This window comes from Thalia democratica, chromosome 2 (assembly GCF_965202585.1).
Source record: "Thalia democratica chromosome 2, ktThaDemo2.hap1.1, whole genome shotgun sequence".
NCBI classification, from domain to species: Eukaryota; Metazoa; Chordata; class Thaliacea; order Salpida; family Salpidae; genus Thalia; species Thalia democratica.
In genome coordinates this window covers 22,075,743-22,190,232 of record NC_139166.1, presented here as the reverse complement: position 1 = coordinate 22,190,232, position 114,490 = coordinate 22,075,743, and the positions used below count along the sequence as shown (strand labels likewise).

Below are 114,490 nucleotides of genomic sequence, written 5' to 3'. Positions count from 1 at the left end.
ATCAAGAATAGGGTAGAACTGTTAATTTTTAAGTAATTAATAATTTATAAGTTTAGAGAAAATAATTACTAAGATTCACTGCAGAGCGGGTTTTTAAATTGAAGATCTATTTCAAACAGAATCATTCTATTTGATAAAATAAAAAACAAGTCAGTTGAAAATTTATTATTTATTTTTTTTAATCTGTCTGAATATCAAATTGAAAAGAAACTTATTGTTAGTTCGACTGTTTTGAGACTATTAAAAGAACATTCATTTTCAAGCTTAAGCTGATATTTATTAAAAAAAAAAAAAACTTTTAATGAAAATTGGACATCACTATGGCATTTGGAAAAACTGACTGGTTTACCATTCATTACAGGTATTTTCATTTTTTTAATTTCAGACCACACACAAATATAAGTTATCAATATTTCTAATACTTTTTATACACTTGTGCAATATCACAAATTTCACAAATTTAACCTAACCAAGGCTAGATTGAGCTTTTTGTCAGGTTCATTCAGGCTTGTTTGAAGTTTTTTTTTAAATTATAAAAGATAAGGGTGATTTTATTTAATAAATCAGGCTTGTTAAATTTATATTGTTTTAATAGTTTTGTTTTCATTACTTTTATTGACCCTTAATTAGTTTTGTATTACTAACCCAAGTTTATTAAATTGTTAAAAATCTAAAAGCTTAGTTCAAAGTAAATTGATTGAGTTTTATTCTTTTACCACATTTTTTTTTCATCAATACAGGGTTGCCACTTTACCTGGAAACCTGGCAAAACCTTGAAAAACCTGGAATTTGACAATTTAGACTAAAAAACCTGGAAAACCTGGGATTTGAAAAATTTTGAAAAAATCTGGAATCTTCAACAAAAATGACTAAAAAAATCTGGAATTTTAACAATTTTTACATCTTCAATAGTAAAATTTTGTTTTAACTCAATAAGTCTAAAATATATTATTGTCATCATCAAACATTTTTGTTACTAAAAAATATATCCAAAGTAGCTTTACAGCATCTTTTCAATGTTTTTATGGTATTTAACACAGTTTCTTACCTTAAACTAACTAAAAACTGAAAACAGAATAAAAAATTTGTATTTTAAAAAACCTGGAAGAAATTTGGAAAACCTGGAAAAAAAATTTGAAAAAACAAGTGGCAACCCTGTTAATAAACTCAATCTAGTTTTATTTGACTCATATCAATTTTTAAACACTCAAACAAATTTTTTTGAATCAAAGACAAGTATTTTTGAGTTCACTAAATTTTAAAATCAATGGTTGCTACATATTCAGAAATATTTTCTTCTTTTAGATCAAAAGCAACTTAACTTACCATTTTCTGCCTTCCACAAAGAATAATTTATTTGTTTTATGTGGTTGGCTAGGCCATTAATTTGACTTATTTAATCGTTAAGAAGTTTTAGTGACCTTTTTGGTAGTGTAATTGCCATGTGTTGCCATAGTTCAATTTAGTTAAATATAAATGCACCAAAGAAGTATTTTTATTTTGAAATATATGCACTTCAAAAGTAGTTGGTTTGTGCCATAAGGAGTTCATTAATCATTTCTGTTTTTGGTGTTTTTGTTTGAAATTAAACTTAGGTAATTATCTAGGATAATGTTGCACCAATATCAAGCTGAAATTATATTGTATTTGATGTCTCTTTAAACCATAATTTTAGGCTAAAAATCAATGTTTTAAGCCTATTATGTTTAATCTAAAAACATACTTAGTACTATAAAGTATTATAAAGGTACTGTTTTAAACAATCTATTTAAAAACATAGTAAGAATTAAACTTATTTATATAAAGTAAAATATTTCATTGATTTTATTTCACAATATTGCATTCATATAATCGCTTTATATTGTAAAATAATAGTTATTAAACTTTTAAGTTTTGTAAGTTTAGGATAAATAAATTAAGTTTTGTTTATGTATTTATAAAATATAAGTTTTTAGCCTAAAATTGTAATTAAAGAAAACATCAAATATATTATAATTTCAGCTTGACATTGGTGCAACATCTGGGTAATTAATATAATTAAAATGATTTGAAAGATTAATTTCTTAAAATTTACAGTTAAAACTATAAACTTTGTAAAAAATTATAATTTTAATGTATAAATCTTCAATTACTAAATTGTTAATTTAATGACAAACAAAAAGAAGATTTGAAATCAAACTGACTAGTATTTTTAAGCATTTTAGTCATTACCTAGGATGATGTTGCACCAATATCAAGCTTAAATTAAATTATATCTAATTTGTTTTTAACCATATTTATAGGCTAAAAATCATTGTTTTAAGCCTAATATGTTCAATCTAAAAAGATACTTTGGTTTAAAGAAGCTACATAAATACACAGTAAGAAATAAATTAATTTTAATAAACTAAAATAGTTTCTCGATTTTATTTCACAATAGATTGTAATCAAAATAAACTGTTGATATAATCAATTATAAACTTTATGTTGTAAAATAAAAGCGATTAAATGTTTAAGTTTTAATAGTTTAGATAAATAGTTTTTATTCTATTTATGTATCTTAAGATATAAATTTTTAGCCTCAAACCTTGTTTTAAAATGACATTAAGTATAATAAAAATTCAGCTTGATATTAGTGCAACATCATCCTTGGTAATTACCGAAAAAATAATGTTAGTATAAAATGTTAAGGCAGTTAAAACAACAATACTTTAAAAATTCTGAGATTTTATAACAATACTAATCCTAACAAAAAACACTTATTTCCTGATAAAAAATAAAAAGCTTGCTATTATATTAGGGCCATGTGAGGGTCATTGTTTACGTAAAAAACATTAGCAGTGCCTTATATTTGTAAGTGCCTTAAGGTGTGAACTAGATGTATTTTTTATCGTAATAAAATTATAACTAGATTTTCAGCTAAGTTTATATTTTCAGAAGTTTTCAGTAGAAAGTAAAACACATATTTAATTTTAAACTTTATCATAAGATGTAAAATTAAAAAATCCTTGTTTTTTTTTCGGGCTATATTTTTAAGGTTTTATTTTTGTAGGCTTTTGTGGTCAACTGAATAAATTATAACACGTTTCTATAGTGAGCTGAATATTTGCAACGTTACATTCTTATATTTTTATGCTAGTGCACCAAACCTGCAGTTTACGTTGTATCGTTTTAATACTTTGTATATGCATTTTTATAAGTCTTCTAACAATAATTCAAAGTTTCATTTAAAATAAACTATTATTGACGTCATAATCGACACCTGAAGACGAAAAACCCGTATAAATCGTGTAGTTATGTATATGCTAGTGCACTTAACCTGCAGTTTACGTTGTATTGTTTTAATACTTTGTATATGTGTTCTTTATAAGTCGTCTAAACCAACGTTCAAATAAAATAAAAATTTTTGACGTCAAAATCGACAAATTAATTTCTAACTAAATCTCATTACTAACTAACTTTATCATAATACTATTTTTCAACTAAAAGCCGCTAAACTTTTTCGTTACACATTTCAAGGTTTAACCTAATGTTTCACTATTTAGGAACAAAAAAACTATTTTTTAGTAGTACAGCTTTTGCAAAAGAAACTGAATTTTTCAAAAATGTTTTCAGCTCCACGCCAAATTGTTGGCATCTTAAAAAAATAAAATAACTTTTTATGCAATCTTTCAGACAGATTGGTCGCTGCCAGAACTCAAGTTTGGAGAGTACAGTGTTGATGAAAGTGAAAGTTTCACGGACGGCAAGTATTTGAGCTCGAATAGTATGAAATAAAAATCAGTAAACAACAAAAAAACTTTAGTATAAAAACACGAAATTTAACATGTAAAGGCAAAATAAATAATTATTTTTAATACTAAGGATATTACTATGCAAACTTACTTTATTGTAACGTTAAGTAATTTAGTTTGCTAAATTTTAATTAATATTTCTAGTTTTATATAAAATTGCTTTTACTTTTGTCTTTGAAGGAAAAAGTATATTAGTTATTAACATCAATTAGTTATTAAGTATTTTTACGTTACTCTTGCCATTTTACGATGCCATTTTTTTTCTGTTCAAATGATTACTTTAAAAACAACATTTCCTATAATTATAAACACCTAACAACAGCAACGAAGCGAAAGAAGAAACATTGAAGCAAAAGGTTCACGGCAGGACTCTCCACCGGGGAAGAAGAAGGCGTACGAGAGTTATGGACAAGAGGAGATGATGATCAGCACCCAAAACGTCGTGCTGGAAATAGGAACATAAAATACCCGGATGCACGTCCCTCGTCATGCTCATTAAGTTTGTTGATGTTAAAATGATAGAATTATTTTTAAATAAGCATTTAGTTTTTGTAGGCAAAATGAAAATCATTCTTCGATAAAACTGCTTGAAAATCTTGGAATGTCTAAAAGATATGAGAATAATTTTGTTTATTTTTGAGTAAACTGTTAAGATGTGAGTTAATATATATAAAGAACTTTAAAATATTTCTGTAGCAGTCACACAACAAATTAAGTTCCGAAAAATGAAAGTTTTATGATATTTTCAAGGAGCAAAATATATGAAATAGAGAAAGAAAAGAATTTTGTTTTTAATAAGCTGCCCAACTACAATAGGTTATGTCGTTTCTTCTGGTTATAAGACTAATTGGGCGCAGACCAACAGAGGTTAGGGCAGGGTTTCATAAACACGTTTTAATAAACGCCTTTTTGGCATAAATTTAAAAACGAATTTTATTTTCTTGATATAGCCCAATGACTACTTAAAAATAGATTTGAATTTATACTGTTTACTTATTAACACTGACCTCTTACACCCGGGATTGAAAAACTAGATCATATTCGGGATTGGTCGTGGTCCAAAAATTACACTTAAAGCAAAAATCGGCGGGTTACACGTTGCCCAAAACAAATTATTTTAAAACAAAAAAAAAAAATGCTTATAAGATACAATTAGCTTTTTGATTTAGAAACTATTATTTACGACAGCTCCTTTTTTGCTTATTATATCACATTTTGTTTTAAATAGTATTTTGTTATTGGTTCCTACAATTACAGTAACCTCTTGTGAATCTACGCACTTGTTTAATTACTGACACTCGTTTAGTTACGCAGTTAAAAGTTCTTTAAAGAATATAAAAAATTAAATTGAATGTATGTTATATATAAATAATAATAAAAAATTTAAACATAAATTAAATGTTTACAGTGTTGCCACTTTACCTGGAATCCTGGAAAAACCTGGAATTTGACAATAAAGGCAAGAAATACCTGGAATTTTAACAATTTTCACATGTTCAGTAGTAAAACTTCAATTTGATTTAAAAATTCTACCATATAAATAAAAAGTTTTGTTTTAATCAAAAATTGTTTTTATTAAAATCATATTTAAAGTAGCTTTACAGTATTGTTTCGATATTTTTATACTATTTAACACACTTTCTTACCTTAAACTTAACTTTAAACTAAAATAAGACCTAAAATTGTGTGCTTTTAAAAACATGAGAAATTAAAAAAAAAACGACTGGCAAACCTGTGTTTATAGTCAAATGCATTATTAGAAAACAGCGGATAAGTATTAGGTACATTTACTACTCCACATTAATTACTTTCTCTCATTTAATTACGGATTTCTGTTGTGGACGTAATGTGCGTAGATTTTTGAGAAGCAATTGTATTCTAAAACAACTGCGTGCAAAAACGTTTTTTTTCTGTATTGTTAGGCCCACGATCAAACTTTTATAGAAAAACTTGCTCGCAGCTTATCATAGTTTGCTGACCCCTGGTCAATAAGAACATATATATATTTACGGTCAGACTAACTAATATAGTTTCCCATATGTAACGTAAAAAATATGCCAATCATGCTATTTCAATTCTCTATACATATATTGTTCTCTCGAGTATGTAGGAGACAAGGCAGTGATCTACATCTAACGTTTTTAGCAGTTTTACAAACTCTTTGAACTTTTACCACAAAACGGCCAACCACTTTTTCGTAAAGTCATTTTAGCTGTCAATCTAATGTCTCTAAATTATAGTTTTAATTTTAAGATAATAGTTTTACTTTTCCTTATAACTTTCAATGTAATATTTAGTCAATTTTATTGTAACAATATTTATTAAGTAGAAGTAAGTTATTAAGTGAAAATTATTTTAATAAATAATAAACACATTATTTGCACATATTTACTAACCTTTATAAATGGTAAGCATGCCGTTAAATATAAACATTAAACAAATATATAAAAAGATTGTTTAACAACTTTTTATCTTTTACACAGTAAAAAAAAAAAATCTTAGAATGTTAACTCTTATTTTGAGTTAGTGTAAAACCAAATTTAGTTATAATGATTTTGGGTATTTATGAAAATCATTAATACTAATATTATGGTTAAAAAGCTTATGTATAAAACTATAATAACTGGTTATAGCTGTAACGTAATTTCAGTAAAGATTGTTTTTGTTTATTTTAGCTTTGATAAACCTTTAAAAATCAAAACATTTGCCTTTTAACAAAAAAATTGTAATAGTATAATTTGCTAATAACCATTGTGTTTTTGAAATGCTTTTCAGAGTTTTGACAAACTTACTTTAAGTTTAAGCAACAACGTACACTTTTTAATTAGTTGTTTTTTACATAACTCTTAAGTTACTTTCTTGTTTAAAAAAGATCTTGTATACATTTTAAGTTTGATATCTATTCAATAGTTTTTTATCGACCTTATTTCTTTAAAGCTAATTTATGTTTACTTTAGTTTTTGTAAATGAGTGTTTTGGTCATAGTACTACAGTGTTTTATATGCCAGGTCTTATTGTTTTAGTTGTTCAATATATGCGATGTTCTTAGACACAAGTATCACCGTATACTAAAACTAGATATATTATTTTCAGAAAAGGACATAAAGAAAATATGTATATTACAGGAACTTTCCTCTTGAGTTCACACTTTTTTAGTTTGCACTTCCCGTTGATTTTGCACGTTTTATTGAATTTATTAATTAAACTAATTCTAATTACACTTTAATTCGTAAGTTGTTATAGCACCATAAAAACATAAAAATCAAAGTTTTAAGTAGTTTACAAGTATATAATAGTTTCATTGATTATAAGTATAAATATATAACTGTCACAACCCATTGTTTTTACATAAAATACTTACAATATTAACATATTAAAAATGCTTTAATCAGTTACATTAAAACCATAGGCATGGTAGAAACTGCACGGGAAAGTATATTTTGATGGCAGCAGTGATAATACGACGGGTAATATCAAGCTGGTATTTACAAGTTTGTAACAGAAAAGATCTTCTCCAATCACTTTGCTCGGTGAAGTCGATCTAAACAATGGTTTGTTTGTTATTTAAACTTTAATGCTAACATATATTGCTTAGCTTAGATTATTCTCTTGCCAGTTTTATCAGTACAATGTAATAAAAATTTAAACTTTGTGATATATGCTGTTTTTAACTATTAATTTAAAAGCCTTTTTACCACAAAAACCTTTCTATTATTGCTTTTAAAAAGGTATGTTCTGAGCTAAAAAATACTTTGCACGCCGCATATTTTGGCTTTGTTGGCAGCAGTTTGCTGATCCCTAGCGTAGAGTGATGTTCCATCGTTCTTTTAATTGTTTCGTCGTTAACATCATTTTTAATCTAATTTGATTTTTTTGTTATGATGTAATAAACGTATTAGTGGTCCAATCATTTTGAACTAAGAATGCCCTAGATATAACCTTGATAAAAACATTTCTAGGTATTTGAGTGTATAACATGGTCTGTGGACATGTTCGCAATTTCCCTAGTTTTATGCGTTTTTTTTAAACAAAAACAAATAATTTATGTGAATTATAGTTTTTAATGCGAAAAAGAAATACTCAAACCACTATCCACATTTATTGCGTTTTTAAATTTGAATGCTTTTTTTTGCCTATTTTAGTTTCTTCAGAAGTTCTAACAGTTTATAACCTCAGTTGGTATGACGTCATAATTTGGACAACTTTTATCTTTAAAAAAAAAAAATTGTTCAACTTTTTTGCATTCATACTTTTTAAGTTGTGGTCTAGATAGATAACTTTTAGCAACAGCTTTTCTCTTTTTCCAGGCGACAATATAAAACTTAAAATTCTATATCTCTGTTTTTACGTTATTTGAGAATATATTAATGCTTCGTCTGTAGGTACTTCTTTATTTTGATGCTTACTGGAGTTATTTTTTCAAACTTGAAGTTTTATAAATTTTTTTAGAAACTTTATCTTTTTTTTTTTTCTTCTTTGATGCAAACAGTTCAGAATTCATTTACTCTTTCCCTGAATCAGCTACTGACACCAACCGAACGGATGGTTTTTTTACGAAATTTGTCTTTTAACTTATTGTTTTTAAGAATTATTATTTAATTACCCTTAACATATCTGTTCATATTAGCGACTTACTAGATTTACTAATTAAGATCAAGCCGGATCCGGATCTTTTTTTTAAATTTAATTACCGGCCAGATCCGCTTCTTATTCTTAAATTAAAATCATAGTACGGCAGGATCCGGATCCTAAAAAATTATAGCTTTGAACAGTCAATGGTCATTAAACCATTATTTAAGTAAAATGTTTTTTAATCATTTGTAATCTTAGAATAGAAGTACGATGTTACTGTAAAGCTATTCTTTTTCGAACACTAACAAAAAAAAAACGTCGTACAAAAAAGACAAGTAAATTCTATCTATACAAAATCTAAAATTGATTTTTATAAAAGGATTTCAAGCTACTTATACGATTGAATTTTGCATTTTTGTACGATGTAAAATAAATTAAATGCTAAAATGCTTAAAAAACACAAACTTTACATGTGTTTTTTGTGATAAACTTAAATTAAACTTTAATACTCAAAAAGATCAAGAGTAATTTCTTAAGCAGCTGTTTAGATATATATAAGTAAGTAACTTGATAACTAACGTTTACTTGCTATATCCACGCTAAAAATTTACAAAAAATATATTGTAGCCATATAATAAGATATGATGAGTAATTAAAAGTTTTTTTGCCGGTCCTTAGAAGCAATCGCTTTTGATTTTGCTTGTACAAGTTACCAGCTTAAAAGAATAATTTTCATAATAAACAGTTTATGGGAGTGCCGAAATATAATTCCTGGAAAGATGTTGGTATCTCTTCTTTCACTTTTACCAAAATAAAACCTCAGCTTTTTAATTTGGTCAAAGTAAATTTAATTCAAAAAAACCTTTGTTTCTTTCTTTGTCTTTTGAACAACTAAATCTTGTTGCTAGCTTTCGTGAGTGGCTGTTCTTGCTTTTGTTTCAAACTTGGAGTAGGACGGTAAAAAATGATTAGGAACATAATTTGAAGATAGTTGAGTTTTAGGATTATTAAGCGGTTGTACTCGAAGAAAGTGACTACTTTGATCAGTCTCACGACAACTGTGCTTATTTACTTCTAATTTCAATAGCCTTTCTACTTCCTGTTTGAGATTAGGAGTGATGAATTGAAGTCGATACCGTGGATCAACAGCTGACTAACAACAAGCAGTTTTCATAAAGTTTTAGTATTAGCTGTTGTTTGTACAACCTTCTTTCTAAAGCTTCTTTTATATTTTTCTGCTAAGGTTGTAGGGCCACTTTGATCTGGTGAACTATTCCCTTTAAAATTAGAAAAAAATACAATTACTTCTCAATGCGGTAATACACTTGACAGCAATGCGCTTATTCTACTACACTGCTACTTTACAGTTCAAAAAAGTTCAGTAATGTGGCTAACAAATTGACATTGTCTAGCTGTAACAATATAAATGGAATCAAACATGTTGTAAACCACGTAGTACTAGGCACATTCTTTTAATTTTCTACTCTTTTCAAAGCCAAAACTTACAGGCCAAACTAAATCTTAGAGTTATATTACAAAATTTCACTGTTCTTAATTTCAATAGTATTCTTAAAACTATACGTTAGTTTTTTATGTACACAAATCTTCGAAGTATAGTTTGATTTCATATACGCATTCATCTTAATAAAAAGCTTATTAAAAATTAATTGTGAAACTGTCTAAAACCACCATCTTAATTGATTTGTAGAGTTTTAAAACGCGCTAAAGAGCAGAAAAGATTTCTATAAAAAGTTTCTTAAGCATAAACACAACAAGCTAAATGTAAAACTGAATAAAGCTGACCGCGGAAACCTAAGTCTTTAAAATAAACCGGATCCGTTCGAATTTCACCTAAGAACCGAATATTTTTTTAAACTTAGGATCAAGCAAAATACAGTCGAATCCGGCTGGTTTCGGATCTTGGATCTAGTATATTACTAGTTCGCATAAGGTTTTTGTAAATAATTTTTCTTCTTTTGTCCTTGTTTTTTTAGCTTGTCTGCGCCACAAATACTATTTTTCTGTATTAGGCAATAAATGGTACGCTTTCGAGATTATGTCGGTAAGTTTTAGTTCGGCTAGTTTTACTTAGTTATGTAACAAAGTTAGTTGTCTAATTTGACAATTAAAATAAACTATGAACAAAAACTTTCAACAGCTCTGAAATCCAAGAACTTGTATTCTTCATTATCGTAAATTGACTTTTAAATAGTATCTAAGATAATTTTGAAACTTTTTTCTTATAGTTTTTAATTGTCAAGTACAGCATGTTTATGTCTGTTAGAGTTTAGTTTCTTCTTTAGACAATATAATCATTGAGCTCATAAGTAGCAAGTATTGGTCTTAATTTAACAAAGTCTTTTGTAGACCATACTGAGAAAAAACAAGTTTTAAAACTTGATTAGTTAGACGCTATTTTAGGGGTGTGAAACGTAAGGCCTGTGATCTAGATCCGGTCTTCAAAGCAGAAATATTTGGCGTATGACGTATTTATGTAGTTTAAAAGCAAATTAAGCATGGCTAATTGAGGTTTCAATTTTAAATTTGATTTTAATTTTATTAAAACCGTTTATGCCTTGTTTATCTGATTAAAAACTTGAAGCCTGAAGATCCAACGTGTTGCTTAATATTTAAACAATCGCTATTTATACGACATTTGATAATATGCAATCGAACGTACATTTTTCTTTGCAATTTTTTTATTGTTCTGGTTCTTTTCCAACATTTTACGATTGTCGGACCTCATTTTCATATTCATGTTTGGCATGCGAAAGTAGTAATATATTTTATACAGATTTATGTTGACATAGTGTTTCTTACTTTAATAGGTGAACATTGTTTATTTTAATTCAGTAATTATAGTTATAGTTGTTAAAATTAGTTCTTTTTTAATATTTTAGCATACATTTCAGTATAACTCAGTATAATACAAGTCAAAAGGTACACATTTTAAATTAAAGTTTTTTACCACTATTACGTCATTAAATTATTTGGAATGAAGCAGGACCGGACCACAATGGTAGCCTTAACCAGAGGTCGCAGTGCACTTAGAAAAAAAACGTTGTCGCGGTTCACACTTAAACAAATTATTATAAAAACAAAATGTGATAAAATATACTTTGATAAAGCACTCGTAAATAGTTTTATTATTAACATTCAAATTATTTTGTTTTAAAGTATGTAGTGCTTAATGTTATCCGCTATTTGAACTGTCGCTCTACAAACGAAATTTGATTAAATGTTTAGTTATACATTAAAATTAAGTGAGCTATCAATTAATTAGCTTCAAGTGGCGTCAGGTGCAAATCTGATGATACTCCTTTAACTTAATTGCTTACACTTAATAAGAATAAAAAACTGCAGTCAAAAATTTCCAGGGTAAAATTATAAGTTAGCAGTAGCTTTGAAAGGTCCTTACAGTTCAAAGGAAAAACTTGTGGAGTATTTATTACATGTCGTTTTATTGTAGTAAAAAATGTTAATGTTTAAATTACTGTGTACATACATATACACAACTGAGTATATATTTATTTAATTTCGAATATTACCTTTTTAGTTGTACAACTCAGTACTGTTGACTAAAACCTTTTTTTTAAGCTTTTTATTTCATAGGTGTTTTGTACTTTTATAAACTAAAAATACTCATCTTGAATATTTTTAGTTATGTCATTAATTACTTAAAAACACAGTAGTATTAATATCAAAATTAGCCTTACAGTGTTAAGCTTATTAACTGTAGCACAAATTTAAAGTAAGTAATTTTTAAAACACAAAGTTTATGGTAATTTTTAGTTTCGATAATGTTGTTGAAAATTGTTTTTTGTTGTGAGTTAATTTTATTAATTTTAATATATACTTTAAACTTAGAGATTAAAACAAGTACAATAATCAAACTTACTATCGAATTTGTAAATCTTATATATTAGTGAAATTTAAAGTACTTGCTATTCTTTAAAATAAAATGTTAAAGTCAAAAACAAAAAGTATTGAAGTAAATTTATAAACTGCAGAATCCAAACCGGTCAGCCAAAGGTGTTACTTATTTTCACGCGGACCTGGCAATTAACTGACTTAACGCGCTATAACAATATCGGTGACGGTTACTTAAGCTAATATTTAGAATTGACTTAGCTAAGTCGATTTATCGAACGCAAATTAAACTTATACTATCATTTAAACTTAGCCTATTTGAGTAGTAATATTGTTAGAATAATTAAACTACTAGTATAAAGAAATCGATTCTCAGAACAAAAAGGTGTACTTACAAACTAATAAAAGTACGACAATACAAAATGCTAAAAAATTACACCAAATAAACTACTTTGGCTCAAAAGCCAAACAGAAAAACACCACTCTTTATAAACAAAATGGCCGTTATTGCCAAGCTACAACAACTTAAAACGTAAGCGACTAAAGAGCCAACAGCAACTAACCAGCCAAAAACAAGCGCTCACGTCAAATTTATATCAAGCTTTAAAGAAGAGAAGGAAATAAAAAAAGCCACTTTCGACTGCGAAAATGCCAATAGCATTACAATAACATTTAACTTGATCTTTGAAAAATAATAGTTTATCTTAACTTTGATTTAAAATTTGCGAAATATTTGTATTCTAAAAAACATTGATTAACAATTTAAAGGTTTGAGTTCTTATTCTACACAATGTTTTATGCGTAATGACGTGATCATAAACTAAAAACTTTATAAAGTAAGACTAACAAAGCTATATATACTATTATTAAGTGCTAACAATCAGTACTAATTAGATTCTACTTAAAACTGATTGAATTAAATAAGTCTATTACATTAACAAAAATTCCAATGTGCTTAATAACGAATTGAATAATTGTTATAGAGCTGTCATTCAAGTTATTTTGAGGGTTAAATTAAATTTTTAACTAAAAACCTTATTGGATATAGCATACAATGAAATAAAAATACAAATAGATATAAATACAAGCACAAATGCAACAAACTTAGAAAATGGTAAAATATGCAATAACGGACATGAAAATGTTATGATTTTAAATAAAATTTAGCGAAGTGTCTACATTTACCAATTAACTAAGTTCTGGAGTTGAGAGAGAGTTTTTGTCAGCGAATGCTATTTACAAACTTTCAATATTACGAAGAGTGCATATTCTGCTCGGTTTGCGTTGATTAGTTTTATGCATTATCTTCCATTTAACATTATTCTTAATCATATCTTCATTGAACTTAGCGGCCTGTATAAATGAGCTGAATTTTGTGGATTTTTTCAGATTTTAATTTCTGCAGCTACGCATATTTTCGTTGTAGCTTGTTTTAAAGTTTTTGCAGTGGATCCAATATAATGCTATTCTTTGTTATTATACGTGACCGTAGCTTTGTATATGACACGTCTGGAAAGGCATTTACTGGGCATGAGCTTCTAATTCTACAATTGCAAATTGTTTCATTTTTCTTCTGGTTTTTACTTTCTATTATTTTACTTTCTATTATTTCTATTATTTACTCTCTATTATTTTGAGATTTGATTTGGTGATTTCGGATTCTATATTGGGCATACATGAATGACTTATTTTGATTGTCTTACTGTTGAGAATTTTATTTATCCGTTTTTAGAGAAATACTTATCAACCAATTTAAGAAATTACTTTCCTGTTTTGGTCTTTAATGTTGCGCTAAAATGGGGGTTGTAGCATAACATTGCTTTTTTCTACCGGCTGTACCATCATTTTGATTTGTACATTCTAAAATTTTATTAAAGCCACAGTTTTTTAATGCCTTCTCATATGATACCTTGTAGTTATTAGACATAGTCTTGTTTTTTGTTAAATCAGATAATATATTTTGTATCATATTATGTAGTTCTCTTCTGACGCTTGGAGGATGGTTAAATTTTATATTTATGATTTTTTCCTTAGCGTTGGGTTTTCTGTGGGGATGATATATCATTCTGTAGATCAAGTATTACATCAAGAAAGTCTCTCTTACTGTTCTCTAATTCAATCTTATTTTTTAAATTTTGTTCAGACAAAACCGTTTGATTAGCTTTTCTTGTCTTTTCTATGATTCGCTATGATCGCTTTTTAATTATGAAAAGTCCATCATCGCGGTACAACTGGAAGTTATCTTTAAATAAATGTAGGTTTAGGTTATTCAAAAGAACAAAACGATTAACTGGCAAACTTCAGCAGCGTGGTTGCTTCCCATCGGAACGTCAAGTAGGTCTTCCTTCGCATTCTTTTTGATCCAAACTTCGTTGACATGTCTGAGAACTGTCTTGCATGAGTGTAGTATAGTATCTACGTCCGAGTTTGTTATTTTCATATATTTCTTTGCAAATTTTTTTAACTTAACAGATTTTTCAAAATACTTGGGTGGGATTCTTGTATATTGAATTTCATAAACGTGTAACTACTCTTGTTGATGTTATTAAACCATTTTATAACATTATTTTTTTTTTCCATTGCTGTAACTTAGGTTTTTTCATTAACTTTGTTTTAAATACTTAAAAATAATTTTATATTGTAAACAACCAATAAGTATGTTAAACGCTTCTGAAACAGCAAACAATCAATGTATATGTTATAATACACAACATGAAGGTATTTTGCTTTTAGTAACATAATAAAGTAAACAAAAATTACTGGTCACTCTTCTTAACACTTTTAAAACTATTGAAAAAATCAACTACGTTATGTAAACACAGGAATTTTTTTTCAATCAATATATTGCATTTGGTTTAAAGTTAAATATTTGTCGAAGTGTTTACCTTCCTCTTTTTAATTAAAATTTTATTGCTTGCCTAAGCTTACCGATTTGCTGCTATAAAAATCTATTTTAATAATTTTTTTTTTGTATTGTAGCAACAACTGTGCCAGAAGTTTTTGAACAATGGACATTAAATAAAATTAAGGATGTTTCTTAAAATTATGTCCATCATACTAACTTTAAACCACATAACAGCTTATGCTTAAAAAAACTCTATTTATTAAAAACAAGTAAAGTATTTCAACTAAAACATTAAAAGACTTTAAATTAAAACAAAAATGATAAAATACAAGCATATAAATTTGTGTGATTTTTATCACACATGTTTTAATGAATTCACCTTGTGTATATCATAGTTTTAATTATAACTGTATAAAACTATTTGTTTAACTTACAAAATTAATTACTATATATTCTAACTTTTACTAACAACTTAAAAGGACTTGGTCATTTGAAACCCTAGGTAAATTGAAAACTTCCACAATTCGTTTAACTTATAAAAATAGTTAATATACATTTTAACGTTTACTAACAACTTATAAGGACTTGGTAATTTGAAACCCTAGGTAAATTGAAAACTTCTACGATTCGTTTAACTTACAAAAATGATTATTATATATTATAATTTTTAATACCAACTTAAAAGGACTTGGTCATTTGAAACCCTAGGTAAATCGAAAAATTCTACAATTATTTTTGTGCAAAGAAAAAACGATGCTTTACTTTCAGTGGCATCTTTTGAAATTTAAGACGAACTTTTTATAAGAAATAATTAGTCATTAACAGGGAGTAAATTAGAAAATTTCGACTCTCTTGAGGTAGCCACAAAAGAAAAAAATGGTAAAAAAAGACCTTCCGTCTTTCGACAAAAAGCCTTGAAAAGAAAAATGGTAATAAAAAGACCTTTCGTCTTTCGACAAAAGGCCTTTAAAAAAAAATTGTTAAAAAAAATACCTTTCGTCTTTGGACGAAAAGCCTTTTAAAAAAATTTGTTAAAAAAAAAGACCTTTCGTCTTTCGACGAAAGGCCTTTAAAAAAAATAGAGAGAAAATGAGAAAAAAAATTGGCGCAAAAAAGCCCCCGACGAGACGCCGCGGCGTCTCGTCGGGGGCTTTTTTGCGCCAATTTTTTTTCTCATTTTCTCTCTATTTTCTACCAACTCTTCCTCCAACCTCACTTTTTTACTCAATCAACAAAATTTCGAAAAAGCACCCTTCCCCCTGTTTTAATTTTTTTTCTCGAAGCTCCTGCCTTCTTTGCAAAACATTTCGCTTCTACTGAACTCTGACTTTTATAGCGACTATGAGACTAAGCCGCTTTTTTACATGTTACATTTTGAGTGCTTCGCCTTCGCATTTTCTAGTATCTACTCTGCTTCAGTCGCCCCGGCCGAAGCTTCACCTCTAGAAATGCGTTCCATATTTGCACTCAAACGTACTTTTAACTCGGCTGAATCATGTCAGAGTTCGTTCGTATACTGCTACGCCTTCTCAGAGAGCGGCTTTTATTCTTAACGGCTTCCTTAGGACGGTACGTTTCTTGCTTTCGCTTTACGTTCCCTTCGTGCTTATTCAATGAGGTCTGCTATACGACCTTTGATCGCCTAGCTGCGGTCTATCGACTCTAGCTCGAGTCGACTGCTAAGTCGACTCAAGCTATATGCCTGCAAAACTACTCAACTCGCCTTGACGACGTCTACCCGCTTAGACGTCTAGGGATTTATTCGTTGTAGCTTTACATTGTAAAATCCCTAAGCTGACTAGGTCGTCAGCTCGCTTTCTGGCACACTACAAGTGCCTCTCTTAATAGTGTAACACTAAGTATACGCGTATGATGCTCAAATGTTCGTGTTCAGAATATTCAACAAGGCTACCTCAAGAGAGTCAACTTTTTTCTTTCATTTTTTCAAATATTTTTATCACATTTACTTATTGATCCCTATAATAAACTTCTACATTACAGTCATATATAACTATTCACCACCTAATCTACATCTATCGATAAGGTACGCAATTTTACAGGTACGCACTCGATTAAATACTTATGCATGAGATCAAAAACTTGATTTTATAATTGATTTACTTATATTTTTTGCTGTTCTTGTTAATGTAACATTACAACTGTAATGTATTTACTTGTTAGATGTTAATTAGTTTGTTTCATTTTAATTAGTATGTTAAAATCAACAAAATTTGTGAATAAACTCAACCAAGAAAGATATATTTATTTATTTGTGCTATTTTGAAATAATTTTATTAAAGTTAAATCAACTAGTTTTGTAGTTTATTTAAAAAAATCATAATATAAAATCTTGATACAAAGCTTATGTGTATTTTAGTTTGTTTTTATGTTATGTAAAAAAAAGGATTCATAAACAAATTGTTGTTTTAAAGAATGTTGAGAAAAAGTAGTTAAACTCAAGTTTAAGCGTTTAAACGCAATTTTATTATTTAACGGTTGAATCATGCTCCAAAGTAAAACATTAAGCTACACTTTAAAAAGTTTAATTCAAGAACTTTTTAAAAACGTCTTTTAAATAAACAAATTTAGTCAGTACAATCTACTGAGAAAATTACTAAAAGTATTTAGCAACAATGCCTTTTTAAGGTTTTTTAGAAGTAAAAGGCTTTACTTTCTAGAAAGCATCAATAATTTAAGAATAGATAGGTACAAAATTACTTAGTTTGGTTTTTCAATATGTGGTGAACAAAAAAACTCTACTTACGTAATAAAAGTTATAAAAAAAAAGTATATCCAAAAGTAGTTATTTATGAGTTTTTTTACAATTTAGCTCTTTTGTAAACTATAGACATTGACGAATGCTTGTTGGAGCGTGATCGAATTTTCGACAGCGTCGATAACGATACAAACTGCGAGCACTCATGCGTGAATTTTCCCGGTGGTTTCACGTGCGCCTGCGACAACGGCTTTCGACTTGACGAATCAAACGGAAGAAGCTGCTTGCGTTAGTTCAATGAAATAAGTATCAATAAATTAGTTTTAGTATTTAGAAATATTCAAAATATCACATTTACCTGATATTTACTTTCACATTCTAGTGGAAACATCGCTGCACTGTGACGGCGTACCCATAAAGGTCACTGAACCCGGAATAATTATGTCTCCAATGTACAAGAATAATTACGCCAGAAATGTTTTGTGCACTTGGATGTTGATTGTGAGCTTCGTTTTATTGTTATAAGTTTCTACATTGTTGATTAAAAGTGTTTACAGTTTTCGTTTAACATAATAAAAAATCATTAAGCTTAAAGGTTTTTACAATGTTAGTTGTTAAGATCTTATGCAAAATTAGTTTTTCTAAGCAAGCCAAGGTTTTCCGCTTTAAACTATGTTTATTAGAACTTGAAAAAAATAATTAAGCATACTTAACTTATAATGCTTTTTATATAATTTATTTTACAAATTAATTGATATAACAGGCAGAACCAGGCGAAAATATTTATTTGAACTTCCTGAGCGAATTCGATCTTGAGCTGGCGCAAAATCACAGCTGCAATTTCGACTATGTCAAGGTATGCTTTTAACATAACTTATATTTCTTTCTATGATAAGTAGTATACTTAATAAAAAGAATTAATTAACTAGTTTATAATGTCCATTGTACATGAAAAAGTTTAATACCAAACAATAGCACTGTTCGTAAATCTTACTCTATTTAATTGGTTTTATATCCGAAGTTATTTTTTACACTTAATAGTTGCTTGTTCTACTAATAGACATGCTACTTCATACTTTTTACAAAATATTTTAAGGCGCAATACGGTTATTCAGTCTAAATTAGACTTGATTAGTTTTTTTCGTTAGTAATAGAAACAGCCACGAAATTTTGTAAGTTAATTGGCCAAACATATTACTAGTTTTTACACAAGCCTCTGAAAGGTGGAAGACCACACTGGCGTAGTTGGAACATTTTGCGGAAGGGAGAAACCCACCAAAGAGCTGAAGTCGTTTTCTGATTGGATGAAAATCACGTTCGTGTCCGACTACTTTGTTGAAGGAGCGGGATTCACTGTGCGCTACGAATCAAGAGGTTTGAATAAAAAATATTGTTTACTTCTTTAAAGTTAGATTTACAGTGGATCCCAATAAACCATTTGTTTAACGGTGTTACTCGATGATTTTAATAAAAACAACATAAACTTTACAAAAAAATTTATAGATTTATTAGTTGAAGAACAAAAACTCTGTAAAGAAATAAATTGGTTATATACTGCAGCATAGTTATTGTAAATATACACTTACATAGAACTGTACTCAAAACACTTTTGTAATCTACATCATAGTACTATAATTTTTATTTTGGAAAGCAAACTTAATTCTTATTTAATCATTTAAATTAATCATAAATAACCAAGTTTTCAACGAACTCAGGAGTCAGATGCAGGATTCCGAAGATCCCCAAATACGCCTCCATCACCTCGAAGATTCCCGCCAGGTCCTCCGACGGACACCGGTACCTGATGTTCGAGCAGACGCTTTCCGTGAGGTGCCCCGAAGGGTTCTACATGCAGGGGGGATCCCCTAAACTGCGCTGCTTGAAGGACGGCAGCTTCAACAAGAAGATGCCGAAGTGCATACCTTTGTAGTCGGAACTTTTAGGGATCTTTTTTATTTGATTTTGGCTTGCAAGAACGCAGCAGTTCTTATTTGTTTTTACTTTAATTTAGAGCTTTAAAATACAAGTTTTACAGAAATTAAAATGTCAGATGAAAAAATACGAGTTTAACTAACTTTTATATGTTGTTTACTGATTATAGAATGATAAACACGATTTTACAACTAAAATCTTGGCGCTTGTTATATTAAAATTTTTTCATTAGGGTTTTTTTTGGACCTTTTTAAAACTGTTTAATTTTTTACTATTTTTCTTCTACTTAATTAAACTCTTTATTGAAAATATACTATCATTCTGTTTTTTAACTGAACCTAAACACTTTTTGCAAAAAATAGTATATATCAAACATTAAGAAATAAAAATACTCCAATAAAGTTATGTATGCTTAAAAAGTATACAAACTAACTACATTTTTTATGCTAACTAAAAAAGAAAGATTTATGTATTTCTGCTTTATTACTAGCTTAGTAAACCTTGTCTAAAATGATACAAACCGAACTTTTAGAACTTAAACTCTGTTTTGATGACTCTCACAAACAGTTCAAGTCTTTTAGATTATTTTACTTACTATTTCCTGCCTTTGTTTTTAGCATTTCAAGCGGCGTTTTTTTAATGACTCTGCTAAATTTTGTTTCTATATAGTTTAGATATTTAGACTTTAGTGAATTACAGACTATTATTGACATTTTTTCATTACACGCATACAACGTATAAATAAACAAATAATGATATTCCGCTATCAGCCATAATCAGTCTATGTGGCGTGCTGACAGGATCATATATATACTAAATAAAAATAAAACACAGTGAATATAGAAAAATATGGACTTGTCAGTTTGAGAAATAAGTTTATTTTATCTCATTTTTTTTCCTCTACTTTGATCTCTTAGAATCTATTTGTTCTTAACATCATTCAGTTACTTTTGCTGATAACGCCGGTTAAACTTTTCTTCTCGTCAATTGCAACATTGAAAATGTCCACAATATGTCAGCTGCAAAAATTTTTATAATTTTGTATTTGGCACTGAGATTTTTTTGCAAACGTCCAGCTCGTTGTGATCGCTAGTTTTTTTAGATACAGTTTCATACAACTTCAAATGTTAAACAAAGACACGTTAGTTGGCTAAACAATTTGCATTAGTAAAAAAAACCTTTATAGTTTTAGACATGTTTAGTTCCTCACAAAATTTGTACAGTGTTTATATATTGTACTTCAGTTCTTAAAAGTTAGAAGCAAACCCTAAAAACTTTCAAAAATTGTTTACATTTTATCTAACTGTACGGCAACATCAGTTTATAAAAATAAAATTATATAGCTTAACTATTTCTTATTACAATTAATTGAACAAATGTAAAACTCAAATATTGCTTTAATGAAACTTGAATAGTTGATAAAATGAAAAGTAGCTAAAAACAATAACTAATTTTAAGAATGATTTAACTTGAATTATAGGTTTTCACAATAATTAGAAAATTAAAATTTATTCATTATTATCATTCAAAACTACTTAGTATCTTTGAAATTAACTTATTCTAAATTCCATTTTTCACCATTTTAAAAGATTAAAACCGCTATTTAGAGTTTAAACCCGAAAAGAAAAGCTCAGATATTTAATTTTAGGACTTAATATGAAAAAAACTATTCTGTCATCAATATTATAGTTCAAAAATAAAAAACGCACAAATAAAAATTCTTGATTAATTTTTAATATAGTTTATAAGTATAAGTTTATCATAACTTCAGACTCAACTATGATTAAAAGCTGTCGTTATGAATACTTTATGTAGTCAATTATCAAACCACACATAAACAATAGTTATGAGCTATTTAACTAATAAAAGGTTAATGCTTTGCAAATTACGAAACCTTTAGTTAGAAATGTCTTTATAAGTTAGTTCGTAAGACAAAGTTTAAAAAACTATGTAAAATTTTTCAAGTGACAAATAAAAGCACTAGAAATAACTTATTATGTAAAAGGTTTTAAGAAGAAACTGTACGCTGTAAATAAAACTTCCTTTACTATACTTTGGTCATGTAAAACTATAGACAAAGTTATAAAGTGTATATACTTTTTCAGTGTTAAATTACAGCCTCGTAAAAAAACTTAACTTTATCTTAATAATATTTATCGATTTGAATATGTAAAAATAATTTTTGTTTTCTCATATACATTTAAATAAGTTGTAACAATCACAATTACAGAAATGTTTGAAAAAGATTATATAGATTTATCAGTTCGGGTAGGTGTAAAATATGCACGAAGGGACACCTTTGCATGGGTTGAATATTTTTTTTTGTACATTTTTAAATAGTTTTTTAATATTTTTTTTACTGCTGCTGTTGCCTCTAACCCTGTAATTTTTCTTGATTATTTTAAAAATAATTCATATTTGATTTTTTTTACTATCACTGTTACCCCTAACCATTACGCTCGGTAGGTAACTTTTTTGATTTATTTTTTTACTAATTTTTTCTTTTTTTTTTTCTTACTCTCGTGCAAAAATTACACTTGGTGCAAAAGTGACTCTTTGTGCAACAGTTTTCTTTTGTGCGAAAATGTCTTCGTGCATATTTGACCCGTTCCCTATCAGTTTATTTTTTAAAAAGATTTTATTTGGAGCAACAGAACATTTTTATTCAAATGTCAATTTGAATTTGTAAGTCTCTATTCAATAGTAAGCTCAATACTTACAACTTTTTTTGCATAATTAGAAACAAAAAACCTGACTTCACTTTAATGATGAACAACTTTATTAAAAAAACTTTTAGATACGATTTCAATAAATTTTTCAGCTAATAGAGTAAACTCTATATTATTGTTGTCAACTGTAATAAACTAAGTTTAATAATATTATTTACTAATTAAAAAACGTTTTTGTTGTTAAAATATCTTAACATTATCATAACAATTTAAGTTTAATTCAAGCTTATACACTGTTTAAAAATAAAATACATAGGTGATCGACTGTTATTGAAATGTCTATTGGTAAAAAAACACTGTAAGATGTGTACATAAAAAAAATATCTTGTAGTTTGGTCACTATTATACAAGTAAAAAGACATTAAGATTATACTAAGAAACCTGTGTAAGTTAGATAGTCAAAATTAATAATGGTTATAAAGTATTTCAAACTTCAGCACTTAAAAACATCATGTTAAGTTATATTCTAAATAAACCTTCATAAAACCTAATAATATAACTCAAAATGTTTCTGTATAAAATAGTTTTTAATATACTGAGCAATAACCCGATAATCGAAGGTTTTTTGTACACCAGGTCCTAGGACCAATTATTTTAAGCGTTTTTTACGTCGTTCAATACATGTTCTTAAGCAGTCCAAAAATATTTAAATATAGTTTGACTTAGAGGACATCAAAAATGACAAAAATTTTAATGTTATTTTTCAAAAATTAAAAAGTTTATTTATAATGATATTAAATAATCCTTTTTAAACTATTTAGAATAACTTATACTAAGGTTTATATATTAAGAAACAGATGTTTACACCTTAAAAAGACTTTGAAAGTTTTTTGAAAAATGTTTTTGTATTGCTTTTAATTTTGATCTTCATATTCATACTTAAAAAATTTTGCATGTTACTCTTTTGACTTTTTATCAGTTAAAGGTAAATTTTTGTATTAAACTAGTTATAGCTTAATAAAATAGTCAAGAAGTTTTATACAAGTTCACTTGTGTATTATAGCTTAAGGTATTCTATCAAAACATAAATTGTATAAAATAATAAAGTTTCATTAGATAGGTTGTTTGTAAAATACAAATTGATCTTTTTTTAATTTTAAATAAAAAAATCATACATTTTACTGAACTATTACTTCTAAAACTAACTTTACTAGTATATTGACTATAATTGATAACTACTTAGTAGACATTTTTTAAAACTACTACATATTTATTAAGAAGTAGTGAGGTTTGTAATAAATTATTTAAAACTTTGCTAGTTTACTCAAGTATACTGAAGTACAATAAAATTTGTGCAAAATTAATACTCATATTACCGTAAAAACTATTTTTAACATAAAATTTTTGTTTTACTTAATTTACAGAATTAAACTTATTAAAATTACATTAAGTTAAAAGTAATTTTACTTACCAGTACCAACAAAATACATAAGATTGTTAGCTTCATTTTTGCAGATTGAACTTGTTTTTAAGTATTACTGAAAAACTAGCTTTCAAAAACTTTATCTATAAAACTTAACAATAATTTTCTTATATAATAAGTGTAAGGATTACAAATAGTACTATGTTTATCTAAGAAAAGTAATCTAGTTAACTGTTTTCAAAAGCTAATCAAAAACAATTAAAGAGAAACACTGTAAAGTGTAGTTTTTATATAAACAAAAAACATCGGCGAAAGTCTGCAAAGCATGCAAAGCTCGTTTTGGTACGATCAACAAATTTTTAGTACGAATTTTAGTACGATATTTTTATATAAACTTAGATTAATATAAAGTTTTTTAACAGTTAAAGAATTATTCAACATTTTAAAACAGCTAGTATAAAGATTACAAAAAAAAAAGCTAACGGAAAACATTTCTAAAGATTAAGATGTATACTAAATTGAAAAAATGAAATTTGAAATTTACTGAAAATCTATGGTCGTGCTTTACATTAGTACTTTACTTACAATAACTTTTTTAGGAACTGTTTACACATACAAAAGTAAGTAATTTAGTGAATAATATTTACTTATATCAACGCAATTAAGCTAAAAAGAAACTTATTCTTGTTTTTTAAGTTATAATGAAGAAATAAAATTTTTTAGCAGATTTTAAAATCAATCGACTTCGCTTTTGTACGTACAAATTACCAGCTTCTGAAAATAACCTTTCAGAATAAGCAGAAGATAGTGGTGCCGAAATGTTTTAAATAAGTTTTTCAAGTTCCGCTTAACTAATTTTTTATTTTAGTCACAGTCTGTATATATTTTTTTCTGATAGAACTGTTAAACATAATTTACTTCAACTGAACTTAAATAAATAAATATTTTATTTGTTAAATTTAATTCTAAATGTACATCAAGTTAGTCTTAGTAAGCTAGGAAGTTTAAAAATGTAAGCAATTAATGGATTTTTGATAATTTCTCGTTATACTCTTGTATTTAAAAGCATTAAGAACAACGTATTGAATTAATTATCAAGAATAGGGTAGAACTGTTAATTTTTAAGTAATTAATAATTTATAAGTTTAGAGAAAATAATTACTAAGATTCACTGCAGAGCGGGTTTTTAAATTGAAGATCTATTTCAAACAGAATCATTCTATTTGATAAAATAAAAAACAAGTCAGTTGAAAATTTATTATTTATTTTTTTTAATCTGTCTGAATATCAAATTGAAAAGAAACTTATTGTTAGTTCGACTGTTTTGAGACTATTAAAAGAACATTCATTTTCAAGCTTAAGCTGATATTTATTAAAAAAAAAAAAAACTTTTAATGAAAATTGGACATCACTATGGCATTTGGAAAAACTGACTGGTTTACCATTCATTACAGGTATTTTCATTTTTTTAATTTCAGACCACACACAAATATAAGTTATCAATATTTCTAATACTTTTTATACACTTGTGCAATATCACAAATTTCACAAATTTAACCTAACCAAGGCTAGATTGAGCTTTTTGTCAGGTTCATTCAGGCTTGTTTGAAGTTTTTTTTTAAATTATAAAAGATAAGGGTGATTTTATTTAATAAATCAGGCTTGTTAAATTTATATTGTTTTAATAGTTTTGTTTTCATTACTTTTATTGACCCTTAATTAGTTTTGTATTACTAACCCAAGTTTATTAAATTGTTAAAAATCTAAAAGCTTAGTTCAAAGTAAATTGATTGAGTTTTATTCTTTTACCACATTTTTTTTTCATCAATACAGGGTTGCCACTTTACCTGGAAACCTGGCAAAACCTTGAAAAACCTGGAATTTGACAATTTAGACTAAAAAACCTGGAAAACCTGGGATTTGAAAAATTTTGAAAAAATCTGGAATCTTCAACAAAAATGACTAAAAAAATCTGGAATTTTAACAATTTTTACATCTTCAATAGTAAAATTTTGTTTTAACTCAATAAGTCTAAAATATATTATTGTCATCATCAAACATTTTTGTTACTAAAAAATATATCCAAAGTAGCTTTACAGCATCTTTTCAATGTTTTTATGGTATTTAACACAGTTTCTTACCTTAAACTAACTAAAAACTGAAAACAGAATAAAAAATTTGTATTTTAAAAAACCTGGAAGAAATTTGGAAAACCTGGAAAAAAAATTTGAAAAAACAAGTGGCAACCCTGTTAATAAACTCAATCTAGTTTTATTTGACTCATATCAATTTTTAAACACTCAAACAAATTTTTTTGAATCAAAGACAAGTATTTTTGAGTTCACTAAATTTTAAAATCAATGGTTGCTACATATTCAGAAATATTTTCTTCTTTTAGATCAAAAGCAACTTAACTTACCATTTTCTGCCTTCCACAAAGAATAATTTATTTGTTTTATGTGGTTGGCTAGGCCATTAATTTGACTTATTTAATCGTTAAGAAGTTTTAGTGACCTTTTTGGTAGTGTAATTGCCATGTGTTGCCATAGTTCAATTTAGTTAAATATAAATGCACCAAAGAAGTATTTTTATTTTGAAATATATGCACTTCAAAAGTAGTTGGTTTGTGCCATAAGGAGTTCATTAATCATTTCTGTTTTTGGTGTTTTTGTTTGAAATTAAACTTAGGTAATTATCTAGGATAATGTTGCACCAATATCAAGCTGAAATTATATTGTATTTGATGTCTCTTTAAACCATAATTTTAGGCTAAAAATCAATGTTTTAAGCCTATTATGTTTAATCTAAAAACATACTTAGTACTATAAAGTATTATAAAGGTACTGTTTTAAACAATCTATTTAAAAACATAGTAAGAATTAAACTTATTTATATAAAGTAAAATATTTCATTGATTTTATTTCACAATATTGCATTCATATAATCGCTTTATATTGTAAAATAATAGTTATTAAACTTTTAAGTTTTGTAAGTTTAGGATAAATAAATTAAGTTTTGTTTATGTATTTATAAAATATAAGTTTTTAGCCTAAAATTGTAATTAAAGAAAACATCAAATATATTATAATTTCAGCTTGACATTGGTGCAACATCTGGGTAATTAATATAATTAAAATGATTTGAAAGATTAATTTCTTAAAATTTACAGTTAAAACTATAAACTTTGTAAAAAATTATAATTTTAATGTATAAATCTTCAATTACTAAATTGTTAATTTAATGACAAACAAAAAGAAGATTTGAAATCAAACTGACTAGTATTTTTAAGCATTTTAGTCATTACCTAGGATGATGTTGCACCAATATCAAGCTTAAATTAAATTATATCTAATTTGTTTTTAACCATATTTATAGGCTAAAAATCATTGTTTTAAGCCTAATATGTTCAATCTAAAAAGATACTTTGGTTTAAAGAAGCTACATAAATACACAGTAAGAAATAAATTAATTTTAATAAACTAAAATAGTTTCTCGATTTTATTTCACAATAGATTGTAATCAAAATAAACTGTTGATATAATCAATTATAAACTTTATGTTGTAAAATAAAAGCGATTAAATGTTTAAGTTTTAATAGTTTAGATAAATAGTTTTTATTCTATTTATGTATCTTAAGATATAAATTTTTAGCCTCAAACCTTGTTTTAAAATGACATTAAGTATAATAAAAATTCAGCTTGATATTAGTGCAACATCATCCTTGGTAATTACCGAAAAAATAATGTTAGTATAAAATGTTAAGGCAGTTAAAACAACAATACTTTAAAAATTCTGAGATTTTATAACAATACTAATCCTAACAAAAAACACTTATTTCCTGATAAAAAATAAAAAGCTTGCTATTATATTAGGGCCATGTGAGGGTCATTGTTTACGTAAAAAACATTAGCAGTGCCTTATATTTGTAAGTGCCTTAAGGTGTGAACTAGATGTATTTTTTATCGTAATAAAATTATAACTAGATTTTCAGCTAAGTTTATATTTTCAGAAGTTTTCAGTAGAAAGTAAAACACATATTTAATTTTAAACTTTATCATAAGATGTAAAATTAAAAAATCCTTGTTTTTTTTTCGGGCTATATTTTTAAGGTTTTATTTTTGTAGGCTTTTGTGGTCAACTGAATAAATTATAACACGTTTCTATAGTGAGCTGAATATTTGCAACGTTACATTCTTATATTTTTATGCTAGTGCACCAAACCTGCAGTTTACGTTGTATCGTTTTAATACTTTGTATATGCATTTTTATAAGTCTTCTAACAATAATTCAAAGTTTCATTTAAAATAAACTATTATTGACGTCATAATCGACACCTGAAGACGAAAAACCCGTATAAATCGTGTAGTTATGTATATGCTAGTGCACTTAACCTGCAGTTTACGTTGTATTGTTTTAATACTTTGTATATGTGTTCTTTATAAGTCGTCTAAACCAACGTTCAAATAAAATAAAAATTTTTGACGTCAAAATCGACAAATTAATTTCTAACTAAATCTCATTACTAACTAACTTTATCATAATACTATTTTTCAACTAAAAGCCGCTAAACTTTTTCGTTACACATTTCTAGGTTTAACCTAATGTTTCACTATTTAGGAACAAAAAAACTATTTTTTAGTAGTACAGCTTTTGCAAAAGAAACTGAATTTTTCAAAAATGTTTTCAGCTCCACGCCAAATTGTTGGCATCTTAAAAAAATAAAATAACTTTTTATGCAATCTTTCAGACAGATTGGTCGCTGCCAGAACTCAAGTTTGGAGAGTACAGTGTTGATGAAAGTGAAAGTTTCACGGACGGCAAGTATTTGAGCTCGAATAGTATGAAATAAAAATCAGTAAACAACAAAAAAACTTTAGTATAAAAACACGAAATTTAACATGTAAAGGCAAAATAAATAATTATTTTTAATACTAAGGATATTACTATGCAAACTTACTTTATTGTAACGTTAAGTAATTTAGTTTGCTAAATTTTAATTAATATTTCTAGTTTTATATAAAATTGCTTTTACTTTTGTCTTTGAAGGAAAAAGTATATTAGTTATTAACATCAATTAGTTATTAAGTATTTTTACGTTACTCTTGCCATTTTACGATGCCATTTTTTTTCTGTTCAAATGATTACTTTAAAAACAACATTTCCTATAATTATAAACACCTAACAACAGCAACGAAGCGAAAGAAGAAACATTGAAGCAAAAGGTTCACGGCAGGACTCTCCACCGGGGAAGAAGAAGGCGTACGAGAGTTATGGACAAGAGGAGATGATGATCAGCACCCAAAACGTCGTGCTGGAAATAGGAACATAAAATACCCGGATGCACGTCCCTCGTCATGCTCATTAAGTTTGTTGATGTTAAAATGATAGAATTATTTTTAAATAAGCATTTAGTTTTTGTAGGCAAAATGAAAATCATTCTTCGATAAAACTGCTTGAAAATCTTGGAATGTCTAAAAGATATGAGAATAATTTTGTTTATTTTTGAGTAAACTGTTAAGATGTGAGTTAATATATATAAAGAACTTTAAAATATTTCTGTAGCAGTCACACAACAAATTAAGTTCCGAAAAATGAAAGTTTTATGATATTTTCAAGGAGCAAAATATATGAAATAGAGAAAGAAAAGAATTTTGTTTTTAATAAGCTGCCCAACTACAATAGGTTATGTCGTTTCTTCTGGTTATAAGACTAATTGGGCGCAGACCAACAGAGGTTAGGGCAGGGTTTCATAAACACGTTTTAATAAACGCCTTTTTGGCATAAATTTAAAAACGAATTTTATTTTCTTGATATAGCCCAATGACTACTTAAAAATAGATTTGAATTTATACTGTTTACTTATTAACACTGACCTCTTACACCCGGGATTGAAAAACTAGATCATATTCGGGATTGGTCGTGGTCCAAAAATTACACTTAAAGCAAAAATCGGCGGGTTACACGTTGCCCAAAACAAATTATTTTAAAACAAAAAAAAAAAATGCTTATAAGATACAATTAGCTTTTTGATTTAGAAACTATTATTTACGACAGCTCCTTTTTTGCTTATTATATCACATTTTGTTTTAAATAGTATTTTGTTATTGGTTCCTACAATTACAGTAACCTCTTGTGAATCTACGCACTTGTTTAATTACTGACACTCGTTTAGTTACGCAGTTAAAAGTTCTTTAAAGAATATAAAAAATTAAATTGAATGTATGTTATATATAAATAATAATAAAAAATTTAAACATAAATTAAATGTTTACAGTGTTGCCACTTTACCTGGAATCCTGGAAAAACCTGGAATTTGACAATAAAGGCAAGAAATACCTGGAATTTTAACAATTTTCACATGTTCAGTAGTAAAACTTCAATTTGATTTAAAAATTCTACCATATAAATAAAAAGTTTTGTTTTAATCAAAAATTGTTTTTATTAAAATCATATTTAAAGTAGCTTTACAGTATTGTTTCGATATTTTTATACTATTTAACACACTTTCTTACCTTAAACTTAACTTTAAACTAAAATAAGACCTAAAATTGTGTGCTTTTAAAAACATGAGAAATTAAAAAAAAAACGACTGGCAAACCTGTGTTTATAGTCAAATGCATTATTAGAAAACAGCGGATAAGTATTAGGTACATTTACTACTCCACATTAATTACTTTCTCTCATTTAATTACGGATTTCTGTTGTGGACGTAATGTGCGTAGATTTTTGAGAAGCAATTGTATTCTAAAACAACTGCGTGCAAAAACGTTTTTTTTCTGTATTGTTAGGCCCACGATCAAACTTTTATAGAAAAACTTGCTCGCAGCTTATCATAGTTTGCTGACCCCTGGTCAATAAGAACATATATATATTTACGGTCAGACTAACTAATATAGTTTCCCATATGTAACGTAAAAAATATGCCAATCATGCTATTTCAATTCTCTATACATATATTGTTCTCTCGAGTATGTAGGAGACAAGGCAGTGATCTACATCTAACGTTTTTAGCAGTTTTACAAACTCTTTGAACTTTTACCACAAAACGGCCAACCACTTTTTCGTAAAGTCATTTTAGCTGTCAATCTAATGTCTCTAAATTATAGTTTTAATTTTAAGATAATAGTTTTACTTTTCCTTATAACTTTCAATGTAATATTTAGTCAATTTTATTGTAACAATATTTATTAAGTAGAAGTAAGTTATTAAGTGAAAATTATTTTAATAAATAATAAACACATTATTTGCACATATTTACTAACCTTTATAAATGGTAAGCATGCCGTTAAATATAAACATTAAACAAATATATAAAAAGATTGTTTAACAACTTTTTATCTTTTACACAGTAAAAAAAAAAAATCTTAGAATGTTAACTCTTATTTTGAGTTAGTGTAAAACCAAATTTAGTTATAATGATTTTGGGTATTTATGAAAATCATTAATACTAATATTATGGTTAAAAAGCTTATGTATAAAACTATAATAACTGGTTATAGCTGTAACGTAATTTCAGTAAAGATTGTTTTTGTTTATTTTAGCTTTGATAAACCTTTAAAAATCAAAACATTTGCCTTTTAACAAAAAAATTGTAATAGTATAATTTGCTAATAACCATTGTGTTTTTGAAATGCTTTTCAGAGTTTTGACAAACTTACTTTAAGTTTAAGCAACAACGTACACTTTTTAATTAGTTGTTTTTTACATAACTCTTAAGTTACTTTCTTGTTTAAAAAAGATCTTGTATACATTTTAAGTTTGATATCTATTCAATAGTTTTTTATCGACCTTATTTCTTTAAAGCTAATTTATGTTTACTTTAGTTTTTGTAAATGAGTGTTTTGGTCATAGTACTACAGTGTTTTATATGCCAGGTCTTATTGTTTTAGTTGTTCAATATATGCGATGTTCTTAGACACAAGTATCACCGTATACTAAAACTAGATATATTATTTTCAGAAAAGGACATAAAGAAAATATGTATATTACAGGAACTTTCCTCTTGAGTTCACACTTTTTTAGTTTGCACTTCCCGTTGATTTTGCACGTTTTATTGAATTTATTAATTAAACTAATTCTAATTACACTTTAATTCGTAAGTTGTTATAGCACCATAAAAACATAAAAATCAAAGTTTTAAGTAGTTTACAAGTATATAATAGTTTCATTGATTATAAGTATAAATATATAACTGTCACAACCCATTGTTTTTACATAAAATACTTACAATATTAACATATTAAAAATGCTTTAATCAGTTACATTAAAACCATAGGCATGGTAGAAACTGCACGGGAAAGTATATTTTGATGGCAGCAGTGATAATACGACGGGTAATATCAAGCTGGTATTTACAAGTTTGTAACAGAAAAGATCTTCTCCAATCACTTTGCTCGGTGAAGTCGATCTAAACAATGGTTTGTTTGTTATTTAAACTTTAATGCTAACATATATTGCTTAGCTTAGATTATTCTCTTGCCAGTTTTATCAGTACAATGTAATAAAAATTTAAACTTTGTGATATATGCTGTTTTTAACTATTAATTTAAAAGCCTTTTTACCACAAAAACCTTTCTATTATTGCTTTTAAAAAGGTATGTTCTGAGCTAAAAAATACTTTGCACGCCGCATATTTTGGCTTTGTTGGCAGCAGTTTGCTGATCCCTAGCGTAGAGTGATGTTCCATCGTTCTTTTAATTGTTTCGTCGTTAACATCATTTTTAATCTAATTTGATTTTTTTGTTATGATGTAATAAACGTATTAGTGGTCCAATCATTTTGAACTAAGAATGCCCTAGATATAACCTTGATAAAAACATTTCTAGGTATTTGAGTGTATAACATGGTCTGTGGACATGTTCGCAATTTCCCTAGTTTTATGCGTTTTTTTTAAACAAAAACAAATAATTTATGTGAATTATAGTTTTTAATGCGAAAAAGAAATACTCAAACCACTATCCACATTTATTGCGTTTTTAAATTTGAATGCTTTTTTTTGCCTATTTTAGTTTCTTCAGAAGTTCTAACAGTTTATAACCTCAGTTGGTATGACGTCATAATTTGGACAACTTTTATCTTTAAAAAAAAAAAATTGTTCAACTTTTTTGCATTCATACTTTTTAAGTTGTGGTCTAGATAGATAACTTTTAGCAACAGCTTTTCTCTTTTTCCAGGCGACAATATAAAACTTAAAATTCTATATCTCTGTTTTTACGTTATTTGAGAATATATTAATGCTTCGTCTGTAGGTACTTCTTTATTTTGATGCTTACTGGAGTTATTTTTTCAAACTTGAAGTTTTATAAATTTTTTTAGAAACTTTATCTTTTTTTTTTTTCTTCTTTGATGCAAACAGTTCAGAATTCATTTACTCTTTCCCTGAATCAGCTACTGACACCAACCGAACGGATGGTTTTTTTACGAAATTTGTCTTTTAACTTATTGTTTTTAAGAATTATTATTTAATTACCCTTAACATATCTGTTCATATTAGCGACTTACTAGATTTACTAATTAAGATCAAGCCGGATCCGGATCTTTTTTTTAAATTTAATTACCGGCCAGATCCGCTTCTTATTCTTAAATTAAAATCATAGTACGGCAGGATCCGGATCCTAAAAAATTATAGCTTTGAACAGTCAATGGTCATTAAACCATTATTTAAGTAAAATGTTTTTTAATCATTTGTAATCTTAGAATAGAAGTACGATGTTACTGTAAAGCTATTCTTTTTCGAACACTAACAAAAAAAAAACGTCGTACAAAAAAGACAAGTAAATTCTATCTATACAAAATCTAAAATTGATTTTTATAAAAGGATTTCAAGCTACTTATACGATTGAATTTTGCATTTTTGTACGATGTAAAATAAATTAAATGCTAAAATGCTTAAAAAACACAAACTTTACATGTGTTTTTTGTGATAAACTTAAATTAAACTTTAATACTCAAAAAGATCAAGAGTAATTTCTTAAGCAGCTGTTTAGATATATATAAGTAAGTAACTTGATAACTAACGTTTACTTGCTATATCCACGCTAAAAATTTACAAAAAATATATTGTAGCCATATAATAAGATATGATGAGTAATTAAAAGTTTTTTTGCCGGTCCTTAGAAGCAATCGCTTTTGATTTTGCTTGTACAAGTTACCAGCTTAAAAGAATAATTTTCATAATAAACAGTTTATGGGAGTGCCGAAATATAATTCCTGGAAAGATGTTGGTATCTCTTCTTTCACTTTTACCAAAATAAAACCTCAGCTTTTTAATTTGGTCAAAGTAAATTTAATTCAAAAAAACCTTTGTTTCTTTCTTTGTCTTTTGAACAACTAAATCTTGTTGCTAGCTTTCGTGAGTGGCTGTTCTTGCTTTTGTTTCAAACTTGGAGTAGGACGGTAAAAAATGATTAGGAACATAATTTGAAGATAGTTGAGTTTTAGGATTATTAAGCGGTTGTACTCGAAGAAAGTGACTACTTTGATCAGTCTCACGACAACTGTGCTTATTTACTTCTAATTTCAATAGCCTTTCTACTTCCTGTTTGAGATTAGGAGTGATGAATTGAAGTCGATACCGTGGATCAACAGCTGACTAACAACAAGCAGTTTTCATAAAGTTTTAGTATTAGCTGTTGTTTGTACAACCTTCTTTCTAAAGCTTCTTTTATATTTTTCTGCTAAGGTTGTAGGGCCACTTTGATCTGGTGAACTATTCCCTTTAAAATTAGAAAAAAATACAATTACTTCTCAATGCGGTAATACACTTGACAGCAATGCGCTTATTCTACTACACTGCTACTTTACAGTTCAAAAAAGTTCAGTAATGTGGCTAACAAATTGACATTGTCTAGCTGTAACAATATAAATGGAATCAAACATGTTGTAAACCACGTAGTACTAGGCACATTCTTTTAATTTTCTACTCTTTTCAAAGCCAAAACTTACAGGCCAAACTAAATCTTAGAGTTATATTACAAAATTTCACTGTTCTTAATTTCAATAGTATTCTTAAAACTATACGTTAGTTTTTTATGTACACAAATCTTCGAAGTATAGTTTGATTTCATATACGCATTCATCTTAATAAAAAGCTTATTAAAAATTAATTGTGAAACTGTCTAAAACCACCATCTTAATTGATTTGTAGAGTTTTAAAACGCGCTAAAGAGCAGAAAAGATTTCTATAAAAAGTTTCTTAAGCATAAACACAACAAGCTAAATGTAAAACTGAATAAAGCTGACCGCGGAAACCTAAGTCTTTAAAATAAACCGGATCCGTTCGAATTTCACCTAAGAACCGAATATTTTTTTAAACTTAGGATCAAGCAAAATACAGTCGAATCCGGCTGGTTTCGGATCTTGGATCTAGTATATTACTAGTTCGCATAAGGTTTTTGTAAATAATTTTTCTTCTTTTGTCCTTGTTTTTTTAGCTTGTCTGCGCCACAAATACTATTTTTCTGTATTAGGCAATAAATGGTACGCTTTCGAGATTATGTCGGTAAGTTTTAGTTCGGCTAGTTTTACTTAGTTATGTAACAAAGTTAGTTGTCTAATTTGACAATTAAAATAAACTATGAACAAAAACTTTCAACAGCTCTGAAATCCAAGAACTTGTATTCTTCATTATCGTAAATTGACTTTTAAATAGTATCTAAGATAATTTTGAAACTTTTTTCTTATAGTTTTTAATTGTCAAGTACAGCATGTTTATGTCTGTTAGAGTTTAGTTTCTTCTTTAGACAATATAATCATTGAGCTCATAAGTAGCAAGTATTGGTCTTAATTTAACAAAGTCTTTTGTAGACCATACTGAGAAAAAACAAGTTTTAAAACTTGATTAGTTAGACGCTATTTTAGGGGTGTGAAACGTAAGGCCTGTGATCTAGATCCGGTCTTCAAAGCAGAAATATTTGGCGTATGACGTATTTATGTAGTTTAAAAGCAAATTAAGCATGGCTAATTGAGGTTTCAATTTTAAATTTGATTTTAATTTTATTAAAACCGTTTATGCCTTGTTTATCTGATTAAAAACTTGAAGCCTGAAGATCCAACGTGTTGCTTAATATTTAAACAATCGCTATTTATACGACATTTGATAATATGCAATCGAACGTACATTTTTCTTTGCAATTTTTTTATTGTTCTGGTTCTTTTCCAACATTTTACGATTGTCGGACCTCATTTTCATATTCATGTTTGGCATGCGAAAGTAGTAATATATTTTATACAGATTTATGTTGACATAGTGTTTCTTACTTTAATAGGTGAACATTGTTTATTTTAATTCAGTAATTATAGTTATAGTTGTTAAAATTAGTTCTTTTTTAATATTTTAGCATACATTTCAGTATAACTCAGTATAATACAAGTCAAAAGGTACACATTTTAAATTAAAGTTTTTTACCACTATTACGTCATTAAATTATTTGGAATGAAGCAGGACCGGACCACAATGGTAGCCTTAACCAGAGGTCGCAGTGCACTTAGAAAAAAAACGTTGTCGCGGTTCACACTTAAACAAATTATTATAAAAACAAAATGTGATAAAATATACTTTGATAAAGCACTCGTAAATAGTTTTATTATTAACATTCAAATTATTTTGTTTTAAAGTATGTAGTGCTTAATGTTATCCGCTATTTGAACTGTCGCTCTACAAACGAAATTTGATTAAATGTTTAGTTATACATTAAAATTAAGTGAGCTATCAATTAATTAGCTTCAAGTGGCGTCAGGTGCAAATCTGATGATACTCCTTTAACTTAATTGCTTACACTTAATAAGAATAAAAAACTGCAGTCAAAAATTTCCAGGGTAAAATTATAAGTTAGCAGTAGCTTTGAAAGGTCCTTACAGTTCAAAGGAAAAACTTGTGGAGTATTTATTACATGTCGTTTTATTGTAGTAAAAAATGTTAATGTTTAAATTACTGTGTACATACATATACACAACTGAGTATATATTTATTTAATTTCGAATATTACCTTTTTAGTTGTACAACTCAGTACTGTTGACTAAAACCTTTTTTTTAAGCTTTTTATTTCATAGGTGTTTTGTACTTTTATAAACTAAAAATACTCATCTTGAATATTTTTAGTTATGTCATTAATTACTTAAAAACACAGTAGTATTAATATCAAAATTAGCCTTACAGTGTTAAGCTTATTAACTGTAGCACAAATTTAAAGTAAGTAATTTTTAAAACACAAAGTTTATGGTAATTTTTAGTTTCGATAATGTTGTTGAAAATTGTTTTTTGTTGTGAGTTAATTTTATTAATTTTAATATATACTTTAAACTTAGAGATTAAAACAAGTACAATAATCAAACTTACTATCGAATTTGTAAATCTTATATATTAGTGAAATTTAAAGTACTTGCTATTCTTTAAAATAAAATGTTAAAGTCAAAAACAAAAAGTATTGAAGTAAATTTATAAACTGCAGAATCCAAACCGGTCAGCCAAAGGTGTTACTTATTTTCACGCGGACCTGGCAATTAACTGACTTAACGCGCTATAACAATATCGGTGACGGTTACTTAAGCTAATATTTAGAATTGACTTAGCTAAGTCGATTTATCGAACGCAAATTAAACTTATACTATCATTTAAACTTAGCCTATTTGAGTAGTAATATTGTTAGAATAATTAAACTACTAGTATAAAGAAATCGATTCTCAGAACAAAAAGGTGTACTTACAAACTAATAAAAGTACGACAATACAAAATGCTAAAAAATTACACCAAATAAACTACTTTGGCTCAAAAGCCAAACAGAAAAACACCACTCTTTATAAACAAAATGGCCGTTATTGCCAAGCTACAACAACTTAAAACGTAAGCGACTAAAGAGCCAACAGCAACTAACCAGCCAAAAACAAGCGCTCACGTCAAATTTATATCAAGCTTTAAAGAAGAGAAGGAAATAAAAAAAGCCACTTTCGACTGCGAAAATGCCAATAGCATTACAATAACATTTAACTTGATCTTTGAAAAATAATAGTTTATCTTAACTTTGATTTAAAATTTGCGAAATATTTGTATTCTAAAAAACATTGATTAACAATTTAAAGGTTTGAGTTCTTATTCTACACAATGTTTTATGCGTAATGACGTGATCATAAACTAAAAACTTTATAAAGTAAGACTAACAAAGCTATATATACTATTATTAAGTGCTAACAATCAGTACTAATTAGATTCTACTTAAAACTGATTGAATTAAATAAGTCTATTACATTAACAAAAATTCCAATGTGCTTAATAACGAATTGAATAATTGTTATAGAGCTGTCATTCAAGTTATTTTGAGGGTTAAATTAAATTTTTAACTAAAAACCTTATTGGATATAGCATACAATGAAATAAAAATACAAATAGATATAAATACAAGCACAAATGCAACAAACTTAGAAAATGGTAAAATATGCAATAACGGACATGAAAATGTTATGATTTTAAATAAAATTTAGCGAAGTGTCTACATTTACCAATTAACTAAGTTCTGGAGTTGAGAGAGAGTTTTTGTCAGCGAATGCTATTTACAAACTTTCAATATTACGAAGAGTGCATATTCTGCTCGGTTTGCGTTGATTAGTTTTATGCATTATCTTCCATTTAACATTATTCTTAATCATATCTTCATTGAACTTAGCGGCCTGTATAAATGAGCTGAATTTTGTGGATTTTTTCAGATTTTAATTTCTGCAGCTACGCATATTTTCGTTGTAGCTTGTTTTAAAGTTTTTGCAGTGGATCCAATATAATGCTATTCTTTGTTATTATACGTGACCGTAGCTTTGTATATGACACGTCTGGAAAGGCATTTACTGGGCATGAGCTTCTAATTCTACAATTGCAAATTGTTTCATTTTTCTTCTGGTTTTTACTTTCTATTATTTTACTTTCTATTATTTCTATTATTTACTCTCTATTATTTTGAGATTTGATTTGGTGATTTCGGATTCTATATTGGGCATACATGAATGACTTATTTTGATTGTCTTACTGTTGAGAATTTTATTTATCCGTTTTTAGAGAAATACTTATCAACCAATTTAAGAAATTACTTTCCTGTTTTGGTCTTTAATGTTGCGCTAAAATGGGGGTTGTAGCATAACATTGCTTTTTTCTACCGGCTGTACCATCATTTTGATTTGTACATTCTAAAATTTTATTAAAGCCACAGTTTTTTAATGCCTTCTCATATGATACCTTGTAGTTATTAGACATAGTCTTGTTTTTTGTTAAATCAGATAATATATTTTGTATCATATTATGTAGTTCTCTTCTGACGCTTGGAGGATGGTTAAATTTTATATTTATGATTTTTTCCTTAGCGTTGGGTTTTCTGTGGGGATGATATATCATTCTGTAGATCAAGTATTACATCAAGAAAGTCTCTCTTACTGTTCTCTAATTCAATCTTATTTTTTAAATTTTGTTCAGACAAAACCGTTTGATTAGCTTTTCTTGTCTTTTCTATGATTCGCTATGATCGCTTTTTAATTATGAAAAGTCCATCATCGCGGTACAACTGGAAGTTATCTTTAAATAAATGTAGGTTTAGGTTATTCAAAAGAACAAAACGATTAACTGGCAAACTTCAGCAGCGTGGTTGCTTCCCATCGGAACGTCAAGTAGGTCTTCCTTCGCATTCTTTTTGATCCAAACTTCGTTGACATGTCTGAGAACTGTCTTGCATGAGTGTAGTATAGTATCTACGTCCGAGTTTGTTATTTTCATATATTTCTTTGCAAATTTTTTTAACTTAACAGATTTTTCAAAATACTTGGGTGGGATTCTTGTATATTGAATTTCATAAACGTGTAACTACTCTTGTTGATGTTATTAAACCATTTTATAACATTATTTTTTTTTTCCATTGCTGTAACTTAGGTTTTTTCATTAACTTTGTTTTAAATACTTAAAAATAATTTTATATTGTAAACAACCAATAAGTATGTTAAACGCTTCTGAAACAGCAAACAATCAATGTATATGTTATAATACACAACATGAAGGTATTTTGCTTTTAGTAACATAATAAAGTAAACAAAAATTACTGGTCACTCTTCTTAACACTTTTAAAACTATTGAAAAAATCAACTACGTTATGTAAACACAGGAATTTTTTTTCAATCAATATATTGCATTTGGTTTAAAGTTAAATATTTGTCGAAGTGTTTACCTTCCTCTTTTTAATTAAAATTTTATTGCTTGCCTAAGCTTACCGATTTGCTGCTATAAAAATCTATTTTAATAATTTTTTTTTTGTATTGTAGCAACAACTGTGCCAGAAGTTTTTGAACAATGGACATTAAATAAAATTAAGGATGTTTCTTAAAATTATGTCCATCATACTAACTTTAAACCACATAACAGCTTATGCTTAAAAAAACTCTATTTATTAAAAACAAGTAAAGTATTTCAACTAAAACATTAAAAGACTTTAAATTAAAACAAAAATGATAAAATACAAGCATATAAATTTGTGTGATTTTTATCACACATGTTTTAATGAATTCACCTTGTGTATATCATAGTTTTAATTATAACTGTATAAAACTATTTGTTTAACTTACAAAATTAATTACTATATATTCTAACTTTTACTAACAACTTAAAAGGACTTGGTCATTTGAAACCCTAGGTAAATTGAAAACTTCCACAATTCGTTTAACTTATAAAAATAGTTAATATACATTTTAACGTTTACTAACAACTTATAAGGACTTGGTAATTTGAAACCCTAGGTAAATTGAAAACTTCTACGATTCGTTTAACTTACAAAAATGATTATTATATATTATAATTTTTAATACCAACTTAAAAGGACTTGGTCATTTGAAACCCTAGGTAAATCGAAAAATTCTACAATTATTTTTGTGCAAAGAAAAAACGATGCTTTACTTTCAGTGGCATCTTTTGAAATTTAAGACGAACTTTTTATAAGAAATAATTAGTCATTAACAGGGAGTAAATTAGAAAATTTCGACTCTCTTGAGGTAGCCACAAAAGAAAAAAATGGTAAAAAAAGACCTTCCGTCTTTCGACAAAAAGCCTTGAAAAGAAAAATGGTAATAAAAAGACCTTTCGTCTTTCGACAAAAGGCCTTTAAAAAAAAATTGTTAAAAAAAATACCTTTCGTCTTTGGACGAAAAGCCTTTTAAAAAAATTTGTTAAAAAAAAAGACCTTTCGTCTTTCGACGAAAGGCCTTTAAAAAAAATAGAGAGAAAATGAGAAAAAAAATTGGCGCAAAAAAGCCCCCGACGAGACGCCGCGGCGTCTCGTCGGGGGCTTTTTTGCGCCAATTTTTTTTCTCATTTTCTCTCTATTTTCTACCAACTCTTCCTCCAACCTCACTTTTTTACTCAATCAACAAAATTTCGAAAAAGCACCCTTCCCCCTGTTTTAATTTTTTTTCTCGAAGCTCCTGCCTTCTTTGCAAAACATTTCGCTTCTACTGAACTCTGACTTTTATAGCGACTATGAGACTAAGCCGCTTTTTTACATGTTACATTTTGAGTGCTTCGCCTTCGCATTTTCTAGTATCTACTCTGCTTCAGTCGCCCCGGCCGAAGCTTCACCTCTAGAAATGCGTTCCATATTTGCACTCAAACGTACTTTTAACTCGGCTGAATCATGTCAGAGTTCGTTCGTATACTGCTACGCCTTCTCAGAGAGCGGCTTTTATTCTTAACGGCTTCCTTAGGACGGTACGTTTCTTGCTTTCGCTTTACGTTCCCTTCGTGCTTATTCAATGAGGTCTGCTATACGACCTTTGATCGCCTAGCTGCGGTCTATCGACTCTAGCTCGAGTCGACTGCTAAGTCGACTCAAGCTATATGCCTGCAAAACTACTCAACTCGCCTTGACGACGTCTACCCGCTTAGACGTCTAGGGATTTATTCGTTGTAGCTTTACATTGTAAAATCCCTAAGCTGACTAGGTCGTCAGCTCGCTTTCTGGCACACTACAAGTGCCTCTCTTAATAGTGTAACACTAAGTATACGCGTATGATGCTCAAATGTTCGTGTTCAGAATATTCAACAAGGCTACCTCAAGAGAGTCAACTTTTTTCTTTCATTTTTTCAAATATTTTTATCACATTTACTTATTGATCCCTATAATAAACTTCTACATTACAGTCATATATAACTATTCACCACCTAATCTACATCTATCGATAAGGTACGCAATTTTACAGGTACGCACTCGATTAAATACTTATGCATGAGATCAAAAACTTGATTTTATAATTGATTTACTTATATTTTTTGCTGTTCTTGTTAATGTAACATTACAACTGTAATGTATTTACTTGTTAGATGTTAATTAGTTTGTTTCATTTTAATTAGTATGTTAAAATCAACAAAATTTGTGAATAAACTCAACCAAGAAAGATATATTTATTTATTTGTGCTATTTTGAAATAATTTTATTAAAGTTAAATCAACTAGTTTTGTAGTTTATTTAAAAAAATCATAATATAAAATCTTGATACAAAGCTTATGTGTATTTTAGTTTGTTTTTATGTTATGTAAAAAAAAGGATTCATAAACAAATTGTTGTTTTAAAGAATGTTGAGAAAAAGTAGTTAAACTCAAGTTTAAGCGTTTAAACGCAATTTTATTATTTAACGGTTGAATCATGCTCCAAAGTAAAACATTAAGCTACACTTTAAAAAGTTTAATTCAAGAACTTTTTAAAAACGTCTTTTAAATAAACAAATTTAGTCAGTACAATCTACTGAGAAAATTACTAAAAGTATTTAGCAACAATGCCTTTTTAAGGTTTTTTAGAAGTAAAAGGCTTTACTTTCTAGAAAGCATCAATAATTTAAGAATAGATAGGTACAAAATTACTTAGTTTGGTTTTTCAATATGTGGTGAACAAAAAAACTCTACTTACGTAATAAAAGTTATAAAAAAAAAGTATATCCAAAAGTAGTTATTTATGAGTTTTTTTACAATTTAGCTCTTTTGTAAACTATAGACATTGACGAATGCTTGTTGGAGCGTGATCGAATTTTCGACAGCGTCGATAACGATACAAACTGCGAGCACTCATGCGTGAATTTTCCCGGTGGTTTCACGTGCGCCTGCGACAACGGCTTTCGACTTGACGAATCAAACGGAAGAAGCTGCTTGCGTTAGTTCAATGAAATAAGTATCAATAAATTAGTTTTAGTATTTAGAAATATTCAAAATATCACATTTACCTGATATTTACTTTCACATTCTAGTGGAAACATCGCTGCACTGTGACGGCGTACCCATAAAGGTCACTGAACCCGGAATAATTATGTCTCCAATGTACAAGAATAATTACGCCAGAAATGTTTTGTGCACTTGGATGTTGATTGTGAGCTTCGTTTTATTGTTATAAGTTTCTACATTGTTGATTAAAAGTGTTTACAGTTTTCGTTTAACATAATAAAAAATCATTAAGCTTAAAGGTTTTTACAATGTTAGTTGTTAAGATCTTATGCAAAATTAGTTTTTCTAAGCAAGCCAAGGTTTTCCGCTTTAAACTATGTTTATTAGAACTTGAAAAAAATAATTAAGCATACTTAACTTATAATGCTTTTTATATAATTTATTTTACAAATTAATTGATATAACAGGCAGAACCAGGCGAAAATATTTATTTGAACTTCCTGAGCGAATTCGATCTTGAGCTGGCGCAAAATCACAGCTGCAATTTCGACTATGTCAAGGTATGCTTTTAACATAACTTATATTTCTTTCTATGATAAGTAGTATACTTAATAAAAAGAATTAATTAACTAGTTTATAATGTCCATTGTACATGAAAAAGTTTAATACCAAACAATAGCACTGTTCGTAAATCTTACTCTATTTAATTGGTTTTATATCCGAAGTTATTTTTTACACTTAATAGTTGCTTGTTCTACTAATAGACATGCTACTTCATACTTTTTACAAAATATTTTAAGGCGCAATACGGTTATTCAGTCTAAATTAGACTTGATTAGTTTTTTTCGTTAGTAATAGAAACAGCCACGAAATTTTGTAAGTTAATTGGCCAAACATATTACTAGTTTTTACACAAGCCTCTGAAAGGTGGAAGACCACACTGGCGTAGTTGGAACATTTTGCGGAAGGGAGAAACCCACCAAAGAGCTGAAGTCGTTTTCTGATTGGATGAAAATCACGTTCGTGTCCGACTACTTTGTTGAAGGAGCGGGATTCACTGTGCGCTACGAATCAAGAGGTTTGAATAAAAAATATTGTTTACTTCTTTAAAGTTAGATTTACAGTGGATCCCAATAAACCATTTGTTTAACGGTGTTACTCGATGATTTTAATAAAAACAACATAAACTTTACAAAAAAATTTATAGATTTATTAGTTGAAGAACAAAAACTCTGTAAAGAAATAAATTGGTTATATACTGCAGCATAGTTATTGTAAATATACACTTACATAGAACTGTACTCAAAACACTTTTGTAATCTACATCATAGTACTATAATTTTTATTTTGGAAAGCAAACTTAATTCTTATTTAATCATTTAAATTAATCATAAATAACCAAGTTTTCAACGAACTCAGGAGTCAGATGCAGGATTCCGAAGATCCCCAAATACGCCTCCATCACCTCGAAGATTCCCGCCAGGTCCTCCGACGGACACCGGTACCTGATGTTCGAGCAGACGCTTTCCGTGAGGTGCCCCGAAGGGTTCTACATGCAGGGGGGATCCCCTAAACTGCGCTGCTTGAAGGACGGCAGCTTCAACAAGAAGATGCCGAAGTGCATACCTTTGTAGTCGGAACTTTTAGGGATCTTTTTTATTTGATTTTGGCTTGCAAGAACGCAGCAGTTCTTATTTGTTTTTACTTTAATTTAGAGCTTTAAAATACAAGTTTTACAGAAATTAAAATGTCAGATGAAAAAATACGAGTTTAACTAACTTTTATATGTTGTTTACTGATTATAAAATGATAAACACGATTTTACAACTAAAATCTTGGCGCTTGTTATATTAAAATTTTTTCATTAGGGTTTTTTTTGGACCTTTTTAAAACTGTTTAATTTTTTACTATTTTTCTTCTACTTAATTAAACTCTTTATTGAAAATATACTATCATTCTGTTTTTTAACTGAACCTAAACACTTTTTGCAAAAAATAGTATATATCAAACATTAAGAAATAAAAATACTCCAATAAAGTTATGTATGCTTAAAAAGTATACAAACTAACTACATTTTTTATGCTAACTAAAAAAGAAAGATTTATGTATTTCTGCTTTATTACTAGCTTAGTAAACCTTGTCTAAAATGATACAAACCGAACTTTTAGAACTTAAACTCTGTTTTGATGACTCTCACAAACAGTTCAAGTCTTTTAGATTATTTTACTTACTATTTCCTGCCTTTGTTTTTAGCATTTCAAGCGGCGTTTTTTTAATGACTCTGCTAAATTTTGTTTCTATATAGTTTAGATATTTAGACTTTAGTGAATTACAGACTATTATTGACATTTTTTCATTACACGCATACAACGTATAAATAAACAAATAATGATATTCCGCTATCAGCCTAAATCAGTCTATGTGGCGTGCTGACAGGATCATATATACACTAAATAAAGATAAAACACAGTGAATATAGAAAAATATGGACTTGTCAGTTTAAGAAATAAGTTTATTTTATCTCCTTTCTTTTTCCTCTACTTTGATCTCTTAGAATTTATTTGTTCTTAACATCATTCAGTTACTTTTGCTGATAACGTCGGTTAAACTTTTCTTCTCGTCAATTGCAACATTGAAAATGTCCACAATATATCAGCTGCAAACATTTTTATAATTTGTATTTGGCACTGAGATTTTTTTGCAAACGTCCAGCTCGTTGTGATCGCTAGTTTTTTTAGATACAGTTTCATACAACTTCAAATGTTAAACAAATACACGTTAGTTGGCTAAACAATTTGCATTAGTAAAAAAAACCTTTATAGTTTTAGACATGTTTAGTTCCTCACAAAATTTGTACAGTGTTTATATATTGTACTTCAGTTCTTAAAAGTTAGAAGCAAACCCTAAAAACTTTCAAAAATTGTTTACATTTTATCTAACTGTACGGCAACATCAGTTTATAAAAATAAAATTATATAGTTTAACTATTTCTTATTACAATTAATTGAACAAATGTAAAACTTAAATATTGCTTTAATGAAACTTGAATAGTTGATAAAATGAAAAGTAGCTAAAAACAATAACTAATTTTAAGAATGATTTAACTTGAATTATAGGTTTTCACAATAATTAGAAAATTAAAATTTATTCATTATTATCATTCAAAACTACTTAGTATCTTTGAAATTAACTTATTCTAAATTCCATTTTTCACCATTTTAAAAGATTAAAACCGCTATTTAGAGTTTAAACCCGAAAAGAAAAGCTCAGATATTTAATTTTAGGACTTAATATGAAAAAAACTATTCTGTCATCAATATTATAGTTCAAAAATAAAAAACGCACAAATAAAAATTATTGATTAATTTTCAATATAGTTTATAAGTATAAGTTTATCATAACTTCAGACTCAACTATGATTAAAAGCTGTCGTTATGAATACTTTATGTAGTCAATTATCAAACCACACATAAACAATAGTTATGAGCTATTTAACTAATAAAAGGTTAATGCTTTGCAAATTACGAAACCTTTAGTTAGAAATGTCTTTATAAGTTAGTTCGTAAGACAAAGTTTAAAAAACTATGTAAAATTTTTCAAGTGACAAATAAAAGCACTAGAAATAACTTATTATGTAAAAGGTTTTAAGAAGAAACTGTACGCTGTAAATAAAACTTCCTTTACTATATTTTAGTCATGTAAAACTATAGACAAAGTTATAAAGTATATATACTTTTTCAGTGTTAAATTACAGCCTCGTAAAAAAACTTAACTTTATCTTAATAATATTTATCGATTTGAATATGTAAAAATAATTTTTGTTTTCTCATATACATTTAAATAAGTTGTAACAATCACAATTACAGAAATGTTTAAAAAAGATTATATAGATTTATCAGTTTAGGTAGGTGTAAAATATGCACGAAGGGACACCTTTGCATGGGTTGAATATTTTTTTTTGTACATTTTTAAATAGTTTTTTAATATTTTTTTTACTGCTGCTGTTGCCTCTAACCCTCGGTCGGTAATTTTTCTTGATTATTTTAAAAATAATTCATACTTGATTTTTTTTACTATCACTGTTACCCCTAACCATTACGCTCGGTAGGTAACTTTTTTGTTTTGTTTTTTTACTAATTTTTTCTAGTTTGTTTTCTTACTCTCGTGCAAAAATTACACTTGGTGCAAAAGTGACTCTTTGTGCAACAGTTTTCTTTTGTGCGGAAATGTCTTCGTGCATATTTGACCCGTTCCCTGTCAGTTTATTTTTTAAAAAGATTCTATTCGGAGCAACAGAACATTTTTATTCAAATGTCAATTTGAATTTGTAAAGTCTCTATTCAATAGTAAGCTCAATACTTACAACTTTTTTTTTTGCATAATTAGAAACAAAAAACCTGACTTCACTTTAATGATGAACAACTTTATTAAAAAACCTTTTAGAACCGGTTGCAATATTTTTTTTTAGCTATTAGAGTAAACTCTATGTTACTTAAAACTTATTTTGCTAATGGTTCTTCCAACTTAGTAGGTAATCTTAAAAAAATTCGTGAAGTGCATAAATACAGTATAGAGATTTGAAGTTGTCAACTGTAATAAACTAAATTTAAAAATAAAATATTATTTACTTATTAAAAAACTTTTTTGTTGTTAAAACATCTTAACATTATCATAACAATTTAAGTTTAATTCAAGCTAATACACTGTTTAAAAATAAAATACATAGGTGATCGACTGTTATTGAAATGTCTATTGGTAAAAAAACACTGTAAGATGTGTACATAGAAAAAAATCTCTTATGGTTTGGTCACTATTATACAAGTAAAAAGACATTAAGATTATACTAAGAAACCTATGTAAGTTAGATAATCAAAATTAATAATGGTTATAAAGTATTTCCAACTTCAGCACTTAAAAACATCATGTTAAGTTATATTTTAAATTAAACTTCATAAAACCTAATGATATAACTCAAAATGTTTCTGTATAACATAAATTTTAATATACCAAGCAATAAATTTTAACACTATGCAATTTAGTTGTTTAACTGTAATTCGTGTATTTCGGAAACTATTGGTAGATAAATTCTTTAATTAATCTTTAGTAATAAAAAACATACGTTAAAACTTTTCACATTTATCGTTCATTGTTTAGAAATATTTGAAAACATCACATTTGTATTTAATGGTAAAATTTTAGCTTATCACAATAATTCTTAGGTTGTTGAACACTATAACCAGGGTTGCCAAGAATTTTGAGAAAGTTTTTTCAGGTTTTCGAAAATACAAGTTTTTGGGTCTATTTTTAGTGTAAGCTAAGATTAAAGTAAAAAGAAATTAATTTGTAATTCCAGGTTTTATGGCAAACCTGTATAACACATCTTACAATTCTGTTTTAATTAAGAAGCTAAATATTTTTTACAAGTAAAGATTAAATTTACACACACCCTACAGTTTATCTAAACCTAACTTAGTAATCATTACATGTATAAATTTATTGTTAAACTTTTATTGCGTTACGCCGTTTCCCTGCAGAGCAGTTCATCAGACGCTAAAAAAAACTTATTCAAGTAGAAAAAAAATCATTACATGTAGACCTATTTACACATTGTTGAACAAAATTGTTTTATTCTTTTCGAAACTGGTTTTGTTACTCTTTTGCTCCGAGAGTAACTAATGAAAGTATTTGGAACAAGTTTGTGTTAAAAAAACAAATCACGCTAAATAAAAGTACTTTGAAAAACTCTAGTTTTGATAGTTGTTGTATCTAACTTTTTGCTAAATTAGCAATGCAGATAATAAAAACAAAAAACACAGGGATTACAAAAGCACTAACCACAACAAAAAAATAATTGCACAAACAATCTTATAACTATATTAAGCGGAAAGATCATTGTTGTGTTCTGTATTACACATTTTTCTAATTAGAACTAATTAGTAGCAGTATAAAAACAAAAACATTAAACTAAATGAATTATTAGAAAATATTAACAAAGTAGATACTAAAAAGTATAAATGTTACAAGTTACAAATATTTTAAAAATAAATAATTAATAATTTTCTTTAAACTTTTATTTGAGGTCATACAGTCAGAAATAAAAATATGCAACTATTTCATATTAATTTAAAGATACTATAAAAAATAATGTTAAATATTTTATACTCCTAAAAAACAGATTAAAACACTTTTTAAACAGTAAATTATCACTGATTCACACTTTATGTTTAAGTAAAACTCTAACCATTTAAATTCAAACACGTAAATAAATCACAGTAAAAAAAAAAAAAGTAACAATAATAATTATTTTAGCAGTGAAACATTGTTGCAGTCAAAAAACTTGGTTGAATATTATTTTTACTCATTTAATGCCAAAGCGCTCTTATTATGTCATTACTCGAGTCACTAGAATACAATTTAAAAAAAACAGTCTAGTATTTATCTAATGACTAAGAAAATCATTTTACAGCTACGAATCAAACGTCCAGTCTACTGCAACATTTTCAAGCGAACAGAACTGTTGATGAGCAGATTTAAGTAAAAATTCATTTTCTTTTATACTGTCCTGTTTCGATGTCTCGCGAGAGTCCAACAGCTTCCTTAAATGTTCAAGCTTCCCGCTTTTGATTGCTGATGAGTAAAACAAGGCGAGATCTTTCACGCTGCCATTGTCGCTGACGCATTTCCGCAGAACTTTCTTGAGCGGAAGGGCGAAGTGGTGCGGAAAGGAAACGAACAAACGGGCGCAGCAGTTTAACAAGTTCACTGTCGAGGACAAGCCACAAGTTTCATTGCACGCTTCAGCGATCACTTTACTGAGATCTTCGCACGAATCCTCTTCTTTGTTGTGGGAGAGGAGCCACAACGCGCAGTCGACGCTGGCCGGATCCTTCAGCAAGGAGAAACTCCTCATCAGGCATGAGATGTGGGGAGTGATGAGAAACCGCTTGTTCAGTGAGTTATGGCGGGCGAACACGAACACCATTGAAGTGACAGCGCGCTCTAGCACCACCCGATGGCCAGAACTGACCAATGAGGAAAAAACACGCCAGCAATCCTCCGTCATGTGCTCGTAAAGGCGCTTTGTGACGTCGAATGAAAGTTTAACTATGACGTCGTTTTCGTGGTAGTTGAGAAAGGGGACGACAAAGGAAAATATTTTAGCAGAATTTGATTGGTTTGTAATTTGCAGCAAAAATTTCAGCTTTTCTGCTTTCAACTGGTCAACGTCGTTTGGTTGTGGACAAAAACAGTCCAAGTTGCTGTCAACTGAAGTATAACCAACAACTCTCTTCTCAGGCTTGCAAACTTCAATCAAAATTTTCAGCAAGACGGTTTTTGTTTGTTGGGGGAGAACCTTGTACCGCTCAACAAGGCTTTCGACGAGCAGCTCTGTGACATTGTCGCGCACGTGAGCCTCCAAACCTTCGCACAGCTTCAGCATGAGCCTGTAAGTCTCAACAACGACGTGGAAGCTGTTCTTGTTCAACCTGAAGCTTTCCAGGCAGTTCATTATCTGAAACTTTTCTTCATTGGACAGCTTGTCGACGACTAAAATTCTGTTAGTTGTGTACAAAAGTATATTTATCAAGTAGTCAGATTTTATGTAGTAGCCTTTTGTGAGCAAATTGACAAGAATGTCTTGAACCTGATCAACTTCATCAATGTTGTCACAAGTCGACAGGCAGAACAAAGACATCACGACAATTTCAGCCTCTCTTTCCTTCTCAATCATTTCCAACAACAAACTTGTGTTAATTTTCCCGCTCGACATTATTTTCGAGAGAGCTTTGTTCTTAACTCTGCAGTTGGGATCATGGAGCAAGTCTTCCATCTCACCTTCGTTTTCATCTTGGAGGCAGTGGAGGCTGAGGTCCATGGACACGGCTCTCACGATCGGGTTGGGGTCGTTCCTGTCGTCGAGGACCCCGTTGAAGGCGTTCAGCATGATTTCCTCGGAAACTTTGCTGTACAAACTCAACAGGTGGTACACCAGCTTCTTGATCTTCAGCTCCGCGCTGGGGAGAAAGTCCACCACTTCCCGGATGACGTCATCAGCTTCAACGGGGGGAAGTCCCTGAAGATGGGCCACGAGGTGTTGGAGGATGTTGAACGTTTCCTTCAGGCCCGGCTGGTTGTTGCCATGGCTGCTGGTTACTATGTGACGCAGGTTTACCAGCTTTTTTCTGACCAGTGCTGAACTGTAACCTGACATTGTCTTCAAAAATGCTTTAAAAATTTTTTTTAAGGTAACTGGAAGTAACAAACTTCTTATGATTTATATATACAAGTTTTTAAACTTAAAAACAATTGAGAACATTATAAAATTTATAAACTTTTTATTAAAAATTGTAAAAATTATGCAGCAATTTTATTTAAAAACTGTTAAATTAATTTATTTTATAAAAAGTAAAAAAATACAGTACAACATATAAAAATTAAAGCTAGTACATGTATTACTAAAATTAATTTTAATCAATGGTGTTGATCAGTTAAATGCAAAGTTATATACTAAATTTATTTTTAAACTATAAAATGTTTAACACATTCGTTTATAAAAACTTTGTAAAACTATTATTAATACACTATCTAAACCATGAGTAATAAAGAAACTGACATACCATTTTTAAAATTTCAAAACTGTTATTAAAAGAACTATTAAAAAAGATAAAAATAGCTTAAAAATAGTAAAAAAGTTGACTAACAAAGGAAAAATATAGACAACATTTTTTAATTACCAAGGAAACAATATAAAAAAAAAATTAGATTGAAAGCTTATTAACTAAATTGAAAAAATAATACAAAACTTAATTAAAATTTTTTAGTTACTAAAAAGAGATTTCATGAGCTATAACTATAGCTAATGATAAATTTTTCAACCTAACATCTGTGTTTTCACTATTAGCATAAATTTTTAAAATATTTTTTACTTCTATTGTTAAAAGTCTCTCTTTTGATCGCTTGCTAATCAGCTGGTACAATGTGGTCATTGCAGCCATTATCGTTTCCTTTTTGTCGCTGGACAAACACCTGGTTATCAAACTCACTGCTCTGTCATCGTTCAACACAATGCTTTGGTTGACTGGGCAAGCAGTGAGGTTGCATATTCCCGAAATGCCCATGTGCACTTTTGAGCCGTTCAGATTTTCATCTGTGTCTATGCAGTCTACAAACAGCGAAATTATTTTCAACTCGCGCAAGCGTTCGTAGTTGATCGGGTCGTAGCTGAAGTTGACCAGGTTTGCAAGAATTTGCATTTTTTGTTCTTCACTCGTGCCTTTTTCTTGATACTCGTTCAGTATGGCTTGCAAGAAGTCGTTTCTGTTGTAATCGTCTTTTCCAGTTTTTCGTTTTAATATCTTGTAGTTAGAAAACATCTGGTTTTTTACTCATTTATTTTAACAATTAGTTTTCAATTGTTATACAAATATAGTTAACTTGTTTAATTGTCAACAAAAATATTTACAACTTTTTTTACCTTGAAAATAATTAAAAGCGGTTGATGCAACTAAATTAAACTTAATAGATTATTGTAAAAAAATAACTTTCAGTACAAAAAACTTTGAGTTTTTTCATTTTCAACATTTAAAAATGTACATTTTTAATTTTTAAAAATAACAATTATAAAATTTCTACTTAATTTTTATAAAGTATTTAGAAATGCAAATATACTTATACGGAATAGTATAACTTTAAGTTTTTTATTTTGCCTACTAATTTCTTTTCTAACTTATAAAACTTCTTACTTTATATATAAATATGACTGTTTCAGGATAATAAATAGATTGTCTTGGTTGTCTCAGGGTTTTCACTTTTATAGGTAAAAAAATCAAATTTATAAGACCAAAAACTGAGCTTACAACAATATTCAACCAAAAAGTAGTAAGAGTCAATGATTGACGAAGTACTGTTAATCAAGATTAAATTCTTAAATATATCTTAATAAAAACAAAAGCAAATAAGAATGGGAAAAAAATGTTTAACACTACAAAACGCTTGAGACTTAGGAAACAACTTAAAATCAGTCTTGGTTTTGGAAAAAAAACTTCAAACAAGCCTAAGTCAGCTTAAGCATTTTTAATAACCAGAAATAAAATTTAATCTGGTTTAATATTTTCTGAAGCTACTTTAAGACTAGCTGAAAAATAAATGGAACGAGTTTAATACTAACATGAAAGCTATGAATAACTACTTTTTTACTAAAACTTAGTATTTTCATATGTTAATCTTTACTTTTTATCTTAACTGTTAGATAAATTTCATGGTTTACGAAACTCAAGGTAATTTTTGAATTATAAAGAATCAAGGTAGGTGAATTAAACAAATTCCCTACAGAAGACGCAAACAAAAACGTCGAAAATAAAAAGGTTAAATTTAAAATAAATACTTTTGAAAACTCAATGCTTTAAATATCTACAGAGTGGCCATTGGTTTTTGAGAATTTTTTTTCAGTTTTTCTGAATTCCTTCCAGGTTTTTGGAGGTACTTACTTTTAGGTTTATTTTAAGTTCAGAGTTAAGTTCAAGGTTAAAGTCTATGTTAATTAGTATAACGACATCAAAAAGATACCGTAAAGCTATTTTAAATGTGTTTTTTAATAAAAAAAACGTTGATGATTACAAAAAATGTTTATATTTATGATATTTTTTTTGTGTCAGATCAAATTTCACTACTTAACATGTAAAAATTGTTTAAAATTCAAATTTTTTAGTAATATTGTTCAAAATTCCAATTTTTTTAGTGATATTGTTCAAAATTCCAGGTTTTTCCAGGTTAAATGGCCACCTTGTATCTATAGCAACTTAAAAGATGTTTCTTTAGAAACTGGGGTCCCTAGATCGATATATAAAAAAGTAGATAGATTTTTATTAAATCTTTAAGTTTCCAAGAAAGTTTACATTGAAAAAGTTAGTACACAATTCATGGTTAGTTCAAATCAAGAACTTCTTTTTACATAACCAACTAAATTTCATTGAACTAAAAAAAAAGATTAAAATTAAGTATAAAATAGATATTTGTAAATTTATTAAAAAATAAATATTGATATAGCACAAGATGGTAACAACTAATAATTGAACACTAAACTAATTTTTTTTAGAAAGTTATCAGATTTAAAGTAGTAATTTTTTCAATGTGATTTTAAATTATTTACTGAAAGCAAGATGTATATAGTATAGAAAAATATATTGTACTTTCTCATTAAAATTAACTAGTTATATTCAGACAATTTATAAATGAGCTATCTGTAGTTTAAAAGTTTGATTGTGTAATTTTAAATGATTTTTACTAAATAACTAACTATTTAAAGATAATAAATAAGTATAATATTTTACAACAATGTTTTATTGTTATAAGAAGTAAACTCGATATATGTAGTTTGTCAAAGCAAAACACTTTTCTTTACCACATACAATACTTTTATAAACTTCAAGTATAAAGTAAACTAAGTAAGGTTTTTAAATCAATAAATAAATAAACAACTATAGAAAAAACTTTAAATAACAAAAGATCAAACTAAATGCAAAATTATAAAACATAAAACATGTATGCTATTATTGTGTTCAAAATTTAAATTAAACATACTGCTTACATATAAAGTATTATACAAACTATAGTAAAATTTGTTAATATAAATAAATACTGTAAGTAACCACACATCTTTAAAAGTTTTCAAAAAACTTCAAAAACTTGTCAATCTTAAATTTATAACTAGGAACTCTTTTAAAATTTATAAGCTAATAAGTTAAAATAAACTGAAACATTTTCCATCTTAGAATAAAAGATGGACATAAAAACTATGATTGCTAAAGTGATTATAACTAACTTGTTTACTATTACTTAATGAAACTATAAATGTAGTTTAAATGAATTAATATTGTATTTAGACCTAAAAAACATAATAAAATGAATGTTTTTGTTAATTTATATTCAAAAAAAATCTCTTTTTTTTAAACATAATAAAAGTATAAAAATATGTAAAAAGTTATGAAAACTAAATGCTTAACAATGAAGACTAAAACCTAGAATCTTTATTTTCTAAATACAAGAAATGGATAAAAACTTTTCCATTCTTAGTCATAATCTCTTCTTTTTCAGAAATGAGAAAAACAGCACCAATGCCATAAGCTAAACAAGGAATACCAAAGTTGACAACTTTCATGAACTTCAAAAGTCTGTTTTCCAAAGATAGATCCTCATGAGGCCTCTTGGTGCAGTGAAACTTTATGAAAGGGTAGCAGCCAGTCCTCAATATGTGGTAGTTAGACTGGCCAACCTTCCAGTTGTAATGTGACAGGCCGCGGTGGTCATCAATGACATCTTTGTACTTGACAAAGTATGAAGTCCAATGAGGCTGGTTTCTTTGAATGAGGTGTTGGGTCAGTACTTCTGATGATAGAGGTTTATTTTTCAGTTTTCTGAAGAAATTCATGATGTTTATTTGTTCTGAATGTTAAAAGTTTATGTTTATTTTGTAAAACATTTTATTTTTAAATTGTTTAGTAATTGTAATTTAGTTTGGATATTAAAAGTGTGGTAACTTATTTTTTAACAACTTATGAACTTAAGTAATTCATATTCTTTTAAAGCAAATAAACTTTAAATTAAAGGGTTTTTTAGCCTAAATTTTCAAATTCAAGGTATTTCTAGGATTCCAGGTTTTTTGTAAACCCTGAACTCAATACATTCTAGATCTTAGATTAGAGTTTCCCTGAGTACCCTGAATGTTTGTCAAAACTGTAAAAAATAAGGTAGACTTAATAGTAAAGTTAATAAAAAACAAAAGATTCTCAACAAAATAATAGTTTACTTTACAAACATAGAAAATTAAATGACATATTTATACTAAAGAGAATAATTTGTTAAAATCATCTCTATAAAGTGTTATACAATAAGCAGAGTTGCCACTCATTTTTTCAAATTTTTTTCAGGAGATCCAAATTTCTTCCAGGTTTTTAAAAGTACATATTTTTGGGTCTATTTTTAGTTTTAAGTTAATTTCTATTAAAGAAACTGTGTTAAATAGAATAAAAGCATTGAAAAGATACTGTAAAGTTACTTTAAATGTGTTTTTTAATAAAAAAAAATTTTGATGATAACAAAAAATTTTAATTATATGATAGATTTTTTGTGTCAAAGCAAAATTTTACAACTGAAAATGTTAAAGTTATTAAAAATTCCAGGTTTTTCCACGATTTTTGATAAAATTTCTCAAATTTCAGGTTATTACAGGTTATTTTAGCCTAAATTGTCAAATTCTAGGTTTTTCCAGGTTTCCAGGTTAAGTGGCAACCCTGAATAAGACTTAAACGATTTGTAAGAAAAAATAATTTCCTTTATAATTGTTACTTTTTAAAATTATATTTTATCTACAAAAAACATTTATATTTCCAATGAAGTTAACTAAAAACAGTTATTAAAAGCAGATGCAAATAAAATACTATTCTTTATTCAGTGCAATAATTCTTGTGCAAAAACAACAAAATCTACTGAAGTTTCATGGCATAAAAAAAAGCTTATTTTGTTGACATATAATGGTGTTTTATGTATGCTTTTTGATTAAAAGTTATTTTCAAATTTATACACTACTTTCTAATTCAACTTATGAATATTAAAGAAAAATTACTTATTTTCATGTTGTTTTATTCCACACCGCTTAAACTTAGTACCAGAGGTAGGAAGTTGTTTATTTGGATTGGACCATATTTACTAAAAAAAAGTTCTTTGTAGATCAATGAAACGATCATATGTAGCTATAATTCAATTTTTAATTATTTAAAATAAATAAATACGTTATGTGATAAAGAATATAAAACAACAAACAAAATACTTGCAAGCAAAAGAAAAATATATTTGTAATTACTAGTAGGATTGCAACTTTTTGAACAAACAAACTATTGTGATTGACCAAAAATTGTCCTAAGCCATTCTAGTTGTTTAAAATCCTTTGATCAAAATTCTCAAATAACTTTAAAAAAACTTAAAATAACTTTAAAAAAATTTAAAATCAACTTTAAAAAAATAGAAATATTAAAAAAAATTGGTTATAAAACATTAAAGTTTTGAAACTATTAAATATCATTAAGATCAAGAAAAAAAAAACTGGATTAAGATTTTCAAAAAAAACTTAATGAGTTTTTTTAATAAAAAATCAAACTGGCCTAAATTAACTGAGTCTTAGAAAATATTCAAACTAGCCTTAGTCATCTAGGGATATTAAAAAATTTTCAAACTTTTCTGAATTATCCTGAGCATACTATGTATCTTAAATTTAAGTTATATTTTATTTGTTAGTTATTTTTTATTTTGCATAGTTTTTTTCAGAAATTGTTTGTTTTTATTTTTATTATTATTAATACATTTTTCACTAAACATAGATTATATTTTGTTTTACCTTTATAAGTTTCGGAAGCTTCAATTGAATTAATAATCATTAATTTAAAAAAATTGAAACTATAGTAAAATATTTGTACAACAGTTTTTAAGGTAGTTATTGTAGGTTTATGTATCTATTGTAATTATAGTTTAATGTGCTTTTTCAACAACTGATTGTGGTTTCATCCTGGTGGTAGTGATCACATTGTTGGATGTTAGTGTTATATACTTTTGCTTTCAGTGAACACTTGGTTAGGGATTAGGGTGCATCTGTTGCCCCTTAAAAATGAAAATTTGGTAGTAGAGCTTAGTCTAACTTTTTATACGTGGAAAATCACATAGATAAACAACACAAAAAAAATTAGCTTCCTAGCTTTAACCACTATCACGCTATTTACATTTTTTTGAAAACAACCTCTATGTAAATTGTATGAGACCTTAAAATTTTGACTTTTGAGTTTTTGGCTGAATTTTTTTTTATATTTAGTAATCATCACAAAAAAGCATTCTACACGTTTTCAGACAATCTGAAGAAAGTTTTTTAGAGGAATTTCTTAGTTTCTTCAAAAAAAAACTTAAAAATATTAAAAAATTATAATAAAATATAGAAAATTTCAAAATACCTCAATGAAAATTTCTTTAAATGGTCTGAAAACGCAGAGAATGTGTTTTTGTGATAATTGCTACATGTAAAAAACTTTCAGCCAAAAACTCAAAGGCCAAAGTTTTAAGGTCCCATACAATTTACATAGGGCATGTTTTTAAAAAATGTAAATGGCGTGACAGTGGTAAAAGCTAGGAGGCTTTTTTTTTTGTGCTGTCTAGTTATTGATTTCCCACCTACTAAAAAAAGACTAAGCGAAATTCCAATGTCAGGGCAACAGATGCAACCTATTAGGGATTTTAGCTTCTAAACTTTCCCAGACTTTGTAGTTTATACAGTTGAGATTTTAGCCTTGTGAGTGTTATCCAAATGGCCTGTCACTAGAATTTCATTATTTGTTTAAAAGATAGTTTTTGTTTATTTTTCCTTTAGATAATTAAAAGTTAAACATTAATAGTGCAGGTAAAACTACACAAGATGTAACGCACTCAGTATTGACCGTAAAATGTTTATTGTTGCAAAGGCTAAAATGACTGGTTTTTTTTATACCATTAGTAGACTATACAACAATATGAAATAAATTGTGTGTGTTAGAGTGTTTTGAGAAATGGCTTATACTTTAAAAAAGCAAATATGGATGTTTTTTGAGCTAAAGTTTAGATGGTTGTAAAATTTTCATGAGTCAAGTTGTTTAAAATATTAATTAGCATTTTTAGCTTACAAAAATCTTCTTTTTTTAATTATATGTTTTAATTTTGTATTGAAAACATTAGTTTCACTATTCCATTTACAACAATATTCTTTTTAAGTTCAAGAAAGTAAGATATTTCTTGTGTAATTCTACCTACCTCTTTTAAAAGTTACATTAAATTATATATAAATAAAAACTTCTGTTTTAATTGAAAAAAATATGGCACTTTAATTTGAAATACAAGGTTGAAATCAAAACACAAGAAAATATTTTAATTAACTTAAAGATTTTATTAATTGAGTTTTTATTCCAGCTTAAAAAAATTAAAATTGATGAGTATTTAAAGACTAATAAGTTTGCTAAGTTTAATGAAATTAAGAGTAATGTTTTTACAATAACAATTGACTCATAGTAAAACACAAGGAGTTGCATATTTTTTTGTTTCTTTTATTAATTGCAGCTATGGGGATTTCTTTCGCTTTTTTTTGCAAACAGGTCTACAATTCTGGACTTGATAGATTCTATTCTAATCTAACTCTCGGATCGGAACGTTTTTAATTTTGTGTTTATTATTTTCGTTGTAAATAAAAAATTAACAACATATATACACGTGAGATTTTTTATAGATTTAAATTACTCTTCTTTTTTTTTAAACGTTTACAAAAAAAAAGATATTAGTTTATCAAGTGATCAGTGTCATTCAGTGATTTTAAAATTGTTTACTGAAGGAAAATTAAAATAAAAAATTAAAAACATTATGACGTATAAATATAAGGTTAAAATAATATTTTGATGTGTTATAAGCAAAACTTGAGTAAGATATGTTAGTAAGTAAATTGTTGATAATTTTACTGTATCATTTGATGTCATTTAGTTGTTAAAAAGTTTGTTAACAGCCTGTAAAATTTATTATTCTTAAGTTGTTTAAAAACTTTAAACTTTTGTACGAAGTCAGAGTTTTGGAAATGTGTGGAGTTGAAGTTAAATAGGTCGTCGAATATTTCGCTGTTTTAAAATACCTATTTAATTGCGCACGCTGTCAAAAATCTGACACAATTAGAAAAGTTTACATAGACAATTACGTGGATAAATACGACAAGAAGTAAGAAAAATGGCAAAAATATGGTTTTGAGCGGGAAAATTAATTTTAGACGGGAAAGCAACTTTGGAATTTGCAAAGCCTGAACAAAAGTGTAATTGGTTGAAGGCTCTTACAAGAGATCAATCAAAACTGTAGACACGTAAACGAGAAAGGTAGATATTTTTAGTTTGATCAACGAGAACTTTCAATTGTTCTAAGCGAGTTTTTGTCAGTTTGCGTTCATGTGATTATTAAAGTCATTAACATTCAATATACTATCTCGTCATAATAATAACTTTGCAAAGAGCATATTTTCAAACTAAATAGAGAAAATATGCCTTGTTTTTAAAATGTCTCATTTTACTTTTTTTTTGTTTATATGCTATGCTTTTTTTGTTTATATGCTATGTTTATATTTATAACATTGAAAATATTTATAAAAAGAATTAAATAGGAACTTTTTGCTGTGTTTTGTATTTTTTATGGATAATGATGAAATGTGAAAACAAAAGACATGGTTTTTATCTGTTATATATTTTTTGTATGCTTAAAAAATTAAAAAATGTTTATTAAGTACATATAAGAAGTTTAGTAATTAACGATTTTATTAAGTAAAATTAAATAACTACAATAATGTGTTCAGTATTAGTCAATAAAAGCTTATAAAACTAACGAATAAATTTATTATGTTTTATTTAAAACTTAAAATAAAGTCCTCCTTTTTGTTTTAAGTCTTAATCATTAGTTTAGTACACACAATTTGTTTTAAATTTTTATTACTTGATTTATCTTTAAAACTAAACTTTTTATTTTTTCTCTCCTATATTCGTTCTATAAAAAACCTAATACTTTTTACTAATTTACTTTATATTATTTAAAATTTTACTACCACTAAAACGACCACTAGACAACAGTTCTTAACTTTTAAATTCTAATACAATATCAAGTTATCAAGGTTTTACTTTATTTGAGATTTATATAAAGCGAGTTAAGAGAACTTGCCTAACTGTCATTAGTGTTCTATTTTTTATTAAAATAACGACAATTTTTATTTGCTAAACGAAAAGTACTGCATCCATTAAAAAACGTAAAAATACTGTATATTATATAAAAAATCTATTATTACGACAGAGCACATCTGAGAAAAAAACTTTTTATTAAAATTTAGCCAATAAAAAGTCTTTTGAAAAATTGTTTTTAAAATATTTTACAACTGAAACGGTTTTATTTTTAACTAAAAAACTTTTGACCAAATCACTTATTGTTTTTGTTTTCAAAACATCAGATAAGTTTTAGTTTTTTGATTTTTTTTAATTAAGTTTTCAAATAAATGTTGTAGTCGGCTATAATTTTTTTTTAAATAAAAAGTTTCAGTTTAATTTTTAGCTAATTTATTATTATCAACTGTTTTTATTCTCTATGCACAATTACGCATAGCTAAAATCGGCTGATAGTGGGCCTTTTATTATTTTATAGTGACGAGTTTACAACTATCACATCACAGTAGTGAGAATTTACAATTACCAAATCACATTATTTAACAGTTTTACTTTGATATTACAGGTAGTTATTTTATATTCGAGACTAAAAAAAGAAAAATCTTTTTTTTTTGAAAGTTTGGAATTAAAAATTAAGTAAAACTTTAGTTTAGTTAGTTTAAATCAAAAAGTCACAATTTTTCAGATTATAACTAAACTCTGTTATTTTTCTTTTTGCAGTATATATTTTTTTAAGCTTTATATTGGAGATTGTCATAAAATTCATTAAGTGAATTTTCAAATTTTTATAAGAAAAGAGTTAAATAAAACATAACTTTATTACTTCCTGTCGCACGAAGATGAAAGTTATTGAAAAATCTTACTGTGAGTCTTGGCATTCAAACGGTACTTTCAAATCGGCCGAGATCGACCACATTTAGGAGATACATGTGAAAACGTAAGACTACTCAAGAAAGTGTTAAGTAGTTTATAGAGTCGCGTTAAAGGTATATTTTATAAATTATAAAAATTGTGATGAGTTATATGAAGCTCCATAATGATGCGGACAAATGAAGGTTCTGTGATGTGTGAGTTGTAGGTTCAGTATTAATTGCGACAACTGTGATCAAGAATCTCTTGTAAATCTTTTACGTAACTTTGGTTGGTGACAGTAGCTAGGATATGATCTTTTTTTTAGAAAAAAATTGCGCCTTACAGTTGGTTATTAGGTCGTTATAAGACATAAAAGTAAGCGAAGCAGTTCTTATTTTGTTACAGCAAGACATTGGTTATAAGTTTTCTGTTGATTAAAATAAATTTAGTTCTAACACAATTTTTGAGTTTTTTCTTAAACAAAAAACTTATTTTTATTAGTTTTCTAGTGTTTTAGGAGATAAATGTGACATAAGACGAATTAAGAAAGTAAAAAGCCTTTTTAGAGTTGCTTCAAAGGTTTATTACTTAAATTTTAAGACAACTGTGATGTCATAGCTGTAGCTCCTCATTACTGTGATGTGACAGTTGTAAACTCCTAACTACTGTGATGTGATAGTTATAGCTCCTCACGACTGTGATGTGACAGTCGTAAACTCTTAACTACTGTAACAGTTGTAGCTCCTCACTACTGTGACAGTTGATTGTTGTAGCTCCTAACTACTGCGATATGACAGTTGTAATCAGTTTAATGGTTTTGAAACTATGACAAAGCAGCTCTTTTAAAGTGTCAATGTCCTTTTGGTTGGTGACAGGAGTCAGAATTTAAACTTTTTTTAATTGCTTTTTCGCATTAAAATTGATTATCAGGTTGTTGTAAACAATTAAATTACACGAATTAATTGTTATTTTGTTACTGGATACATTGTTTTTAACACTTTTGTTAATTGAAACACGTTTAGTTTTAGCAATAATTTTTTAAGTTTTTTTCTTATTTTATAAACATGTTATTTTTTATATATTTATATCATGTTTAGTGTTTTAACTTTAGTAATTTTTAAAGATAAATATATAGAGTTGGAAATACAGTCTAATAACTTAAAACATTTTACTTAAATTGACAGGTTTTTTTAACCTAGTTAATTTTTGTATAAAAACTATACTTGTTACGATAAAAATATTTTAGATGTCGTAAAGATAAAATATAGGGGATACATCTGCTGACGTGAGACAACTAAAGAAAGTGTGATAAGTTGTTTTAAAGTCTTATATGAAATTTTGTCAAATGTTAGTAATTTTAAATATTTAAAATTTCAAGGAATGAACAATTGAAATTTGGTTGTTTCGTTTAAAGTTCCTATGATTTTAATTCTTGTATTGTTTATACTAAAAACATAGCAAAGATCATCTTGAATACCTTATGATAAAAAGTTTAATGTCGTCTACAAATATAAGCTTTAATGGCAAGAGTAACCAAAATATTGTATTTACTTCGAAAACACTGATTGAGAGAGTTGAATAACTTTTAAGAGGAAAAACAGCAGTATCAGAACAAATTATTAATAGTAACTTTGTAAAAATTAAAAGTCACCGTCAACAATTTCAATACTTTAATACAGTGGTCGGCACGGTGTACACTGGTGCACACTAGTGTACACGAAATTTATTTTGGGGTGCACGAAACTTTTAGGGTACACGAAAGTCATTTAGGGGTGCACAGAATTTTGAGATTACATTATTATATTTATTTAGTTTAAGCGACATACTTAAATATTTAAGTTAAATCTAGCCCTGGTGTTTAGTTTAGCTTTTAATTTATTGGCCATTTTACTCTCATGATCTATTTTGGTATTGAAAATCACATAACATTCTTTATATCAACATTGAGGAAGCAGTTTGCATCTGAAAGAATAGAGAGAAAACTCGAAGATCTTGTGAAATCAGTTGGCTGATGTGGAGGAAGCTTTCATCCAGCTAAGATCATGAATATATTAAAAGGTTAGTATTTTTCTTTTTACTTACAGTATTAGTAGATTACAGTATTTTGCTTAGTGAAGAAAGTTTCTTTTATAAATTATTAATACTACCTACTTTAAAAACTAAACAATAATTCCTTTAAAAATATTCACATGATAATTATAATATTTTTATACTTAAAGGAAAATTAAAGAATTTATGTTCAATAAAAATACTTAAAAAAGATAAAAACAGTTAAAGTATATTAAAAAAAATTTCTAAATAGATTCATAAAAGTAGTAATGAACAAGTTTTAAGTAACAGATTTAAGTTTTGAATAACACAAGTTAAGTAAATATCATACCTTTGAATTTATTTTATTAATTAATTAATTAACCTATCCATAATTGAATAGTACATATAAAGTTTAAAAGAAAATATAGGCTAAATTGACATTGAGTTGCCACACACTGAGGATAGTTTAAATTTTATAAAAGTTTTTGAAAATCTCAAGATGGCTAGAACTTTTCTTTTTTTTTCTTAAACTCAGGCTAGCTAGGTATGCTTTTTATTAAACTACTTGTTACTTAATTTATTGACTTTAAAAGTTAAAAAATTTATTCTCTTAATTATTTTATTTACTAGCTATTTTGATCTGTTGGTTTAACAAAATATGTTGTATCTGTTGTATGATTCAAGGTTGCCACACACTCAGCCTAAATGTTTTTTTTTATTAGAAATAAAGTCTTATTAAGCATGTTATTTTTCTTGCAAAAGTTAGTCTAGTTTTGGACTTGTGTAGAATCTTTGAATGTATGTATGATTTTTATTTTTGAAATATAAAAAATTTATTTAGTCATTTATCAAAATATTAATTTAAGTATACTGCTACTTTTGAGCTTTGGTTTTCTCTTTTCTTTATTAAACTAAAAATGACCAAGGCTAGTTTTATTGTAACTATTACAGAGTCCTACACTTAGTTCAACTCAGGACAGTATAAATATTTTACAATTCTCAGGATAATTTGTTTTTTGAATCTTGTTCCAATATTTTCTATTTCATTAAATGAAATTTCTTTGTTGTAGTTTCAAATTTTTTTTTTTTAATTCCAATTTTGATGAATAACCTGAGTTGTTTTTTAAACTTTATTTATATTGAATATTTATATATGATGTTTTATAAAAATTTCAAAGTTTAAGAGTCAGGATAATTTTTTAACTCAAAGAGTAACAACAGTGCTAATACTTGATCTTAAATTTATGAATTATACTAAGCAGTAATTTAATAATTTTGTTAGAAGAGTTATAGTATGTGTTTTTAAGATGTAAATCTTTCTTTATGCCTACCAAAAATTTAAAAAAAGACTAAACAATTTTGTTTAGAATTTAAAAATAACTTATAGTTTTATATTAAAAACCAAAAATTTATTATTTGTGAAATGTTAAGCAATTTTTTTTTCTGTTTTAGTTGTGCTTATTTGAAAATAGTTTTTTTTTAAATGTTTTAAAATGATGTACAGTTCCTCAGTTGTTTTACTTAATTTGAATATTTTGAAAGAAAACTTACTGTTAATTGATATCTTTTTCAGTATTTTTATTATGTAAATGCAAAAATATAGACAGTTTAAAGGTATTATGATACTTTATCAAAACTCAGACTAGTAAGGATTTAAAAAAATACCCATTTTAGGTTAGAATGCTTTTCCTGAGCTTGAGCTTGGTTTTGATTTTTGATTAACAACCCTTTTTACCTTAAAACTATAGTTTAAAAATGTATGTTTGTTATAAATTTGATATTTCATGTTATCAAAAAGTTTGCCACACAATCAGAATAATCCTGGATGATTTAAAAATTTTGAAAATCTCAGTATGACATAAGATAACTTAGAAAATTTTGAATTTGTTTTTTAAACCCAGGCTGACTCAAGATAGTTTTTTTTATCTCAGTATAGTTTTAAGATTTCAGGCATTTTTTTCCTACATTTTGAATGAGATATAGTTAATATAGTCCCATTAAATTATTTTGTAACTTTTAGTATTTTTTGCTGAAGATATATGTTTTTCTTGCCTTTGAAAATAAAAAAATGAAAAAAACTTAGATGACTACAGTTCAGTTTAAAGTCATTCAGGACAGTCTTGATCTGTCAAATCAGTTTTAACCCAAAGGATTACAATCCTGTCAAGCTTATTCAACAGTATCTACTTTAAATGTTTGACATAATAAAAAATGTTTTTTGTTTCAAAGAGAAGCAACTCTGGTCTTAATATAATTAAATTCTTTACTTAGCGAATTATTGATTGTCTTTTTGAGTTTTTTCTTGCATTTTACAACTTTTACTTACTATAACTCTGACTTTAAATATAACTCTTATTAAACTAAGCTAAAAAAAATATAACACAAAAATAATTTTAAATATTTACAGTAAGGTATCAAATTTACTGTATAATATTTATCTTAAACCAAATGTTTTACTTGAGATGATTATTTATATTTTTTATAGATATAAAAAGTTTTGTAACTTAAATCAGCACAATTTTTTTAAAGCTATAAAGTTTTTTTTTAATAATGATTAAACTAGATTAGAAGTCAGTAATGACATTAGTTTTTTGATAAAATTTTCACACACTCAAACTACTTTGGATAACTCTTATGCTATTTTAAAGGTTGGAAAACTTTGGCAAAGTAACTTTTTAAAAGATACTTATGCTGAGACATTATACCTCAATTGAAGAACTTACTTGACAAGTTAAACCACAACCCAGTAGCAGTTCCAATAAACAGCTCATTATGGTAAGATAGTTTTAGAATAATAGGTCTCTTGGTATTTTAGTCTCTTATATTACACTAAAAAAAATTAAAAGTCAATTCTACTAATATTGATTAAAGTGTAAAATTTTACAAAAATGATTTATTCATTTTTATAGGTGCTTAATAACTCTTGAGAAAAATCTAATTATTAATATGTAAATTTAATTAATTTTCATTAATTTACTTGTTTTTTTTTGAAATCATAAACATTTTATTTAGTTTAAAAAATTACTTGTTTTTATTAGTAACAGCTTTGTTTTGCTTTTTTTTTAAACATTGTAATTTTATTTTCTTTATGTTATAGCTCATTTTTATTCTTACTTATTTTAATAAGTTGAATAGTAGAGTCCAAATTCTTAAACATACTTTTTAAAATTTAAATATTTATAATTTTTTTTTTAAGACATGTAAAAGATTAAATTATTGATAAATTTTAAACTTAAAAACATTTCATGTTAAAACTTTACCTTTTAACGTAAAGTTCGATATAGATTTTATGTGTGTATGATGTTAGATACTATTATATAATTTTTTTTTTATTGATATTTTTGTTCATAAAAAATAGTTGATGTTTTAAATTTTAATAGTCTCATTTTAAAAAGTTTTTGTTTTAGAGTTTGATTTTAACTGTTAAGTTTTTTTATAATTTTTTAGCTCATTATAAATTTGATTAAAGTTGGGTATGCAACTCGATGACCGAGAGGTCTTTTTGTGTATCCAGGTCCTTCATCCAAAAATAATTTTTGAGCAATTTTTTCAATAAACCTCATTAAGACCTGAATTATTACTAAGCATTAACTTTAAAACCTTAATTTTAGGTTTGATCAGATTCGTGCAAGCAACAAGACCAACACATACAGTTCCAGATCAACAAAACGGATTTAGCTAGGATAATATTTTCATGTCTTTTTTGTCGTTACTTTTTGGTGTAATTTTTGTTTCCTTAATTTTTTCGTGGCAATACATCTGTTAAACACATATAGTAATCGATTATTAAAAAATCATTAAGTTAATAAAATCATAGAGTTAACTAAATAATTAAATTTACCATGCAATAAAAAGTACCAAGACTGCTGATTGTTAATTGGGATTGTGGCAATGTATTAAATTAATCTAGTTAGTATTTTAGACCTGGGTGATACAAGTAAAATATTGTTGTAAAAATTAGATCACCGATATAAGTTTATTAAAATGGATAGGGTAAAGTGAACAATTTTAAGTTATCTTGTAAAAATTAATTGGGTGTTCCCGAATTATTAGTAAAAAAATCGATTTAAAGTATTTACATATTCTTCAACACTAGCGGCGCTAAAAAATGGAAATTGGGGTGCACCAAATTTTAATTTTGTGATTTAGGGTTCACGGATTCAAATTGGCGTGCCGACCACTGCTTTAATAGAATGTAGAAACAAACTTAAGAACTTGATTTTTGAAATTACTCATTCAAAATTAACTAATCAAAAAATTATTTGTTTATTTTTGAATGATTTACAACTAATGGGTTTCATTTTTAACTTTAAAAACTTTTGACCAAATCACATATTTTTTTCAATTTTACAACATTAGAAAAACCGTAGTTTTTAAAATTTGAGGTTTTTATTTCATAAAATTTTAAAATACTTGTTTACGTCTGCTTTTGTTCTATTTTAAACATTTTTTTTAGTTTAAAACTGGTTTTTAGCTAAATTATTATCACTTGTTCGACTAGGTAACTTATTTACTAATCATTTAATATGTTTTTATATTCTTAAGACAAGTTTATTACTAAATTTGATTTCCACTTCGTTTTTAGAATTTTATGTATAAAAGACTTCGTTATGCATGTTAGCTTCAAAATGTAAGGCAAAAACTTTCCATTGTAAGTAATAACAGAACTTAGGTTTTTGTTTATATCATTTTACCAAAAGTTAAAGAATTGGACCACTTATTAAGATTTTAAACTCTGTTTTATTGGTACTTTCAAATCATTTAAAGTCTAAACATTTTTATGCACCTAAGAAGTTTTAGACATTTATGTAATAGACGGTTATATAATTTTCTAAAGTGTACTATTAAAAGCTACTATAAAAAGTACTCTAAAATTGAATAAAAACACTGAAAACAACTCAACTGAAAACGTACGTACACGCCTCTGCTGCTTATGATGAAAATTTTATCGTTGGCAATAGTTCTGACTTCTGATATGTTTTTCGAAAGTTTGAAACGAAAGTTTAAATATTATAATGTTTAAAATCTCTTAAATATTTTGCACATAATCAAGTACATCAAAAAATGAGAAAACTAAACCAAAAATAGTTTATACTTAAACAGTATCGCATACTACTTTTTTTGTTGTATACTCTTTTGCGATTTCTTTTATTTATTATGTATTATAAAAAAATAAGTTTATTGAAAAGTTTTACTTAATAAGCTAATTTTATAAAACCTAAAACTTATTAGATACACTTCATCTACTTTCGAATTAAAACTTTTATATATGATTTATTCTAACAAACTTTAAAAATAAGTTATGTCAAGCCTAAATTGTTAACACAAACTTAAGTAATTATATTATGTAAATGCGTAATAAAACTTAATTGTACTTAATGTAAAATTACATTTAATAAAAGTATGCTATATAGGAAGTACTGTTTTACTTGTTTTTCAATACAAACTCAGTTTTTCCTTACCCAAAAGGTAAACTCAAAGTAAAATTACCTACGGTCGTTCAAATAAAAACCTTTATTCACATACTTTTACTTGGGATAACGTTATTAGGTGTAACAAAGTATCATTATTATTTGGACTTCGGTGTAATAACAATAAAAGTTTCTATATAAAAATGTTTGAAAACTACGCTAGTTATTCTATAAGTCCTATAAGAGTTGAAATGAAGTTATGTAAAAAAATGAATAATAGGGGTTGTCACAAATGTAGAAGGAAGTTTAGAGGTTGGCATTAGATTATATTCAATTAAGACAGCTAAAAGATCTATACTTTGGTTTGGTTTATATTACTAACTAACAAAAAAAGTATAGTTTGTGATTTGAGCTAAGTATTATCTTCTTTATAACTCATTTGGAATACTATAAATATGGTATACTTTGTTTAAAACAAAGTTTAAATGGTTACAACTTTCGAAACATATAAAAAAGGAGCTAAAACAATAATTTTAGTGACTTCTGCGAACAACAACAAACCATCATATTTACCAAACGAAGGCTCAACAATAACAAAAAAAATACCAGTTTTAACCCCATTTCCATTGAAGACAAACCAAAGCACTAAAAAATATTATTACTCTAAAACAGCTTTAAAGAACATGAAAACTAAAACAAGTTTGACAACATTAAAGCCGAAAAGTACAGTTTCAAATAACATTTTGAAATCAGCAATTGCAAAAAAAAAAAAAGTTTTCAACAGAAGCTAAAAACATGAACACAAGTCAATGTACTAAAAAAACAAAACTCACAACTTTTTCTTCAAAGTTTGAAAAATCAAGTTCAAACAAAACTGAAATCAGAAAAGAGTCAAACTTGACTGAACTTCTACCAATAATTAGAAAAAAACAAATTAACTTCTGCTGAAAACAAAACAATTTATACTTATCAATTAAAACAAGTAAACACAGGTAACGCATAAATACTGTTTTATGTTTCTAACTTGTAACTCTTGTATTGAATTATAACAATTTTAACTTTGTTATTAAAAACATTTGTTTTGTTTTATTACCTTGAAAGTTAGTTTATATCATGAATAAAACAACACAATTTTGTATACTAAATAACATCGGCAATGCATGACTTAAAAAATTTATATAAATTTGTTTTACACTAATGAGAAAGTTTATATTTAAAACGTTAAGCTATTGAAGACTTGTAACTAGATATTTTGTAAAAAACCTTTTATTAAACTACGACATAAAATTTATAAATTTTAAGGTAGTTAATAACGTTGTTATAGAAATTAATAATTTCCAAAAGTAAATTTACATCTTGAAAAGTGGGTTATATGCATTAGAATGAATAGTTATCTGCTACTAAGTTTAATATTTATCCACAGTGAATTTGATATAAAAAATAAAATCAAAAACTTATAAAAATGATATAATCTAAAACAAGTCACCGAAAACCACAAAAAAAACAATTCCAACTTTTATACAAAATACTATAAAAAGTAATATTATAGCACTTCTAGGGACAAAAAGCTCACAAATTCTTTTCAAAAAGTGAAAAATATATATCGATAGAAGAGTCTACATCGACCTTCCAAATATTTCAACAGAAACTTCACATGTGGCGAAAGTCTCCAGTTTAATAAAACTTCCAGAAATGTCGCTTATATAAATGGACATAATGAAAATCAAAAACAATTCAGTACAAACAAAATTATCGCAGTTTTATCAGCTGTTGTTATCTTACTAGTTTTCAGAAGAAGTAAAAAAAACTAAATATTTTTTCTATAGGTAACTTGTTGTTGTTACTATCTGTTTAAAATTTCAAGCTAACGAAGATTTGTGACTAGATATTTTGTAAAAATATATTTGTAGTATCAATAGTATTTAGTTTAAGTACTCTAAGTTAAAAATCAGACACAGCACCATTACAGCTGTTTGTCATCATTTTCGTTCCTTTTTCTCTGCTTTCGTCGTCTGCAGCCCTTCCGTAGGTGAAGTAGCCGGAAATTGCCTGCATTTTTAGTAAGTTTGAAATGCCTCAGCTTATAACTTTTATTGTTTTATAAACATTATTAGTTTATCAATTATAAAAACCAATACTGTAAACTATATTTTATTTTAAGCTTTCATTTAGTTTCTTTATTCAATTCAATAATTAGCAGCTCCTCTTTCGCCCTCTTCATCGGATCTTCGGTGATCAGCTCCTTCTCCTTACCCTTCATTCCGATGATGTAGCGCATTATGACGTCAGATTCCCAGATAACTAACCGTTGAACTACCGTACTTTCCCGAGGGGATTTTTCTCGTAAATCCTCGCGGGCTTGTCGAGAGTGTTGCAGTTGATCGTTTCGTGACTGTTGACAATCAAAATTTCGGATAAAAAATATATTACAACTAAAATAGAGTATGCGTAAATAATGCAAACATTAAGCTAAATTAAGTTTTACTATTTTCATTGTTAGCTTTAAAAAAGAAACTGGCACTGAACTCGGCAGCCCTTTATTTGTAATGGGCCAATTTTCCTACAAACATTCCTTACGGGCAGCAAAGAATTTCTGCGAGCTGCAGTTGTCAAAAACAATTGTTGTAACCAAGATAAAAGATCAATTATGAACTAAAAATGAAACTAAAAAGGCAAAAATGTTGTCTTATTTTTTTTATAACAGTTCTTAATTAGCTAAAAAGTACACATCGCAAGCCGCAGTTGGCCGATCTCAGATTAAAACAAGTGCGGACATGATTTAGACTGACTCTCCGAAGTTTGTAGCATGCATGACAAGCTTCACTATCTGCACGAACGGACAATGTTTCATTCCATATATCCGGTGAACATCAGATAGGAAGTTTAACGATAAGATGAGCTTATAAAAAGAGAATTTTTATTACATAAATGACTTTCTAGCACTTGGTAATCTTGAACAAAAAATTTAGAATTTTTTAACAAAGAATACTATATTATATAAGATACTGTAAATTGTTATACTGCGAATTACGTACTTTGTGTTAACCAGGCATATTGATAACAAAATGCCACAAGCTAGCCCTGAATAAATTTTAGAAAAATTTAATGACGTTATAAAGGTCTTAGTTCAGAGTCGCCAGAATTTAACTATGGCTTAATTCTAACGGTTACAAATCCTATAGTTTCTTAATTTTAGACTTTAAAGCGCGTATTTTAAACAAACATTTCAAGTTTACATTTTTGCGGCTGTGTTTTTAAAGAGTTAAAAAAGAAAGAAGAGAGGATTTTATAAATTGAAAATAACTCGCTCTGGTAAGTATTGGTTTATTTGTCATCGTTGCTAATAAATTTGTATTAATCGTTGAAAATTATATATGTATATATTTTCCAATTCAATAAAGTTTGTTCCTTTTAAACTTGATTGTTCTATACTTTTTTATCGTTTTGTGCACTACAACCTGATTAAAAAAGTTATAAACTCTCTTGGGATCATTACGACTTTTTTTCGATTAAAACTGCTTTATAAACTTAATAACAGTAATTTTTAAATTTTGTATCGAAAATAGAACTATTAAGTTCGTAAGGTGTAACATGTTTTTCTTATTGTATATTGTACGTGTTAAGACCTATAAAATAGTAATTTTAATTTAGTTTGTATGATGTTTAACAAACTTTTTCTTCAAGTTTATAAATATAATTTTACAATAAATAGCTTCAAAAAAGCGTAAATGCGAGAGTTGTGAATAACAGTTCAGAGATATAAAATAAAGAAAAAAAATAGCCAAATTTCAATAAAATTACACGAAATTATTTATTTACTTGATGTTATATTATGTTATTTATACTTTTAAAGGGTAAAAAAAAATACTTGCCGTTAAAACCTTTTTTATATTTTTAATAACAAAAAAGTTATACATAAACTTCATAAAACGATGATTTTAATCATATATAAAACTGCTTTTTAAAAACTGTTTAATAACAGATTAGAATTGTTGAATTTAATGAAATTACAAATCACTTATGTAATAGTTTATTAACTTAAACTATAAAATTCTTTAAGTAAATCATCGAAGCTCCGTCAAAGTTGTATTTATTTTTATTGCTTTTTAATTCCCAATTATATCTAAATAATGCAGTGCCGTGTTCTTTTTTGATTTTTGTAATTTCATTAACGTGGTACCATCTGATTTTAAAGGAGCCTCTTGAACTGCAGTGTTTTACTTGTTTTGTAACTACTGTTGACTTGTAGACAAATTTGTTTTGTATACATTTCTTCGTTAGGCTTTTGATCCGCAATTACACGTTGCCGATCACAAATTTTTATTTAGATTTTTATTTGTGTATTTATGGTGTCTTGGGCCACAATTCACGACGTATGCTTACAGCCATAAATTATTAATTTTACAATAAAAAAAGAGAGTAAAAATTGAGAAAGTTTTGTTAGCTAAACAAACAACTTGTTTACTGTTTGATTGAAATAATCGCTGAAACTTTTTCTTTGTTAACTTAGTTACTTGTTAACTAAAGTGTTTACGATATTAGTTGTCCGGACACAAGTTTTTTAGTGGCAGTAAAATATTTTATTAAGTTCTAGTGTTCTTACTTTTAATGAAACTTATACTAGTTTCAACTTATATTTTTACTTTAACTACTTTTTAACTACAACATTAAAAGTAAAATATCCAAATAGTTACAATATTTCTTAAAAACAGTTTCTTAAATTTTCTTTTGTTATAATTTGCTGTCAATAGATATACTTTGAGCTGGAAAGTTAGTACAAAGTATTGGATTCTTAAAAGTTTAATTAAAATAAAAAAAAAGGTAATTGTTTAAAAAGTTACATGTAAAAAAATAATAAATAGAAAACTTGTCGTTTTGACTTGTCTTCTGACGTAATAATGGAAAATGAAAGCGATCCTGAAGTTGAAATTTCAAATGAAGGTTTGGTTTTGAAAGAATATATTCAAAATTAAATACTTTTTACCTAAGCTTCTTATTTATTTTACCAGACTGTAATATTTAATCTATGCTAACTTATTAAAAAGTATTACTTACTTAAAGTTTTACTGTTGTTACTAAAAAATTGACAGATGGAATTTGTGTTGATCATATTTTTTTAGTAGATAGAGTTTTCCTTAACACAGTTTTTTAAATAAAACTATTTGTGCAGTCATGTTTCTGTCAATTTGCCGATTGGACACTAAACTACTTTAACATTTCAAAGACTTATACAGTTTAGTAACTAAAAGATGTTCGAATTATTTTGGTCATTTAAAATCTTAATTAAAAATGCCATGTTAAGTTTTTAGAGTCTTAAAATTATTCATAAATAAATATAATCTAGAGCTTGACCACAAATTTTTTTTTCTAACTATTTCTTGGGTTTTAGTGCACTATTAGTTAATAATTCTAACTAGAATCAATCAAACTTTTGTTAAGTTTGTAAAGTAAAAAGCAACAAAACGTATAAAATAATTGAAGTAAGTAGTATTAAATGAAAACATAAATTAACAATTTTGTTTACTGCACATTCGCTGCATGTTTTAAAAAACAAAAAAAAAACTTTATAAAGATGCTTTTAATGTGGGAGTAACCAAAGTGCTTATTTGTTAGACAAACAATAAAAAATTTACTTTAAAAAGTAATTATTTTGGTTTTAATTTTATTAAATTAAGGCGGCCTGTAAAAGCGTTATTATTAATTTTTCCGACTCAAAAATTTTTTTCAGCAAATTATGTTTGTTATCAAATATAAGCTTTCGAAAGACAACTATAATAAAATATACACATACTTCATCAGTTTAAATCTGTGTAAAACTATACTTTTTAAACACATATATACTTAATAAAAAGGAACATATTCTATATCAATTGGTTATACTTTAAAAGTAAATTAAAAGATTTTAGTTTTTGTAAACGTTTATTGGTTTAAGTGGAGGCATTTAAAACTAATAAGCTTTTTAGTATTTTTTATGTTTTTAAAACTAATTCAAACACTTTAGGGAGTTCCCCCCGTTCTCTTAGTTCACCTTGTATCAAAGTTCGCGGAGACTTCATTAGAGATTGTGTCCATATACAACCAGATGGCTCTTCTTCTGTTCATATTGGTACATTGAACTTTTTAAACCGAAATGGTAAGTTAAAAACTTTTGTTTAAGCTTAGAACAAAAAGTTTAAAAATCATATACAAAAGTATATATTGAAAATATAGATAGAAATACTTAAAAAGATGCTGAACTTTAAACATAAAGAATGTTTAAAAAATAAACTAAGTTAGACAAAAAAACACGTATAATTATAATAAGTATAGCTACGAATAAACAACGAGAATATTAGTAATTTTGACATTATTTACTATTTTATTACAATATCGCTTGTTAATATTAAAAAAGTAAAATATTTACTTTTTTTTTAGATTTAAAATGTAGATAATCAAGTAGTGGTATTTTAATACTAAAGTTAGATTAATTCTTTAGTTTAAAATTTTAAATTTTAAAAGTATTACTTTAGCGATTAGTAACTAAACTTTTTTGTAATACTGTCATCCTTTTGATAAGTAAATTTAATCACTTTTATCTGCTGACGTATTTCAACTTTGATGAAAAAAAAACAACAAATATGTATCAAATTAATACCTTCATACAAGTTAGAAAAGAAAATACTTATTTAAAAACAAATTTTTTTATCGAAATAACTTAAGTAGAATTTGTTTTTTTATCCCTCGTTTTTTGCGTTACTGAATAAAAAAAGTTTTTACTACTTTGTTTTTAGATAAAAACATTAATTTTTTTTTCATTCAAATACAAACTAGTTTTGATAGTTTTTTATTGGTTGTCCGAGGAAATATAAATAAATAAATAATAAATTCTTAATAAAAGAAAGGCTATATTTAAGTAAATTAATATGTCCGAATTGGAAATAAAAAGTATCATTGAAAACTGCAAAGTTAGTAAAGCAACAAAGGAAAGTTTGCTACAACTAGGAAGAAAAAATGATGCAAAATTTTAATCAATGGAAAAAGAAATCCATAACTTGAAAAGTCAGTATGAAACTAAAATCAAGGAACTTGAAATCAGTATCCAGAATACACAAAAAACTCATGAGTAGGTCTACAAGAAACAAACTACAGAAAAGTCTCTTGATCACCAAATCAGTTCACTAAATGAAAGTTTTATGAAATTTAAAACAGAGTTCTGCAAAAAGTTTGATAATTTTGAAAAGAAACTTTAAATGTATGCAGAAGCATCAACAAACTCCTTTCAAAAACAACCAGACTTTATCAGTAACATTGACAGTAAATTGTCACTAGTAACACATCAAATAAATGCTGAAACTGAAAGGAAATTGAAAGAAAAAAAAGCTTTAAATGTCATAGTATTTAATATTCCCGAAAACATTAGCAATACATCAGTTTATACGGTAGAAAATGCAAAAAATGACCTCAATAAAATACAAAGTTCTCTAGGTTCCAACAAGATAGCTGAAACTGAATTAAATACATTATACCGTATTGGTAAATACAACTGCAATAAAACGAGACCAATAATTTTGAAACTACTGACACAATCTAGCAGAAAACGACTATTGAGTCTAAGAAACTTTAAAATACAGCATCTGGGAAAACAAATTAGTATCTACATTAATATTGATCGAACAAAATCAGAGATGGATCATTTTAGAAAATTGAGATTTGAACATAAAGTAAGCAGAAGCTGAAAGTAAAAATTTGAACATAAGATACGTTATAAAACAAAACAAAATAGTTGAAAGTACTCAACTGCCCTTTCGGTTTAACGCCCAGGATCTCTGGGCCTAATAAGTCAAGCTTAAACACTGACATGCACCTAAAATCATCTAGTTTAATCTTTAATGGTTCTAATACTAAGGCCTCAGGCACTGTTTTTTCTAATAGCTTAACCTCTAGAAGAGATTTATTTTTAAATGTTTCATATACAAATATAAGATCTATTTTAAACAAGATAAGCTTCATTGAATGTTATATGTGTACACAAAATTTAGATTTTTTTTTTAACTGAAACATGGTTAAATTCAAATGTTATTGATTCAAATTTTTGTCCTCTAGGGTATAATATAATCCGTAATGACAGAATAGGCAGGGGAGAAGGCGTTGCTGTTATATTTAAAAACTTTTTTAAATTAATTGAAGTAAAAACTAATTTTGTTTCATCTGATGGTTTTGAATTTTTATGTTTTGATTTGATTCTTAAAGGACTCAAATTGAGATTTTTATGTGTCTACATCCCTCTAAGTTCCTCTAAATCTCTAGCTGTTGTTTCAAACATGATCGACTTAATCAGAAACCTTATTCCAAAACAGTCTCCTTTTTACATTTTAGGTGACTTTAATTTGCCAAATATAGACTGGAATATCCCAAGCACAACCTACAATGACTGTCACAAATGTTTTATTAAATTTTGTTCAGATAATCTCCTTACACAACTTATTGACTCACCTACCCATAAGAACGGTAATATCCTCGATTTACTGCTTTGTAATTATATGGCATTAGATAGAGTTAAGTTTCATTTGGTTGATTCACCTTTAACAAATATGAATGATCACAATGTTATTTTGTTTGGGATAAGTGTTCACAAAAGTAAAAAACCATCTCCTAAATCACTCTATCCAGATTTTCGTAGAGCAAATTTTGAGAATATTAATAAATTTTTATCAGAAATAAATTTATCTTAAAAAATCTACAAATGTTTTATGGTAAATTTATCAAAATAATAAACTTTTCAATCAAACAATTTGTGCCTTTAATTAAACAAGACAGAAAAATGAAAACATATTCTTCTGATATAAAAAAGCTGTTAAGAGAAAAACTAAAACTCTACAAACAATGTAAGTAGGATAAGCAGATGATACAAAAATACAAAACTGTATCAAAAAAATATGAAAAAGCAGTGAAAGTGTTCAACATAGAATATGAAAAACGTTTTTGCCAAAACACAAACTCAAAAAAATTCTACAGCTATGTAAAATCAAAGCTCAAGTTAACACCTTCTTTACCTGTATTAATTAATGAAAATAATTTTCCAATAATATCAGAACTTGATAAAGCCTCTTTTTTTAACAAGTCCTTTCAAAAGGTATTTATTAAAGATTGTGATGACAAAAATTTTAAACTTGTTAGTAAAAAGTGTTTGGAAATGAAAAACTTCTTCATAAGCAATGATGAAATAATTAAGTCTGTTAATCATTTAAAAGATAAAATAATCAGAACGCCTGAAAACATTCCTTCATATTTTATTAAACGTACTATTTATTCCCTAATTCTTCCAAATTCACTAATTTTTAGTTGTTCACTAGCTACATCCTCTGTACCAAACCAGTGGAAAGTTTCATATGTCATACCAGTGCACAAAAAAGGTAGTAAGTACAACCCTTTAAACTACAGACCCATTTCTTTGACAAGCAGTTTTTGTAGAATTTTCGAACATATAATTTCTCTAAAAATACTTGATCATCTATTTTTAAATAAGCTAATTTCACATAAACAGTTTGGTTTTCTACCTAATCGATCATCTAGTTATCAACTGTTGAATTGCTTACACTCATAGTTGGTTTCATTTCTAAGCAATAAGTCAACTAAAGTTATTTACACAGACATTCAAAAGGCTTTTGACTCTGTATCCCATTTTAAACTAATAAAGACTTTAACTCAATACAAAATTCATAAAAGTTTAGTTACCTGGTTCAAAGAGTTTCTTGAAAACAGAACCCAAAAAGTAGTTATTGGTAACACTTTTTCAGAGTCTTTACCTGTTTTCAGTGGGGTGCCTCAAGGAGGGGTTATTGGCCCACTTTTATTTATTATTTATATCAATGATATAGCTTTAGAAGTAGATGTTGATAGCAACATAAATCTCTTTGCAGACGATACAAAAATTTTTAGCCATTCTAACACAGTTCTACAAAAATTTTTGGATAAAATTTATCATTGGCTAAAAGAAAGAAAACTAGTTTTAAATCCTAGTAAATGTCAGGTTCTAAACATTCAAAAAAATACATCTAGTATCACTTCTGAATTTAGAATAAACAACATAAGGTTACCTTCAACTAAAGTGTTTAAAGATATGGGAATTTTTATTGCTGAAAACCTAAAATGGAACCACCATATCAATTACGTTTATCAAATTGCACCAACTATTTCTTTTCAAGTTTTAAAGAGTTTTAAATCTACAGATATAAACATTCTAAAAAATATTTATCTCGTTTACATTCGTCCTAAGTTAGAATACAACACGCCAATTTGGTCTCCATACTTGAAGAAAGATATTAACCATCTTGAATCCATTCAAAGAAAATATACAAGAATAGTCTTCAACCGTTGCAACATTTCATACACATCTTATTTTGATAGACTCTCAAAACTTGGTATTAAGTCTTTAGAGTATAGAAGGATTGAGTTTGACTTGATTACTTTTTTCAAACTAATTTATAGTGAAACTTCAATTAATTTACAGTCTATTTTTGAACCTCATAAATGTACTTATATTCTGAGAGGTAACAACAAAAAATTTACATGCAGACATAATTTCAATAATAATGTTAGGCATAATTCTCTTTTTTATCGTTCAGTTGAATTATGGAACAAGCTTCCAAACGAATTAGTTTCTTGTAAAAAAGTTGAGTATTTTCGGTTAAGGTTAAAAAAGTCTGATTTAAATAAATATTTTGTCAGCAAAATTCATAAGTAATATATATATTTTTTTGTTATTTCTTCATTAACCACTGGTTGTATTTGTTTAATTTGGTTTAACCTATAGCTTTATTTTATTAGCGGCGCCTTTCCTCTGTGTATAACAAAACCTGTTCCTTAATACATAGTTAATTGGCCTGTTAAAGTGCTTGGGGCCTTGGGTTTTTAAGTTTTGTTTATAGTCAGTGTTCTCAACATTTATCAGCTACTATGAAAGTCCAACAAACGCTGAGTTATCTGAGTATTAAAGATTTGAAAGTAAATATGAAGCAGGCTCTCCTAACAAAAGTGAAACACGTTGTTCAGATAAAAGCCGTTCTAGTTATACGAATAAAAGTGAAACAAGTTGTATGGATAAAAGTTAAACCAGTTACTCAAATGAAGGCTGAACCAGTTGTTCAAATAATGTGAAGCCAGTTGTTCGAATGAAAGTGAAACCAGTTTTGGAGTGAAACCATTTGTTCGGGTGAAGTTGGAGTAGAATATTGTTGTTCTCTTTTCGGAAGCACCGGAATTATAAATTTTGTGTTATAATCTTTGTGTTTTTATGTTAATTTTAAACTTTAATTAGTTAAACTCATTTTTTTAAATTTTTAATGTACAATTTTGGTTTATTTTTGTCTTTTTGTTGTATGTCTTTCTGTATAATTGGCCTAGGTTTTGATGCCTGGGTCCTTCGTATGACAATAAACTTACAATAATAACAATAAAAAATAGACCTTTTGTTAAACTTTGAAAAAAAGTGTTATATAAAAACTGTTAGTTAATCAATTTAGTTTTTAAATTTTAAAATAAAAGTTTATATCGTTTTGATTATAAACAAGCAAGCTATAAACTTATTTATTTATGCTTTTTATAGATAAAATAAAAATAATTTTAAAATTTAAATAAGGCTAATTATTTTTTTCGCTCATTAAATCGGTACGAAGGTAAGTAACTGCGAAAAAGTAAACTACTAAATACTTTTTGGTAATAATTTAGATGAAATTAGAACACTATTGGAAAAATTGGAGAGAAGTTCAAATGCTTCAATTGAAAATACAAAGGAGTCAATTAAACAAATTGTTTCTGAAAAGAAGCTTGAAATCGAAAACTTGATTAAAAAAAGTAAACATAGCAATTTTAATGCTTTATATAATTGATAAAGTATTTTCTATATGTCTTCACCTTTTATACTATATCTAGGAAGTTTTATTACTGATCTAGATATCCTTTACTATAACACATAAAAGTAAAATTTTAAATAAACTTGTTCTTTTTGTAAAACAATAACTTTTTTTTGTATTGAATCAAAACTTTTAATAAACCGTAGACAATTTAAATAAATTCAGAAACCAAAAGCTTTTTATAAAAAAATTACTAACTCTTATTTATCTATACTTATAAATAACTTAAGTAAAAAAACAGTTTTAAAATAAAAATTAAACGAGCTCTAGTAAAAATAATAAGAGAAGTATGAATTTTTAGACACTGATATTTCCAAAGAAGTAAAAAATCTTTTGGAACAATTAAAATGTTCTGTTATAGAAAGTATTGAAAAAAGTTCAAATGATTCATTTGTAAAAACGAAATATGCAGTTGAAGAAATAGTTACCAAAAAAGAACTTGAAATTGAAACATTGAACGAAAAAAGTAGTTGCTATATATCTATAAAAGTAAAACTAGAAACAATGTTTAAATGTTTTTAATATTTTTGTAAATCCTATATTTTTTTTTTGATTCAATTAGTAAACATTAATTTTAAGTTAAAATAAACTAAAAAAACATAATGGTTGTAGTTATGAATTTTCAATGAAAGTAGTAAAATTTTATATAATTGATTTTGTTCTTTGCTTTTCTAAATGTGATCGTTTCTAAGCAATTAAATAATACATTTATATGACTAATTAGTCTACATGTGTTTCTTTACCTTATACACAAATTAAAATTCTTTCTTTAATTAAATTTTCATTTTCGCTTGTAAAATTTTTAATTTTTTAAAATTTATTTTTAGTAAAACATATTCTTAAAATTCGATTTACGGACTAGTTTTACATTTATTCAACAAAAATCATTTTTTTTAATTATATTAATTTTTAGATCCCACCACGGGTCAGTTCAAGAACCTTTTTGAAAGCCTAAACAACTTGTTTTTAAATCATACAGCCAAAATGAATGAGAAAACTGGAAAAGTAATAGAAAGTAATTATATAGTAAACTTAAGCTGTTTTTATTATTTTGTAAATTTTAAATGTTTTTATAATAATTACAGAAATTGTAAAAAACGATGAAAATTACAAGGTTATGTTGGAAAACATTGAATCACAAACTTCTAAAATTAACAGCTTTGAAGAAACTAATGAGCATTTAAGAAAAGAGCTTACTGGTGAATATTTAAGTGTTTAACATATTTAAAATCTTTAAATATTTAAAGAAATAACAATAGTAAAATTCAAAGTGTTTGTTAGTATTGTAAAAAAATGAATTTGTTACTTTGGTTTTTTATGTATAAACTTAATTTTTGAAGTAAATATACGAAAGTTTGCTTTTTTGAAGTTTTAAATTGGTCCTATCTGCACAACATAAATATTTTCTTTGTTAAATCTTAACATCTAGGTTCTAAAATCATGTTAGTTGACACAACTTTTAAAGTGTTTTTAAGTTGTTTTAGTTTTCCTAAAAAGTGTGCAAAAAGCTCTAAGAAAAAAAAAAGTAAAAAGATTTGTTGTTTTCACTAGGTAAAATGCAATTAAAAAAAGCCATACAACTGTTTTTGTGTATAAGTTTTAATTTTTTATTTTTTGACAACAGAACTCTAAGCACAGTCTATTAATTAAAAGCTTACTATTAAATGATTTGCTTAATTTAAAAAAGGTATATAACAAAAAGGAAAGCAACTGAAGAGAAATTTGCGACTGATCAAGTCGTGGGTGACTCTACAGTGCTTTAAGAACGTACAACGAATCTAGTAGGTTTTAAAAACGGTTATAGTTTCTTTAAATTATTAACATTTCTAATCGCATACGCCTCAAGTAGTAGAACTGTAAACAACTAGATCCTTTGTTCTTTTAACATCAACTTAGTGCTTTTAAACGTCATAAATGGGTAAAAAAATATTATCTACGTTGGTTAGATAAGTTTTACACTAGTTTTATTAACCTAAAACAAACATCCGACAAAATTTTTTTAATCAAAAAAAGTTTATATTTAAACATGAAAAAGACGTAATTTTATTTTAATTCTACTAACAAATCCTCTTCATAATATTTAATCAGCTTAATAATATTTTTCTTCGTTAATTTTAATTAAACAAAATCTATTTAGTTATTATAAACAGCAAAGCAACAAAAGTAGTTTAATTTGCATTCAAACAAAATTTTTAGATCCTAACACGAATCAATTCAAAAATCTTTTTGAAAACCTAAACGACTCATTTGTAAAGCATACAGCTGAAATAAAAGAGGAAACTGGAAAAGTAATAGAAAGTAGTTTGTGATTTTATGTTATACTTTTTTTTTCTTATTTTTATTGTAACAGAAATTGTAGAAAACGACGAAAAGTATAAAGTTATGTTGGAAAACCAGGAAGTATTTCAGAATGTTATTGAAACACAAACGTCTAAAATAAACAGTCTAGAAGAAATTAATCAGCATTTAAAAAAAGAGCTCAATTTCAAAAGTGCAGGTAAAAATTTTAGTTTTTTAGTTAAATTAGACAATTTTTTTGATACTGTTATTTAGAACTAAAAGTTATAACTTTATTTCATTTTCAATTTACTTATTAAAACAATTAACTTTAAATTTTTGACTTAATATTTATAGAAAACATACAAAAGTTCGCTTTTTCTGAATTTTTATACTAATCCGCACCGCATGACTGAGTTTTTTTTACTACATTTTAAGCTGTTAATGACATTTTAACAGTTATTAAAACTATTTAAATTGCTGTCGTTTTTTAACTAAATATTATAACATGTTTTATAGCTATGTTAAAAATACAGTTTTAAGTGCTTATAGGTTTACTAACAAAAGAAACAAAAAAGTTTAAGATAAAGTTCTAATAAAATTAAAAAAAAAAACAAGAAACTATATGAAAACGTTTTTACAATTTACTTTTAACTTTAAATACTTTTCACTTCCATCCTAATCCTAATTTTTCAGGACAAAATGCATATTAAAAAAAAATCGTATAGAAATAACAACTTTTTTTGGGAACAGCTACATTTTACAGAACTGTATGAACCATAACGATATAGCATATGAGGTTTTTTCAAATGAGTTGAGTGTCAAAAAATTAAACATAATGAATAGCTCTCTTAATGTTTACTGTATAAATGTTAAACTAAAAACCGTAGTTTCGCAGATCAAAACAAGCAAACTAAAATTACAAAATTAGTGTATATAAATTTATCTAAGTTAAGTATTAGACAGTTTAAATGTATTTTAATAAACCGTATTTGTACAAAAAAAAGAAGTTAAAAAAATTATAAATTTTTACGAATCCGTTTTTTATTCATTTGTTATTGTTGTTGGTAAAACTTTGATTTTGTTTTTTACTTAATATTTAAACTACTATATTAAGCGTTTCTGTATCACTTTAGTTTTAAACTAATTGCTATTTTTACTGACTGCATACTTCCTTAAAATTGTCTTAAAATATAGTCAGAACTAATACAAGAAAATAGAGTTTTGTTTTCCTTGTGTATTTCAGTACACCTAGACGACTTAACAACAAAAGCACCTAAGCTTCAACAACAACAAACGAGATGATTTATTCATTAGTTGTTCTTGTACATGTTTTTAATTTAAAGTTAAAATTTTTAATGCATTTTAAGATCTAGTGTTTCATGTTTGTAGATATTCTTGTGACTGGAGGTGTGGATCAACCGAAAACCGCTTACAAGTTCTCGTCGTTCAACGAAACGTGGACTGTACTGAGAAACATGCCGCAGGACAGATACTCACCCAGCTCCATCAACGTCAACGGGAAATGCTACGTCATAGGGGGTCAAGGCTCAGGCGACATAAGCGTGTACGATCCTAAAAAAGACACATTTACAACTGTCTGCACCATGGAGACTACACGCAATCACTTCGACTGTTGTAAATATTCCGAACACGAAATACTGATCGTCGGAGGTCACACCAGGGTTTCGGGGTTCTCGGATTCCTGTATAGTTTTCAACACGCTGAACTACACAGTCACTGAACTGCCAAAGCTGAACGAAGGTAGAAAGCTGTTTGCCCTTGCTGAAAGCGGGGGAAAGTTCTACGCGATGGGAGGCGCAAACATGCGTAAAGGGTCCTTTCGCATCCTGCAGTCGATCGAAGTTTTCGACAAAGAGAAAAATAAGTGGGAGATGAACAGCATGCAACTTAGCCAGCGGCGGTTTTCGCACGAAGCAGTTTCCCACAACGGGTTCATTTACGTCTTCGGCGGGCAAAACAACACCAACGACATTCACAATTACGTGGAGAAGTACGATATGAACAACGGCACGTATGAGACTTTGACCGCGAGAATGAACTTTAGACGGGGAAGCGAGTTCGGAATTTGCAAGGCGGGAACCAAAGTGTACTTGGTCGGAGGCAGTTACAAGAGAACGCGCAAAGCTGTAGATACTTACACGAATAAAGTGGAAGTTTTCAGCCTGGTCAACGAGACATTTCAACTGCTGAAGGACTTGCCTAAAGCCGATGGGTTTCTATCAGCTTGCATTTTATGTGATGAGTAAAGTCATCGACATTTAAAACACTATCACGTTTTAGTAACAACAGCAACTTTCCAAGAAGAATGTTTCCCGAGCAAACTTGTAAACACACCTTGTTTTTTGAGATTATCATTTGAATACCTTTCTTTTTTTATAGTTAATTTGGCAAACTAAGTTTTGCTTAATAAGCTCTTCAGTGCTTTGAGCGTAAGGATCTTCGAGCGAAACTTAGTTAACCAATTTAGCTTAAAAAAATACAGTTTTTGTATTTTTTTTTACAAAGTAGAGACCTCTAATTGCTTTTTTTTCAACAATCAAATCATTATTATATCATTTAACTTTGTTTGTATACATGCTGACTCTATATTACATTTATATATATCATAAATATAAATGGCAATAAATACTTTTTTTTTGTATTTTGTACAGCTAAAAACTTTTGAACTTTGGAATATTTTTCTTGCTTAAAAGTGGATTAAAAATTATTTTTTAATTTTTTCGTACAAAATACAAGTTCACTAATTTACAACTTTACAAAGTAAACAAGCTAATACAAAATTAAAGCGGTATCAAAAACTTAATGTAATAAAAGCAGAGCAAACAATTTAAAAATTTGATGTGCTCAAACAGTAGCTACTAAAACTTTTGAACAAACATATTTTGTTTAACTTCAAGTAAATTGAAGTTCAACTTGTTGTGTTTAGTTTCAAAGTTAAGCTTAAGGCGAATCATCAGCTTTAAATTTTTATTGATTTAATCATCATTGTTTTGAAACAAAAAAAATATTTCTTTTATAAGTTTGAGTCTTGAAATGAAAGTCGGTTTTACTTCAATGGCTAATTAGTTTTTACATCGTTTAAATACCCTCTCAGTAGAAATGAACGAAACACAACAGTTCTCTTTTTTTGAAAAAGATACAAATAAAACTAGCTTTTGTCTCAATTAAAATTTGTATAAAGCGAGTAAGGAGAACTTGCTAAAATGTTATCGGTGATATATCTGTGATTAATATGTAATATTTTTCGATAAAAAATTCCTCTTAACTGCTTAAAAAAGTATAGTATCCGTTAAAAAAACATAAAACTATTGAGTTACAATGATGATTGTTTTGACGAATTTTTAAAGGCTCAATAAATTTTCTTTAGTGAAACTATTAAAAATTATTAAAAGAGAACTTTTTAGGTAGCCATTGTGCTTATGACATATATTACTTTGTTTGGGATAAATAAGAACTTTCGACGACAAACACTCGTTTAAGTACTAAAACTTACTATTTGTTATTAGTTTTTTTCGCGGTTATACATTATTTAGGGTTTGTTTTAGCCGTAATAACTTCTTTATCAAAAAACTGTATTTTGCACTAAAAACACTAAACACATTAAGAGGCGCAGTTTGGGTTGTCACTTACAAGTAGTCATAACCTTGTAATTGCCTAAAACTCTTTTGAAATAAAAGCAATAAACAAATTTTGTTGTGTAAACTAAAATATCTGCTTTAAACATCAGTTATTACTGATATATAAATATCATATTTTAACATAATTAATTTTTTTAAGAACAAAATTTTGTCAAGCCAAAAAGTGAACTGAGTTGCAAATCTAATTGAGCTACAAAACCTAGTTAAAAGTATTGGATATATTCGGAATGATTAAAATCCAAACAATATAATATTTTTCAAAGGCATTGATAATATTAACTTTTCAGGAACAGACACTTTAATTTGTAAAAAAAACTATAAATCATAACCCGTAATAAAGCATTGATTAACGGTTTTCGCAGTTTGTTCTCAGTATGGTGTATAGATTTCTATACAAAGCACAAAAAGACCTTTAGCATTTTGAACAATTGTAATTATAAAAAAAACTTTTCCAAAGCTTGATTACAGACTGGTATACACTTATACATTCTAGTGTCAAATTGACAAAAGCACGAAAAAAAAAAAAATTATTAGAACATTAGTGATTTGAAGATTTTTAAAATAAAGTTCTTATTTCTAGAAGTTACAAATAAGTTTTAATGTTATAGACTTTAAGTAAAATAAGTACTATTCAAAGATTTAACTTTAAAAACGCTTAGCGATTTAGCTTAAAGCGTAAGAAAGATGTTAATTGTTGATGCTTGGAAACTTAAGAATAAAAAAGATTTCCACAAAGCCTTCAATAAGAGACAATTTGTTTTCAAAGTTAGATTACTGATCAAAACGTTTTTCAATCTTGCTTTAGTATATCAAATTATTAAAAGATAAAAATGCATCAGTTAAATTATAAACTGTTTTAGTTTTTAAAAACAAAACGACTGTATTTTGTTGTGATACCCACTGAAATTCTAAGCTGATAGTTTCGAAAATTAGTCTGAACAAATGTTATTGGAATCAACTAAAGAGAATATATAAAATTTAAGTTTTGTTTTTTGTGAAATCAATATACACAGCTAAAATTTTTTTGTAATGTAGCATGTGTTTCTGATATTCTTACGAATTTTCTTATAACCGTAATTACAGTTTTTTCACTAACAAACAAAGTATCTAAAGTTTACGTAAACTTAACTAAAAAAATTATTACAGCAGCAATCAATAATCTGGTTGGAAAAACTTTTATTTAAATAAATGAATTTCTAAATTAATTCAAGTTTGATTGTTGACCTTATAAAGAACTTGCAGAAAAATACGATTACATCGAATGCATATAAAATACAAATGAATGCTACTCTGAGTAGTACACTAAGCCTATTGATATAATATTGCTTTTTTAATCGCTTAAAATATTTAAAAACTTAGAATTTGTTGTTTGATTTAGTACAAATTAAAGTTTTTGTTTTACAAAGTTGATAAAACTTTAAAGTAGTTCATAGTTCAAAAAGCTATATTTTAAACATTTGAAGGAATTTCTTTTTCACAAATGTTTACAAAATTAATAATGTAGTGATTTTATTTTAAGATTTTTTACCAAGAACTATACATATGTTTCGATTTTTTGAGACTGAAATCAGTTTAATTGGCATTGAAAATTAATAATATGAAGACTATGTTTGAAACTTCATTCTTTAGTTTAATTTTTTTTTAAGTTCTTTAAAACCTTTTTTTTTTCTTCAAAATTAGCTCCTATTTTATTGTTTTGGACGACTTTTACCTGTTATACTTTCCTTTATAAACTTTAAGTAACAACACTAAAGTGTTGTTTTTATTAATGTCGTTTGAAATAAAAGTACAGCAAAAACACTTCGTAACTAACTACTAAAATAAGTTTGTCAACGTTATTCAATGAAAATATAAAGCGTATGACCTTTTAATCTATTCAAGCTAATTCTAAAACTATAAATAAATTTTATTTTGAAAACTCGTTTTGTTTATTTTTAGTTAATTTAGTTTGAAAAGTTTCTTAAATTACACTTTTGGCTATGTTGTTTGTTTATAATATAATTTATAAATAACAAAAAAAACTTTATTGTACTTACAACTTTTTATTTGCTCACGATTACAAATGACATCTACTTTTAGTAAAGCATATTTGCCAACAATTGCTCACATCATTGTTTGCTTAACAAAATCCAAGCTGTTTATCAATACGCTATGACAAAATATAATTAGTTGCAAAAACGCACTCTCACTTGAACAAGTAAATTTTGAAAGAACTTTTAATAAAAATGGCTTATATGTCTCACAACAAACACTACAAGTCAGGTATTGGTTAAATTAGAATAAAAAAATTATTTTTGTATAAATTAATTTTACTAGAATTTGTTTTATAATTAAAATTATTTTGAACTTAAAAGCAAGATAGGCAGTTTTTTTTATATGTTTTCAGTGTTATATACGATTATCTAAAAATAAAACTAGTGTTAACAAATATTTACATCAGACTCAAAGTTTTTGTGAAACAGTCTTAAAGCTGTAACAGTTTGAATTTATAAATCGATATGATAAAATGTAAAAGTTATGTTGCTCTTTTTAGAAAATATTTAAATTCTATGACATATTTCTCATTTTAAAAGTTTCTACAGCTTTATTATCCTGACAAATTTCTTTTAAAACAAAGCTTATGCTAGTAACATTAGGAAGAAATTATAATGCAGCTTTAACAAATTTTTATCAAAGAAAAGTTAAGTTTTGAAACTTTAATAAATGTCTTAACCTTATTAAAGTACCTGTTGTTTTAATTTCTTTTAAATAGTAAAAAAGTATGTTAGTTGCCACTAAAAATAGCCCAAACGGTAAACTTTCATTCATAACTTAAAAAATTTATAACTGTATTGCTTATATTGTTAGTCTTAATTTATTATTTTTGTGAAGAATGTTTTGTTTTACTTTATTTTTAAAAAATGTCAGTAGTAATTATACTTTAATTTTCATTAAGTACTCTTTTACAACTGTTTATCAAATTCAAACAGTTATCTGTTCACATAGCCTGCAGAAGTTTGTTAAATCAAGTTTTAAGTTTATCTTAAAAATGATGTACTTTTAAAAGTTTACTAAAAACGCAATAGCGATACTTCTCTGACTCAAAACTTCGTTAGAGTTTTAGTTTGAGTCTAAAAATTCTTAGATCAAATTAAAGTAGGTATTCTAATAAACCTCAAAAAAATGTTTAAGTACATCTTAGTGCAAATTCATAGATTATAGATTAAAACTATAAAAACAAGTATAAACTAATATCTAACAAAATGGTTCCAAACTTAGTTATCTTATCACTTAAGTTGCGTAATTTTTCCCTTAATATTCCAAAACACTTTCCAACAGGAGACGCGGCACCAGCGCCTGCAAAACCGAACATGCACCGAATATACGGAATGAAACATTGTCCGTTCGTGCAGAGAGTGAAGCTTGTCATGCATGCTACAAACTTCGGAGAGTCAGTCTAACAATTTTAAGTTTCTATATTTGTTTTAATTGGAATTCTGCAAACTGCAACCAGCGATGTGTACATTTTATTTTAAAACGTACCATTTTTTAACAAAAAAAATATTTGAGGTATAAAATATACGTCCAAAGTATTTGTTTTATAAATACTTATAAATACTTATATATAGTGCTTTTAGGTTTATAATCAGACTTTTATACTGTTCACTACAGCTACTTTAAAATACTGCAGTCACGGAGATTGTTTGAAATATTGTTTACTTAGTAAGTTCTGCAAGAAAAATTTTGAGGAAAACTTGCTCGTTTCATACAAAGACTTCTGTTTTAAAGCTACCAAATAAACTAGTAAAACTAAATTTACCTTAATATTTGCAATATTTGAGCATATTGAGATCTAAGTCACATAGTATAACAGTTGGTTCTGTTTTAAAAGTTCAATTGTCAACAGTCACGAAACGATCAACTGCAACACTCTCGACAAGCCCGAGTGGATTTACGAGAAAAATCCCCTCGGGAAAGTACCCGTTCTTGAGTTCAACGGCGACATCCTTCGCGAGTCTGACGTCATAATGCGCTACGTCATCGGAATGAAGGGTAAGGAGAAGGAGCTGATCACCGATGATCCGATGAAGAGGGCGAAAGAGGAGCTGCTAATTATTGAATTGAATGAGGTGAGAAACTACATAAAAATACTTACTAAACAAAAAAATTAGATTTTAATTTAAGTTTTTTTAGATGATAAATAAACATACATATCGCTTTAATTTTTATTTTATTTTTATTAATTTTATTACATTTTATGAATTAATACACTAAATACAAGTTCAATTAAAATTTTAAATTTAATGTTCAAGATATGTTAACAATCGTCAAACCTAAAGTTATCATATAAGTCTGTTTTAGTTTTGTTTATAAGCTGAAGTATTTGAAACTTACTAAAAATGCAGGCAATTTCCGGCTACTTCACCTACGGAAGGGCTGAAGACGACGAAAGCAGAGAAAAAGGAACGAAAATGATGACAAACAGCTTCGAAAAGTTTGAAAAGTTCATGAAAAACCAGCAAGACGCAAACTTCATCGGAGGCGACCGACCCCGATTCAACGACTTCGTCTTCTGGCCGATCTTGGAGAGGATCGCTGTGCGTCACAGAAGCTTGGTGGAGGGCAACAAAACTGTTGAGAAGTACTACCGAATGATGCTGGCTGACGAGTCGGTGAAAGCCTGCCACCTGCCGGACGAAGTTGAAAACGTTTTCATTGAAGCTTACTTCAACAAAGACTCGACCAAGTACGACGTTCGTTAGCGCAAGAATAGGATTTTTTTGTTTAAAGAAAATGTGTTATGAAGATACTGTTCAATAAACACGTTATTGTAATAAAATTCTAAAGTTTGTAATATTCTTTTTTTTTCCAAAATTTAAAGCTTTAATCAAGTGAGCCCGCATAAGGCTTTTAGACTAATAAAACTTCAAATGCACTATTTAATATAGAGAAGTCCTCATTTTAAGTAGAAAATTTCCGTTGAGTTTGCACGTTTTATCCGAAAAACTGTGTTTTTAAATTGAAAACTAATGTCTTTTTTTATTTAAGTTGTAGTAACGTATCAAAAATTGATTCGGTTGTTTATTTTTAATGAAATATAACAAACAATAAAACATTCAAAAGTACCAATAAAAAAGCATTAAAGCCAAAAAAAGTATTAATGATTATAATAAACTACGTGATAGACGCTCAAAATATTTGGCCCTAGAACCTGGTGAACGAAGAACCTTTTGGTTATCGAGTCGCACACCACGGATACCTTGTCCAGGATATATGCAAAGTTTGACACACTTACTTTTATAAATAATATTTTAAGTTCTTTGTTTTTTAAGAAATATTCAAAACGTGCATTTACATTCATGATATGTTTTTTAGTTTAAACAATAGATAAAGTGTAAACCTTTTTTCTTAACTCATGTTCATTTAAACAACTTAAGTACAATAAAAAACCTAAATAGCTAAGTATTGGGTGCACGACTATTCAAATTCTGACAACTTAAATTCCGACAACTCAAATTTCGACTATTCAAATTCCGACAACTCAAACTCGACAATTCAAATTCCGACAATTCAAATTCCGACAACCTAAATTTGGACAACTTAAATTCCGACAACTCAAATTCGGACAATTAAAATTCCGACAACTCAAATTCAGACAATTCAAATTCCGACAACTCAAATTTGGACAATTCAAATTCCGACAATTCGAATTCCGACAACTCAAATTCGGACAATTCAAATTCCGACAAGTCAAATTTGGACAATTCAAATTCCGACAACTCAAATTTGGACAATTCAAATTCCGACAACTCAAATTCCGACAACTCAAATTCAGACAATTCGAATTCCGACAACTCAAGTTCGGACAATTCAAATTCCGACAACTCAAATTTGGACAATCCAAACTACGACAACTCAAATTCGGATAATTTAAACTACGACAATTGAACTATTTAAATAAGAAGACTAAAATGTACACATATGTTACAATAAATTATGTAATGAAAATTATAAATTTTTTCAAATGTTGCTTTTTAGATTTGAGATTTTAAAGTTTTTATAGAATTATTTTTTTACCTAAAAAAAAAATATTTAAGTTTTTCTAAAAAAATAATAAACAAACAATTAGAAATATTATTATATAATAGAAATAAATGACTATATAGATATTATTTCAAAACTTTTGAACATAAAAATTAAGTAATCTTAAAAAATATGTACAATTTTGTTTCTAATTAAATAAATTATCATTGTTAATATTGTTTATTGAACAATAAAAAAGCGCTCAAAAAGTTTGGTCTAAAAACCTGGGGTACAAAGGAACTTTTTGGTTATCGAGTTGTACACTATATACTTATAGAGTTTTTTACGAGCTATTACACATGTTTTTTTATTATTTAAATATCTAAATCTATAGTAATAAAACAATTAATTAAACGAATTGAAAGAAAAGCAAGCTAAACGAATATTAACTGATTTTTTTTTAAATGTACTTAAAGACTTGTTTAGTTAGTTACATAAGAACTAATAAGCTTATATAACTTTAAATTAATTAATAAAAGGAGACTAACAATACTAATAGCAAGCATGTGCTTATTTGAATGATAAATAGCAACCTCTATAGTAAAAAGTAAAAATGTAAAACGCTGAAACACTTTAACGTTTAATTTTATCAGTATTTTGTGCTAAAAGTGTAATTTTTATTTTATTTTATAGTTTTACCTGAACAGTAAAAAAAAAATCTTTACATTTGAGTAGATAAATAAACTGTTGTATAGTTCTAAAAACCGCCAGGACCGCTTATATATAACCAAGCACGTCTCTTAGATTGGTTTAATATAAGGAAAGATATTACCTCTGATTTTGATTTAAACAAAATATTACGACAAAAATGGTGTTTTTATCACTATACATAAAACCAAATTTAGTTTTCAAAATATGTTTCTTTCAAGTCAAATTTATGCAGTTTTTTTATGTTTAAAACTATGATACAAAGTGTATTAAAAGTTTTGTAATTTTGACTTTAGTGGGCTGGTCATTTTTACTCTGAGGGCCGGATCTGGCCCGCGGGCCATACGTTGCCAAACCCTACTCTATAACAAAAGGAGATTAATAGCCAACATAACATCTTGAAGACTAAAAAACAAAGCTTTACAAATTTCAAAACACATCGCTTAAAAACCACAAGTGTGGAGGTATACAACCAAAAGTTGAAATAAAAATAAATTCTTATTGTTAAACTTTTTATAAAATATAATTTTACTTTGATTATCTTTTGTATTTATTTAAAATAAAAATTTATTATTTAAAATAATAATAAATTAAACAGTCAATGCTGTCAAAGCAAAAACTAACACGAGGTTACCTGCTATAAAAATAAATAAATCTTGAAACTTTATTTTATAATGCTGGTTTTGTTTATCGGAGCTTTAGTTGTCGGAATTTGAATTGTCAAAATTAAAATTGTTAGGTTTGAAATGTCGGAGTTTAAGTTACTGAAATTTGAATTGTTCGAATTAATTGTCCGAATTTAAATTATCGAAATATAAAATGCCACAATAAAGTTTAAAAATTTGAAATGTTAGATTTTGGATGGTAAGAATTCGAATTGTCGGAATTTAAGTTGTCCGAATTTGAATTGTCGTACTTTAAATTGTCTGAGTATGAGTTGTCGTAGTTTGGATTGTCCAAATTTGAGTTGTCGGAATTTGAATTGTCCGAATTTGAGTTATCTGAATTTGAGTTGTCGGAATTTGAGTTGTCGGAATTTGAATTGTCCGAATTTGAGTTGTCGGAATTTGAATTGTAAGAATTTGAATAGTCATGTAACCCTAAATATTTTATGTTAAAAACACTGAAACAATTTTTTTTGAAAACTATTGTACTAGTTTATTTATTAATGAAACAGTTTTTTTTTTCTAAAAAAATAATTTAATCTCTTTTTTTAACCGAAGTAGCAGTTAAAAAAAAGCTTAATAGTATACAACTAGAATTCTTAAATGTGTTTAAAAATTGATATATAGTTATTATGCTTATACATATTTTCTTTTTTAAACAACAAAGGTATTGCTTATTAATGCTTTATTTCATTATAAGAAATGTATTTATTATCTCTTTATATTTTTTTCTAACTTATTTTTTTCGTGTTAAGAGCAAAAAACACCATATGCATATTTAATAATAGTTTTTAAATATACAATAGATATTCAGGAAAATTTTTGAAGCTTACAAAAGATTTTCTGAAAAATTTCAAAACTTTATCTAGAATCTAGATATTCCGGAGTTTCTGATACAGAACAACAAAGGCTTTAGGCATAGTTTATTGGAGTTTTGAAATTTATACTAAATCAATGATATACAGTTTACACAGTGTTCACCCATGCACACTAGTTTACACGAAATCTACTTTGAAACTTAAAATAGATATTCTTGAGTTTATGATGAAGAGCAAAAAAAGGTCTAAATATTTTTGAAGGTTGTTTCGAATTTTAAACTAGACAATTTAGAAAATGTTTAAAATCAGTTACTGCACTTTTGAGAGTTTTAAGCTTTGGGTTTACAGGTTTGTTTTGTTCTCTTTTAGTATGTACAGATTTAAATTACCGTGAAAGCACTGACATTAAGCACTAAATAAACTAAAGGATTTAAAACACTTTAAAGATTCTAGAAGTTTAGAATGCAACTTGAAATAACTTTTTTAAGTTTATTAAGTTCAACACGTGCACAAGAATAACTGAAATAAACTTATAATCTGTGGGCGAGACATTTTTATACTAACTTCCCGAAGCAGTCAACTAAATAGATAGCTTTGTTAAGTTTGTTTAGACGTTTTAATTTAAAAGCAAAACATTTCAAAAAAAAAACATAAAGTTTTATGTGTATGAATTACAAAAAATTTCAGTTTTATATGTCTTCATACTGTTACATTTTACAATGACTTTTAGCTAAAAGTTTTTTGTTATAAACATCTTGGACCATTTTAACTAAATTTTATTTGTTGTAAAATTTCATGTACATATTTTTTATATACGTTTATTTCTAGAAAACAAAGAAATAAGCAAATAGTTGAAAAGTTTTACAGCAGTAGTTTTTGTGGAATTCATTTAATTGAAACGTCACAAACAGCCGCAAATAACCTTTTTTTTTGCAATTCAAACAAAACAAAAAAGTGTTAATTGAAAACATATTTGATAAAAAGTAAACAAAAAACAGAAACGTAATAAATATAAATAGTAAGTTGTGACAAAACTTCATAGTTCAAAGTAATTTTCACTACATAATTGTAAAAACTTAAAAACATACAACAATTAACTTTCTTTTATTTTGCACACTGTACATAAAGGAAAAAAATTGTACAACAATAATTAGACAAATTTATCAACATGTTATGGATTCTGTCTGCAAAGCTAAAACCTCCGGCCTGCGATGTACTTTTCAGTAGTAATCATACTAGTTTCTAAAGTAAAATAAGTTTATGCGGTAAAACGTTACAGTAAAACTCTATAATTAATATTTACTAACTGCTAGTGCTTTGATATCGCTTGTTCTATCAAAATTTGATCTGTCCAGTATTTTATTTACCATTTATTAACACAACTATTTATAACAACTCCGGCCCTCAGAAGACTATTTTCTACCCAAGGCGGCTTGCGGAAACTTTTCCAAAAATTTAACAAGGCTTCTAAACCTGTTTATAAAATTTGTAGAAGGCATGTATACTTTTTACCGTACATAGTTAAACGATTAAAAAAAACGCTCAAAAATTATTGTCTAAGGACCTGTGTACGACAGAACCTTTCGGTTATTGTTTATCGAATCATACACCACTTGTTTTATAACCTGTTTTATTTTTATTGGTTTAGCATAGGGGTGGGCAACGTAAATAGTTAAAGGGCCGGATCCAAAAAAAATAGACCTATGCGGGCCGGAGCATTTCGAGTTAGTGATCTACCGGATTAAGCTGGATCCTTTTTAAGATCCGGATCCTAATTTCAAAATTTTAACCTGCTCCGGCTAAATACTAATTTTAGACAAAGATCCGGATCCGAATGGAAGCTAATTTGAAAAAGATTTAGATCCTGCTGGATGCTTATTGATCGGGTATTTCAGAATTTTGAATCAATTTATTAATTACCAAGGTTTTTAAGTATGTAAGTTATATTGATTTTTATAAGTTATTCATAACTCAATATTTTTTATAACTCTTGCCCAAATTAATACTAGTTTGTCGTATAAAAACAATTATTTACTTAATAAAAGTTACTCCCGCATAATAATTAAAGCTAAAACATCAAATAATTGTTAACTATTCGAAATTATTTAACTTTGGGAAGCCTTATCTGAAGTTTTCATTAATAATATTATTTATAAGTTAATTAACATTACAATATTAAACTACTACCTTTTAATTTAAAAAAGTTAATAAAGATTCATTACATATTGTTGCACGTATAAAAGAAACAAAACAACAAATAATTCTGATATAATAAATAATTTACCATAAAAGCGAAAAAAAAATTAAAACATTTCGATGAAACACTTAAGGTTAATCATTTATTACAGTTGTTTAAATCTATTTGCATGACGGTTTGGGAAAATCTGCAAGCTCACTGGAATATTGATTAGGTTTGAAATTAGTTTATCCTTGTTGATGTTTATAGTCGGAAATGTTTGTTTTCAAATGTATGAAGTCTCGAACAAAACAACTAGTTTCATGGTCATATTTTGAAGTTGAGAAACTTTGGCTCGTTCATAAAATCTATCTAAAAATCTACTAAAATCAACAAAAATTATATGTAAGATTTAAATTTTCATATCAACATAAATAAATAATAGTTAAACCTAGATAAGAAATTAATTTGGCTAAATATTTTAATACTTTTATTTTCAAAATATCAAACAGTAATGATCAACTTATGAAACTTAACTAAGTTATGTACTTTAAATACTATATTATCAAACAATTCATTTAAAATACTTTTATAAAAGTACATTAAAAAAATAACGAAATACTAAGACAAAACAGAGATTAGATTATATTTAAACATTATAACCATAATATTTTAATAAACTCCTAGATTAAGATCAATTTCACTAATAAAAATATTACTGAACGAAAAAAAGACATGCAAACTGTGATATTTTATTTTAAATATAAAGATTAAAGAGTTTAGCATGAATAATTACACTAAAAATAAGTCAATAAGACATTTGTGGATCATCAAAGTTTTTAACAAATTTTATGATATCTGGAAGTATATTTGAAGTAGATATTCTCAGTAATGACTGCAGATTGGTATCAGTAAGGTTTGAACGCAGTTTACTTATCTTTATATTCATGGTTAAGAATGTTTGTTCGAAAACATATGTAGACCCAAAAGGAACAAGTAACTTCATTGCCATCTTTTTTAAATAACCAAACTTTGACTTGTTAACTAGGGCATAAAATCTGTCAAATTTTTAAATTTAGAACTTTTCTTTTAGTGTACTGTCACAAAAAAGTTTAACAGTTCTAAGTGTATATTACTAAGTGCGTTTTCGGTGTCAAACGTCAACTATGATGATAAAATATCAAATTCTTCTATTAGTTGTTTAAAGTCTGCAAAACGACGACCAAACTGATTATCAAGTGAAACTATTGTCATCAACTGGTTACTACTAAACTTAACCATATAATTAATCAAAAAGAAATTAATACAAAAATCAATAGCAGAAAAGAGTGCAAATTGTAGTTTTAACTTGAAAGACTTTACTAAAATTTAATGTTGAGCAGTTTAAATTAAAATAATTGTCAATGTTTAAAAAGATTATTTTCTACTTTTCTTTACTTATTAACAAGTATAAAAACAACTATCTACACATCTGGGGAAGAGAGCAATTTTTAACACGTCCATATTTTTTATGAAAGTCATTATGGTAGGTAAGATCATCAAAATTAATTCAGCAAACAACTGTTTTTGGATAATTTGAGAAAGGACCACTTCAACTGATTCAAAACAGAAAAAGATATTTTAACAAAAGAGTTTTTTTATCACCACAAAAATAAAAACCCAATTTTACAAACTTTTTCAGGGTCAAAGTCTTACATTTTAGTATTATGAAAATAATTCTAAAAAGATTTTGTACAAGTTTTGTAATATTTACATTGGCTGGCCGGATTTTATACAAATTTTGAAAAATGCTTAGCGGGCCGGATCATCTACTCGGGGGCCGGATCAATTTTGTCCGCGGGCCGGATTCCATTTAAATTTGAAAAAGGTTTGGGGGCCGGTCATTTTCACTCTGCGGGCCGGATCCGGCCCGCGGGCCGTACGTTGCCCATCCCTAGTTTAGCATAACTTGCAAAACTTAAGTAGGTATCATATAACGTTAATAACTCTAAACTAAACAAATAAAAATGTTAAAAAATTGGTAATTAAAATACTTTAAAAAACAGAGAAAATACAAAAGCTTTTTAATGAAACTTTTTCGTTAAAACTTTAAACTAAATGATAAGTTTTTAAAGATAGTTTAAACAAATTAAAATTTATATTATAATAAAATAAATTTTAGTACTGAATTTTCGTGGGCTAAAGATTCATAAAAGAAAAATGAAAGTAAATATCATTTTTAGTAAAAAAATTAGTGTTTTTATAAGTTCAATAAAACTTTTTTTGTAAAGTAATATAAAAAAGAAATATCTTCAAATATTTAAACTATAGCTTTTGGAACTACTAACTACCTTATAGATTTTTAAAATTAATAAAAAAAAAAACTTTCATAGTATCAAATCAAACAGTAACATCTCCGTTTTCAAACATTTAAAACATTCAAAAAATTAAAGGTTAATTTAATATGCTAACTTTGCTAGCTGAAGTAGCTTTATTTTGTATTTGAAAAAACACATTGTGTAAACATTATGTTTCTACAAGGTCTTGATTAAGTGACAAATTTAATTTGACTAAATAAAAAAATCGTTTAACTGTATAAAAATTTTCCAACAACATTTATCATTTACTGCTGTATTAACTTTTTAGTTAAGTTTACGTAAAACCTTAGGTATTTTTGTGAGTTAGTCAACAAATCTATAACTAAGGTTATTAGAATGTTAATACAATATTAGAAGAAAATGTTTCATTACAAATTTTTTTTAGCTGTTCATATTAGTTGTAAATAAATTCGTATTTATTCTCTAAAGTTGTTTCTAATACCGTTTGTACAGGCTAAAACTCTGTAATAATTAGCTTTGAAATTCAGTTAATATTATAACAAAATACAGTCATTACCTTAAAAAATCAAAAAAAATTAGAACTCATACAATTTTCTTTTCTTTTCATCAATATATTTTAGTAGTTAATTACATTATAACTTTTTTTTTAAATCTTTAGTATCAAAACATGTTTGTAACTTTTAGAGTTTAAAAAAAAATTCAAAAATTTTAGATTACTAATGCTCTAAAAGTTATTTTTTACCTTTAATATTTAGTAACTTTTTTCAACTTGACACTATAAAGTATAAGTATACTCAAGTGTTATCAAACTATTAAAAACAAATTTTAATAAATTACGCTCGTTCAGATGCTGAAACTTTTTTGTGCTTTGTATAAAAATTTATAAACCATACTGAGAAGAAACTGTGAACACCGTTAGTCATATCAGCATCAACGCTTGTTTTCGGTGTGAGACTTTTTAATTTATCACAAATTAATTGTCTGTTCCTGAATAATTATTTTTATCAATACCTTTTAAAAATAATATTTTTGATTTAAATTATTCTGAATATTTCCAAAATTTGTAACTAGGTTTTGTAGCTCTTTTAGATTTGCAACTCAGTCCACTTTTTGACTTGACAAAACTTTGTTCTTATAAATTACTCATTACTATTTAAAGCAAAATTTTAGTTTGCAAAAACAAAATTTAAGGTCATCAAGCGAAAAAAAAGTCATTTTTATCCAACCTTTAAAGAGTTTTAATCAGCGTGAAGTTAACCCTGTCAGCATTCCTTTTGTTTTGATAGAGTTTCGGGCAATTGTAAAGCTATGACTACTTGTAAGTAACAACCCAAACCGCGCCTCTTAATGTTTGGTGCAAAAAAAACAGTTCTTTGATAAAAAACTTATTACGGTTGAAACAAACCCTAAATTATGTATAAACGTGACAAACTAACAACGGATAGTAAGTTTTAGTACTTAGTTGAATGTTTGTCGCCAAATGTTCTTAGCAACCTTAAGTTTCTAGTTATCCTAAACAAGTTAATATATGTCATAAGCACAGGGCTACCTAACAAAACTTCCTTTAGTAATTTTTAATAGTTTTACTTTACAGAATTTATTTAGTCTTTACAAATTCGTCTGAACGATCATCATTGTAATCAATAGTTTTATGTTTTTTAACGGATGCGGCACTTTTTAGAGCAGTTTAAAGAGTTTATAATCGAAAAATATTACATATTATCACAGGTATAACACCAATAACAGTTTAGCAAATTCTCCTTACTCGCTTTATATAAATCTCAATTGAAACAAAAGCTAGTTTTATTTATATCATTTCAAAGAAAAACGAACTGTTGTGTTTGGGTCATTTCCACTGTAAGGATGTGTTACCGATGTAAAAACTAACTAGTCATTGAAGTAAAACCGACTTTCATTTTAAGACGCAAACTTATAATAGAAAAAAAAGCTCTTTTGCTTTAAAACAAAGATAGTTAAATTAATAAAAATTTAAAGCTGATGATTTGCCTTAAGCACAATATTTGAACTGGAAACAGCAAGTTGAAGTTCAAGTTACTTGAAGTTAATCATAGTTTATTTGTTCAAAAATTTTATGAGCTATTATTTGAAAACATCAATTTTTTTAACTGTTTAACCAGCTTTTGAAAAACATAAAAATTTTTGTACCGCTTTGAAGTTTATATAAGCTTGTTTACTTTGTAAAGTTGTAAACTAGTAAACTTGTTTTTTATACAAGTAAGTTGAAAAGGAATTTTTTATCAACTTCTAAGCAAGAAAAATATTTTCAGATACAAAAGTTTATTTCTTATCAAATCAATAAAAAATTAATAGCTCTACAAAATAAAAAAAACAACAAAAAGTATTTATTGCCATTTATATATATCTTTTATAGAGTAGCATGTGTACAAAAAGTTTAGTGATATATTAATTGTTTGATTGTTGAAAAAAAAAGCATCTAGAGGTCTCTACTTTGTAAAATAAATACAAAACTAACTTTCCAAGAAGAATGTTTTCCGAGCTAACTTGTAAATATACCTTGTTTTTTTCGGATATCTCATTTAAAAACACTTTTAATTAAAAAAAAAAGTTAATTTGACTAATTTGGTTTCGCTCAAAGATTTTGACGCTTAAAAAGCTCCAAAGCATGACTTAGTTTGCCAAATTAACTATTCAAGAAAATAAAAAGTGTATTCAAATGAGATATCTCAAAAAACAAGGTGGATTTACAAGTTAGCTCGGAAAACATTCTTCTTGGAAAGTTAGTTTTGTCCTTTTACAAAGTAGAGACCTCTACTTGCTTTTTTTTTTCAACAATCAAACCATTGATATATATAGCAATAATAGCTATTGTTTGAACATATCAAATTTTTAAATTGTTTGCTCTGCTTTTATTAAGTTAAGTTTTTGATACCGCTTTAATTTTGTATTAGCTTGTTTACTTAGTAAAATTGTAAATTAGTAAACTTGTATTTTATACAAACAAATTAAAAAATAATTTTTCATCCACTTTTAAACAAGAAAAATGTTCCAAAATACATAAGTTTCTTTCTTATTATATCACAAAAAAAAATTTAGCTGTACGAAATACAAAAAAAGTATTTATTGCCATTTATATTTATGACATATTAAATATTTTATAAAGTCAGCATGTATACAAACAAAGTTAAATGATGTAATAATGGTTTGATTGTTGAAAAAAAAGCAATTAGAGGTCTCTACTTTGTAAAAAAATACAAAAACTGTTTTTTTTTAACCTAAATTGGTTAACTAAGTTTCGCTCGAAGATCCTGACGCTGAAAGCAGTAAAGAGCTTAATAAGCAAAACTTAGTTTGCCAAATTAACCATAAAAACAGAAAGGTATTCAAATGAGATATCTAAAAAAACAAGGTGTATTAACAAGTTAGCTCGGGAAACATTTTTCTTGGAAAGCTGTTGTTGTTACTAAAACGTAATGTTACTTTAATTGTCGACGACTTTACTCATCACATAAAATGCAAGCTGATAGAAACCCATCGGCTTTAGGCAAGTCCTTCAGCAGTTGAAATGTCTCGTTGACCAGGCTGAAAACTTCCACTTTATTCGTGTAAGTGTCTACAGCTTTGCGCGTTCTCTTGTAACTGCCTCCGACCAAGTACACTTTGGTTCCCGCCTTGCAAATTCCGAACTCGCTTCCCCGTCTAAAGTTCATTCTTGCGGACAAAGTCTCATACGTGCCGTTGTTCATGTCATATTTCTCTACGTAGTTGTGAATGTCGTTGGTGTTGTTTTGCCCTCCGAATACGTAAACGAACCCGTTGTATGAAACTGCTTCGTGCGAAAACCGCTGCTGGCTTAGCTGCATGCTGTTCATCTCCCACTTGTTTTTCTCTTTGTCGAAAACTTCGATCGACTGCATGATGCGAAAGGGCCCGTCACGCATGTTTGCGCCTCCCATCGCGTAGAACTTTCCCCCGCTTTCAGCGAGGGCAAACAGCTTTCTACCTTTGTTCAGCTTTGGCAGTTCAGTGACTGTGTAGTTCAGCGTGTTGAAAACTATACAGGAATCCGAGGCTTCCAAAATTCCGGTGTTTCCTCCGACGATCAGTATTTCGTGTTCGGAATATTTACAACAGTCGAAGTGCATGCGTCTAGTCTTCATGGTGTATACAGTTGTAAATGTGTCTTTTTTAGGATCGTACACGCTTATGTCGCTTGAGTCTTGACCCCCTATGACGTAGCATTTCCCGTTGACGTTGATGGAGCTGGCTGAGTATCTGCCCTGCGGCATATTCCTCAGTACAGTCCACGTTTCGTTGAACGAGGAGTACTTGTAAGCGGTTTTCGGTTGATCCACACCTCCAGTCACAAGAATATCTGCAGACATAGATCTTAAAATGCATTGAAAACTTAAACTTTAAACTAAAAATATGTACAAGAATAGTAAATGTATAAACTATCTCGTTTATTGTTGTTGAAGCTTAGATGGTGATGTTGTTAAGTTATCAAGTGTACTGAAATTCACAATGAATACAAAACTTTTATTAGACGTATTAAGTCTGAATTTACTTTAAAACTATTTTTAAGGAAGTATACAATTGATATAAATAGCAATTAATTTATAATAAAAAACGCTTGAAATAGTAGTTAATATATTAAGTTAAAACAAGTTAAAATTTTACCAACAACAATAACAAATGAATAAAAAACGGATTCGTAAAAAATTACAATTTTTTTAACTTCTTTTTTTTTGTACAAATACGGTTTATTAAAATACATTTAAACTGTCTAATACTTAACTTAGATAAATTTATATACACTAACTTAGTAATTTTAATTTTTAAACGTTGTTTTGATCTACGAAACTACGGTTTTTAGTTTAACATTTATATGGTAAACATTAACAGAGCTATTTATTTTTATTTGCATTTTTGACCCTCAACTCATTTGAAAACTTTTACGCTAAATCGTTATGGTTCATAGAGTTCTGTAAAATGTAGCTGTTCCCAAAAAAAAATTATATTTCTATACAAGTTATTTTTTTTTATATATGCATTTTGCCCAAAAAATTAAGATTAGGATCGAAAAGAAAAGTAACTAAAGTTAAAAGTAAATTGTAAAAACGCGTTTATATAGTTTCTTGTTTTTTTTTTGAATTGCATTAGAATTTAACTTAAACTTATTTGCTTCTTTTGTTAGTAGACCTACAAGCACTTTAAACTGTTTTTTCAACAGAGCTATTTAACATGTCTCTAAATGCTTTTAATGAAAAAACGCAGCAATTAAAACCGTGAAAATAACTATTCAAATGTCATTAATAGCTAAAACTATAAAAAGCTAGTCATGCGGTGCGGGTTAGGATAAAAATTCAGAAAAAGCGAATTTTTCATGTTTACTATAAATATTAAGTTAAAAATTAAAATTTAATTGTTTTAATAAGTAAATTGAAAATAAAATAAAGTTATAACTTTTAGTTCTAAATAACACTATCAAAAAAATTGTTTAATTTAACTAAAAAACTAAAAATCTTACCTGCACTTTTGAAGTTGAGCTCTTTTTTTAAATGCTGATTAGTTTCCTCGAGACTGTTTATTTTAGACGTTTGTGTTTCAATAACTTTCTCCTGGTTTTCCAACATAACTTTATACTTTTCTTCATTTTCTACAATTTCTGTTACAATAAAAGGTAAAAATAAAAATTAAAAAAAAAGCATAAAATCAAAACTACTTTCTACTACTTTTCCAGTTTCCTCCTTTATTTCAGCAGTATGCTTCACAAAAGAGTCGTTGAGGCTTTCAAAAAGATTTTTGAATTGATTCGTGTTAGGATCTAAAAGTTTTGTTTAAGTGTAAATTAATTTAGATTTATTACTTTGCTGTTTTATAATAACTGAATATTTTTTTTTATTTAAAACTAATATAGAAACAAGTTAAAAACCTAATTAAATCTTATGAACAGGATGTGTTTACAAAATAAAAATATAATTACGTCTTTTTAAAGTTTATTTCTCAACTATATTCGATTAAAATTTTTATCGGATGTTTGTTTTAGGTTAATAAAACTAACGTAAAAGGTATGTAGCCAACGTAGATATTGTTATTTTATCAATTTTTTGAATTTTAAAGCAATAAGTTGATGTAAAAGGAACAAAGGATCTAGTGGTTTGAAGTTTTACTACTTAAGACGTATGCGATTAGAAGTATTCATAATAATCTACTGAAAATTATAACCGTCTTAGAAACCTGTTAGAATCTGAAAGCACTGTAGAGTCACCCACGACTTGAGCAGTCGCAAATTTCTCTTCAGTTGCTTTCCTTTCTGTTATATACTTACTGGTGCGCAATATTAGATGTCTGCTTAATATTAGTAGCGGATGATATATTTTTTAGAACTATTCGACGCACTCATATGAATAGCAAATTAAACCAAACCTAAATAATAAGTAGCTATTTTAAGGTGAAAGTAGCAAATTAAATTTAATCTATATGAGCTGTTGGTACAGTGAAAAAATTTACAAATGAAAATTATTAAAGTTTAATCACCAAATAACGAAGAAAAAATTTAGAAATAAGAAAGTAAAGCAAGTCTAGTGAGCTCAAACTACCACTAGCACGATTTAGTAAGCATAATATAAGACTAAATCAATGACAAACGACTCCTAACGCAACAACAGCAACTTAACTCTTTTTCTTTCGGTGCTAATGTGAATGAGAGTAATGAGGCCTGCGAGTGAAGTGACCGGCCGGCGAAGGTTAATGTTACTAAAATTGTATAAAACTTTGTATCAATTTTTTACTAAACAAAGCATAAGAGTTAGACTTTATAGAATTTTGAATTTTGTTTTAATTTAAAAGTAGTAATAAAAACACCATTTTGTCTTAATATTCCGTTCTGTTTAAACTTAGTTGGAATATTCTTTACTCAAATTACCTTGAGCAAAATGTTTTTTTGAATCTTATATTTTACATATCTACCCATGTCAATGACATTCATAAACAATGGACAAGTCAAAAACGACATTTTTTTCCGAATAAACAATAACTTGTTTATATCAGTATTAAGAAAGTAGTTTTTTATCTCCCAACAAATAACTGACAACTATTTTTAAACAAACTGCTCAACTTTAAATTTTTAACACAGTTTAGGAAAAGTTTTAAGATGCTTTTGGGACCTAAAGCCGCAAGTTTGGCAACTTTTAAAAATAAAAGAAAGGTATAAAGGTTTTACTCGATTTATCAACAAGGATCGGTTCTCAAATTTTGCAACCATGGTAAATTTGTTTAGGCATATGAACGAACTGAATACCAAACAATAGGGAAGAGTACTTTTGCTCATGAAATGTACTCTATACTTAGGGCATAAAAGTTAAAGTTTAAGTTATTTTCTGTCAATATCTGTAAGAACAACCTGAAAAATTTTGCAACACTTGCAAATACATAACAATCAGTGATACCAACGGAAAAATACATTAATATCATAGTTTAAGCTGACAATGAGTCTGGTGTGACGATGAAGTTCTGTAAAACAATGCTATCATAGAAAAATTAAAAACTGAAATATTTGAAAAAGTCTATGATATACTTAACAAGTTATATTTTATCTCAAGTAAATTTTATTTATAATTTATTAAATTTATTAAGTTATTGTCAATTCTGCACAGGGTTATAATAAAAGAAGAAATCTAAATACTTAATAAGATAATACTTGAGAAACTTTTGTAAATTAAATGGATAGGATATAATGATCAACTGGATCCATAAATTTAGTATCCGGCCGGATCAAGATAATAGTTTTTTATAACTCGGCCTGACCCGGATCTAAAAAGTGATTATCCGACTGGAATCGCATACTGGATCCGGTATATTACTAATTCGAAATGCTTCAGCCCACTAAGGATTTAATTTTTCCTGATCCGGACAGCCAATTTAAATCGTTGCCCACCCCTATTCTAGATGGTAATTTTTAACAAAGACAATGGTTATGTTAAGCAGATAACACCAATTAAAAATTTCAAAAACAGCGAGCTTTCTTATAATTACTACAAAAATTAAATTTGTTCATAAAAAAAAACAAAATAACAAATTCATTGTTTTACAATACTTACAAATATTTTTGAATTCACTATTAGTATATCTTTAAATATTTGATAGTTTTCATTAAGTCAAACACTTAAATATTCACCAGTAAGCTCTTTTTTTAAATGCTCATTATTTTCTTCAAAACTGTTAATTTTAGACGTTTGTGATTTAATAAGTTTTTCTTGGTTTTCCAACATAACCTTGTACTTTTCATCGTTTTCTACAATTTCTGTAATTTCTATAAAATTTATTTAAAGTTTAAAAAATAATATAAACAGCTTAAAATTACTAAATGAGTCTAGAAAATTACTTTCTACTACTTTTCCAGTTTTCTCATTCATTTTAGCTGTATGATTTAAAAATAAGTCGTTCAGGCTTTCAAAAAAGTTCTTGAATTGACCCGTGGTGGAATCTAAAAATTTAGTATAAATAAAAAAACTTATTTTTGTTGTATAAATGTAAAACTTTTCAGTAAATTGAGTTTTAAGAATATGTTTTACTAAATATAAATTTAAAAAAGATTAAAAATTTTCCAAGTGAAAATGAAAATTTAATTAAAGAAATAATTTTAATTCGTGTATAAGGTAAAGAAACATATGTAAACTAATTAGTCATATAAATGTATTCTTTAATTGCTTAGAAACGATCACATTAAAAAAAGCAAAGAACAAAATCAATTATATAATATTTTACTACATTTATTGAAAATTTATAACTACAACCATTACGTTTTTTTTAGTTTATTTAAACTCAAAATTGATGTTTACTAATTTAACCAAAAAAAATATAGGATTTACAAAAATATAAAAAGCATTTAAACATTGTTTCTAGTTTTACTTTTATAGCTATATAGCAACTACTTTTTTCGTTCAACTTTTCAATTTCAAGTTCTTTTTTGGTAACTATTTGTTCAACTGCATATTTCGTTTTAACAAATGAATCATTTGAACTTTTTTCAATACTTTCTATAACAGAACATTTTAATTGTTCCAAAAGATTTTTTACTTCTTTGGAAATATCAGTGTCTAAAAATTCATACTTCTCTTATTATTTTTTACTAGAGCTCGTTTAATTTTTACTTTAAAACTGTTTTTTTAATTAAGTCTTTTATAAGTATAGATATATTAGAGTTAGTAATTTTTTTTTTAATGCTTTTAGTTTCTGAATTTATTTAAATTGTCTACGGTTTATTAAAAGTTTTGATTCAATACAAAAAAAAAGTTATTGTTTTACAAAAAGAACAAATTTATTTAAAATTTTACTTTTATGTGTTATAGTAAAGGATATCTAAATCAGTAATAAAACTCCCTAGATATAGTATAAAAGGTGAAGACATATTGAAAATACTTTATCAATTATATAAAGCATTAAAATTGCTATGTTTACTTTTTTTAATCAAGTTTTCGATTTCAAGTTTCTTTTCAGAAACAATTTGTTTAATTGACTCTTTTGTATTTTCAATTGAAGCATTTGAACTTCTCTCCAAGTTTTCCAATAGTGTTCTAATTTCATCTAAATTATTACCAAAGAGTATTTAGTAGTTTACTTTTTCGCAGTTACTTACCTTTGTACTGTTTGAATGAGCGAAAAAAAATAGTTTTTTAAATTTAAAAATTATTTTTATTTTATCTATAAAAAGCATAAATAAATAAGTTTATAGCTTGCTTGTTTATAATTAAAACGATATAAACTTTTTTTTTCTAATATTTAAAAACTAAATTGATTAACTAACAGTTTTTATATAACTCTTTTTTTTCAAAGTTTAACAAAAGGTCTATTTATTTATATTTCCTCGGACAACCAACAAAAAACTATCAAAACTAGTTTGTAGTTGTGTTTGAATGAAACAAAAAATAATGTTTTTATGTAAAAACAAAGTAGTAAAAACTTTTTTTATTCAGTTACGCAAAAAACGAGGGATAAAAAAAACAAATTATACTTTAGTTATTTCGATAAAGATACTTGTTTTCAAATAAGTATTTTCTTTTCTAACTTGTATGAAGGTATTAATTTGATACATATTTGTTGTTTTTTTCTCATCAAAGTTGAAATACATCATTAGATAAAAGTAATTAAATTTACTTATCAAAAGGATGACAGTATTACAAAAAAGTTTAGTTACTAATCGCTAAAGTAATACTTTTAAATTTTAAATTTTTGTATTTGTTGTAGTTAAAGTCGTTTTTTAGATTTTAAAATTTATCTAACTTTAGTATTAAAATATCGAAACTTGATTATCTACAATTAAATATAAAAAGAAAAAGGGATTTTCTTTTTAAATATTAACAAGCTTTGTTGTAATAAAGTAGTAAAGAATAAACAAAATTACTAATATTATCGTTGTTTATTCGTAGCTATACTTAATATAATTATACATTTTTTATTGTCTAGTTTAGTTTATTTAAAAACATTTTTTATGTTTAAAGTTCAGCATCTTTTTAAGTTTTTCTATATATATTTTCTATATATACTTTATGTATATAATTTTTAAACTTTTTTTTTCTAAGCTTAAACAAAAGTTTTCTAACTTACCATTTCGGTTTAAAAAGTTCAATGTACCAATATGAACCGAAGAAGAGCCATCTGGTTGTATATGGACACAATCTCTAATGAAGTCTCCGCGTACACTAATTTGGGGTGAACTCCCTAAAAGTGTTTGAATTAGTGTTTAAAACCTTATTAGTTTTAAAAGTCTAGACTTAAACCAATAAACATTTACAAAAACTAAAGTAACTTAATTTAGTTTTAAAGTATAATTATCAGATATAGAAGTTGTTTCTTTTTATTAATTGTATTTGTGTTTAAAAGTATATGACTAGTTTTTTACCGAAAATAGGTGAATTTTATTATAGATGTCTTTCGACAGCTTTTATTTAAAAACGACCTTACTGAAAAAAGTTTTTCAGATTGGAAAAATTAGTAAAAAAATTTTTGCAGGCCGCCTTAATTTAAGAACATCTTAGTTAAAGTAATTATTATTAAAGGTAAAGTTTTAGTTATTTTTCTAACAAATAGCACTTTGGTTACTCACATATTAAAATCAAACTTACAAAGTTTTTTTTTGTTTTATAAAGCATACAGCGAATCTGCAGTAAACAAATTGTTAATTTATGTTTTCATCTACTACTACTTATTTCTACCATTTAATATTTTTTGTTGCTTTTTACTTTTTAAATTTAATAAAAGTTTGATTGTGTATATTTACAATTATGAACTGACAGTGCGCTAAAGTCCACGAAAAAATTAGAAAAACTTTTAGTGTTCTAATCTAGATTGACATTTAATGAATAATTTTTCGACTCTAAAAACTTAAAATGACATTTTTTAGTTAAGATTTTATTGTCAGTTTATTGAACAAGACCAAAATACTTTGAACATATTTTAGTTACCAAACTTTATAAATCTGTAAAAGTTAAAGTAGTTTAGTGTCCATTCGGTATTATTTAGTTTTTAAGTTTTGACACAGAAACATGACTGCACAAATAGTTTTATCTAATAAACAACTATAATAATGAAAACTCTATCTACTTTAAACTAAATTTAAAATCAACATAAATTTCATCTGTCAATTTTCTAGTAACTTCAAGTAAATAATAATTCTTAATAAATTAGCATAACATAAGTATTACAGACTGGTAAGGTATAATAAGAATTTTAGATAAAAAGTACTTAATTTTGAATTTCTTCTTTTAAAACTTTACCTTCATTTGATATTTCTACTTCAGGATCGCTTTCATTTTCCATTGTTACGTCAGAAGATAAGTCAATTTGACACGTTTTCTTTTTATTTCTTCTTTGACATGTAACAGTCTAAATAACTACCATTATTTGTTATATTGGAACTTTTAAGAATTTAATATTTTGTTCTCATCAAATTACAAACGTTTAGCTCAAAGTAAATCTATTGACAGAAAATTTAAAGAAAACGTTTTCTTTTTTTTTTAAGATTTTAAAATATATTAAAACGATTTGGATACTTTAATTTTAATATTGTAGTTAAAAATTAATTAAAGTAAAAACGTAAGTTGAAACTAATGTAAGTTTTATTAAAAGTAAAAACACTAAAACTAAATAAAGTATTTTACTGCCACTTAAAAACTTATGTTCGGACAACTAATATCGTAAACACTTTAGTTAACAAGTAACTAAGTTAGCTAAAAAAAATTCACAGATAGCTTTAATCAAAAAGTAAACAAGTTGTTTGTTTAACAAATAAAACTTTCTCAATTTTTACTCTCTTTTTTTTAATTGTAAAATAAATAGCTTATGGCTTGTAAGCATACGCCAAGACACCATAAATAAACAAATAAAATTCTAAACAAAAAATTGTGATCGGCAACGTGTAATTGCCGATCAAAAGATTAATGTCGCCTAATAAATAAATGCTTTATAGAAAAAAAATTGTCTAAAAGTCAACAGTAATAACAAAAATAAGCAAAAACTCTACATAAGCGGTACAAAAGGCTACATTAAAATCAGATGGTACCACGTTGATTAGGTTATAAAAACCAAAACAGAAAACAGCACTGGATTATTTAATTATATTTGGTAATTAAAAAGCAATAAAAAATCAAATATAACTTTGACTGAAACTTTGATGATTTTACTTAAAGGATTTTATAGTCGAACTTAAGTAATTATTACATAAGTTTTGGTATTCATGTTTAAATGATTTTATAATTTTATTAAATTTAACAACTCTAATCTGTTATTAAACAGTTTTTAAAAGGCAGTTTTACATATGATAAAAGTCATCGTTTTATGAAGTTTATGTACACAATTTTTGTTAGTAAAAAGTTAAAAAAAGAAAGTAAGGTAATAATGGAAAGTATTTTTTTACTTTCAACAATATAACATCAAGTAAATAAACGATTTGTTGTAATTTAATTTCAATGTAGGTACTTTTTTCTTTATTTTATATCTTTAAATTGTGCTTCACAAATAATGTATTGACGTTTTTGTGAAGCTTTTTTATTGTAAAATTTATTCAAAAATCTGAAGATAAAGTTTGTTAAACATCATTTAAATTAAATTACAATTACTTTATCATAGGTCTAAACACGTACAATATACAATAAGAAAACATATTAAACCTTACGAACTTAATAGTTCAATTTTTGATACTAAGTATTGTTATTAAGTGCTGTAAAACAATTTTATTTGAAAAAAGCTGTAATGATTTTGAGAGAATTGATGGCTTTTTTAGCTAGATTGTAAAGCACAAAACGATAAATAATATAAAACTATCAATTTCAAAAAGTTTGAAATTTATTGAACTGAAAAGTATAGTGTATTATTTACATATATAACTTGCAACGATTGATACAGCTTTATTAGCAACAATGATTAACAAACCAATACTTACCATAACGAATTGTTTTTAATTTCTAATACTTTTTTAGTCTTTATATATTAGTTTAGAAAAAAAGTTTTCTTAAAATAATTTAGCCATAAGATTAAAACTAAAACAGTCATATGATTATTAAACTGTCCAACTATTAGTTTTATCTAAACACTACATGTTTAATAACTTTTTATGGAATGCTTATAATACTATTATACGTTTTAGTAAGTTGCAGTTTGTTTATGCTTTTAAACTTATTTAAATATTGATTAGTTACTTTAATAGTAAATTTTTTGTTTTCTCTGATAATTCTAATTTTTTAAATACCGAATTTTTATGTAATTCACTAAGCTTAGTTCCTATTTTTTTCTTTTAAACAGTTTTACTTGTTATACTTACTTTTATTCAATTTGAAGTAACAATAGTTTTTAATTAATTAGTTTTATAAAGTTTATTACTTTAAAATAGTTTCATGTTTTTGCAATGATCACAAGTAAATAAACTAACAGTAACAATAGACATTTAATTTAAAAATATATAGTATTAAGATAGTAATTATTCAATTAAGTAGCTTTAGATAGAATTAAAGAATAATGATTAAACTAAATAAATATAATAGTTACAAGTTATTTTCATCAGGTAAAAACAATCAACAACAAAAAACAAAGTAAAAAAAAAATAAAACGCAAATTAAAAAAAAAATACGCCTAATAACATAGTTAGGTGAATTCAAAAATTAAAGATCAAAAATAAAGTTTGAAAATTAATATTTCAAATATTGTTTTGTAAAATGCTTGCATTATCTACCAATTCAGATGTCAAATTTAATAGTTTAACATTGTCTGCTAATGCAATTTCAAGTCTCTCTAGGTTGCAGAGAGTGCATATTTAATCAATTTTTTTTATAATTTTTTATGCAATCAGACTTTACTATTTTATTTGTTTACTAATATTTAAGCATAAGCATAAACTTATAAAAGTTACAAACACCTTGAAATATCAATTTTTTATTTGCTCACAATTACAAATGACATCTACTTTTAGTAAAGCAAATTTGCCAACAATTGCTCACATCATTGTTTGCTTAACAGAATCCAAGCTATTTATCAATATGCTATGACAAAATTTAATTAGTTGAAAATTCACTCTCACTTAAATAAGTAAATTTTAAAAGATATTTGAATAAAAATGGCTTATATGTATCACAATAAGCACTACAAGTCAGGTATTGTTTAATTTTTAAAAATGATAATTTTATTTGTAAAAATTAGTTTTGCTGGAAGTTATATTTGTAGTTAAAACTGATTGTAAAGTTAACAATAGGATTTACAGGATTTTATCAAGTTTTTCAGTGTTATTTACGTTTATTTAAAAGGTTAGACAGTTTTTAAGCTGATAAGGCTTTTATTTTTTAAATCGATTTGATAAATTGGAAAAGTTCTGTGGCTCCTTTTAGAAAAATATTTATATTCTATGATACTTTTTTCTTATCTTATAAGTTTTTAAAGTTTTATTAACCTGATATACCTTTTTTCTAAAACAAAGCTTTCGCTAGTTAAATTATTGAAAA

At 26.9% G+C, this 114,490-nt stretch overlaps 6 protein-coding genes and 1 long non-coding RNA gene across 7 annotated transcripts; 4 read left to right on the top strand and 3 right to left on the bottom strand.

Moving 5' to 3' along the window:
* Nucleotides 1–41,317: 41,317 nt before the first annotated feature.
* LOC145828441 (mannan-binding lectin serine protease 2-like) lies at nucleotides 41,318–44,599 on the top strand. Its single transcript, XM_082936200.1, has 6 exons — nucleotides 41,318–41,456; nucleotides 42,802–42,957; nucleotides 43,052–43,170; nucleotides 43,433–43,525; nucleotides 43,893–44,043; nucleotides 44,385–44,599. The coding sequence occupies exons 1-6, from the start codon at nucleotides 41,318–41,320 to the stop codon at nucleotides 44,597–44,599; spliced, it is 873 nt and encodes a 290-aa protein (XP_082792326.1).
* A 4,451-nt stretch (nucleotides 44,600–49,050) lies between these two features.
* LOC145829497 (AP-2 complex subunit beta-like) lies at nucleotides 49,051–51,186 on the bottom strand. Its single transcript, XM_082937311.1, has one exon. It carries the CDS (start codon nucleotides 51,175–51,177, stop codon nucleotides 49,432–49,434), a length of 1,746 nt encoding a protein of 581 aa, XP_082793437.1. The 5' UTR covers nucleotides 51,178–51,186; the 3' UTR covers nucleotides 49,051–49,431.
* A 604-nt stretch (nucleotides 51,187–51,790) lies between these two features.
* On the bottom strand, nucleotides 51,791–52,339 carry LOC145828440 (armadillo repeat-containing protein 7-like). Its single transcript, XM_082936199.1, has one exon. The coding sequence runs from the start codon at nucleotides 52,337–52,339 to the stop codon at nucleotides 51,791–51,793; it is 549 nt and encodes a 182-aa protein (XP_082792325.1).
* A 2,636-nt stretch (nucleotides 52,340–54,975) lies between these two features.
* LOC145828439 (uncharacterized protein C15orf61-like) lies at nucleotides 54,976–55,392 on the bottom strand. Its single transcript, XM_082936198.1, has one exon. The coding sequence runs from the start codon at nucleotides 55,390–55,392 to the stop codon at nucleotides 54,976–54,978; it is 417 nt and encodes a 138-aa protein (XP_082792324.1).
* Nucleotides 55,393–63,483: 8,091 nt separating this feature from the next.
* On the top strand, nucleotides 63,484–67,363 carry LOC145830063 (uncharacterized). Its single transcript, XR_014369609.1, has 3 exons — nucleotides 63,484–63,619; nucleotides 66,241–66,367; nucleotides 67,204–67,363. It is a non-coding gene; the product is annotated as an uncharacterized LOC145830063 (long non-coding RNA).
* Nucleotides 67,364–84,553: 17,190 nt separating this feature from the next.
* Nucleotides 84,554–85,441, top strand: LOC145850133 (kelch-like protein 40). The gene has a single exon (XM_082955279.1). The coding sequence runs from the start codon at nucleotides 84,554–84,556 to the stop codon at nucleotides 85,439–85,441; it is 888 nt and encodes a 295-aa protein (XP_082811405.1).
* Nucleotides 85,442–89,058: 3,617 nt separating this feature from the next.
* On the top strand, nucleotides 89,059–91,575 carry LOC145850132 (glutathione S-transferase omega-1-like). Its single transcript, XM_082955278.1, has 4 exons — nucleotides 89,059–89,095; nucleotides 90,152–90,263; nucleotides 90,720–90,942; nucleotides 91,219–91,575. Exons 1-4 carry the CDS (start codon nucleotides 89,059–89,061, stop codon nucleotides 91,573–91,575), a joined length of 729 nt encoding a protein of 242 aa, XP_082811404.1.
* The last annotated feature ends 22,915 nt before the right edge of the window (nucleotides 91,576–114,490 follow it).

Bases quoted from the DNA above. Each gene is read 5' to 3' on its own strand.
- LOC145828441 (XM_082936200.1), top strand. From the start codon at position 41,318: ATGTTACATTTTGAGTGCTTCGCCTTCGCATTTTCTAGTATCTACTCT. The intron at 42,958-43,051 runs GTTAGTTCAATG...TTCACATTCTAG, and splicing joins AAACGGAAGAAGCTGCTTGC to TGGAAACATCGCTGCACTGT. The intron at 43,171-43,432 runs GTGAGCTTCGTT...TTGATATAACAG, and splicing joins TGTGCACTTGGATGTTGATT to GCAGAACCAGGCGAAAATAT.
- LOC145829497 (XM_082937311.1), bottom strand. From the start codon at position 51,177: ATGTCAGGTTACAGTTCAGCACTGGTCAGAAAAAAGCTGGTAAACCTG.
- LOC145828440 (XM_082936199.1), bottom strand. From the start codon at position 52,339: ATGTTTTCTAACTACAAGATATTAAAACGAAAAACTGGAAAAGACGAT.
- LOC145828439 (XM_082936198.1), bottom strand. From the start codon at position 55,392: ATGAATTTCTTCAGAAAACTGAAAAATAAACCTCTATCATCAGAAGTA.
- LOC145850133 (XM_082955279.1), top strand. From the start codon at position 84,554: ATGTTTGTAGATATTCTTGTGACTGGAGGTGTGGATCAACCGAAAACC.
- LOC145850132 (XM_082955278.1), top strand. From the start codon at position 89,059: ATGGCTTATATGTCTCACAACAAACACTACAAGTCAG. The intron at 89,096-90,151 runs GTATTGGTTAAA...ACTTTCCAACAG, and splicing joins CAACAAACACTACAAGTCAG to GAGACGCGGCACCAGCGCCT. The intron at 90,264-90,719 runs GTCAGTCTAACA...AATTGTCAACAG, and splicing joins CATGCTACAAACTTCGGAGA to TCACGAAACGATCAACTGCA.